The 135930-nt window shown below is 56.2% G+C and overlaps 8 protein-coding genes across 19 annotated transcripts; 4 read left to right on the forward strand and 4 right to left on the reverse strand.

Annotated features, from left to right (window-relative positions):
* Window positions 1–13643: 13643 nt before the first annotated feature.
* LOC309595540 (uncharacterized protein C15orf39 homolog) lies at window positions 13644–22896 on the forward strand. Its single transcript, XM_082322608.1, has 4 exons — window positions 13644–13734; window positions 18601–21838; window positions 22324–22357; window positions 22604–22896. The coding sequence occupies exons 2-4, from the start codon at window positions 18661–18663 to the stop codon at window positions 22605–22607; spliced, it is 3216 nt and encodes a 1071-aa protein (XP_082178734.1). The 5' UTR covers window positions 13644–13734; window positions 18601–18660; the 3' UTR covers window positions 22608–22896.
* A 14732-nt stretch (window positions 22897–37628) lies between these two features.
* Window positions 37629–39264, forward strand: COMMD4 (COMM domain containing 4). 3 transcript variants are annotated; one of them, XM_082322527.1, is made up of 8 exons: window positions 37629–37690; window positions 37770–37841; window positions 37924–37989; window positions 38254–38293; window positions 38396–38515; window positions 38693–38773; window positions 38857–39033; window positions 39132–39264. In XM_082322527.1, the coding sequence occupies exons 1-8, from the start codon at window positions 37688–37690 to the stop codon at window positions 39170–39172; spliced, it is 600 nt and encodes a 199-aa protein (XP_082178653.1). In that variant the 5' UTR covers window positions 37629–37687; the 3' UTR covers window positions 39173–39264. The 3 variants fall into 3 exon arrangements, with proteins under 3 accessions (XP_082178653.1, XP_082178654.1, XP_082178655.1); XM_082322528.1 differs by having other exon boundaries at window positions 37957–37989; XM_082322529.1 differs by lacking the exons at window positions 37629–37690; window positions 37770–37841; window positions 37924–37989 and adding an exon at window positions 37996–38164.
* A 236-nt stretch (window positions 39265–39500) lies between these two features.
* NEIL1 (nei like DNA glycosylase 1) lies at window positions 39501–44086 on the forward strand. 2 transcript variants are annotated; one of them, XM_082322525.1, is made up of 9 exons: window positions 39501–40000; window positions 40140–40259; window positions 40429–40507; window positions 41662–41761; window positions 41921–42045; window positions 42553–42580; window positions 43108–43169; window positions 43340–43541; window positions 43719–44086. In XM_082322525.1, the coding sequence occupies exons 1-9, from the start codon at window positions 39582–39584 to the stop codon at window positions 43736–43738; spliced, it is 1155 nt and encodes a 384-aa protein (XP_082178651.1). In that variant the 5' UTR covers window positions 39501–39581; the 3' UTR covers window positions 43739–44086. The 2 variants fall into 2 exon arrangements, with proteins under 2 accessions (XP_082178651.1, XP_082178652.1); XM_082322526.1 differs by lacking the exon at window positions 43719–44086 and having other exon boundaries at window positions 43257–43388.
* A 272-nt stretch (window positions 44087–44358) lies between these two features.
* MAN2C1 (mannosidase alpha class 2C member 1) lies at window positions 44359–58363 on the reverse strand. Of its 3 annotated transcripts, XM_082322253.1 has the most exons (26): window positions 58263–58363; window positions 57691–57816; window positions 56486–56609; window positions 55486–55556; window positions 55110–55287; window positions 54435–54624; window positions 53839–53945; window positions 53555–53665; window positions 53085–53177; window positions 52581–52697; window positions 51733–51828; window positions 51271–51416; window positions 50658–50781; window positions 50027–50148; window positions 49116–49201; window positions 48425–48595; window positions 48059–48141; window positions 47795–47889; window positions 47566–47670; window positions 47207–47363; window positions 46719–46862; window positions 46492–46601; window positions 45810–45889; window positions 45539–45684; window positions 45036–45139; window positions 44359–44955 (listed from the first exon to the last, which is right to left on the reverse strand). In XM_082322253.1, the coding sequence occupies exons 1-26, from the start codon at window positions 58352–58354 to the stop codon at window positions 44838–44840; spliced, it is 3096 nt and encodes a 1031-aa protein (XP_082178379.1). In that variant the 5' UTR covers window positions 58355–58363; the 3' UTR covers window positions 44359–44837. The 3 variants fall into 3 exon arrangements, with proteins under 3 accessions (XP_082178379.1, XP_082178377.1, XP_082178378.1); XM_082322251.1 differs by having other exon boundaries at window positions 46492–46862; XM_082322252.1 differs by lacking the exon at window positions 51733–51828 and having other exon boundaries at window positions 46492–46862.
* Window positions 58364–60719: 2356 nt separating this feature from the next.
* SIN3A (SIN3 transcription regulator family member A) lies at window positions 60720–96732 on the reverse strand. 4 transcript variants are annotated; one of them, XM_082321902.1, is made up of 21 exons: window positions 96652–96732; window positions 87117–87337; window positions 85277–85453; window positions 83709–83815; window positions 82933–83215; window positions 80291–80542; window positions 79603–79755; window positions 79110–79268; window positions 77725–77814; window positions 76164–76282; window positions 73858–74068; window positions 71532–71648; window positions 70569–70807; window positions 69181–69364; window positions 68430–69003; window positions 67744–67913; window positions 66486–66659; window positions 65569–65661; window positions 65123–65217; window positions 64341–64548; window positions 60720–61722 (listed from the first exon to the last, which is right to left on the reverse strand). In XM_082321902.1, exons 2-21 carry the CDS (start codon window positions 87303–87305, stop codon window positions 61492–61494), a joined length of 3825 nt encoding a protein of 1274 aa, XP_082178028.1. In that variant the 5' UTR covers window positions 87306–87337; window positions 96652–96732; the 3' UTR covers window positions 60720–61491. The 4 variants fall into 4 exon arrangements, with proteins under 4 accessions (XP_082178028.1, XP_082178030.1, XP_082178027.1 ...); XM_082321904.1 differs by lacking the exon at window positions 96652–96732 and adding an exon at window positions 95398–95510 and having other exon boundaries at window positions 87135–87337; XM_082321901.1 differs by lacking the exon at window positions 96652–96732 and adding an exon at window positions 95398–95510.
* Window positions 96733–100228: 3496 nt separating this feature from the next.
* Window positions 100229–112905, reverse strand: PTPN9 (protein tyrosine phosphatase non-receptor type 9). 3 transcript variants are annotated; one of them, XM_082322496.1, is made up of 13 exons: window positions 112494–112905; window positions 107727–107870; window positions 107166–107255; window positions 106935–107059; window positions 106048–106153; window positions 105287–105397; window positions 104247–104575; window positions 103751–103844; window positions 103575–103644; window positions 102869–102947; window positions 102476–102626; window positions 102160–102367; window positions 100229–101851 (listed from the first exon to the last, which is right to left on the reverse strand). In XM_082322496.1, exons 1-13 carry the CDS (start codon window positions 112524–112526, stop codon window positions 101625–101627), a joined length of 1767 nt encoding a protein of 588 aa, XP_082178622.1. In that variant the 5' UTR covers window positions 112527–112905; the 3' UTR covers window positions 100229–101624. The 3 variants fall into 3 exon arrangements, with proteins under 3 accessions (XP_082178622.1, XP_082178624.1, XP_082178623.1); XM_082322498.1 differs by lacking the exon at window positions 112494–112905 and adding an exon at window positions 111696–111742; XM_082322497.1 differs by lacking the exon at window positions 112494–112905 and adding an exon at window positions 110424–111330.
* On the reverse strand, window positions 107793–125249 carry SNUPN (snurportin 1; the record flags this gene model as incomplete). Of its 2 annotated transcripts, XM_082322503.1 has the most annotated exons (9): window positions 107793–107870; window positions 116165–116516; window positions 120450–120530; window positions 122446–122523; window positions 122861–122958; window positions 123572–123668; window positions 123800–123904; window positions 124728–124884; window positions 125056–125207. In XM_082322503.1, 8 exons carry the CDS (start codon window positions 125205–125207, stop codon window positions 116187–116189), a joined length of 1098 nt encoding a protein of 365 aa, XP_082178629.1. In that variant the 3' UTR covers window positions 107793–107870; window positions 116165–116186. The 2 variants fall into 2 exon arrangements, with proteins under 2 accessions (XP_082178629.1, XP_082178630.1); XM_082322504.1 differs by lacking the exon at window positions 107793–107870 and having other exon boundaries at window positions 115488–116516; window positions 125056–125249.
* Window positions 125250–125956: 707 nt separating this feature from the next.
* Window positions 125957–131203, forward strand: SNX33 (sorting nexin 33). Its single transcript, XM_082321716.1, has 2 exons — window positions 125957–128276; window positions 130400–131203. The coding sequence occupies exons 1-2, from the start codon at window positions 126836–126838 to the stop codon at window positions 130651–130653; spliced, it is 1695 nt and encodes a 564-aa protein (XP_082177842.1). The 5' UTR covers window positions 125957–126835; the 3' UTR covers window positions 130654–131203.
* Window positions 131204–135930: the final 4727 nt, after the last annotated feature.

Consider the following 135930-nt stretch of genomic DNA (forward strand, 5'->3'; position numbering starts at 1 on the left):
CCAAACACCTGGGCTTCCCCTTCCTGGATGGAAGAGCAAACTTCCCAAAAACTGTTCACAAATACCAGCAAAAATTGGTAGTTTCAGAAGAAAACTGTGAAGGCTGGAGGCGTAGAGCCAGGGGAGCGGAGGGGAGAGGCCAGGCGAGGTATGTGATGTCCATGTGCTGTTTCTGTCCCAGCCAAGGGGATTTTCCAGTGACCTGGATATAAGCAGGGCATGCTCCATTCCTCCTGCTGGTCCTGGCTCAGCTGCCTCGGAGCCCTGCGGCACGGGAACCAGGTCAGGCAAGCATCCCTGAGCCCAGAGGCATCCACTCAGCCCTTTCAAAGAGCCCAAGGGGGTCCCACACCTTCCCTGCTGCATCTTCTAATGAGGAAAATGCCTGCAGAGAGGCGTTGGGAGGCATCAAGGGACGCGGGTGCAAGTCCTGTGAGGAACTGCACTGGGATGGATGCCCCTGAGCCGTGGGGAGGCTGCACCTGAGCTGAGAGCAGCGCCCAGGTCTCGGCTCTTTGGTTTGCATGTTGAAATCAGGGGTTTCCCCGTAACAGGAGGATTGCGATGTTCCCATCTGCGTCTTTGGAGGAGCAGCGTCTCGTCTGGCTGGCCTTGCTGTCTGTGAATCATGCCCTTGTTAGCAGAAAGGAGATCTTCAGGGCTTGCTTCCTCCTCCTGTAACAACCCATCCATCCATCCCCAAGTCATTGCACCAAACCCTGGCAGTCCCTGTCACCCCGAGATCTCTGCCGATGCTGCCATCTTCACTCTGGGTGGGGTATTTGCTTTCATTTCCCAGAGTACATACCCCCTTCCCTATAACAACACCAGCCATGTGCTTACTTGGAAAGCCTCTTGCAAAACCTGAGATCGCAGCTTGAAACTTGACAGCTTGTTTGCTCCTCGGCTTTGAAGCATTTCTTTACCGTTGCTGTTTGCAAGGCCCTTGGTTGTGTTTTCGGGCTGTTGATGATGCACACCATTTGTCTTGATTTATCTTGGTTCATCTGTTGCTTTTTGTCATTTGGGATGTATTTGTAGTTTCTTGTGCTACCTCTGAGGAGCAAGCCCCAGGCTGCAAAAACCCCTCTTGCCTGGGCTGTGACATACAGATTTCTCCAGAGAAGCGTTTCTAATAAAAAATAGATCTATTTGGGTTTAATAGCTTTTTGTTTCTTTTCCTAAATGATCTAGCTGCTTCTTCAAGGCATTTCAGCCCCAGCAGCATCCTGTGGCGAGGAGTTCCCCAGCTGAATGCGCAGCCTTAGCTCACCTCTGCAGGGGCAGGGACCTGGCACCGGAGCATCGCCAGTAATTTTCCACCCGACTCCGCGCTGTGGAAATACACCCAGGCACGGAAAAAGCCTGGAAGGGAATAAAGAAGACACTTGGCTAACACAGCTTGGCCAGCTCCCAAGTCAAGGAACGGCTTCAGGTTCATCTCCAGCTCCCCGGCAGCTTGGCAGGCAGGGCTGCCTCGGCTCCGTGTGGGCTGCGGGCTCCCCGGGGCCGGATCCTGCAGCACCCCCTGCGCTATATATGGGATGGGCCAGCTGCATTTTCCCGGGCCACTGCCGTGCCAGAACCCTGAGTGCTCCTGCTCTGACAGCTCCCTGTGCCCGCGGGTTTGATGCAAGATGAAAAGGGGGAAAAAATGGCCTTTTTGTATTTTTTTTTGTTTGTTTTTTTCTTCTTTCTCACTGCAGAGCAAATGGGCTCGAAGGCTGCCTTAGGAAGGAGAAGGAAAAAACTTGGCTCTTCTTGCAGCTAAGCCCCACCAAAGGCCGTGGTGAGAGCAGAGCGTGCAGAAGGCTTGGGGGCAGTGGGGATGTGGCGATGGGAGGGGGGTGGCAAGCAGTCCCTTTATAAGACTGTAATTGCCTCATGCATTAGCCCAATGAGTGAAACGAGGTTTGTATGAGGGCAATAAGGTGTTCCAGCGCACTGTGGTGGTAATTACCTGCCTGTGGCCCCAGGGTGCTGCAAGGATCTGCTCGTGCTCCTGCTGCAATACGGCCCCAGCCTGGGCAAGAGGGTCCAGACCGTTTCCCAACCTCCCTGCGCTAATCCAGTTTACCTCACCTGCACGGCAATAACCATCGGGAGCCATCCCCACCTCCTATTGCCAGCAGCTGGAGAGCACAAAATGTTCCCAAACAAGCCTCCCCACACCCTGCACAGCCCCGGCAAACAAGGGAGGCTTCCCAAATCCCACAAGCATCTTTTCCCCCAGTAGCTCCCTGTGGCAAACGCCCTTGGAGATCGGTAGTCCCCTGCCCACCTCTGTGAAAACTCCGGCTCCTGTGCAATGGGTGATGAAACAGGCTTGGAAAGAGACACCAGGGGCAGACATGACCAAGGTCTGTAATATCACGATGAGTCCAGAGAAGATAAATGAGGGGGTGATTACTCACTGCCTCTTGTATAAAAATTAGGGCCATCAAACGCAGCCGGCAGGTTCAAAGCAACTCAAAGGAGATGCTTCTCCATACGATTAAGCTGTAGAGCCCTTTGCCGTAGGGCAGTGTGATGCAGAAGGCTGAGGATGGCTTCAAAAAGCAATTCCTGGAAGAGAAAGCCACCCAGGACACAATGAACATCACCAGCTCAGTTTGCTGGCTGCCTCAAGGAGCGTAGAAGTAACTTCTGTTTGCCGAGGTCTTATGTTTTCTCCTGGCCATCTGCTCCAGCCAATGGTTGGGGAGCAAGAAACCCAACCAGTGAGGTGGGTTTTGAGGCTCAGCTGGGGCACATCTGCTCACCTGTGCTGATACTGTGGTCTGAGACTTGGGGACAGTTGGCCAAGGGTGGGCTAAGCCCTGAGTCAGGGCTTGCAACCCTGAGTGGGGTCGGGAGCAGGGGAGGGTTATTTGCTGCTGGTGGAGATGAGGGAAAGAGGATCTCCCCGTTCCCAAGGTGTCCAGAGGGAGCTGGAGCCACCATGATTTCGCCCCAGCAGGAGGAATGACTCAGTAGGAGCCAGTCACAAGAAAAACCACAAGGATCAGTTATCAGTGGAAAATCTGTCTCGTGAGGGCATCAAAGCAGCTCCTTGTATGCCAAAACGAAGGGGGAGGGAGAGGAAAAGAGAACAAAGAGCTGCTGTGCCGGGCGAGTAGGGGTTTGTGGCCACCAGCCCCCAGCTGGGACGATGCGGATGGGGGTTGAAAGCTCCATGTCCTTCCACTTAAGAGCTGCTTCTGCCCATCCTGACAACCCAAGGACTGGGTGAGCTGGGAGGGGAAGGTCTCGCTCTCTGACAGCCCCACTGAAGTCAAGCCGGAGCCAGGCTATGTGTGTTATTCACCTTAAAACTATGCGAGTAAACAGAGAAGTCTCCTCTTCCTGGTCCCACCTCAGCAATTAAGCCGCATTTCTGCAGGCTGGAGGGGACAAGCCCTAATCCACCCCGGCAGATAAAGGGGATGGTCTTGCTCTCTCCTCTGGTGACACCTCAAGCCAAACCACCTAGGAGAGGAAAAACATGTAGCTCCAGTTAATCTCCTGTGACATCCCTTCCCATGTGGAGCTCTTTGAAGATGTCCCAAGGCAGCCCTTTCCCACTGGCTCTGATGTTTTTATCGCCTGTATCACACGCAGTTTTGGTCACTCAGGAGCATCAATACTCACGACTTGCTCTGTGGTGGGGAGTGGAGCAAACTGGTAAGAGCCTGGCCGAGAGACCCAGCACCAGCCAGGAGGAAGAAGAAGAGATGGTCTTTGCAAGAGCGGGACCTCCCTGCACAGCAAAAGCCTCTGAGCTCCAGGCACTTGGTGGCCACCACGGCAGCCGTGAATCCCGTGGGATGCTGCACCCTAACACCTTCCACCCCTGTCCTCGGGGCTCCCACAGGAGCTTTCGGGAGGCCTCCGGGTCTGTGGCTCAGTGCTGCTGGCAGCAGGCAAGCTTGGCTCTTCTCTAGAAAACCTTCATCCCTCTTGGTGTCCTCTTCCCCATCAGAGCCACGTGCTGAGGATTCCCGGTGGAAGAGGAGAAACCACCCTGGACCGTCCTAAAGGAAAGAGAGCAACCTCCACAGTGGGACCGAAGCCAGCCCAGAGCTGGGAAGCCTTACAGAAGACTTTGAAGGGTTTCCAGCTCTCCTGAGACAGCAGTTTCTGCAGGCAGAAGGGGAGAATAAAATGACTGAACTCACCATGAAGCCATGCGGCTGCCTGTCCTCCCACACCGGGTAAAGGAGGGTCAGAGACACCGCAGCAATGCCATGCAGACACCCTGGAGAGGTGAACCCACCTCTGACCCCAGCCAGGGGGGAACCAAAAATTATTTAAAGACTTTGGGAGCATCTCGGTGCGTCCCTGGGAGGCCTGTGCAGGCCGGACTGGTGGGAGGCAGCTCACGGGTTGATAGCTGCGGGCTGGCCCCAGTGAGCACCCGAGCACACAGATGTCAGAGATAACTGATGGAGAACAGAGGCCAGGGGTTACAGAGTCTCATAGCCACTCCCACACTGGGAAGCATATAGAAATAAATCAATAAACCACTCCTGGGCTTTACGTATACGCAGCAGCATATGTGCCACCCCCGTGGCACAGACACAACTCGGCATCCTTGGTGTTTGCTCCTGGAAACTGCTTCCAAACCAAACCGAACCAAACCAAACCCAGGGAATAAGTCCCACGTTGCAGGTTTGCTGCACTGGCTGAAGACTGCACCAGAGTTGGAAACTGTGTGGAGTTGGAAATCAGCCCCTTTTCAGCCAGATCAGTTCCTGGGCATCTTCACCTCCTAATCTCACCAATTATTGCCAATGGAAGGGAAGGGCAGGAGCAGATGGGCAAGGGCAGGTTGGAGGTAGGAACAGGGCAGATGTGACTGGGATGGTCTGGAGCTACTGGGGAGCAGCTCCTGGGCTGGGGAGCATAATGCCCAGGCTGTTGGTCAGCTGCCAGGGGCCGTATCCTGCCCGATTGACTTCTGCCTCCGTCCCAGTGTCCCATGGTTCCCGTTTGGTGGCTCCATGTGAGGTGCCATCCCATGTTTGCCCTGGCTGTGTAAGCCAGGCTGATGGGGTGCAGAAGGCACCTGTCATCCTGCTGCTGGTTTGGAATTGCCAGAGATGCTCCCACCTCCTCCGTGCTCCTCTGCCTGCCTTCCCAGAGGAGGTATCACCATCCCCAGTGCCCTGAAGGCAGCTGAGGAACTGAAAAGCTTTCAGCCTGGCTGGCAGAGGCCACCTCCATCCTCCACGATCTCAGAGCCCATGGAGAAAGCAACTGACTGCTTGCTCTGGACCCTTGTGAGCCCATTTCTCCTTGCACTGGGCAGCAGTCCTGACTGGGACAAAGAAGCCTCCATTCTCGGTGAGGAAGTTTTGTGCCGTGTTGTGGGGTCTGGCCCAGGGACAGGGAGGGTGTTCAGCTCCATCAGGTCCATGGAGAGGCCGGTCCCTCAGTCCACCTGTCCTCTCTCAGCTCCTTGGACAGCAAAAAAAGCCCAGGGGCAGTGCAAGCCAGATCTGCCGCCTTAGTCATCGCATCAAGTTCATTTGTGGCTATAGGTAGCATTTCTGAGGCAGCCAAACCACAAGTTTAGCAAGAAATGCAACCCCCAATTGCTCTTGGGAGAGCAGAAAGTGTCAGAGAGGTCAAGGGTTTCTCTTTGGGAGTGAGCCGGGCAGGCACACTGTGGCCACGGGTGGGAGGAGAAGGGGAGGAAGGTCCACGTGTTGCTGAGGTTCAAACCAAGTGACCTCAATCAGAGCAGAAAAAAAAGAAGGAAAAAAAAAAAAAAAGAGGTAAACAAATCTTACAAAGACACTGCAGCTTCCTCAGGCTGATCTCTTGCAAGGCTTACCCAGAGTTACATCATGGTGCTCATTAGGTGCCGGCAGCAGGAGCCCGCAGCCCCAGCCCAGCCGGCAGCCGGCTCCAGCAGCGCCCTCCCGGGACCCCTCCAGCCTCCTGGGGTGCCTCCCCTGCTGCCTCTTGCGCTTCCCCTGCCCTCTGGGCTGCAGCCGCAGCCGACTTGCGCAGGGGATCCCACAGGTGCCAGCCCTCACCTGATCCCTTGGGGATCCCACAGAGAGACCCCTCTGACTTGTTTGCCCTGGGGAGGCATGCACAGCACCCCGTAGCCACTGCACAGCACCCCATAGCCCCCCCCAGCACCCCATGGCCCCCACACAGCCTGGCCACCGGTGTACACTGGTAACTGAGCCCCTTCCCCTCCAGGAGAGCAGGTCCCTGGGCACGGGTGTTGCTGTGGGCAAATGTGGCAGGCCTCTGCACTGCTCTCTCTGGTTGAGAGCCTGGCACCGGGGCAGCTCCCGAGCGTCACCGTGACCCTAAACCACTGACATGGAGAGTGCTGTGGGGTAAGGGATGGCAGCTGGAAGAGCCTTTGAAGGTCTACACCTTCAAAGGATGCAGTTTCTCAGCTTGCTGCTAGCTTCCCTGGCAGCTGCAGCCCCAGAGCCCTCCAGAGTGTAGAGAGAAGGGGCTGGGCAGCACTGTCCCAGGGACATGGGGACGCCCTGGCCAGCAGCCAGGCCAGGAGGGGATGGCACCCCAATCTCAGCAGGCTCCTGCAAACCAACAGCCATCACAGCCACATGATGTTAGGAATTGGGGCCAAATGGGGGCATAAAAGACTGGAGTGGTACTGGGGCAGCAGTGGGGGAGGATGGGGAGGTGGCTCTATTGACTTGCAGGGTGCAGCAGAGGAGGGGCAGGGTGACGGACTGAGCTCTGTGGGGGCTCATCCCCCCTTGGCTGGGGGCTCAGGGCTTTGGGAGGCTGGGCTGGCCAGGCTGCTGCCTGCTATGGGAGGAGGAGAGGGGTCTTTGGGAGACAAGCTCTGGTGCCGTCCCCAGAGGGATGCCTTGCTGGTGCATGGGAGAATGGTGGGAGCAGGTCCTGCACAGGGACCTGGCTTGATTTTGGAGCCCAGGCAGGTGTGGGGTGCTCAGGCATGCGCCTGGCTTCTACATGTGAGTGCTCATCCTGGGCGGGAGCTGCATGGCCGCTGCTAGCCGGAGCAGAGGGCAGCTTGCCAGCTTCCCTGGGCCCACTCGTTGCCACATCCAAGCCTTTTTCAAGACCACAGATCTACTCCTTACCACAGAGTGCTGAGCAAGGTAGTTTCCCTGCCCTGCCTGCTCCCCTCTTCTTCCTCCAAAACAGCCTTTGGGGAATGCTGGGGGTGTCCCTGGAGGTAGTGGGAGCTGGGTGCCCAGGGAACAAACCCGTGTGGGGAGCTGTGCCTCTGGGCTGGAAGGGCAGGATGAGGAGGTGGTGAAAGGAGGGGAAACTCACAGGGGAACCCCGGCCCAGGGATCTCTGCTCCTGGGTGTGGGATTCCTGCGAAAGCCCTTTCCTCATGGCCTGGGAGGCTCCTCCGCTCCCATGCATGCCCTGGTGCTGGGGAGAAGCCGTGCCATGGAGTTGCCTTGGATGTGCAATGGGTCGCTGGGTTTGGGGTTGTTCCCTTCCCGCAGGCAGGGAGCAGGTGAGCCACCCCAGCGCCTGCGTCCTGCCCTCGAAAGAGCAGGGAGTGTGGCTGGAGCATCCCCGAGGCTGCCCCAGCCCCGGGACTTCCCGCAGTCGGAGCATCCAAACGTTCTGAAGCCGGCTGCTGGGCCTCAGCACCGGAGCCACAGGCTTTCAAGCCCACGGCATGATGCAAGGGTGATTTTCCTTGGCTCCTGACGAGGCTTTGGATGGGTTTCATCAGCCTGTGAGCCGCTCTGAGGGGCGAGCGGCAGCTCAGCTGCTCCAGCCGCCTCCCAGGACTCACCTGGGAATAACCCAGTAGGAGGATTTTGGGCACGGCCTCGAAGCAGGGCGCTTGGCAGCCTCAACCCATCATGGATGCAGCCGGGCTCCTGCCAGTCCCACTCCAGGAAGCCTCCCCTCCGCCAAGGGTGCAGAGAGCTGTCAAGAGCCCTAATTCATTGCCTCCCCAACCGCCAAATGGTGGTTTTGTTTTTGCACTCAAGAAAGAAAAGAATAAAGCAGGGGAGAGGCTGTGTTTTGCAGGACTATAAAATAATCCCACTGCAAGCTCGATCACCTGGGGAAAGGTGGCAGCGGTAGGACCAGGTGCCCCAGGGGCTGCTCAGCGTCTCTGTCCCTGTGTCCTCCCCAAGAGTTTTGCAGGGCAAAGCCTCCCATGCTGGGAAACAAAAGCAAAAAGAAACACCAGGGCTTTTTTTTTTTTTAAGTGGAGGAACAGCATGTGAATGCAGAAGCAATAATTCAAGCAGGGACATGGAGCTGGAGAGCTTTCAGCTCCCGAAGTGTACCCGAGCCTCAGCAGTTTGCTTTGTGCTGCTCATTCATCCGCAGGGTTATTTTTGTTTTCCTTCCCCTGGGAGAACAGGATTCGTTTTGTTTTCAAAGTCCCTTTGAGAGCAGCTTGCTGAGGATATGGTTTAGCAGAGAAAAACCCTCTTGGCCAGTCGGGCTTGTTCCCACCCTGTCTGGGGCAGAGAAGCAATGGCAATTCCACTGCCATCATGTAGGTGTTGCCCATCTTCTGGGTGGGAAGGTGATGTCCCTTGGGAATTTATACCCACTCTGCTGTTGCTGGGGTTTGGATATCTCATTACTATGGATAATTATCTAGAGATAATGAGATCCCTGCATCTATGGTTTACTAGGTCTCGTCTTTATTGCTTTCCTGGGGCAGTGAGTTGTGCAGATCATTTTATTTTATTTACAAATAACTGGAGGCCCTGATGTGATGTAAATCGAAGTTTTGAAGAAGATGAAGCTGGCACAATGTTGGGCAAGCAACCGGACCTGCCTATGTCTTATTTTCTCCTTAAATCATCCTAAAAGGTCATCTCACCCTAGGTGGAAGGAGCTCCAGAACAAGGAGAGGTGGAAGAAGCTGTAAAGCTGTCCCCTGCCACCAAACAACCCCCCCTGGGCATTTCCAAAAACTCCCAGCCCTCAGAACATGGGGTCTGACTTCCAGAACTGACAGATGCAGGAGCGGGCGCCTCGGAGGATGCTCGGGTCTCCTCCCCGCACAGCCAGCGCTCACTGGGGCCTTGGAGAGAGCCAGCAGCTCTCAAGCCTTCAACCCTATCTTGGCACTGAAAGAAACGTGCAGGAGGAGGAAGCCCTGACCTTTCTCTCTTCTCAGTAAGTGTATTTTAAACTCAAGTGCCCTGGAAGCTGTTGGGAGCCCTCCCTCATAACCCTCCATCCTCCTTCCTCTGGCTCCCCCCCGCCACCACTCCATCCCTTCATTCCTGTTTTCCTTCTCTTGCCAGTGTGATGTGAGACCCAGCGGCTGGGCTGAGTGTGGGGAATAGGCAAAGTGTAAATTAAGATCGTCTGTACAGCTCTCTTACTCCAATTAGCTCAATAATTAGAGCCTCATCAAAGACATTGCTGCCTCCAAGGACGTCTCCAAGGTGAGAGCTGCTAACGAGGCTGGGAAGTCCTCCGTGGGAGCCCTGGGTGCAGTGGGACTGGGTTAAAGCCACCTCATCTGCTTCAATGAAGTGATGGGTGCCGGTGTCCCAAATTCCCCACGGCACCCAGGGTATTGGCCTTCATCCCATAAGGGATGCGCTCTGGATGCAGAAAAGGACCCTGTCATCCGCTCCCCTTGAAAATGGCTCCCAAGCCAAAAAAGCCATCACGTCCTGCGGCGGGGGAGGCCGTGCAGCTGCACAAACCGAAACGTCACCCTGGAGCCTCCCAAGCTGTCGCAGCCCCGCTCTGGGCAGGCAGGCTGCCCCCGGGCAGGGGGGGAGCTGCCCGCGGGCAGGGCAGGCAGCTGCCAGTGGGAGAGACCCCGGATGGAGGGCAAACCGCCCGCCACCTTCCCACGCTTACTTCAGTTGACACCAAGTAGAAATCAAAGAAATTTCCAGGAAACCTCCTCAGGCTCTTGAGGAAACCAGGGACAACTACTGCTGAGACCCTAAAATGGTGGCGAGCTCCTCTGCAGACCCCTCGGCTGCTTCCCGGCATCCCCCATGAAAGCATCCATGGGGACACCAGTCCGGCAGGTATCTCTTGTTCTCCGCTTGGACTTCATTTGGATAATTTGGGGGTTGCTAGATGATTTGAGGAGGCAAGGGGGATTTTCTCATCACCGCATAAGCAGTCGGTCCCGCTCCAAAGCCTGCCCAGGTACTAGTAGCAAACCCGAGGCCTTTTCGGAAGGATGCTATATTTAAAAACTTGGTAGCTGTGGTGTTTGTGGGTGGTGGATGACCTTTAAATCTCATTTCTCCTTGTCACCAAGAGATCAGCTAAAGCCTACCAGCTCTCCAGAAGCTAGAGCACAACTTTATGGGGAAGCAAATCAAAGAGAAGAGGAAAAAGAAGAGGGAAAAGGAATAAAGGCAAGATGCTCCTGGACCAATCTGCCACGGGAAGAGGAGGCAGGCAGGGATCTGTCCCCTGGCCATGTCTTTGTTGTGTCCAGGAGCCAGGTACCGCAGAGCCACCCCCCACCCACCCTTCCCCATCACTTGGACCCCTGGCCTGCATCATTCTGGGTACTGCCCTCCTAAAGGGGGTTAACTCCCCCTGAGGGGCTTAATTAGCACCAGGACAAATTGGGGAGCACAAGCTGCGACAAGAAGCGACCCTTTTTGGAGTATGAGAGAAGTGGCATGGCTGGGGAGCAGCAATGACTTGAACTCAAACCGCTGCCTGGAGGAGGGAGCCTGATGCCCAAGCTCCCATCCTGAGTCCCCTCATCCCCGTGCCTGCAAGGGGTGAACCCCAGGAGTGGGTGCCCCACCTCGGGCATGGCATTTGGGGACCCATCCCGGGAGCCAGCACGCCAAGGCAGTGGCAATCAGAAGCCAGCAGGTTTCCTGAGCGCTGGGAGGGAGCCCGAGCACGGCAAACCACAGATTAAATCTCCCAAGCGATGAACCCGAAGATAGACGCCATCGCTGCCGGGGCTGAGAAGCCTCAAAAAGAAAATTGAAAACCACACGGCCAAAGTTTGACTAATTCAGTCAAACCCTCACCTCCCCAGGCTCACGTCAACCCCGCAGGGCTGCCTGTGCTGCTCCCCATCAGCCAGGTCCCCGAGCCCCCCACGTGCTCACCCACCACGGAGGATGCTGGTGGCTGGAGGGGCAGAGTTTCAGCCATGCCCTGGATGCATCAGAGCTGGGAATCACCACCCACCTTTCCCCAAAGGCCATTTTCCCAAATGCTTATGTCTTAAAAAATTTTTAAAAATAAAAAATTTTAAAAATAAATAAAAAAAAAAACCAAAACCAAACAAACCAAAAAAAGAGTGGTTTCTTTTGAGGCTGGTGTCTGGTGTGCTCCTGGTGCCAGCAGGTTTGATGCCTCAGCAAGGAGCAGGTTTGTCGCTACTCAGCCGATTTCAGTTGCTAATGAAGAGATGAATCACGCAGGAAGTCGAGAGAGAAGGAAATTCACAGCAAAAAGAAGAAAACAGAGCGGGTATTTGCTTCAAGGACAGGTCGAAATCCCTCTTTCTGCTCTAGAGAAATGTAAGACTCGGAGTTATTTCAAGAAGGAGATTATATGGGAAATAATGTGTGTTTTAAAATAAGTCATCATAAAAACAAAACATCCTCTAGAAATTAGAGGAGGCTGCTGTGAAAACCTCGTGCCACACGTCACAGTGTTTAAAAGTCTTTTTAGGAGGAAAAGGGTATTACAGAAATTACAGATTAAAAAAAAAAGCCCCATCAGACCGAAAAGCGGGGAGAAGATTTCAGTGAGATTTAGTTTTAAGAGTTCAGCTGAATGACTGGCAGCAGAGATGTGTCCAAATACAGATAAGGAAGGGTGTTTCTGGCATAAAGTTAAGCAAATGTATTAACCAGCTCAAGCTTAAAGGGATTATCTGCCACGTCAAGTGAATTGCAATTCTGTCCAGCGAAGTAAAAATTAACACCGATATTTTTTTAATGACCATAACTCCAAATAACAAGCTGTACTATCCTCCCATTTGCTCATTTGAATATCTAATAACTATTATATATTACATACTAATATATAACACCTAATAACTTAATATATAATAATTATTATATAATTGCATTACAATTTGACCAAAGAAAATATTACGGCAGCACATGATCGATGAACTCCAGACAAAGCAATCAATGTGTAAACATCAGAGCTAAGGGACTGGAAATTCAGAGCCGGCTCCTCCCAGCTACTTATTTTCTTCACAGGAATCAACTGCTGCTGCCACAAAACTGCTATAAATTAAATAAAGCCGTAAGGGAAAAATAACGGTTGTGAGGCCAAGGAGAGGAGAATTCAAACACTGGCTTCTCGGTCTTTGTTCAAAAAGGTCCTTAATCACCTGTATTAATAATTAGGCACATTCCTAAGCCCTGGGCTGAATTGGGGCCAAAAAGAGTGTGAGCGGCTTCCTACACCTCGGTGAGCTGGGGCTGGGGTAGATCCCTTCCTGAAATAATCCATATAGCCCGCTCCCCATCAGTAATCATTGCATTGCCTTTACATTTAGTAAAGGTAAAGTTCATTCTGCTGGGAAACCTCCAAGGGAACCATTTTCCCCCCCCTTCTCCTGCCACCTGCCATCTGAAGATGCTTGGAGGTTTTGGTTTCCAATAAAACCGTGCTCAGATGACAGCGTTTTGAGGCACCTCCATGCTGCACAAGGAGCAACTTGGACTATATTGGAAGAAAAGGCTATTCGAAAAGTAGAAATCTTTATTTCTCGCTTAGAAATCTTTGGTTCTCTCCCCGCCTCACTCTGTGGCCTTGGGCAACTCACTTAATCTCGCAGCATCTGTGTCACTGGGTTAATCGTATTTATGGGCCTTTTATGAGGGTTAATTATTAGTTGGGGAATGTTTGCGTGGACCTTTTCAGACGCGACTCCTTGGATAAACTGCTAAACGTTAATGCCGGCAAACAGACTTGGGGCTCGACCCACTGGGGGTCCCCTGTGCAGGGGGACGTTAAATCCAGGAGGAGAGCCTTTTGTTTGGGGTGGGGGGTGACTGTGAGGGGGGCTAAGAAACCATCCCCAGCCCACCCCAGACTGTCAGTGGATCCCTCAGCTTCCCTCTGTCCCTGCATGCGCAACAGGAAAGTGCTTGTGTGCGGGTGGATGGATCCTGGTGGGCTCAGCCTGGGGGGGTATCCCTGTGCTGGGGCTCCTCTTGCAAGGGGGGTCTCCCTGTAATGGGGACTACTGTTTAACAGAGGGTCCCCACGATGCAGGGACTGCCTGCAATGGGGGCTTCCCTTAATGGGGTTCCTCCCTAGTGAGGACTGCCTGCAACCGGGGCTCCTCCCTAATGGGGGTTTCGTACAAGGGGGGCTCCCCTTAATGGGGCTTCCGCCCAGCGTGGGCTCCCCATATGGCTACTCCTTCATAACGGGGGGCTTGCTGCAATGGGGACCCTTCCATAACAGGGGCTCCCCGCTGCGGGGGGTTCCCGTAACGGGGGGGATTACCCTGTACCGAGGGATCCCCGCTCCGACCGCGCCGGGCAGAGCCCCGACCAGCTCAGCGCACGTGTGGCGGGCTGGGCTGGGCTGTCCCATCCCGTCCCGTCCCGTCCCCTCCTCCGGCCGGCCCACACGCATACCCAGCCCTCCCCCTCCTCCTCCTCCTCCTCCTCCTCCTCCTCCTCCCACTTCCTCCGCACAATGCAGGCTGCCGGCCGAGCGGGGCAGCGGCAGCAGGCCCCCCCCCAACGCCGAGCCCCCCGCCCGGCCCCGTAGAGATGCTCCGGGGGAGGCTCCGCGCCGCCGCCGCCGCTGCAGGTGAGTGCGGGGCCGGATCCGGCCCCCGCAGCTCGGGGGGCTCGGGGGGCCGGGGGAGGTGCCGGAGCCGGAGGGATGCGGGGCGGCAGCGGGGCTCCCGCCCCTGCCCGGCCGGGCGGGGGGCGCCGGGGACCCCTGGCCCCTCGCCCCGTCCCCGCTTGCCGTTGAGAAGCTCCCGGCCAGGCGCGTATGGCATGTATACACTGCAGGAGGGCTACCCCCACTTTCCTGTAGCCCGTACTAACGTCTTCCTCCAGATCATCTGTTTCTCGTTGGGCGATGCAGGGAAAAACGGGCTGCGGGCTCCAGTTCCAGGGTTTTTACCCATTTATGGACACTTTAGATCAGGCGGCGGATGCACAGCGCGCCCGGGGGGGCCGACGGCGCCGCCGGCTCCCCCGCCGGAGCGTCCCCCGCCGCGGCTGGCGCGGGGGGACGGAAGGACGGACGGACGGCGGCCGTCCGGCCCCGCCGGTCCCTGCCTCGTGGCCAGGCGGGAGCGTGGGCTGGTGCCGCGCCCGGGGTGGCCCTGCCCGGCCGTGGCCCGCCCGGGACGTGACGCCCGTGGGTCCGAGTCGGATCGATGCGTTCGTACCTGCGTATCGGAGGGGTTTTAATCCCCTAAATATTCAGATGTCATTCTGGAGGCGGTCGCTCTGCCCTTCTGGTGGCTGCTACATGCTCAATGAAGTTTTTTTTATGAAAGTGAATATTGCTGGGGCTTTTTCAGGAATAACAACCTAATTTGCAGTACGAGCAATGGCATGCTGTCTGTGTACCGTGAGGATACTGTCTTAAAAAGCAGCTGGCTTGGTGCAAGGGAAGGCTCTGGCTGGGCTTTTGCCTACCTGGGAAACGCTTGGGAGACACAAACTTTTTTGAAGAGGGATAAGGTATGAAATGAGGGAGCTGGGACCGCTGAAGCCTCTTGTTTGCTCCCCCAAATGACCTCAGCGGGGGGAGCCTTGCTGGTGATCCCATCCAAGCCCACAGGAGAGATGGGCAAGGTGACCTCCTCGGCAGGGACCCAAGGTCCCCGCGATTGTGAAACCGGTATTGCAGCCGGACGGGAAACCGCCTTCTTACCGGGGGGAGAAGTCCACTCGCTTCAGGGTGACACGGGGAAAGCCCCCCCGTTAGCGGCCCTCTGGGCTGCAGGATGGCTGGGGATGCCCAGTGCCGGCGGGCTTAGGAGATTTTGGGTTTTATTTCTTGATAGCTGCTTCCTGCGGGCTGGCTGGGAGTTGGCGGCTGTTTCTTCGCATCACGTGGCGATGGAGGAGGCGGGAGGCTGCGATGAGAGGCTCCCGCTTATTTCAGCCGCGTTAGTGCATCGCATCCTGGGGAGGAAATGCCGGGGAGCCGTGTGCTGCGCCTGACTGCCCCGGCGATAGCAGACACGGCTGCGCTTGTTCGGAGCTGTTGGAGCAAAAAGAGATGTCTGAGCCATCCCCGGCAGCCTCGGCATGCCAAGGAGCATCTTTCGACATCTGAAAAGCGGCAGATAAAGCTGGCTGTGGCCCACGAGCACTTATCGGGGTGGTTTTGCCTGCACGCAGCGGGGCGGCACGTGCTCCTTTGCATTTGGTTTTACTTTTCTCCCTCCTGGCCAAACAGCCCCTTCTGGGAAAAACCCCTGCGAAGAAGAGGAAGGGAAAAAAAAAATTAAAAAAAAAATAAAAAAAGAGGAATAAATCGGCTGTGTTTAATCCGCCCACTGCTTTCCCCAGCCGTGGAGTTTCAGTATTGCAAGCTCTGGCTGCACGTGTTAGCATTCAGCCAGGCGTCCCCATGGCCCTGATTCCCGAGTGCCTCTCTCTTCCCCATGGACTCCGGCCCCGGTGGCTCTCCTGCAGCCGGGGGAAGAAAGGAGGGCATGGCCACGCCGGCTGCAAGGGGATAGTCCCGGAGGGGAAGGGCTGATGGTGACAGCAAATGCAGAGCTGTTTTCTTGGGTCTCAAATGACGCAGGTGTAGGGACGGCACTGGCTAGGGCAAAGCCCCAGTGTACTTCATGGAAAGAGGGAGCCCATTAGTGTCCTCATCCTAATGAGTTTAATGAGCTCAACCCATATCTGACATCAGAGAATCCACATGACTAGCTCTGGCCGCTGCTGTGGGATGACTTGCTCTGTTCTGCGTCCCTCCAGCAAGCCTGGAAGTCGGAGCTGGCTGCCTTCTTTCCCACTGAATCAATGGGAAGGGGTTGGGTATTCCTGAGGGGAAAGGTCTCCTTGTAACGGGGTTACAAGGCCTTTTCCTTCCTCCCCCCCCCAAAGAGGCGTCTCCACTGCTGCGGGTGCAGGCAATTTGGAAACGGGGTGATTGCGTCGGTGCTGCCGATGTGCCCAGCGGCATAACCTGGTCCTGTGGTGACGGCAGGGCCGGTTGCACGACATCCCCAGTGCCGCGCGTTCTGTAGATCGGTGTGTTTCAGGGAAAGGGGAAAAAGCAGCAGGGAAGTGTTGGAAGTCACAAGATCCTGGGTTTCTGTCCCAGCTTGTTCACCCCGAGCATCGTCACCACGTGGAAGGGATCCCACGCCTGCATCTCCCTCCCACGCCGCATCTCCCAGGGAGACGGATTTAAACACCACTCTCCCAAGAGAGCCGCTGGTGGGTGGGGAGAGCGGTCGGCTGGAAAAGAAAATAACCCAGTTTGGGACCCCCCGCCCACCTGGCCGAGCCCCCTCCGGCTTCACATCCTCCCAATGGGGTGTGAGGAAAGCCCGTGGCTCGTTTTGGGGGGGGCACACGGCAACGTGCAGCTGACTTTTCCTCCCGGGCACAGCCCCCCAAAATACCTCAGCCAGCATGCGGTGATGGAGGTGCCTGCAGCACCGCCCCCGGGCTGGGGCCAGGAGGGACCGGTGCGGGTCGGCCTCCTGCCTCGGGCCAGGGCCTCCTGTGGAAAGCAGGAGTTCGGGGTTTTCTCCAATCTTTTTCAATTTGAGGGGAGCATTTTCCCTGGATCTAAGTGATGGCAAATTTAATCGGTACTGGGTGTCTTGGAAATACCCTGAGGCTCCCGAGGATAAGGCTGTTGAAATGATGCCGTCGCCCCACGACCCCTTTCTTTGGGGAGCTGCTTCTGAGGGTGCACGTGGGGAGATGAGCTTCCTTCTTGTCCGCAGGGAAGCATTGACCGTCCAAAGAGGTTTTCAGAGGAGTCCAGGGAAGCAGCACCCTTCCTGGAAAGCGAGAAATTGTTGAAGTTTGGAAAAGAAACCCAACCCGAAGGAACAGCAGAGGGTTGCAGCCCGCTCGGCCACGCCAGGGCTGCTGTTTTGGGGAAAACCTCTGGGTTTGAGCTGGGGCTGGGGAGAGGCAGGTCTGTGCGGGGCCATCCCCTGGTGTCCCCCTGGGCCAGGCTGGGCGTGCGGGGGACAGAGCTGCAGCTGGGCCAGGGCACCCGTGCTTGCGGCTGGGTGGCCAGTGGACGTGTGACCCCTGTTTCTGCCTGTAAGCGGTCTGGCAGGGCTCTGCCTGCACGGCAGGGAGAGCTGGCAGGGTGCAGTGTGTGGTTTGCCAGCGCGGGCTGTGTGCGGCTTGGCTCTGGACTCCAGCCGCGCTGCAGAGCCGAGCCACCACGCTCGGGTCCCTTATCTACCCTCGCAAGTCTCCCCAGTTATCTGCTCCGTTTCCCCTTCTGTGGACAAGGCTTTTATCTTATCTCCACGCGCTCTTCCTCCATTTCCTTCTTTGCTTCTCCACTACCTCTTGCCACAAAAAGAAAAAAAACAAAAACGTGGGGTGAAGAACAGACACGAGATCCTACTGCAGTAAGTCCATCCATGGGCTTGGGGGATGCTGGGGGAGGTTTGGCTATGCTGGGAGGATGCTGGGCCATGGTCCAGCAATGCTCAGGTGGGTCTGGGGGCTTGCTTGAGTGACGTACATGAAGCTCAGGTAATGCCAGGTGATGCTGGGAGGATACTGGGTGATGCTCCAGTGATGCTCCTGGGGCTCAAGTGGTGCTCAGGTGTCTCAGTGGGATGCTCAGGAGATGCTGGGCAGTACTGGGGGGTTGCTGGGTGATGCCAGGAGATACTGGGGGGATATTTGCAATGCTATGGGGATGCGGGGCGATGCCTGGGAAGGCCGGGCGATGCTGGGACGGTCTGCCAGCTCCACCTGCTGGCATGCACCGCCTGACACTGCAGGCCGGCACCCTGGCCCCGCCGCAGCAGCAGCCCAAAATTAGAAGAGACCATAAGGGAGAGGGTCTCCCCGAGCTTGCAGGCTGCTGCGCTGGGGGAAAGCCTCAAATTAGCTTGAAAGGTGTAATTGGTGGGGAATTTTGGGCAGTCTGTGTTTGTGCCTCGCTGCAGTCTGCTGGCTCTTCACCTGAGCTGACCCGGCTTTGCTCCCCGCTGCCTGCAACAGACGCTCATTGAGGCTTTGAAACCAAAGCGGCGAGAGCTTTTCAGGGCTTTTCCAAGGAGGCGGACGGAGAAACACTCGGCCAGCCTACCAGGATCCCGCTGCCGGCTCTGGGCTCCCACCCTGGCTCGTGCAGGGTTGCCCTGGCCAGCACCGGGGAAGGGGAGCGCCTGACCGGATCCCTGGCTTCCACACCGAGGATCAAATGTTGCTTCTCATTTGGAGTGGGTTTTGGTTTTTTAGGATCTCTGCCAGGTGCTGGGAGTATGGGAGAAGGGAAGCAAATCCCCGTTGCCCTTGGCAGAGGCTGACTGTGAGGCGAGCAGGGCTTGCCATGGCTCCCCTCCTCTCCTTCAGCATTCCAGTGCGATGCTGAGCATCGCAAGTGAATAAGGAAAAGCTGGTCCCGTTCCACTGCGGGCTGAATGCTTGCCATGGGGACTTGCTTTGCTCATGGTTTATTTTCTCTCTCTCTCCTGGTCAGGAAGGCCAGCTCACCTCTCCCATCGCACACCCCAGTTGGGACGCCGGCACCAACACATAAATGGCCTCAAAACGGCACTTGGAGTCTCTGGATCCTGTGATTTTCAACAAGCTACCTCGGCTGGAGACAGAGCCCACCACCAGCTTCCCCAATGGCCTCTGCAAATCCAGCCCTGTGCCCAACCCCAGCTCCGAAAACCATTTCAACTACAAGGGCTCCTACTTCGCCTGCCCGCTGCAAAGTCCCGATGGCCCCGAGCAGCCCCTGGCGCGCTGGAGCCCGGCGGCCGCCTACCTGCACTATGGCACCGGTGCTGGCAGCCAGCCCATGCCGGTGGAGGGGCCGCTGGTGAGCTGCCTACTGTACCGACCTGAGAGCCTGGGGACTGGGCTGCAGCCCCCGGGTGCCGAAAAGGGCAAGGACAGCCTGATGCGGGAGCTGCTAATGGCGAGGGAGAAGTGGACTAGCCCACCACCAGCTCCAGGACACCCCTTCCCAGTGAAGAAGCCAGTGGCGGTGAACAAGGCGGCCCCCCTGGCTGTCCCCAAGCCGGTGTACAGAGCCCCGGCATGCTTCGTGGACCCCAGGATGGCCCTGCCACTGGGAGCCCGGGCAGAGAGCCTGCAGCAGAGACCAGGGGATGCAGAATGGGCTCTGTCCGCCGCCGCCCCCGCCAGCCACCCTCTCCACCCTGGCGAGCCCCGTGGTGGCACTGGGCTGCACAAGAGGGGTCCCCACTCCGACCCCAGCCTCCCACCGCTGCACCCCAGCCTGGCACTGCCTGCCAAGGAGAAGGTGGGCTCCCCCGTCGCCTTCTCCCCCTACTACACCACCTTTGAGAAATACAGGGCCCCCCCCAGCACCCCTTTCCTGGAAGCCAGCTGCCCCGCTGCCCACAGCCAGAGGAAAGCGCCCGAGGTCCCCAGCCTCAGCCCGGACCCCTGGCTCAAGCTCCAGCCACCCACCACCAGCCCGGCATACCGGGAGAGGCCGCCGGCGTGCTACCCACAGACCCACTACCCGCTGCCCCTCCACAAGGCTGCCCTCCTCTACCACCCCCCGGCTCCCACCATCGAGGCACAGCCCAGCTCCCTGCCCAGCACCTACAAAGGCTTCAGCTTTGCGGGAAGCAGGGAGCCCTTTCCCAGTGCTTACCTTAAGACTCAAGCCCCAAGGAGCTACTTTTCCAGCCCTTTGGACACCTGTGTGCCAAGGGCAGCCGGTGCTGGTGCAGTGGCATCACCGCCTGCCAAGTCAGCGGCGCTGCCAAGGGATGCCGAGCCACTGCGGCGAGCTGGCTACTTGCCGAGCCCCGGCTTTGCCTTCAGCCCTGTCGACACGGCTGTATTTGGCACCTCCTTTGCCAGCACAGAGCCGGGCTGCCAGCAGCACCGGGCAGAAAGTCCCCGGCAGCGAGCAGCAGTGAGGCACAACAGCGCTTTTCAACCCGTCTGTGTCCTGGAGAAGGTGTCCAGGGGCTCCAGTGGGCTCGCAGAGACATTTCCCAAAGGAGAAGGGGGCTGGGTGAAGCCCAGCCAGAGGGAGAAGGAGCCCCCCTGCCCAGGGAGGAGGAGAGCCAGCCCGGCCCCCCAGGAGGCCCCCCGCAGGGAACCACCAGCTCCCATCGTTGTAGGGAAGGGAGATGCCTGCAAGGTCAAGGATTTAGCCAAGGAGCTCATCCCCCCTTCTCTGGCTGCCTCCCCCATGGAGGGGCTGAAAGTCCCGAGGGACGGTGAGGTTTCTCCTTCCTCCCCACCCATGCCGGTGATCAACAACGTCTTCAGCCTGGCACCTTACCGAGACTACCTGGAGGGGACCGAGAGCTCAGCCCAGGTCCCCTTCTCCAGGGACCATCTCCAGGGGGACACCCCACCCCGGATCGCAGGGAGCAGCCGTGAGCCCGCTGCCCTTGGGGACGTCTTGGTGATGTCCAGCCTGCTGCCCACGGGGACGGCGGCCGGCCAAGCGCTGAAGACAGGCAGCAGTGCGGTCCAGAGCCAAGGGGAAAGCTGTTATGGAAGGGTCCCTGAAAAGCCAAAGCTCGTGCCCCAAGACCTGGGGTCTCAGGGGGGCAGCCCCAGCAGGGCGGGGAGCGGGGAGCCGGCCCCCGAGGGCATTGCGCTGGACCTCAGCTTGAAGAAGAGACTGGTGAAAACCGGGGAGACCCGGGGACCCATCGGATGCACGGAGGGGATGCCGGTCGGGGAGGATGCGGAGGAGGAGAAAGAAGGTCCAGGGGGGAAGGGGAGGGAGGGAGAGGAGGCCAAACCCCAGGTGCTGCCTTTGCTGCTCGAGGTGGGCTCTGGGGACAAGAGCAACTTCCAGAGCTCGGCCACCTTCATGTTCAAAAAATACAAGATCCTGCGCTCCCTCCCGCCCAGCACCGTGCCCCCCCGGCAGGCTGGCAGCCCCCGCGCCCCCCAGCCCAGCCCGCCACCACCAGTCCCCTCTGGCAGCATCCCCACACCGCGGCCGCAGACCCCCCCCGCCTCCCTGCCGGCCAGCAGCCCCCCGACCCCGCAGCCTGCCCCCCAGCCCAGTGCCTGCGCTCTGCGGGGGGCTCGCCCGGACCTGCAGCAGCCCCCGCAGCCTGAAGCTCCCCGCGCACCGGGAGAGGAGAGCGTCTTGCTTCCCGGGCAGTGCGAGGCCCCTGCCCCACAGACCTCCGCTGGCCAGTATTTCACCACCCTGCACACCTCACTCTGCGACATTATTTCGTGCTCAGTGTCCAGGTCCTCCCCGGAGCTCCTGCAGGAGTGGCTGAAGAAGGCAGAGCTGGCAGAGGAGCTCGGAGAGATGCCCAAATCCCCCCCCAAGCCCAAGAATGGCTCCAAGATCCCCGAACCTCAGAAGCCCACCAAAGGCAAGGAGATCTGGCTGGCTTTCCAGGACGTGGCCGCTCTCCTCACCAACCTGCTCTCTCAACTGGAGACCTTCATGTTCGCTCACAAGTGTCCTTTCCCCCACGTAGTCCGTGCAGGGGCTGTCTTCATCCCCATCCACGTGGTGAAGGAGAAGCTCTTCCCCAAGCTCCCCGGGGCCGCCGTTGACCAAGTGCTGCAGGAGCACAAGGTGGAGTTGCGTCCCACCACGCTCTCGGAGGAGAGGCACTTGAGGGACCTGGAGCTGAAGAGCTGCACATCACGCATGCTGAAGCTCCTGGCACTCAAGCAGCTCCCTGACATCTACCCAGACCTGCTGAACCTCCACTGGCATGACTCCATCAGGCAGCAGCTCGGTAGGTCGCCCGGCATCTCCTGTGGAGGGCTGGTGACACCAATGCGTCCCTGGGACCATCTGCCTCCCAGATGCTGCTGTTTGGTGGGAGCATCCATCACTTGCATGGTCCCTCAGCATCCTTGTCCCACCAAGGGTTCTGCAGAGCAGAATATTTAGCTTTTCTCCATGGGTTGTGGAGGGAGAAAGCTTAAACTAGGGGTGACGGTGGAGCCGGAGGGGTTGTCCCTGCCTGCCTGGGTGAGAAAAGTCATCCCGGGGATATCAAGGAGGTGTCGGTCACCTCCAGGCCACCTCTCCCCCTCCCAGGGCAGCAGGACTGGGCTGCTCAGGAACACGCTAGGATTGGGGTAGCATGCATGCTGCATGCCGGGCCTGCCAGCCACGGCTGTCCCATCCCACCGGTGACAGTCCCAGCACCCTTCCCTGTCCAGATGCTCTTTTGCTGCTGCTCAAGGCCATTGCCAACAACTTTATTTCTTACAGGTTCAAGCTCGCAGGCTGGCCAGCATCTTTCCAAGTAGGTAACTCTTCTTGTGTGTGCATTTATATGTATTTATAGGATTTATATGTAGTTAAGTGAAGGTGTACGTGTATTTGTGTGTATTTGCCATGATGACGGGCAGCTTGGGCTGGCTGGGGAGGAGCACATGAGTGGCTCTGCAGCCTGGGCTGGGCTGGAGGGGGGATTGGTGGCTGTGGGGGGGATTATTTGGGATGGGGAGGTGAAGGCCCTGCTGTCCCTAACCACTCTTTCCTCTCGCAGGTAGCCCTGGCCTGGAGGCACTGAAAGCTGATGGCAGAACGATAGCCATGGGTAGCGCGAAGAAAAAGAAGGCGCTAAGGAATGTGTCAAGGGCAACAGCCGAGCCACCCTCCTGCGAGGACAGGAAAGGGAAGGTCCCTCTCGTCCCCAGAGCGGTATCCCCTCCCGGCAGCGACGCGGATGCCGAGATGAAGCAGGCGATCACCAGCAGACCTGCAGGGAGATGCCTAGCTCCCACCAGCGGGGTGGCTGCACCCAAGGATGGGGACAGGTCCTGGGGTGCTGGTGCCTGGAGGCCACCGGCACTGCAAGGACCCTCCGAGGACGGTGCTCAGGGTGGAGAACAGCGGCGGGGCGCACGACCCCGAGATGCTCCAGGGCCGTGAGCAGGGATGGCTGGCGTGGTACCCTGGCCCCTGGCGTCCTACTCCCACGACTGGCCAGGCTGCCACCGGTGAACTGGGAGAGCATGACTGGAGTCCTAGCGGAGCTGGAGGGATGGAGCAGTGTTTGGACCCGCAAAAGGAGCGTGGACATGGCCACGCCACCAACCCCAGCCTTGGAGAAAGGCTGGCTACTGCAGGGATGATTTACCATGTCCCCTCCTCTCTCCTCTAACTCGCCCCTCCTGCTTTGTACACGTCGTTCCCAATAAACATACCTTCCTCCTGGTTTTTAATCTTTATACAGAGACTTAACGCAACATTAAGGATCAAGGGAATCGCAACATCTGTAGTTACAGGACTGATTTTTTTGTTGTTTTAAATGAAGACATTTTAAAAACGTTACAAATTTACCTTTATAAGGAGCTGCTGCCTTCAGGTTATGTTGTTTTGGTTTTTTTTTTAATATACAGTAATTTATATTTGTCTTTTTATTTAAACTCACGGCTTCACCTGTTTACTATGCTGGACCAAGGCAGCGGGAGCGATGCTGTTCGGACTGAGAGTTTCAGTCCCGATCATAGCTGAAAAAGGCTGCAAGAAAGATTTAAAGACTCTTGAAGAAAACCAAACCACTTTACAACACAGATACCAGCTGTCCCAAAGGAGAACACACTGGGGGACAGCCTTGATGGAGATGTGGCAACCCCGGCATGAGCGGAGGGGCAGGAGAGGGGAGCGATGCTGCAAGACCTTGGAAGGAGAGATCGTTTCCATCCTGCAGGCACTGAAAGGTCGATGGGCGTCCCAGGAGGGGTCCCGACAGCCAAGGACGGACAGCCTCCCCCTCGCCTGGTCTGCAGCAGTGGTACACAGCAGAGGCCTTACAAACTCAACACTCAGGTGTTTTTGCAGCTGAGGCAGGGCGTGGAGGAACAAAATGAGGATTATTATTTTTTTTTATTTCACTACAGGAAATATTTATTTAAACTAAGAAAACAGAGAAAAAAAGGAAAAAAAAAAGCCTACCCAAACTGTACCATAGACTCTTTTTTTAGCCGAAAGGTGTGTTTGCCCGCTGGGGTGGCAGCGGCTACTGCTGCCGTGTTTCCTGCAGGTGCCTTTCTGGTTTTCCACTGGGATGTACTGGCTGTGCGGGGGACAGGGAAGGGGGGGACTGTTCTCCTCACTCTCCCTTGCCACGCTGCATCTGTGCATAGCGTTGTAAAGTGATTCGGAAAGCAGTATTTGTTAATATTGTAATTTTTATATATATATATATATACACATATATATATATAAAGGGTTCCAGGGAAGAAAGTTCCTTCACTTTATTTAATATTTTGTAAGAATATGAATTTTAAGAGGTGCCTCGCCTGATTAAAGGCTTTGGCTCGTTTTCAAACATGCCGTGCTTTGGTCTCTGCTGTCCCAAATCGGCACCCAGCATCTCCCAGCCAGCTGAGCGGACCAAACCCCACTGGTGATGCAATTGCAACAAGCCATGAGCAACGTGCCCAGCCCCTCCATCCCATCATCAGAGGGCTGGATCCAGCGTCCGACCCGCCGCCGGTGCCCAGGGGTGCAGGGAGCCCCATGGGTCACCTGTTGGTAAGGGAGCACATCCCAGCGCCCATGAAGGGTACGTCCTGAGCCCCCCGGGTGACAGCCTGGGAGGAGGGTGCTGGTGGAGGTTTCCGTGCATCAGAAACAGGGCAGGAGAGCTGTGGGGTGCAGTGGGGCTGACACTGGTCCCCTGGTGCTCTTCCACCTGCTGCTGGGGTGATGCATCCTGGGCTGATTCAGTGGGGACCCCTGAGACATCCTACCTTGCGAGTCCCCATCAGAAGCACAAAATCTGCCTGCTCTCAAGAGCCAAACACCCCAAGCCACGTTTTTCAGCCCAAATTACTCTTGCCCAGTAGGGGAACAGCACTGCCACAACCCACTCCCCACAAACAGGGCATTTTGAGGAGGATCTGTGGTGTTTGGGGCCAATGCTTGGGGAACAACCTGCCTGGAGAAAGCAGCACACACGCTCCTTCCTCTGCCAAGGGCTTAATGAGGCACAGAGGGAAGCTGGGACCCCTCCAGCAGGGAGGGAGCTTCACCTGGGGGAGCACAAATTAGTTTGTTGTTAATTGGGAGCAGCTGGAATGGAGCCACCCCACCCCCCCGGGAAATGAAATAAAAGGGCAGGGCTGGGGGGAGGGCTTGGTGCTCTTTTCTCCTTGGGTGTTACCAGGTAAGAGGTGCTGGTGGGGTGAAGTCTTGCTGTCCCCAGCAAAGCTGTCTGGGACAAGGTGAATGCTTTGGGCAGGGAATGTAATGTCTGAGGCTGGCTACAGCCCTGCTCTGCACCAGGAGCCACCCTGCCTACTCCTGGGACATGCTGAGGCTTGGTGTGAACTTTGCTGAGCTGGAGAAGCTGCTCAATGCTGCTGGAGACTAGGGAGATGTTTTGATATGGGGCATCCTGGCTCTGGTGTGTGGGATGCTCTGGGGATAGGCCAGCCACTATTGCTGGGGTGGGGGGAGCTTGGAGGGACCCAGCCTAAAACTCCTGCTGTACCTCTTCACAGCTGGGCTCTCCCCATGGCTTCTCCCAAGCAGAGCCAAGGGGTAGGACCACCGGACCCTGCAGACGTTGCTACCCTACAGCCAAAAATGATCTTCCATGGTGAGAGGGAAGAGGCCACGGCTGTGGCCCTGGGTCCTGCTGCCCGTGTGGCTGCTGCTGCCAGTGGGCTGCGGTGCAAAGCCTTCCTGCTGCTGGCCATCTGCCTGTCTGCCACTGCTCTCCCATACAGCCTGGGGTCTCTGGCTGCTCCGTCCCAGCCCCCTCCAGGCTCCCTGCCTCCTTCCCATGCTCAGCTGGGCTTGCCAGCCTCCCAGAGAGGGATGGGTGACAATCTGGTGCCAACATGTGGGGACCTGATCAACTACCCAGTGATGCAGGAGCGTGGGAGCGTGCTGATGGGCTCTGTGGGCACCCCAGGCTGCTTCCCAGGGGCTGAAGGAGACATGACCCATGGTGCAGATGCTGAGGGATGGAGCCTGGGGACACTGACCATGGCCACTGCCTCGACAGCTCGGACCTCACCACAGTGGCAGCCTGGATCCAGGCATGGGGAAGGGCTCAGGGTGGGCACAGCAGTGGCTGCGATGCTGTCCCCTGCACAGTGGCTTGGCACAGGGGTGCCTGCTACCTCAGCTCGGTCCTTCTGGACCACCCGTGGCCCCAGCCCTGGCTCCCAGCACCGCCTTGTTCTGGGAAACCTCCATGGCACAGGACCAGGCTTGCATGATGCAGCGCAGGTGCCTGCAGCGACCTCAGCCCATGGCCTGGGGCAGCCAGTGGGCATGGCAGAGCCCCAGAGCGTCGGGGGGAGGTCTGAAGGCATCCCCCATGCTCAGGGTGAGCCAGCTGCCTGGGTCCCTGCCACCTCCCTGGCACAGCAGCAGGCTGCCTCCCTGCCCATGGCTGCCTCTGGCCCTGCTGCAGGGGCTGCCTTGCTGGAGGTGGTGCCCGCCCAGCTGGTCTCACATGAAGGGGCTGCTGATGTGGCTCGTGTCCCATCTGATGCCCCAGCACATGCAGGGTCAGTATGGACACTGATGGGTGCTCCCTCCCTGAGCCGCAGCACAGCAGACCAGCCCAGAGGTGACCAGATGCTGGCCCTTGGGGCACTCCTTGGCTATCGGACTGTGCCCCGCAGAGCAGATCTCAGCCGAGCTGCAAGCTCTAAGCCTCCTGCTGTGGTCACAGCTGGCGATTTGCCTCCTCGGGCCAGAGCTGTGACAGCAGTGCGGAATCCCAGCAGTGTGCCTGCATCTGATCAATCTACAGCCAGCGGCTTCTCTGATGTCCAGCATGGAGCTTTGATTGCTGGAGCCACAATGAGGAGCCACAACAGGCAGAAGGAAGAGGTGAGACTGAGCCCTGGCCTGCCTGACCTTGGTATGGGCAAGGACCATACTGCTGCTCCTCACCTGGTGCCCCTTTCAGGGGTGCCCTCAGCTCTGCCAACAGAAAGGACATCCAGCTCGACCAAAATGCATCCTGGCACTGTGTGGGTACCCTCTGCTGTGACACCCCCGATGCCCTGGGACACACAGCCTGCTGGCACCTTCCTGCATGGCAAAGCTGCTCTGCTGGTGGACACCGTCTTGGCCAAGGTCCCAGGAAATGGGTCTGGACTTCTGGCCACTGTCTTGGCATCACTTCACAGTGCTGCATTGGCTCATGATGTCAACTACCCACAAATGCCAGCTCCCTTCCTTCCTACAGCGGAGTCTGGGGGACCTGCTGTCACCTCAGGGAAACTAAGTGATCTGTCTTCCTCTGCTCCACAGCAGACTCTGCTGACATCCACCAAAGCCTGCCTTTCTCCTGCTCAGACCAGGGTCCCCAGCACTGCAAGTCCCACTGCGATTGCAGTGAGCTTGGCAGCCCCTGATGCCATCTCAGAGCCTAGAGCAACCAAAGCCCCCTGCAAGGATGGAGCTGCAACAGTAACTTCCCCCTCTCCAAGAGCTGCAGGCATGACAGATGGCTCCCCCCTGGGGTCAGCTACCCAGAGGCCGTCTCTGCATCCAGATCCCTTCTGCACAACAGCATCTGAGGATGGACCTGCTGCAGGACAACGCCAGGCCACAAAGGTGGCAGAAATGAGTCTGCTGCCTGGACAGGTGGCTGTGACAGAAGAAGCCAGGCACAGTGAGCCCAGGACAGCATTGGTAGGAACCACTGCTGCTCCAGCAGGACCTCTAGGGCCCACCCACTCCAGCCCAGGCTCTGCACCTCCTCCCAGCTCTAAGAACCCAGCTCTGGGGCATTGCTCTGAGGCTGTGCACCACACCAGCACCACAAGCCTGCCATCTCCATCCTACCTGCTGACTTCCACTGGAGCTGTGCGCACAGCTGGCTCCCCACTTGGCTCTCAGACCCTGGCTGCACCAGCACGAATGACTCTTGACGCTCAGTCCATGTCCAGTCACTCTGTTGCCTTCCAGCACTCCTCCACAGCCAGAGAACATCTCCCTGCAGCTGCAGGAGAAGCCTTCACCCCATCTGAGCTGATGACAATGGGCAAACCTAGCTTGCCAGGGGTGAAGCCCCCTGCATCCCAGCCCCCTGGGTTCCCCTCTCCTGCACAGCCTCTGCCTGTGCATGTGCTGCCCTTGCAGTTCCGGCTGTTGGGCATTGCTTACACTGAAGCTCTGAGCAGCAGGGCTTCAAGGAGCTACAGGGAGCTGGAGGAAGAAGTGAGGCTGATGGTGAGTGCAGGAGCTGGTTGGTGGAGATCTTGGTACTTCTGGGTGCAGGGGGTGCAGCTGAGAAGCTACTGTAGCAACTGCCACAAGCCATGGCTTGGTCTATCATCCACCTAGGCACGGTGGAGATAAGTCCCTGGCACTGCTCCACCAGAGCTGGACTGGGATGCTTGGTTTGAGGAGGGACTGGACTCCCCTCACTTCTGGCAGCTAACAAGGCCATTGCACACCATGTAGGTGCTGGGGTATTTCCTCCTGGGTGCTGTATCTAGGCTGATGGGAGCCCTGGGTGTGCCAACTCAGCCATCGCCATCCCCAGAGGCCTGGTGTACCCTGGGGTACCAGCACACCCTACCCTGGGCAAATTGAGCTGACTTCCTTCTCTATTTATTGCACATCTCCTGTGTATGCCCCCTTCATGTGCAGGAGCTTGTAAAAGCTTCTCAATTAACAGGTGCTTCTTTGCTTCTAACAGCTAAGCCAAATGTTGTCCACCTATGAGACTTTCCTGCAGGCAAATGTCCTTGAGTTTATGTGAGTATGCAACTCTGCCCTCGGGCAACAGATGGAGAGGGGTCAGTTTGGCTTGGAGGGAAGGGTTTGCCCAGCAAAATACTCCAGACAGGTCTTGTGAGGGGCTATGTTCCTTCCTCAGGGTCATCGTCCCAAGGGATCCCTGGTTGAAAGTGTCTGAAGCTCCAGATAAAGCTACCTGAGACCTCTCTTTGGGTGGGGCGTTAATGCAAGGATGATGGGGCTCTAAAGCTGCTCCCAAAGGGGAGGTGGGCTGCCCATCATTTCATCTCCCTCCCAGGAACGGCTCGGTGGTCGTACGAGGGGAGGCTCTGTTCCAGGGCGATGTTCCTGCTCCTAGCAGCTCCCATCTCATCCGAACGGTCGTCACAGAGGCAAGCAGGGGAAGGAGCATCTTCAGCTGGCAACTGGAGCCACAATCTGTCCAGTCCAGTGGTAAGCTGTGGAGATCTTCCCACAGCAGAGCTGCTGCTGTCAAGTGTCCTTCCTATACCTCTATCAAAGCCAAAACCTGTCCAGTTTGGACTTCAGGCTTGACCTTCACTTCACATCGCTTCTCCTGACCCATGCAAAACCCTTTAGTGTTAAGGATGCTGGACACAACATCTGCAGCAGTTGGACCTGTGTGGTCCAGTGCTTCTGCTAAACTCTCTGGCTTCCCCTCCTTGACCTGCTTCTCCTATCCTGAGAGGTGGTACATCCCAAGCCCTTACCACCACAAAAGGTACTCATCTTCACTCAGCTGCCCTACTGGCTTCTGCTTTCAGTGTGTGGCAGAGGATGAGCTCAAGGCTGACTGATATCTCCCAAGGAAGGTGGAGGAACAGGGATGGGCATAACTGTCTTCTGAACTCTTTCTTAGGCTTCAGCCTAAAGAACCTGGACCCAGAGAAGCTGTCCATCTCTCTCACTCTCTTCCCGCTTGGGAGGAGCAGGACAGACCTCCTGGAGAGGCTGACCAGCAAGGTATGGTGAGCCTTGGTGGCTCTTCCAAAGGATGATGCTGGGAAAATGGGCACAGGCTGGCTGCTGCACTGCCTGTGGGGTGGGATAACATACACTAAAGCAGGGGCAGGGTGTGAGCTGTTGTCTCCTCGTCATCTAGGTGACTTGGTCTCTCAGTGCCCTCTACCATGTGAGGAACTTCACTATTGCCCAGCTAAGGTATGAGACACAACTACCCCTCTCCAAGGCTCTTCATTAGATTACCACCTTGTCCACTCTGCAGCTAATGAGCCATGCTGCAAAGATGGAGAGGATGAGTTGTGCACTAGGAAGCCTGGGAGGGTGATGTGTAGCTGGTTGCAAATGCTGCAACTGAGCACCTTCCCTGGGCTGAGTAGTCAGGAGCAGCTGAAAAAAGACCAGCAAGAGTGTGCTTGGTAAGTCTGGTCCCAGCTCTCCTGCCTGCCTTAGAGCCCTTCTTCTCCCCTTAGAAACCTCAGCGGGAACCTGGAGATCACTGGAGACATCTACCTTGACACAATCGTCCATGCTGATGTTACAGAGGTTCTGCAAGCCTTGACAGCTCTTGCAACCTGCTCTGTGGACCTGACCTCCCTCTCGGTGGAGGGTAAGGACAGTCCCTCTGTGTGGTGGGGCTCGCTGCCAGCTCTGCTCACCTAGCACTTGTCTTGCCTCTTCAGGAGCCAGGCTTCACCTGCAGGTTTACCCGGTCTCCTTCCTCATCACCAACAGACACTTCAACGAGGACCTTCTGGATCCACTTGCTATAGAGCACCAGGAGCTCACCAGAGACCTTGGTGATGTGGTAGGCATGGCTGGTGGGAGGGGGCCAGGGTCCTCCCAGGGTGCTGAGAAAAGGAGGCTGAGGACCACTGGAGGAAGAGGGACTGCTTTGGGGTTGTCCAAACCAGACCCTCAACTCCAGTGCTGTGGCTGATACCTGCTGAAGGCAGGTACTGAGGCTTTAGTGGCAGGATGTCTTCTCTGATGATGGTGCTTCAGTGGTTCAGGCCACCACAACGCAGCCAGGGACCTGGAGGTGCTGCAGGACTGCAGCTGCCCTGTGTCCCTGCTGTCCTGGCTGTGGAAGTGGTGATCTGGCTGTGTGAAACACCCCAAAGGCTGGCGGGGAGCTGAGAAAAACCTCTCTTCCAGGTGGCGAGAGCCCTGAGGGACCACAGGAGCTTCCTGCAAGTGGTGATAAGAGGATTCCTGTGAGTGGGAGCAGAGGATCTGCTGGGGCAGGGGTGTACAGAGCCGGGGGGTGTCCCTGCAGACATCAACCAACAGGTCATGGCTGTCAGGTGGATCATCTCAGCCACAGAAGGGTCTGCAGCAGGCAGCTGAGGTCAAGCATTTACCTGCTGTCTCAGGAGTGACTTGCCAGACCCCCAGTGATGTCCCTTCCATCCCAAAGAGCAGATGCAAACCCAATGCTTCCCTGAGTGCAGAGACATCCTCCTGGGGCCCCTCTGAGCAAAACCAGACGGCAGTCTAGCTGTGCCCATGGCCACAGCCCAGCATGTGGCTGCAGGGTCACGGTGGGACTGGCAGCTGCTGGAGCTCTTCCCAACCCTGTCCACAGGCCTGGCTCCTTGATCTGCCATGGGGATGTGGTCTTCCAGCACCCTGCTCCAACCAGCCTGGAAGTTCTGGAGGCACTTGTGCTCTCAGTTGGGTCAAACAAGGCTTTGGCTGGTTCAGACTTCCAGGTGGACCCATACTCTCTCGCTGTGGGAGGTAAGTTTCCCTTTGGGGTAAGGTGTACAAGCTTCACCAGCTTGTGGCTCCATGCCTGCAGCGAGAGTGGAGTAGATCCATGACCAACTAGATCCAGGTGTCTTATGCAAAGGGAGGGTGAGATGTCTTGGCTGGTGAGGTGACCAGCTTGCAATGGTTGATCTGAAAGTACAATTCTAGTAACAACCATGCCCTATCCTTCTGCACAGCCTGAGGCAATTGGAGACAGAGATCCATCTGCTGCAGGCCAGCATAGGACAGGAGGGAAGGGTTATCCGGAAAGGGCATGGAGGGTGTCAAATAGATGTTACTGGCATCCTATATATTGCCTCCTGTGCCCCAAAGGAGAGTGGGTGGCTGCAGCCTTGTCAGGTAGAGCCCCTGTGTCCTGCAGGCTGTGCTAACTCCTGTGCTCTGCTCCAGAGGACACGCTGGAGCCCCCCACACCTGAACCAGGCTTTCCCGAACATGGTGTGGCCATCATGGTTGTGTGCGGCCTCTGCATCATTACAGCTCCCATCGTCTTGCTGGTGGTAAGGGCGATGTCTGTCTGCTGGGGCAAAGCAGCCCCTTGCAAGGGGAGTGCAGAGTGGGGGGACTGGCATGGGGCCAGGCATGGCTGCAGCCTCCATGCTCTCCTCCCTAGTGTCTGAGGACCAAGAGGCTTGGCTGGCGGGACATGGCAGTCCTCTGGGACAGAAGAGACCCTGAAGCAGGGACCCAGACCTTGGAAATGGATAACCAAGGGTTCTGGGTAGCCTCTGAACAGGCAAGTGGCCTTTACAGTCCCTGGAGTTAGTTTCTATGCCTCGGAGCTGGAGCCTTGAAGCACGGCTGGTGTTTCTGCAGGTGATGGGGTCCCCATTGTACCTGGTGATGGTGCTGGACAATGCCAGGAGTTGGAGAAACCCCTTGGGGGGGTAGGGGGAAGGAGACTTCATACCTTGCCCTTGCTGGAGGTGGGCACAATGACTTCTCCCCCTCTGACCTGTAGGACACTGAGGATGCTCCTGTACACTGGCAAAATGACTCTGTCTGATGAGAGAAGATGCAGCTGATGGGGGGAGCCCAAAGAGGGGCTGTGGGGAGAGAGAGAAGCTGAGAAGCCATCCCTGCTCACTGGGCTGCAGCTGCCAAGCAGTCCTTGAGAAGGATGTAGGCTCAGATGGATGAAGGAATGACTTTGTATGTTGAACTTTAATAAACTGTTTATAGAATGTCAAACCCAGCTGTGAATGGTCTCTGCTTTTGCTGCCCTGGAGGGCAGCCCTGCCCTGGCCTCCCACCCACCAAGGTACAGCTCCTGGGGCTAGGAGTGTAATGTGTGGCTTTACACCCAAGCTTGCTTAAGAGCTGTAAGCTCCTCCTGGCCAGACCTGGCTTTGAGGAGCCTAAGCTGTGTGCTGCTGGTCTAACTGGTATCACTCAGCTGAACTTGGTTGACTAGGCCAAGGAAATGCATCCCTGTTGGGGCTGGGTTGGGGGAATTGAGCCTTGGGCTGCTCCCTGGGTAAAGCAGCCCTTCCCACTCTGTGCTGGGCACTTCCCTTCACCCCAATGAGCAAAGCAGCCTATGATGGGGGCTGTTATTGCTGGCTACTTAACTGCAAGGAAAAGTTGGTTGTGCTGGTTTTTTTTTTCCACCCAAAAGTTTGTTTGTCCCTTCTTGCTGCATGCTTTTCCCCAGTGTGTGGTCCTGGGCTCTGCCCAGAGGCAGAAAGCAGGCTGTATGTAAAGACACTCACTTCAAAAAGGAATTTCAGTTGCATTTTTTCTAATCTATAACCAAAGGTCATCCAGTGCCAGGGTCCTCCAGGGATGAGCCTCTCCATAGCCTGGGCGAGGGCTGCGGCTGACCCTGTCCTACTCTTGGGGTGCTTGTCCCCATTTGCACCCTGTGAGGGCTGGTCCTGTGGGAGCGGGGGGCTGGCTGCTGGCGGCAGGGATGGGCTGAGCTTCCCCTGCTCCTTTCCAAGGGGCAGAGGGGCTAAAACCAGCCCTTCCCTGTGCTCTGCAAGAGAAGGAACCCACTCCGTGCTCCTCAGCTCCCACCCTCCTCTGCAAGCTCCTGCCTGGAAATGACCCACAAGTAGCAAGTTTCTTGGGGGGAAAAACCTTCTGTGTCCCCAAACCTTGAGAAAAACAGAGCTGGGGCGCACGAAGCAGTTGCTGCTGCTGCTTGCCAACTCAGATCTGTAGGGCTGGCTTTGCAAATCACGGGCTGAGAACTTCCTCAGAATTGACTTACCTCCTCTCTTCGATGTCACCTACCCCCAGCACGTGAGTGAAGAGTAATAAGCGTAACCCAAAGCCTGACCAGACCAGTTCTGCTGCACTTACGAGGAAAAAATGAAGCGATTCTATAGAAATCTCTTAAAATGCTGGTTTTCTAGAAGTGACACCCAAAGGCATAGGCAGGAACCACCCGACCTGCAGATGAAAGCAAGCGCACCAAAAAAGGGGGAATCCCAACAAATGGGCTGAGGGAGTGTGAGAGTCAGGCTGGAAAAAACAAACCGTGCTGAAGAAAAACAAGGCGGGGGGGAAAAAATACCCTGGTCCATCTAGAAATGACATGGTGGGGCTGTTTGGCAGTGGGAGGTGGCTGGGGTGAACGACCTTGCTCCGCCAGGTCTGAGGCGGCCGCTGGGTCCCCGCCTGAAGCCCCGGAGCCCCCAGTGCCCGGAGGTCCCAGCGCAGCCTCCCCCTCGCCCCGTCCCCGCCACGGCCCCACGCCGGCCACCGACACCCGCTGGGTTTTGCTGCGTGCCGGTACCTCGGGTGCCACCGCCGTGCCACCTCCCCCGGGCCTCCCGGGCGGTCCGGGCGAAAGGGGCCGGGAGCGGGCAGGGGCCGGGGCCGGGGAGCGCGGCGGGGGGTCCCGGGCCGGGCCCGGCTGCAGCGGGGCTGGGCGGGCCGGAGGCGGCGGGGGGCGGCTGCGGGCGGGGCGGGGGCGGCCGGGCCGAGCCCCGCGGGGAGCTGCGCCCCCGCCCCGGGGCAGGACCCCCCTTCCCGGGGGCGGCTGCTGGGCGCGGGCCGGGCCCCGCCGGGGAGCCCCGGGGCCGGGGGCAGCGGGGGGGCTCGGCCGGGCCGGGCCGGGGCTCGGGAGGGCCGGGGGACCCGGGGAGCGTCACTTTATTAAGTGACTCACACCGCGCTCACAGTAACAGGATACAACCATAGCGGGAGCTCCGTTACCACCTGCAGTTACAGCACTGCCGCTCCCGGCCCCGCCGCGGGGAGCCGGGCCCGGGCCCCCCCACCGCAGCCCGGCCGCACCCCAACCCCCCGGCGCCGCTGCCGTAGCCCCGTCAGGCGCAGCTGGACGGCGGCGGGGGCTCCGCAGCGAGGCCGGACCCGGTCCCCGTTCGGGCCCCCAGTGCCGGGAAGCACCGGAGCTCCCGTGGACCCCGCGCCGGGCGGGGGCGGGGCCGGATTGAAGGGGCGGGCCGCGATTGGGTGGAGCGGGAACCGGCGGGGCGGGGCCGAAATGAAGAATCGATCTGGATTGGGCAGAACTGAGACGGGCGGGGCAGGGCGGGCCGGGATTGGTGGGGCGGGGCGCGGGGCGGGGCAGAGGCCGTAGAGCGCGGGCGCGGCGGCGGGGAGCGGGCGGTGGTGCCGGTGCTGCCGCCCCGCGGGCCGAGGGCGCCGGTGAGCCGGGCCGGGGGCGCCGGGAGCGGGGCGGCGGGCGGGAGCCGCTGTTGGTGCGGGCGGGCCCGCGCTCTGCCCCGGGGGCCGGAGCGGCACGGCCGGGCCCCCGGGCAGGAGGCGGCGCGGGGGAGGCCCGGCCCGGGCGGGCGCTGTGCTGGGGCGGGGGAGCGGGGCCCCGTCCCGGCGGCAGCTCCCGGCTGGGGTCGGGCAGCGGCGGCGGCGCCGGAGGCCGGTGCGGCGCCGAGCGGGTGCCGGAGCCCGCGGGGGCGGCGAAGGGCCCCGGCCGCTGCCCGGGGGCGGGGGATCCGAGCGGGGCCGGAGCTGAGGCGGGGAGGGCCCGGGCCCGGCTCCCCGGGGCGACGGCGGGGCTGTGCCGGGAGCGACAATGCTGTAACTGCGGGTGGTAACGGAGCTCCCGTTACTGCGGCATCCCGTTACTGTGGCACGGCGGTACCCGTCCCTCAATAAAGCGTGACCGGGAGCCACGCAGCGGCCGGGGGGCTCCAGCCCCAGGCGGGACCGAGCCCGCGCGTCAGAGCCCTGGACCGAGCCCGGGGCTGGCTCGGGGCGGGCGGACCCGGCTCAGCCGCGGGGCTCGGCAGCCCCGGAGGAGCCGAGCGCCGGTGTTCGGGGCTGGGCCAGGGAGCCCGGGGCTGCGGGGCTGGGAACCGGCTGGGGGGGCTGGGGCTCAGGGCTGGGTTTCTGGGGCTCAGCCCCAGGGCCGCCTTGGGGGGCGGGGAGCCGGAGGCCGAGCGGAGGTGGGGCCGTTCCCAGCCCCCCGACGCCGGCTCGGGGGTGGCGGGGGTCAGGGCCGTGGGCCCCTCACCGGAGGTGGGGTCCGGTCGCGTTTGCCCCTGAAGCACGGGGCGCCGGCGTGCTCCAGGCCGAGGGCGATGCATGAGATGGTCTCCGGGCAAAACGGGGCTGGGGGGGCAACGCTTTATTCGGTACCCAGACGCGCTGATCAAGGCGATATTGGGGGAGAGATGACAGCTCACGTTGGTACTGGAGCGATGGCAGTGATTGATTTACGGCCTTGTCAGCAGCCCCAGTGCTGCCCTGAGAACCAGGAGCAGCTTTCACCCAGAGGCAGGAGGAAGATGCAGAGCGAGAGCTCCCATAGCAGAGCTGAAGCTGAGATAAACACCGCAGAGCTGGAGCTGAAATGAAATGTGTAAGGGCGGAGCTAGACCTGAAATAAAGACCATGGGGCTGGAGCTGAAATAAAGATTGTGGGCCAGGGGCAGAAATACAGACTGTAGGGCTGGGGCTGAAACAATGGAGAGCTGGAGCTGAATTAAATGCTGCAGGACTGGAGCCAAAATAAAGACCGTGGGACAGGGGCTGGGGCTGAAACATTGACTGTAGGGCTGGAATAAACACTCCAGGGCTGGACCTGAAATGACAGAGAGCTGGAGCCAAAACAGAAACTGTGGTGCTGGGGCTGAAATACAGACCCCGGGGCTGGGGTGGAAACAGGCTGTGGGGCTGGAGCTGAAATAAAGCCTCTAGGGCAGGGGCTGGGGCTGAAATAAAAACCGCGGGGCTGGTGCAGAAATATAGACCACAGGACTGGAGCTGAAACGCTGCGGAGCTGGAGCATCCATCGGCTGGAGGTGCAACAAGCTGTTGCTTCAACAACGAGAGTTTTCATTAGTAAGAGAGGGAACAAGCCAGAGTTTCCGTCAGCCGGAGCTGTGAGCAGCAGGAGCACCTCTCACCTGGAGGCTCCAGCACCTCGCCTGCAGCCAAAATGACACAGGGCTGGAGCTGAAATGATGCAGGGCTGGAGCGTCGGTCAGAGCCGTAACGAGCTGGAGCCTCAACAAGCCGGAGTCTTCGTTAGCAAGAGAGGGAACAAGCCAGAGTTTCCATCAGCGGAGCTGTAAGAAGCAGAAGCCTCTGTCACCTGCAGTGTCCCGCATCTGGGGCTGAGGTGCCGCGGGGCCGGGGCTGGGGCTGCTGCCGGGCCGGGGCGTCCACCGGCGGGGCCGGGAGCGCCGGGAGCCGCGCTCCAGCGTGTGCGGGCCGGGGCGGCCCCGGGGTGTCCCGGGCTGCACGGCAGCACCGCCGGGCAGGGCCCGGGGCCGGAGCCCGGGGCCGCCCCGTCCTCCTGCGGGCGGGAGCCCGGGTCCCCCGGCCCTCCCGAGCCCCGGCCCGGCCCGGCCGAGCCCCCCCGCTGCCCCCGGCCCCGGGGCTCCCCGGCGGGGCCCGGCCCGCGCCCAGCAGCCGCCCCCGGGAAGGGGGGTCCTGCCCCGGGGCGGGGGCGCAGCTCCCCGCGGGGCTCGGCCCGGCCGCCCCCGCCCCGCCCGCAGCCGCCCCCCGCCCGCCCAGCCCCGCTGCAGCCGGGCCCGGCCCGGGACCCGCCGGCCCCGCCGGGGAGCCCAGCACCGCCCCGGGGCGGCCCTCCCCAAGGCCCGGGGCCGGGCCCCGCCGCCGGGGCGGAGCGGCCGCAGCGCTCCCGCCCGCCCGGGAGCGGTTCCGGGTCGCGGAGGCGGGGACTGCGGCGGCAGCGGGGCCCGGCGGCGCGATGGTGGGGCGGGGGGCCGGGGAGGGCCGGCGGCGGGGCGGGGGGGGCCGCGGCGGGCTCTGACCGCGCCTTCCCCCCGCAGCGGTTCCGCTTCTGCGGGGACCTGGACTGCCCCGACTGGGTCCTGGCCGAGATCAGCACCCTGGCCAAAATCGTTAAGTGCCCGCGCCCCCCCGCCCCCCCGCCCGCCCCCCGCCCGCCCGGGCGCGGTGGTCACCCCCCTTCTCCCCCCGCAGTCCTCCGTGAAGCTGAAGCTGATCTGCGCCCAGGTGCTGCGGGACCTGCTGGGGGAGGCCATCGAGGTGAGCGGCCCCTGCGCCGGCCGCCGCGCCGCGGGCACGGCCCCTAACGCTAACGGCGCAACGAGCAGCACTGCTGGCTGTTGTCTTCTTAATGCAAGCCTCGGGATTAGTAATGCTACCAGCCAGTGCTAGTAGTAATAATATTGTGTTAAGTAGTAGTAGTGTTAACGCTAAGGTAAGAATTATTAGCGTTAACGTTGGTAGCGAGTGTGTTAGGCAGTACCAGCTGTTTTCCCTGACGGCCTGCGCTCTGCTCTCCCGCAGTATGAGAAGATCCTGAAGCTGACCTCGGACGCCAAGCTGGGTGAGTGCTGCAGCCCCAGCCCCGACCGGCGCCCCCCCGGGCAGCCGCGCTCCGGGGATGGGCAGCGGCCTGGCAGGAGCTGACCCTCCATCCCACCCGCAGAATCGGGGGACGTGAAGGCGACCATCGCCGTCCTCGGCTTCATCCTCTCCAGCGCGGCCAAGCACAACGTGGATGGCGAGTCCCTGTCGAGCGAGCTGCAGCAGCTGGGGCTGCCCAAAGGTAGGGGGGACCCTCGGGTGGGATGTGCCGGGGCCGATCCGGCGCGGGGCGGCAGCCGCGCTCCCCCGTCACCTCCCCTCCATGCCATCCGTCCCAGGGGGCTCCTCCGGGTCCCTCAGCGGGGTTTGGCTGCAGCGGAGCCGGCGGTTTTCTTCTCTCGTCTCTCCCCCTGGGCAGAGCACGCCGGCGGGTTGTGCCGGTCCTACGAGGAGAAGCAGAGCTCCCTCCAGGACAGGCTGAGGGCCTGCAGCCTGAGACGTGAGTGCGGCGGCGGGGGGCCCGGGGCTCGGGGTGGGTCGGCCTGCCCGAGCGCCCCGGGGTGCTGACGCCGCCCACCCCAGTGAGCCGGCTGGGCTCGGTGCGCTGGCGGGTGGATTACACCCTCAGCTCCAGCGAGCTGCGGGAGGTCAACGAGCCCCTCGTGCACCTGACCTTCAACCTGCGGGACGGGGAGCGCGGGAGCAGGGCGGCCGTCCCTGTGGCCCTCTCGGCCGACAAGTTCCGAGTGCTGCTGGCAGGTGAGGCCGGGGCGGGGGCGGCAGCGGGGACCCCCCGCCCCCGGGGGGGATGCCGCGGCGCCCGCGGCTCCCCCAGCGCCCTCTCGCTCTCTCCTCAGAGCTGAAGCAGGCCCAGGCCCTGATGAACACCCTCCTCTGAGGGGCTGGGAGACGGGGTGATGGCGGGAGGCGCCCAGGCGGGATGGCAGGACGGGACCCGCTGCGCCCGGCCGGGCAGGGGGACCCGGGGGTAGCTTTCCCTGCCCTCCTTCCCGCGCGGTGAGGCTCCAATAAAGGTAACGGTGGCAAAGCCCAGCCGTCTCCCGCCTGTTCCTCCCCGCGGCGGGGCGGAGGCCTCGGCGGGCCCTGCAGGCCGGGCCGGGTCCCGTCGCCTTGGAGACGCGGCAGGACTACAGCTCCCAGCGCGCTCTGCGCGCCGCGCAGCCAATGGGAGGCGGGCGGGGCGGGGCCGGGGCGTGTCTGCGGGCCTCGGGGCGGGCAGCCGGCGGCGGGGCCCGGCTGTGGCGGCGGGGCGGGCCGGGCCGTCCGGTCCCGTTGCGGCCGCGGCGATGCCCGAGTGCCCGGAGCTGCACCTGGCCGGGCGCTACATCAACGGGGCGTGCGGCGGGGTGGTGTTCTCGGGCGGCGTGGAGCGCTCGGCGGTGGGCAGGGGCCCGGAGGTGCCCTTCTCCAGCGAGGCCTACCGCATCTCGGCCACCTCCCGGGGCAAGGAGCTGCGGCTGACGCTGGCCCCGCTGGGCCCCGCCGCCCCCCTGGACCTCGTCTTCCGCTTCGGCATGTCGGGGTCGTTCCGGCTGTGCCCCGCCGCCCAGCTGCCCCGCCATGCCCACCTCCGCTTCCTCACCCGCGAGAGCCCCCCGCGCGCCCTCTGCTTCGTCGACGCCCGCCGCTTTGGCTCATGGCGGCTGGGCGACGCCTGGCAGCCCGGCCGTGGGCCCTGCGTCCTCTCCGAGTACCAGGCCTTCAGGTGAGCGGCCCACCACCCTGCCAGCCACGGCCCAGCCCCAGGGAAGGCCCCCCCTGCTTTGTTTTGGCTGCACTTACTGCGTGGCAGTAGCACGGCCATGCCCAGGTGAACCTGCCTGATGCCCCGCGCTCTGTTGCAGGGAGAACGTGCTGAAGAACCTGGATGACAAGGCTTTTGACAAGCCCATCTGCGAGGCCCTCTTAAACCAGAAGTTTTTCAATGGAATTGGGAATTACCTCCGTGCTGAGATCTTGTACAGGTAAGGTGGGCCGAGCACCCGCTGACCTGCCGGGGAGGTTTGGTCTCCAAGAGTTTGCCAGAGCTTGATGGCTCCTTGGCAGAGTCGGCTGGGCTTCCTCACCTGATAGATGCTGGCAAGTGCCAGAACTGAGAGTTCAGGCTTGTATGTAACAGATGGGCTCTCTCAGGTTGAAGATCCCTCCCTTTGAAAAGGCTCGGACCGTGCTGGAGGCTCTGAAGGATCAGGAGCAGGCGAGGAGGAAGAAGGTGGGGAATATTGGGTGCTTTCGCAGGCTCAGAAAGGGGCAGGCTTCCAGAGGCCGTATCAGGGATTTGTTTGCCTCTGGCTCTGCGGGACGTCTCGGCAGCACCCTGGGGTCCCGTGAGCTTCTCACCTCCCGTGCAGGGCACCGGACTGAGCTGAGAAGTGTTACTGATTCAGGTTTGGGCTCAGCAGCAGTGGAGGTGGTTCAGTTTGCTTCCAGCCCTGTCTGGGCTCAGCCATCTGCCTTGCTCTGGCTCTGCTTCGGGCTTAGCTGGGCACAAAGCTCTGGTTCAGGTCTGCTGTTCTGGGCTTGTTCCAGGCCAGGGTTCAATGCCAGTTTCAGTTCATGTTTGGTTCCTCGCTCTGATGGGGCAGAACATTGTCACGAGGCCCTTGCAGAGCTGGCACAGCCTCTGCCCACACCGCTGTCGGGAGGTATTTGCTGCTGTGAGTCTTTCCCAACCCGACGGCAGGCATTTTCCCTTCACAACTCTAATGCTTGCTGCAGGGGATCTTTCTCCTCAAGTGTGTTAGCGTCCTTTGCCATAAACACCCATGTCTGAGCACGTCTGCCCCTCCAATGGAGTGGCAAACGGGGCACAGCAGTTCTGTAACCTCACGTGTGCGGCGTTCATTCACACGTGGCCAGGCTGACGAGCTGTGACAGCTCCCCCGGCACACGCCTGCGTGCTGCGCTGGTGCCCGACTTCTGTCGTCAGGAAGTCTCCGGGTATATTTGGGGTGGGTGAAGAGGAAGGGGCGCAGGAAACAAACACCTTGCAAACTTAAAATCTCTGGGGAAGGCTGCAATAGAGCCCACAGCCTATCATCTCGTGGCCTTGGGGGAGAGGAGGTGGCTATTTTAAAGGAGGCTGAAAACAAAATATGTGATTTGAGGGCTGTTTTTATGAACTGATGGTGTTCCTGTGTGCTAGCACTCTTTCATGTCTCTGTAGCTGTGGGGAATGTGCTAATGATGTGCAGTTCGAAGCCTGCAATGGGGTAAGCTCAGGGCTGGCACGGGGTGGGGAGTGCGGCAGCTCGTCCTCAGGAAGGCAAGAGGAGATGGGGAGTTTGGCTGGTGCTGGGGAGGAGAGACCCCAATGAGGCTGGGATGGCTGGCAGGTGACTTCCCTCCCCTTCTCCACCCCTGCAGAATCCTTCCCTGACGCTGAGCAAGAAGCTGAAGCTGAAGCGGGAGAACCCAGATCTCCTGGAGCTGTGCCACACCGTGCCCGTGGAGGTCATCGCGGCGGGTGAGGTGACAGGACAGGGAGCCGTGGAAAAGGGACAGCCGGGGCTGACAAGGAGGCCTGCGCTCTGCCTTCCCAGCAGCAGGAGGCTTGGGAGGGCACCCTGACACCATGGTCACTGCTTCCTCTCTACTTCTGTCCTTTCCCTCTCTCCCTTCCCAGAGAAAAATCTCTCTGACCCAGATCACTCGGATAACTATGCTGCTTTCAAGAACTGGCTGCAGTGCTACTTGGTGCCTGGCATGAGCTCCCTGCGCGACCGCAATGGCAGGACCATATGGTTCCAGGTAGGAGTCTGGGGTCGCTGCCTGGGGCTGGGTGCCCCCCTGGCCACTCCTCCAAGGGAACACCAGCGCATTTTCTGCTTCCCGAGACCCCCCGGTGTTACACTGTATCGCTGGGGGTCTCCCTCTCCGACAGACTGCTGGACATGAAGGTGACAAAGACTGTCTGCGCGGTGGCCACCTGGCCAAGGGATGGCAGGCAGTCTTCAGCGGAGGGGCTGATTGCGGGAACGGGGGGCTCGGGTGGTCTGGCAGCCCTGTTCTTCCCTCCTGTGCCCTGTGTCTGGGTGAGGCGCCGCGGTGGGGCCTTGCAGAAGGAGCAGGGGCTGACGGGAGAGTCCCCGAGGCAGAGGGCAGGCAGAGCAAGTCCGACTCCCCTGGCTTCCTGGGGAAACGTGGCTGTTTCCTTATCACTGTTGTGGCTGCGGGGTGGAGAAGGGGCACAGATTCTGCTGCTGCAACCTGCAGAATGACTGCGCCCCAGTCAATGCTCTGTTGCCTTCCTTGCAGGGAGAGCCTGGCCCCATGGCTCCCAAAGGTGAGTGTCCTCTCTCCTCCCTGCGGGACTCACTCTTGCTGCAGGAGGGCTGGAGCCTGGGAAGCCCAAGGGCAAAGGCAGGAGCAAAGCCTCTCTCCCTGGGGTGCTGACGGGCCTGTGACGGCCACTGGCACTGGCGGACGGAGCCCGCTGTGCCCAAGGCTTCCTACCAGCACACCCACCTGCCTGGGCACAGCCTTTGCACCCGCAGGGCACTTTTCCAGGCCAGTGCCTACGTTCCCTTCCTCGCCTGCGAGGCTGGGAGCAGGAGGGTGTGCTCTGCCTGGGGCTGCGAGCCCAAACTGGGCCATGTTTTGGCATGGGACGGAATCTGGTGGGAGGGGAGAGGAGCCCCTTCGAGCCTTCCTGCCAATTCCCCACCTCAGCCGGCTCAGCTCTGCTCACACATCACCTGGGACAGCGTCCATGAACGGTCACTGTGCCACAGCCTGTCCCCCCAAGGCACGGGTGCTCTCTGCCCCATCTCCTCCTCACCTCGCCTAACCTGGGCACGTCTTCTCCCGCAGGGCAGACGTCCCACAAGAAGCGCGCTCAGCTGAAGGCAGATCCCGAGGCTCTGACCCCCAAGGTAAGAAGCTTTGTGGTTGTGGCTCCTGCTGGGTCTAGAGGGTGTCCTGTTCCCCGTCCCTTGCTCAGGCTGCTCCTGAATTCACAGTGGGTCTCCTACCTGGAGTTTCTCATCAGCTGGTGCTCCAAGCACACTTCTGCTGCTAAGCTCCGGCTCTGATGTCCACCCAGGCCACCACGCGTGCCTCAAAACGGCGCCCCAGGGCTGCAGCAAAACCCCCAAAGTCAGCTGAGGAGGAGGAGGAGGCTGACGGGCCGAGAAAGGGACGTGCTCGGGGGAGGAGGAAGGCAACCACTGCTCTAGCCTTGTCCGAGCCCGAGGCGCCGGTCAAAGCCAAGAGAAGCTGCCGGACGTCTGCGCACAGGGGCAGAGGTGAGGCTGGCAGGCCTTGTGGCTTTCAAACGCACAGGCAGGGGCTGTGGGAGCACTCCCTCGTGTCAGGGGGACTGAGAGGGTGCCAAAGCACGGGCGAGGAGCCAGCGGGGCTTTGCAGGGCAGAACCAGGCACCCCCTCACCCTCTGACTTCTCACTTCCCTCTCCATTTCCAGGCGCAGCCCCTGCGGTTTGAGTGCTGCACGCTGCCCTCCTCCTGAGGGGCATTTTAACAGACACAGGAGCTCAGGGAGGGTCTGGCCGGGGCCTGGGTTCGTGCTGGGGAGAAATGGGACTGCTCTGTACCCGCACTCACACCTGCTTGCTACCGCTGCATCCTGCCAGTGTGGGAAGAAGCTGGGCTTGGTGATGGGGCTGATTTATCCGGCATCTTCCTGCTGTCCCTGGGCATTTGAGGGTGATCAGGGCCATGGACCGCACGTTGTGCTGGACTCTGACCCTTCCCTCTGCCTAAAAGTGGATTCCCTCTTCCTTCCCCTCTTCCTTTTCTGGCTGCTGCATAGATCACTGTTTTTAGCTGACTAATAAAGTATTTTGTGTAGAAATCACCGTGCGCACCTTTTTTGTGCTAAGCATAACCCCCTGCGTCCAGCCTCTTCCCCAGATGGGCTGGAGCAGGCTTCCCCTCCACCTCGCCCCGCCAAAAATAAAGGTAACCTGTGTCTCCCCAGTCCTAGGAGTGAGATCCTGCTGAGGAGGACACTAAGAGAGCAGCAGCTACAACAGAGCCCCTGGGAGGAGGCAGAACAGTGCAGTTGTCTGGAAATAAGTGCTGGAGTTTGTTTTCATGTAATTCTTCTCTTTACTTCTGTTCCCCTTCTGCAAGGGCAGTGCAAGAGGCAGGCGAGGGGAGAGCAGAATGACCATAGTGCATCTTTACACCCGCTGCTAGGGTCTGGACAAAATGAAGGCTGAGACACAGGAGCCACTGTGGAAGCTGCTGCTCCCAAACCCCCCCGGGGCTGGAGCAGAGCCCGTGAGGGGCCAGCCAGCCTGTCCCACAACCTTACCCACGTTTCAGCTAGCTGGGAAACTCACTTGGGCCCTCCTTCCCTGGTTAGGCAGTGGGCAACTGTCCTCCTTTCCTGAAGAACCTGGTTGTTCTTGAGCGCTGCTCTCCGATGGCTGGGTGGGGGGCGAGGGGGAGACTCTGCCCTTCCCTGGAACCACCGCCTCCTTGCACAGCTCTTGGGATCAGGGAAGCCTCAGGCTGCGATCTGAGCTCACGGTGTTGATCCAGGTTGCCGTGGCATCAGCAAGGGCGACTCATGGTGTCACTGCCTCAAGACCAAGAGGATGGAGAGCACGCGGAAGGGTGTGAAGGAAAGCCTCACGCCCTGCTGCTCCAGTGGCAGGTGACCCCGCGCAGCCGGCCGCTCCAGGAGGTCACAGCTGGGGAAGAAAGCAGTGGGTGAGGCTGAAACGAGTGATCTCCATCCCCACATGTGCCCAGCCCTCCAGCACAGACTTACAGCATCGCCTCCTTAACGGGGAGGGAGGTCTGGAGCCAGGCAACGACGGTGCTGCCATGCGCCTCGTACAGCCGAACCACCACGGCTTCAGGTCTGTCCTCAGCCTTTGGGGGACAGCACCGACAGGATTTCAGACAAACGAGACAGGCACATCCTACCCTACACCTCAGGGTACGGCCTGACGCAAGTGATCACGGCTGAGCGGCTCTGCCGGTGTGCACATGCATTCCTCACCTGCCACGGTGCAGCGCTAATGATTGCGGCTGCAGCACCCACATACAGATGTGGATGCCACTGTGATCCCTGGTGCGAGTGCCTGCCCGGGCTGGCAGAGAGGGGTGCTAACCCCCCTTGTCCTCACCTAGCAGGCATGCAAACCAGACGGATCACTGTTTCCACTCAGTTGAGCCCTCCCCCCACCCAGCGTGGGGGAAAGAGCAAGCCAGGCTTAACAACAGCAGCTTAACCTGTCTGCCCTCCCCACTTCTGCCCCGGGGACTTGCCTGCTTGACAGTCTCCAGCACGACGGCAGGTGAGCTGACAGAAAAGGCGCTCCAGGACAGGCACTGTGCAGAGGTGGCCGGGACCGTGTGGAGGGGGAAATTCAAGTTGTAAGCATGCTGGATCACACCGGCGTCCTGGAAGGAACCTGCAACACAATAACCTCTAGCCAGCCTCTACGCATGCACAGCCGGAGACATGCTTGCCCCAAGGCCCACTGGAGCACCCTCCGCCCTGCGTGTACCACGGGGCCCAGCTCTGCCCGTCACTCACCCAGGTGAGGCATCATGGCGTAGGTGAACTGGTGGTGCGCGATGTCTGCCATGGCATCGGGGGACTTGGGTGCTCTCAGCCTAAGGCAACAAGAAGTAGGTGAGACTGGTGTCGGGCAGCACCCTCTGTCACGCAGTGCAGAGCCAGAGGAGCACTGGGACAAGACAACTGCCTCCACCGCTGCCTTGAGGCTGGGCCCTGAGGTGGAAGCCAACACGCTGCTGGCTTCTGGAAACATCAAACAGACCCTGGACAGTCCCAGAAGCTAAACAATTTGAAGTGTGTTTTCCTGTGAAAGTTGTGGCTGATGGAGTCAAACTGAAACATGCAGAGTTTCTCTTAGCTTTGTATGCATCCATAACATTGCTGTTCCTTCCCTCTCCTTAAGCCTCCCCTCCTGGGGTACGTTTTGGCCAGCAACAGAAAAATCACTCGGTACAAATGTGGATCTGATCTCTCCTGAATTATCTATGAGCATAACTCATAGGAATTACTTTATCTTAGTCAACTGTAATTAAGTCAGCCAGAAGTTCTCAGATGACAGCCAGCCACTTAGACTAATACCAGGCTATTTCCTTATCAACTATGATCATTAAGGACCAGGTGCTGCCTTGACTTCCACGAGACATCTCAGAAGGCAAAGTGACCGCTGCAGCTCCACCCTCACCCCAACCCTACTCACAGTGAGAGGCTGAGGACGTTCCCGTGGGCCGATGCCCCGTATTTGCAGTCGTTCAGCAGTGCCACCCCGAAGCCGTGCTCGGAGAGATCCAGCCACTTGTGAGCCCACACCTGCAGGAGGTGCCAAGGGACATATTCCCCACACAGAGCTACTGCCTGGGAGCAAGAGCAGCCCCCCACCATGGGAGGAGCAGCTCGGCCCTGGGACCAGACCACCTTTCCTCTCACCTCGAATCGAGCCCAGTCCCAGGATGTGTTCCAGTGCGTTGGCCGCTGCAGGTGTCCAAACTGGATCTCATAGGTGGCGTTTGTGCTCCGGACCTGCACAGGGAACTCCACCTTCAGGAACTTGTGAGCCTCCTTCCACTCAACCTAAACATGGCAGCAGAAGGGCATCACCACGGGGGGCTGACAGGCAGAGGCTGCACTTATCCTTCCCTGGTGCGCAGCAGCCATCCCGTACCCAGGCCAGACCAGGTACCATAAAACCGCACTAGAGTCTGAACACCGATGAACTGGTGGGTGTCTCTTCCACCCTTGTCCCTCAGGACCACCAACCTCGGGCTGCCTTCCCCTAAGGCAGAGGAGGACAGGCAGTGGGGGGCTCCAGGGAAGGAAACAGGGTGGGGAACGTAATTCAGACGCGACGTTCAGCTCCCCAGGGCCCTGCCTGCACAGCACAGATGTTCGCATTGCATGGCAGCCGCTGGCCAAACCTGGGTCAGGAAGCGGAGGTACGGGCACGTGGCGTCCAGGATGATCTCCTGGGTTAAGGTGCTGCCTTCTCCGATCTGCAGAGAGAAGCTTGCGCTTCCCCGCAGGCCCCCATCCAGGGTGATTTCCAGAGGCTTCAGCAGCATTGTCACTGGCTTCCTAGAGAAAGGGATAAAGGCAGGGCTGGTCTCAGCTTGGTAGATCCAGGTTCCCAAATCCCAATCCAGCCTCCCACACAGCAGGCACTCACTTCTCCAGAGTGAATGCTCTGTTACAGCTTTTGTTACAGCTAGCACTGACAGGGAGGCAAGAACCTCAGAGCAAAGTCAAAATCCAAGTGCTGCATGCACTGCTCCTCTACCTGGTTTGCAAGTGATAATCCATCACGTCCCAGGCATCCCAGTACAGGGGAACATCATCAAAGAGTGCAAACTGGTTGGCATAGCAGCCATCTGGGACTGACTCTCTGGAACAAAGTGGAACAGAGAAACAGCAGCGTAAGAACTGGCAGTGGAGAAGGGCGTACAGTGAGAAGAAGCCCTGAGAGAGGTTTGAGGAGCCTGGTTCCAGTAACTGGGTGACAGACACACCTCTCGGAGCCCGCCAGCCGAAGTGAGGTCAGGCGCCCCATCGTGTCCAGGCAGACTGCAATCACCCCATTCTCCATGGCAATGGAGCCATCCTCCTTGGGGGAAAGGACAGAAACATTTCACAGACCTACACCTGCGGGAGTTGAGCGCCGCAGTTGCAAATCTAGTGTGCGGACTTGCTGCATGCTGGATTCCCTAGATCTCTCCCCAATCAACCTTTGATGCAGGGTACACCGATCTGAGGACAACTGCCATTGTGCTCACCTGTTTCCTCACTGCCACAGGCTGAGGGGGCAGCGACGGCTCCCTCGCTATAGCATAGCCCATGCTGGGGACCGTCACCAGAGCTGGAAAGCAAAGAGATTCTGTTCCAACATCTGCCCCAGACCTAACCCTAAGTCCCACTGTGCTGCCCTGCTGCTCCCACATCAGACCTACCACCTCTTTTCACACCCTCCTCTTCTTCATCCATAGTTCAGAGACAACTTGAAGTGGGATAAAGTCCCAAGGAGCAATTTGACAAGTCAGTAAACCCTCCCCAGGGCAGGGAGAGGCAGAGTATTTCTTTGTTAGCTGTCTCTGCCCCTGTAAGAAATTCTGATACATGAGTTACACCCGAGTTAGACATACCTAAAGTCTTTTTTCTGTCTGGCCCAGTCCAGGAGATCACCTCGGTCCGTTCCCAGGGCAAAGTGTTCAACACGAGGGTGCTCTCGGCGCTGCCTGCCGTGGGCTGCAGCAGTTCCCTGCATAAGGACTGCACAGCTTCCTCCTGCAGCTGAGCACCAGCACTGCGGATCTCTGAGCAACAAAAAGGCCTGAGTTGGATCCGGCCAGGCCCTTTCTCACATCCGAGAGAGCTTCTGGCACTCCCGTGCAATGTACATACACTTTAGCTACTTCCACGCTACAATTACTAATTATCATTTATATTAATTATTATTATCTATTAGTAAGTAATTAAAGTTTATAATTATTCTTAACTTTGTTATTACAAGATTACAATGAACTATGCCAGCGCAACTGGAAAACTGTGGTGCTATAATAAAGTAAAGCTACTGCAAGTACCTGTGGGCCGGCAGGAGCAAACCTTTGCTGGGGTCTATCCTGGCATGCCAGCAGCAAGCAAAGAAGTCAGTAACTCGGGATGTTTTTTAATCACTTGGCTCCCCTGCTAATTCCCTGTTGAGTTAGCGCTATTACAGACAAATGCCTGCACAAGTTCGACCCATAGCGCCTGGCAGTCCGGGACTGAAACCTCTGCAGTCCCACCAGTGTGCTCCAATGGATAAGTGCCCTCCTAGCCAAACTCCCTGCCCACCTGTGTAGTATTGCAGGGCATCCTCAACCACGAGCTGGATACAACTGCCTGGCAAAACATCATGGAATTGGTTGAGCAGCAATAACCTAAAACATAGAACAGAAACGAGGCGAAGAAGCAGGGGAGAGCACCGGATTTGTTTGGGCTTACCAAGCCCTGTTTGCAAGACAGGCAAACTTAATAACTATTCCTTATCCCCCTGTTAGCAAACACTTGAGAAAAAAGGATTTTTTCTGTAGCATCCTTTAAATCCCTTTATGCTAGGACCTGTCAACTGTCATCTTAGTAAACCACAACCATGGGGAGTAAGAGCTATTTTTTTTGTTATCCCTCAGGGCTACCAGATATATTGTTGCACAAGTTTGGACAAGTCAAAACTGGTGAGCAATAAGCTTAGGTCGGAAATGAAGCTTCCAGCCAGCAGACTAGGGAGGCTTTGGAGCTATCTTCCAACGGGAGAATCAAGCAAAGCACTGAAACACTTTCCAGGTGGAGCCCTGATCAGTTTATGGAAGGGGTTGCGTACACACAGCACTGCAGTACTGAGTCTGCAAAGGTCCCTACATCCTAACTATTCACTGCTCTCCCACACACTCAAGAGGAAGTTCAAATGAAGACAGGCTGTGGTCAGCCACCCTTCTGGCTCCAGCTGGGCAGGACTGAGAGATAAGTGACCATCTCCCACCATCAGCCCACTGAGCTGCCTGATAACTGCCCACACCAGTGTGATCTGACTAGTCCTGGCTAATTTTGGTGCACTGATAGCAAGGATTTCTGCCCACATTCAGGCAGAGACAAGGAGCTGTAGGGGATGGGGAGTGGTACCCCAAGAGCAGACAGCTCTCATGCTGAAGTCCCCAGCCCTCACCACATCCTCCCCTGGTGCCATCAGTGGTCCCGTACGCCCTCACCTCCAGAGCCGCTGCAGCTGGCTGGCAGGATACTGGAACACGCCGCCCTGCGCCACAGCCAAGGTGCTGAGTACTTCGACGTCGTGGAGTATTCGCTCGCACTCCCGATTCCCCTTCTTTATCTGGTGTCAAAGCAAGGACAGAAGGATGATGCTTAGGAAACTGGTAGCTGGGAGTGGATCTCTCACACCAGCAGCAAAAGCCCAGCTCCAGTGCAGGCAGGTTGGTTATTTGTAGGTGTCGTGAGTTTGCAATTACCAGAGAGTTATTTTTTGCCACAGATCAAACTGAAACTCCCAGCACAGGACATAGCTTCCCCTGTCTCTGTTGTCACCTTCCTCCCCTTCTTCTGACTCTTCACCCAAGGTCTGCAACTATCTGCTAAAGTGAAGGACATGGCGGCTATTGACTAAGGCGGCCCTGCTGTGTGTCTCTTTCTCACCCCTTGAAGAAAAGTCTGACAACAGATCTGCCTTTTGGAGCCCTGGCTACAAGGTGGCTCCCACTGATGAGACCTAAAGGGCACTGTCCAAACCCTGGAGCTGCCTGAGCAGTAGCCAAGAGAACTGAGAATGGCCACATTGCCAGGGGGTGGGGGAGACCGCTGCCCCCGTCCCATGCATGCAGTCACCTGGGCCTGGGTGGTGTACGTGCCGTTGTGCAGCTCGAGGAAGAGCTCTCCCACCCAGGTGCACAGCTGCGACGACTCCTTCTCCAGGACAGAAAAGAGTCGGTCAGGAGTGGAGATCTGAACCCTGTGGGAGAGACAGGCAAACAGCCATGAGCCAGGGGAGAAGCCTGTAACACGGCTAATGGTGCATCCTGACCAGAAAGGTGACAGCCCTGGAACCGAGGCCTCAGAAACCCCGACACAACCACACACAGTGTGCCCCTCAACCTCCTCCTACCCCTCTCCCCACTCCATGCTGCTCTTGCTGCCTGCCACGGAGATCTGGACATCCCCCAGGCAGGGACTGACTGCCAGGCACCACTGCCACACTGGCCACTCACCCCACGGCTCTACTGAGGGCTCGCAAGCAGTACAAGGCTGCCCCATGTACCTGTTCCTACAGCTCTTGATGATGGAGAGACTCTGTCTCCCTGACAGTCCCTCCTAGCCCTCTGCTCGCCCCGCTTGCTCCCTGCCCTCCTTCGCACACCCTTTCTTTTGGCACTACTGAAGGCCAGGCCTGGCTGAAAACAAGTGCTCCTGCAAGGAGAGAGGAAGGGAGCTCTCCTCTCACCTTGGCAGCCCATCTGTGTCACTCATTCTCTTCATCCTGTCCAGCATCTTCTGCGTGGGGCCCCCTCCCCCATCTCCAAAGCCAAAGAGGAGAGCGCTGTGGTTCACGCATCCTTTGTCCTTGTTGTTCTTCACTGTTTTCAGCATCTAGAGGGATTTTTGGACAGCTGCAATCCCCTGGTGCCCAGCCTCAGCTCCCACAGCTCCACACAAGAAAGCCAGGTCAGCCTTTAGGGTGCAAAGCCCAGTCCTGCCCCTCTTCCCCAGCCCAAACTGCCAAAGTCAGGCATGGACATATCTCAGAGGCAGGCAACTGACTGCCAGGCACCCAAACACCCTTTGTCCAGCAACGCTGCCAGCTATCCTGCTCCCTTCCCAGGCAGGGCCCTCTCTTAGGAGCCTCAGCTCTGGCCCCGAGGGGCTGGCACTGCACTTCACATGCACGTATGGCAACCTCACTCACCTCCTCCACTCGCCCGTGCATCCCATAGGAGTCACCAGGGGGAAAATGGGTCAGGACTCGGGAACCATCAATGCCTTCCCAGAAAAAGGTGTGATGCTGGAGGGGAGCCAAAGGAAAGTGCGGTGTCTCATACAGCCCCCCTGTACCACACAGTGCCAAAATGCTAAAGCACAGCCCCATTGTACCTAGGAGTTCTCAAAAGGACAGCTCTGGTCATAACAGTACCAGAAAGACAAATCCACCCTTAGCTCAGCGTTTCAAGGCTCCCAAACTCATCTCCCACACAAATGTGTGCGTGGAGGGCATGCTTCAACCACATCAGCACAGACCTTGCATGCTAAAAGCCCAAGCTTCCTCGCAAGCCCTGTCAAACACATGAAGTCCAGCATCTTTGTCACCAGGGAAGTGCACAGGGGACAGGCACTTCGGACCCTCTTGAGGATTCAGACTGGGCCTTCACTTTCTCTCCACGGGGTTGCAGAATACCCTGACAGATCAGCGCAAGGAGACAGTTGCACGAGGATGGGGAATGCCACAAGGGCAGGGGACAGCAGAGGAGCAGCTGGGTTTGCTGTCTGCTAGGCCTCCATGCAGGTCACAGCTTCGCATCTGGAAGCAGAAGGAATTTGTAGGCCAGGGGCCCAGCTGGATCTCTTACCATGCCCTTCCTCTCCCCTAAAGCCTGACAGGACATTGCTACCACCATAAACTGGTGGCTTCTGGAAGAAGAGCAAGTGTCAGCTGAGCTGAAGGACTGGCTCGACCTGTGGAACCAACAGGTCCAGCCCTGCAGACAGACTCCAGCAACCGCAAGTCCGTCCCCTGGCAAGAAGGGAAGCACAGCTCACCGGGAAGGTGTTCACCAGGTTCCAGCTGAGCTTCTGCGTGAGAAACCGCCTGATCCCACAGCCACGCATCAACTGGGGCAGCTGGGCTGAGTATCCAAATGTGTCCGGCAGCCAGAACTGGGAGCAGATGTGACAGCAGCAGAGGGAGAGAGAGACACATGTGAGTCACACTGGCCACGCATCACAGCCTGAGCTCATGGAGGGTTTCCTGGTAATCAGGTTCTCAGCCCTTCTTGCAGAGGGGACAGAAGGTGTGCTAGACAAGGAGCAATTCTAGAGACCTGCCAGGGACCTACAAGCAACATCACCAAGGCCTGGCACTGCGCTAACTGCCATGATACATGGGGGAGTAGATATTTACTCATCATGGTTTTAGCTGCAAAACGCAGGCCAACGTGAGGCACCTGAACACCATATCTGGAGAACCAGAGAGAAACCCTCAGGCATAGCAAGAGGTGGAAGGAGATGGTGTGCAAGGAAGGTGTGCTGGAGAAGAGCAAGTACCTCTGAGCAGATCCGGCCAAATTGCTCCTGGAAGAACCGCTGTCCCTGGAGGAACTGCCGCACCATGGACTCCCCGCTGGGCAGGTTCCCGTCCTGGGGGGAAAGCACAGGGTGTCCATGCGGCAAGCCAGGCGCTGGGGAAGGGGAGGTCTTGCAAGCACCCCATTCCCACACACTGTCATCCTGACCTGGCAGATCACGGAGAGGATCTGAACAGAGCTCAGGTGAAAGGAAGGGAGCTCAGTCAGTCCAGACCAAAGCTCCTTTCTCAGGGAATGAGATGATTTGGGAGAGGGACGGTATTTTTGCGAAGCTAGACACTGCAGACAGCTGCTGTTTTCTGGGCCTGGAGACCATCATCAACCAGACTGGCTCAACAAAAGCTCTGCTCTCCCCATCCAGTGTCAGGACCAGTCCCAGAGGGATGGCGCAGGGAGGGCGTGCCAAGCCAGGCTCACCGCGCTTCTCACCATTTCCACCCAGGTGCCTCCGACAGGAATGAACTGCCCCTTCGCCACAAAGTCCTGAATCTGCGCATAGAGCCCAGGGTACCAGCTCCGCACCCACTCGAACTGCTGCGCCTGCCAGAGCACAGAGATCAGCCTCAGTTCCCACCACTGCTCCACACCGATGTCCCTCCTCTCTGCAACTGCACAGGATGCTCCCAGTCACCCCCCCATCTTGTTTTGAGTCATGCTGGAAAAACAACATGCCATAAGCAGAAGGAGAGCTCCCCAGAAGAGAGATCACTCACCTGGGAGCAGGCGAAGGTGAGCTCCGGGTTGCGCTCCATCAGACGGACCACCGTGACCCAGCTCCGAGCACACTTACGGATGGTCTCCTCATAGGGCCACAGCCAGGCTGTGGGGACAGACACGTGGCCCCATCGCGGTTATTGCTCAGCACAAGCTCCTTTGGGAACAGGGCTGTGCTGCCTTTCGCGGATCAGCCAGGGAAAATGCTAGAACAAAATGCTGTCCTTTGACTAAGTGCCTGACAGCAACACAGCCTGGGGCCTCCGGCCCCCACTTCTCCTGCTGCTGCCTTTCTGTTGAGACTGAAACCCCTCCAGGGACTGGAAATCGAGGGGTGAAGTCCAACAGGTGGAAGATAGTGGTCTGTAATTCATTCCTCATCAGCAGCCCCATCAGCGCTCCAGACCGCAGAGCTAGCCAGACACACATTCCCCTGCCTCGGTGACAGACCAGCTGTACGGCAGCACAGAGGTCCCTTTCCCTTCCCTCGGGGCACAGCAGCCAGTGCCTGGAGCCCAAGGGCAGCCAGCTCTTCCCTTGGGGAGCACACCCTGGCCTCCAGGTCAGCAGAGAGGGAGCACTGTGCTGCTCTCACCAGAGTCAATGTGGCAGTGACCCACGGCATGGATGGTGTGCTGGCTCTCGCCATTCCTCTGGCTGAAGATCGCCGCAGCCAGGTCACGGGCAGCAGGGAAGGTGGAGGGGTCCATAACATCACACACGTTGACCATCTGGTTGGCAGTGTACAGGGCCTGGAAACTCCTCTGGTTTTCCTCTCCGAGGAGCTGGAGTTGGGAGCGATAACAGCTTGACTTGGAGCTTGGCACATCCTCTGGCTCAGAGCAGCTCTCTGTACCAGCTCGGATGCCACCTCCCCCGGGGAGAACGCACTACCTCTTTCCAACATCTGACTCTGCCAGTGGTGCCAGGTAAACACCGTGTCCCTGCCTCACAGACACAACCATATGTCTTTGCCTGTGTGCCTTCTAAAGCCAGGTTACACATACGCCCTTCCCAGGGGGCTCTGGTCTAACAGATCCTGCTTTGGAGCAGAAAGTGGATGAAAAACACACCTGTGGCTTCTCTCTGTTCAGTTTCCTCCTACTCTAGACAACATCAATTGTGCTACAGCAGCAGGAGCAAACATTTGCTCCTCTGGGGCCTCCTGGTGGGAGGAGACATGTCATGGAACAGCAGGAGGAGGAGATAAAATGAAGTTGTGGAAGGAGGTGGAAAGGGTGAGAGAAGGGAAGAGAAAGAGCTCACAGACCTGGGCCATGTCCAGCAGTATTTCCAGATCCACCAGCAGTTCATAGACATTCCTGTTGAAGACGACCAGCTCAGCTTTGCTCAGGGTGAACCTCCTGTCAGGGTCCGGAGGGGCGATCATACTGCCCTTGCCAGCCCCAAAGAGACCGTTGCAGGCCAGCTCCACGTACAGTGTCAGACTGGAAAGCAAAAGGAAATCATCAGGGAGCAGACCACAAGCAATCGGCCTGGAAAGTCCATTCCTCTCCCTGTGGTGCGACCAGCCCGACCTGAACAACGGACAGAGCCCCTGAAGACAGAGCTGGATATTTCAAATAACGCCACGCTCCCCCAGCAGTGGGGGGCTCCCTGGGGCTCCAGCCCGGCTGACCACCCACCTGTGGGGCTCTGTCTCTTTCAGGCTGCTTGTCAGGATGTAGCTGGTCTTCTCACCTTCCTTAGTCAAACCCTGCAGGGGAAGACAGCGCATTTAACACATACCTTCAGAGGTCCGTGACAGCGGGCTGGATAGGCAGGACAAGACACATCCAGCTGGGCAGAGGGGCCTGGTCCCACATCTCATGAGACAATGCTTCCCACGAGAACAACTGGCACGGAAACTGCTGCTGCCCCTGCAGTAACACGAACCCTGCGGATGCCACCACAGAGCAGGGCAGGGCTGCAAAACGTCACCTGAGCCATTCCACCTCCCCAAAGCAGGACTGAAGTTGACCTGTGTGACAAGAGCCTGTCCCACTGGTCTTGACAGCAGTGGAGATTCACATCTCAGGCCCGATGCTCACCCATCCTTTCTTCCAAGACAGATTTGCTAACGCCTAAGCAAGGGATTTTCAGCTGTTACTGGTTTGCAGACCAGAATTTTAACTCCTGGTGGGGGGCAACGTCTAGAACACAGTCAAACCCACCACCAGGAGGCTTGCCTTTCTGGGTTGAACTTTGGAAATAGCCCATGGACCCTCTGCGCTCCACCAGCACAGCACGCAAATCACGAGCATAGCCTTCTCTCCACCCCACGTATCAGACTCTTCACAAACACTGCCCCTCTCTGCACAGCAGGTTTTCTCACATGTAAAGACAGGTACCCTATTGCCTCAGAGATTACCAGTTGAGGCTAAAAAACCCTACAACGACAAATCCTCCTTCTGTTTTTCTTTGTGACCACTCTGTCTAGACCTCCAATTGTTCTTGGTTCTCTCCTGTTGGTCCACATGTTATTTTACACCCCCCAACACATGTAGGCATTCCTCTGAAGAGTGCATAACAAACAGGAGAGGGTTTCTTCTACTGCCCCATTGCAGAAGGGTAAGGGAGATAACCACTCTGCGCATAGCAGAGCGCCTGGCACGGCTGGCACACCCCTGATCCACGCCTCCTTACCTGGACAGGCTGGGCGTCTCGCCACACCATGCCCTCCCCATCGCTCTCCCAGATGAAGTGCACTTCCCGCCCTGCCCATGTCGGGGGGATGCTCAGCTCCACCTTAAACCAGCACGTCTCCCACCTGGAAGAGAGCAGGCAGCAACCTCAGCCCACCCCGAGACCTTCTCCCAAGGGAAACCACACTTCCTCAGAGCTGCCCTGGAAAAAGCAGAGTGGGGACAGCACACAAGTTCAATGTGATTTGAATGTAACAATGCTACCTGTCCGTACAGACCTGCTTTAACCTACGCCCCCAGACACCGCGTAGTCTGGAGGTGGCTCCCTGTCCGGCTGGCTATGACACATCGTCAGTTTAAGCAGCACACAGTGCCTGCACATGCCAGCCTTGTTCTGTGCCATTTAAACGCACTGGGCTTTCCCTTCCCTGTGAGCTGCTGACCTGACCGGTCACTCTTTCACCAAGTGAAGCTTCTAACTTGTGGAACCCACTGTTGTCAGTCGTTGTTGAGGGTTAGAGATCTGACAGCAAGTTAAAAGCCACGCTGAGTGGGCTGACGCGCTCTGTCGAGCTGACAGGGAGCGGAAAACTGTTCCTCCAACCCCCACAGCAATCCAGAAGACAGTGAAATCAGATGGTACTAGGACTTGAATTATGCCTGGGGCAGGGCAGTTTATCAATATGTCCAGACCTGTGACCCTTCTTGTCATGGCCTTTAACCCCCAGGGCAGGCTCGTGCCCAGGCTGCGAGCATGCACGGCAGCCCCAGCGGGCGAGGAAGCTCAGAAGGCAGCACACAAACCCCATGGTGCTGGCCCCAACCCAGCCTCTTCGGGGACCCCAGAGAAACACACGGTAGCATTGTTCCTTTGCTCACTGCTAGGAAAAAAACCCCAGTCTTCTCCCAGCCCTGACGAAGCACGCAGATCCCACACACAAACAAGCACCAGGGCCACAACCATGCCTATGAGCATGAGCTCTCAGCAGAAAGGACCGATGAACCGGGCTCTTCACTCTCCTTGGAAACAGACACATCTCAGTCTGTTTCCTCATAAAATCTCCCTAAGGACTTCTGGGCAGACACCTTCTACTCGAAGCACGCAACAGGGAGGAGGACTATCACCTGACTCAGGCACACAAGTAACGCCGAAGACGGGAGCTCCAGCCCCACCGCGCTCACGGCCCACCGAAACCTGGTACTCACGTGGGCCCGAAGGAGTCTCCCACTTTAGCGGGTCTGAATTCCTGCTCGACGGCCTCCGCGTACGGGATGCGCCGCGGGGTCTGGAAGCAGGAGAGCGATGCCGGCGGACAGCGATCCCCAAGGAGCCTGCAGTCGGGGACGGCCGGGGCACGATTAGTAAGGCCAGTCCCGCGGGGAGCGGCCCGGGGGTGGGGACCACCCTGCTTTCCCAACACGGCTCTGTCGCCCTGCTGTCACTCAATACCCTCACAGCATCCGCTGCCCTACAGAGCAATACCTTGCCCCGCCGGAGGGGACTATGGGAGCCGGCCCCACCGAGGAGGGCCGGGGGCAGAGGCGGCCGTGCCGGCGGCAGCCTGAGGCAGAGCTCCGGGCTGGCCAGTGGCCCTGCGTGCTTTGCTCGCCGAGGCCCCCGAGCCCCCGCAGCCCTGCCCGGCAGCGGGAGGCCGGGGCCGGGGCTGGGACACCCCCACGCCCCCACACGGGAGCAGGCCCAGGCGCGGCGGGGCCCGCCCGCTGCCAGCGCCCCGGGGAGGGCCGGGGGAGGTGCGGGGCACGGCCCCGCCGCCCACCTGCCCCGCAGGTTGCAGTCGGTGAAGTAGGTGTCGGAGAGGAACTTCTCCACCCGCTCCAGCGCCGTGCGCCGATGCTTCGGGGCGGCCATGGCGGCCGGGCTGCGGCGCTCTGCGCCTGCGCGGCCCCGCTGTCCCCGTCCCCCCGCGGTGTGCGGGGCGGGTGCGGGGCGGGCCGCTGCGGAGGCCGCGGTCGGCGGGACCCGGCGGGGCCGGTGCCCGCCTGTGGCAGGGCCTTCCCGCCCGCCCCGGGGAACCCGCCGGGTGGCTTCGCTGGGCTGCCCCGGGAAAGGGCCGGGCCGCCCCGGGGCGCCGCCGAGGAACGGCCTTGCGGGCGCCTTCCCCCGGGGGCTGGAGAGGCGCGGCCGCGGACGGCCCCGCTCGCTCGGCCGACTCCCTCCCGGCTTCAGGAGGTAAAAAACAGCTAATTATTGCCTCCTGCCCCCGCGAAACACGGCGTGTTTAGTACATTAATTGGAAACCAGAGGCAGAACCTGAGCAGGGACGTGAGTCCCGTCTCGGTCCCTCGGCCTAAGCAGTTCTGCACCCACTTCTCATCCTCCCTATCCCCTTTGTCCCTTGGGAACACCCCAAAATTTCATCGTGGCTGACCAGGAAGGAAGGAAGAATCTGTAACACAATGATTAGCCCTGATATTTTAATGGAAATACTGCACTACAATCAAGTTTACAACATTTGTATAGAAATCACATGGATTGTGGGCCGAGGATCACATTACAGAATACAAAAAGCAAGTTCAAATAAAAAGGGAAAAAAACCCAAACCAAACCAAACCAAACCTCTGCTATTGTACAGGCTGGGAGCAGAGCTGGGATGTCGGAGGGCGGGCGGGCGCCGAAGGCAGGCTCCCCGCGGCGCGTCCCGGGGACCTGCGCCAGCCCCCCTCGCGCTCGGCGACATGCAGGCACGGGCTCCTGGGACAAGACACCCACCAAGCAGCAGCGGCGGCGGCAGCTGTTACTTCCAAGCTGGTCAAAAGTCTAAATCACCCAAGATTTTTCGCTTCCGGATCACCTTGAGCATACAACAGGAAAAATAAGGGGGAAACAGGGAGCGGGGAGTGCGTGTGAAACCTTTGAAATGGAAGAGGACGCACAAGAGCCCGTTCCTGCCCGGTTACAGCAAAGGAGGAGAAACGAGACGGGTAACTTATTGCTGGCAAACTGTGAATATTCCCCGCTGGGCTCTTCCCTCTCTTTCCCTCTCTCCATAGGAGGCTCCTGTTCGAGATCTGCCTGCTGTGCATTGGCTGCCAATGAGTAGTGGCCCCTTGGGGCTGCGCGCTTCCACCCCGGCTCCCCCGGCTGCAGAAGGGCCAGTGAGGCACGCGTCCCCCTCCGGACCCGCTCCCCAGCCCCACGGAAGGTGCCGGGAGGAGGTGACCTGCTGTCTTGGAAAAAATAAATCCCTGGGAGAGGTTTAAGCAGTGGCGAAGCCCTGCTCACAGCTCCCCAGCCAGGGACAACGGAAGCTGTTTCGGGTGCTTAGGACTGGCAGCATGGGTTTGTGCAAGGAAAGCTGCCTCCTTTGAGGAGGAGAGACAGTGCAGTTGTGTCTGTCGTGGCTTACGAAGTCCGTGCCGACTTCTTTTTTTAAAATCGGAATCTTCCCCCGTGTTTTAAATATCTGCCAGCGCTAAACTTCTATACTTAAAAAAATATATATCCCATATGCGGATTTCACTAGTGAAATGCACCGAGACCCGCCACACCCCTCACCCTTCTCTTACACGCACGCACGCACGCACCGCACACAAACACACACGCAGAGCAGCTCTGTCAAATACTGGTTTGGTACTTCAGATGATGTTTTCTCCAATACTGAGAGGGAAAAAATACATCAGCACAATCAACCCCAGCTAAATAGCTCAGCAACACTTCCCAAAAGCGAAGGTCCTTGGAGCTGGAAGACTAGGTGGATAAAAATTACCCACCAGGAAAAACAAAAATTAAAAAAATTTAAAATTATATAATATATATTTCTATATCTTAACAGACTGCTTATCCCTCGGTCGTGTTAACCGCAAAACACACACACTGCCTCTGTTTTTTCCTCTCAGATTGTGAAGCCAATCGTATAAAATGGTGAGATGTGTGTCGTCCCCCCCCCCGTTCCCCCCCCCAAAACCTGCATGCTGCACGGTGCCTTTCAGACCAGGAACAGGGCTGTGGGTGAGCGAGTGTCTTCCTCCAGTTAAGAACAAAGACATTATTTTTATTTACAAAAAAAGGAGAAAAAAGTTTCCACACAAAAGCACTACAATGATAACTCCCTTTGGTAAAAAGTGTAATAAATGTCTCTGTCGGTCTGTCGGTACTATTTCTCAAGCCACCTGGTACTATGGTACACAAGAAGCTAGTACAGTTATGCTAGCACATCAAGCATACTTCCTTTAATAAAAAAAAAAAAAAAGCCAAAACAAAACCAAACAAACCAACCAAAAAAAAAAAAAACCAAAAAAATTGACAATTTGTACATTTATTTACAAAAAAAGAGGGGAACATGTTAAAATCGTGTTGTTCTCTGCTGTGTGTGTGTACGTACATGTGTGTGAAAAGCTGGTGCATGGCACTAGGAGAGACTAGTAAACAAGCAGGTACAAAAAAAAAAAATAAACAGTTCCACTGGCACTAGAAAGGACAGACCGATCTGCACGGGGTGAGTCCAGCCTGGGAGGGAGGAGAGGGAGGCGAGAGGAACCCAGGGTCCGCTCCGTGAGGCGGCGGCGGGCTGCCCCACGGCCCCGCGCAGGAGCCCGGCCAGTTGGCGGCAGCGCAAAGGGAGAAGAATCCGGTCGCGACAGGCACCTGGGGATTTCGGGACACATCCAAGCGGTCCGGTGGTGGAGAGCCTCCGGTTCTCTTCCCTCGCCGCTCAGGGCCTCCGGGGAGTCAAAGCCTCAACACTGCTGGTGTGTATGAGCTCGTTGTGTTTCTCTGGGATGGCTCAGTTCAGAGAAGGGTCCTTCCCGCCCTCTGGGGACGCGTGCTAAGTCCAAGGGCCGGCGGCCCACGGTCCCGGCGGGCGCCGGCGGAGATCCGCGTCCCTACAGGGAATCCCGCTGGTGACAGGTTGTACCAGCCACGCACTAGTCAAGTGGCCATGTTACGGAGATACACAGTGAGGGGAGAAAGGCATCTTCCTCCTTTCCTTGATGCGCGCACACACACACACATCTCCCGGGCTCTTCCCTCGCCCCGGGGGAGCTTTACGGTGTCTTGAATATTGTGCCGTATTTGACGCGGTACTTGTTAATGCTCACAAAGTGCAGGGTCTCTGTGTCACAGGTGGTGGTGCAGGGCACCAAGCCCTCCAGCCCTTCGCCCATTAGCCACTTGTTTGTCTCGGCTGCCATTTCGCGGGACACATGCTCCTTGGTCCATTTGTCCACCCAGGCCTGGAACCGCTGGTGCAGCCGCTTGCTCACTCTTTCGTGGGACTACAGAAATAGGAAGAGGTGTTACAAAAAGGCAGCTTTGTTCCCCCAAACTGTAGCGTTTCGCAAAGCTCGGCTGCCAGTCAACACAACCGAGGGGATCAACAGCCAGAGGGAATTTGTAACGCAGACGCCAGCCCTTGCTAACAACAGAGGAAAAGCTTCGTTAAAGGCCTCCGGGTCTCCTCTCCGAGGCAATTACAGTGGCAAAACAAACTCAGGAATACCAAGAGATTTATGCTCTTTGTTTAATACAGCAGCTCTCGGGCTGGGGACACAGAACATATCCTGCAGGAGCCCAAGAGCTGCACACCCAGCACTGCGTCCTTTCTGCATTACCCAAAAGATGCTGCCTCCTCCTCCTCCTCCAGCAGCCAGGAGCCAAGGTGGACGCCAGACCAGGCAAGCCCTGCTCTCCCCAGCCCTCAGGGTCTGCCTCTGGCCCCCCACAGAGGGGCACGGTCCCAGGGGAGAGCAAGCTCGACACACAGTATACATGTCGGGGGACCCGACTGCTACGGCACATTAAGAACCAGGTCAGGTCTAAAAGGTCTGAGAACCACTGGCTTAACAGAAGCATCAGGAGAGGAAAAACTGCGCACATCTTGAGTAAAAGCATCTGCTTAAGGAATGTAAAATCCAGGACAGATGGTTTAAAACCGTGACTTGAAAACCATGACTACAGCCATGATTGAAACCAGCAAATATAATTAAGCCTCAAGATTAAAACTTACGTATTTTATTATTTGTTTTGTTCTTCTCCCAAAGACTAGCTGCTTCTCAGTGTTAACTGTTAAATCCAATACATTTGTAGTTCAATGTAGCTTCTGCAGCTCCTTTGGTGTACTTCAGTAACCAAGGGGCTATGCTGCATGCTATAAACTTAAAAGTTCAATAATTTGACTTATGTTCAGATTCTCTGCGACAAGCACTGGCACATAGTATCCTGTTTATGACACGACTTTTCCTTGAGGTTTGTGCCATTTGAATGCGACAGATGGAATTCAATCAAATTCCTCAGTGTCGGCATTTTAAAGAGTCACTACTGAAATAAAACACTCATCTGATGTAAAGTAATTTTGTCAAACTGGTATTCACAACTAATGAAATAAAACCATTGTTTGTATTTCATCAGCAAGGAAGAGATGGTAAGTAGTTGTTTTATACGTCTAAATACATGACTAAAAAGGAGCTGTGAAGGATGACTTATAGGCAGGAAGCAGTGCACACCTCTCCCACTCCCTCATCTCCCAGTGAATTTTCTCAGTGATCAGTAGTTTGCTCAGAAAAGCAAATAATTAAATAAACTGAAAACAATCTCTGCAGCTACAGAAGAGACTACTGCTGACAGAGCCTCTCGGATACCTCTGCTTCTAGTTGCTTAAGTCAGTAACTTTTGCCTGAATCTGGCAGGTTTCACTTTCTTTTACATTCTACGCAATGGTATTCTGCTTAATATTGTGTTTCAAATACATTATAATAAAATTATAGTGAAGTATTTCAAACCTCAAGTCTAAATAGCCAGACTAGAACTGGAGTTTGCTGTTAAAGCTCCCTGGATTTCTCTACTGGATGGAAATATCCCCATGGGATGAGAAAAGTAACTGAGTGTCAAAGCGTTCAGAAGACCAAATCAGCTTTCTCCAACTGAACCCTTCTGAATTTGGCCGATCTGGAGTCACATGCTGTTTTCATCTGAATAAACCCCAACCTTTAGAGCTCAAGAACAGCTAGAGAGCTGACACTTCCTTCCCCTCCTGCATCTCCACTCCCCTGCCTCCCCACCTATTTCCAGCCACCTCCTCCTTCCCTTGCCCCAACAGTTACTTTTGGCACAGAGAACCAGAACTAAATTTCAGTGACTTCAAAAAGTCGAATTCCAATTTAAATTAGCAATCACAAGCGTTGACTGCTAGATGGGAGGTGTCACAGACCCTTGGGTCCAGGACTTCCAAGCCCCGGTAAAATACCCACGGGGATTTTTCTGTATGGGTGACCTCACACCTCCCGTCCTTGCCAGAAAACCAGCTCTTCTAGAGCTGCTGCCACATGTTGGCCACACTCTGCCATGCGGGAGCGACCTGAGGACTCCCACTCTCCGTGACTGTGGGGACAGGAAATACCGAGGGGCTGGTATCCAGAGGGACCCGTGGGGACTGAAGGCACTTGATGCTCTGCACTCTGATTCCTCTTTGAGGAAGCCCTGGAAGAACAGGCACTCTCACACGTCGGCACAAGAACACGCAGAAGACAGGTCTTCCCTAAAACAGGGGGAACACCACCCATGGGAAGGTACCTCCTGGAAGAAATCTGAGATTTTACGGTCAAAACCACTGTCCTACCATAATAAAACTCTCTGGAGAGAAGAGAGGAGAGGTGGGAGGACGATGAGAGTTAAGAGGTGGAAGAAGGAAAGATTACACCTTAGGAACGTTCAGAAGATCTTTAGTGCCTTGGGAGGACAAAATAGCACGCCATCCTCCTGGCAACGCAGAGACTGCTAAATGTCACCGATCAGGATCCCCAGGGACGTTTCATCTGACTCTCCCCACCTGACCTTTGGGAGCAAGGGGTCCTGGGAAACACCAGCTGCCCACCCCAGTCCTTCCGCTTGCTCCTACCTGCTGAGCTCGCAGCAGAGCGGTCCTCCTGTACATGTAATCCTCCGATTTGATCACGTACACCATCTTATAGGAGTTCAGTTTGAATTTACACTCCAGCTTGTCCAAGCTCTCCACGTTCTCCATGGACTTCTTACTGTTTCCCTCTTTCCCTTCCTTCTCCTGCTGCTCACGACCACGCTGACACTTACGGATCCGCCTCAGATTCCTGCAAACCAGAGAACCCCTCTTGGAATTAGTATCACCCTCTAGCACTACAAGGCTGGACGTAGCTGGTGGATCTGTGCTGGTCCCTCAAAAGCCTGGCAAACAGCTTGGAGCACAACTGCCTGTTGCAGTCATTCAGGCTCAGGCCCCTACAACAAGTCAGCCCACTGGGTTTATCTTATTTCTCAAATTACGGCTATTGTGCAATCAACTCCCTGCTCATGAAAAGCCCCGACTGGCACCTGCTGTTTTCAGGTAGAGGGTTACTGTAAGCTAAGGCAGGGCTGCCAGAAAACCAATCTGGCAAGTCACCAGCCCTCACCCTCTCTGCCACCTGTGGACCATGCCATCTCTCAGTCACAGGAGAGCAGGAGTCTGGGGTGGACCCACAGGCTTTTAGGATGAAGAGCAGCATGGTACCTCTACACCACGCTGGCAGGGTAATGGCTTCTGTCGTAGCATTAAGATACAGGCGAGACTGACTGCCCAGCACTGTGATGGGGCGCAGTTGCTCTGCCCTCTACGGCCAGACACAGCCCATCGGGTAGGGTTCACAGCACAGCCTGACCACTCACCTCGGCAGGAAGACCGGTTTCTGGGCCAGGTGCTCCCGGAGCTCAGGGGAGGTAGAATCGGAGTTGACGTACCGCTCCACGTAGTCTGACCAGCGCTGGAAGCAAGCACAGAGCACAGATCAGCCACTGCCTTCCCACCAAACAACATGGGACAGTTCAGGAGGCTAAGCTGGAAGTTACACAGATGAACACAAGGTCACTTTTGAGGGCTCCGTGCATCTTATCCCCCAAAAGGTGGGTACAATGTTTCTCTATATGGTTTTGAGGGTTTTCTAATCCAAAATAAACCAAGAAGGATTTGCCTACTCACACCACTGAAAGCTTTACGGCGTGTCCTTGCTGTTTCTTTATCTTGTGCTAACGGACCACAACAACAGTCAACTGGATGCCCTCGTCCAGTGCACCCTTAGCCATCACAGTCAGCTCTCTGGACAAGCTGCTCTTACCTCTGCTTCTACAGGGTCGTCAGAGTTCTCCTCTTCTGTGTCCAGCAGTTCAATGGTTAACTGAACTTGACCTCTGCTCTGAATGAACATCAGCTATAAAGAAAAAGGCAGAAGGGACTTCAGTAAGAGGTTTCAAATAGAAAAAATAACCCCCACTTCTCACTAGGGCAAAGGGAGAATGAAGCAAGTTGGCATAGTTTTAAGGGAAAAAACTGTGCTTCCCACATGCCTGACAGCAAAGGGAAAACACTAGCCAAATTGCACAGTCTTTGAGGAACAGAAAAATTGTAAATCTTTTTGAAAATCTTTCTTTTTGTTGTTGTTTTTGGAGTGGTGTGGGTCCTCCTTGAGCCCCCCAAATAAGTTTGAGGGCAAGGGAAGAGAGATTATACACACAGGCTTTCATCCAAAGTACTTTAATTGCTCAGAAAGGGCCTGACCACTTCCTGCACCTTAGGCGAAGGAAGCATGGATTTGATTAGCACAGTGCACCAGGTTTATTTAGCAACGTGTGCAGTCAGCAATGATTTAATGCCCAGTCAGTATTAGCAGATCTCCCCACAGTCGACAAAGGCTGAGACACAAGAGAAATGGGAGAGCTTGACCTAACAAATTAAAACTGGTGACAGCAAAGCAATCAATAGGATACAACCCAAAGACATCCATTCATTGCTGTTCCAGGAAATATATTTCTCCTTGAAACCTTGTTTCTGAGGGGCCCTTACAGAAGCATTAACCTGCGTGCCAAAGCTAGGGACATGCCACCAAAACTTTCCTTTCAACTTTCAGAAAGTCCTCAGGGCTCTTGGGGACCTAAACAAGGCTCCTTTTTTAAAGGACTGGCACCTCTCCCTTCTTAAAAGGGATCCCCCTCGATGCTTGCTGCTTTCACACTGCAGTTCGCAGCCTGGCTTTACCTTGAAACAGTTCTCCTCTGACATGAGCTGCTCAGCTTTGCGCTGGTACGCGACCTCCAGAAGAGTACGAGAAGACTGGGAAGCGAGAAGACCTCCTGTTGCTCCGTTGTTGTTCTCCGACAGGTAGAGGTCTGTTACCTGCACGCAGATCTCATCACTCACTATGTGCTGGAGCTGCAAAAAGGAAGAACGTGGGGAAGGTGTTCATCAGGGAGTCTGCTATGTGCCCATCAGCACAGAACAGAAACAAAGATGTAAGCCTGAGTTTAAGCCCAAGGAAAAAAAAAAAAAAAAAAGGCTGAAAAAGCATGAGTTTAAGGCTACATTTTTAGTAGCTTCTTCCACTTGCAGATAGTCTCTGTGGCTATGTAAAAAACCCACAGTACCTTTAAAAAAAATTAACAGGTAGCAGAGTACAGCCCCTACGGGCAGGGAACACCCTGATCAGCAGCAGGGGAGGAAGGGCTAGAGCACCGTGACATGGTATATCCCCTCCACAGCAAGGCGCTGCTGCTGTGTCTGAGGAGAGGGGTGGGAGATTTAATATGAAATCCTTATTTTGTAGAAGTTTAAAAATCAAAAGTCGCTCGACTGTCTTTTGAATTCAGTTAATCTCTGGACTGAAGTACAGGGCTTCTGAAAAGCAGCTCTACGCTTCTGAAAGAGGAAAGGCCTTTCAAGCCATTCCACTTCCAGCCTCTTGTGTCTGGTTTTGTTCTTTATGCTACAAAAAGGCACACGAAGAATTTTTCCCTTGGTCACACATTCTTCCTACCAGCCCAATAAAAGGACTAGAGTTTAACAGCCAAAATGAGCTACTCAAACAGCCAGATAAAAGAGACAAAGCTTTTTAGGAAAGGCATGCACTGCTCCTACAACACTGGTGAAAAGGAAAGAAATTATTTAAATGCCATTTAATTCTTTTTTCAAAGTTAAAGCAAGATTAGCTTTGGAGACACCTTGAAGTTGAATACTTATATCCTAAAACCCATGGAAAACAAAGGGAGAATTCTATAGACAGAGAAAGGATATTCTCAGTAATTTAAATACATCAGAAATTACCTTTTATCCCATCTCTCTACATCGGTGCTAGAGCTGGGTTAAGAACATCCAGAATTTACTTGCTTACCCCTGAAATTCCCCATTTAGGCATACAACACTCCCCCTCCAATGTGGGCCTGGGCTCTCACTGCAGCAAACAACCCAGCTACTGTCTCTACCCTGGACCATCCACCCTCCAGCCTTTGCTGGCAGTCACCTGTCGAACAATGCTCTGGATCAGCTTGTCCATGGTAAAGGCAATGTAGGCATGAATGGTGAACATTTCGCGCAAGGAGTCCTCGTACTGCGACGAGTCCATGTTCCCATCCAGGAGATTGCGCACCATGTCCAGGAAGGCCGGGTAATAATCCTCAACATCAATGTCCACTGCAACAAGAGAGAATGAGAGAGATGAACACTCCACCCTCAGGAAGGGTCGCTTTGAGTTTTGGTCCTCAGACTACCCAGTCAAGCTGAAGAGTTACTGCAATAGACTTAAGTTGGTCTCTGATAGACATTTAAATGAGTCCTTTTAAGGCCACGGGTACTTTCACAATCTCTTGCTTTCTAGCTCTAGCCTCCTCCATGAGGTCTTTGTTTCTAAAAGACTTTTTAAAAAGCTTTTAGTTAGGGAACTCAAAGATACTTTAGATACGCAAGTGTAAAATGAAAGCTTTTATGAAATAACTGCTGCATATTACCATTCTGCTATTCGAGTCCCACATACCCCACACATTCTCATGTCCTCCCTCAATTCAGTGCTGCCCAGTGATAATAAAAGAGAGATCCTCCTGTTTTAAAGGGTCACCGCTGTAACATGCCTGAAGACACCAAGTAAACCCTGTCAACATGCTACAAATAGAAGCATCTTTCTTCCCCAGCCTCCCACCAGAAGTCACTCACTAGGCTCCTTCAGTCGCAGCTGGATGGCAGGACTGTCACTCTTGTCTCGCTTTATGCCCAGCACTTCCCTCTCCCACTCCCTTTCCCGCGTCTCCTCTTCGATCTGCCGCTCGGCCTGGGTGCAGATCCTCAGCAGTCGCAAGCACAGGATCTGATGCAGTCGCATGAATATGTACCAGTTGCTGTTCACGTAGAAGAGATTGTAGACCTCATCCATGCCCCGCAGCTTCTGGGCCGTCGTGTTGTTGAACATCAGCTTGGTTTTGGGAGGACTGCCCCCAACACCATTGTGCTTTTTTGCAGCCCCAGTAGCTTCGTCCACATCCATTTCCTCTTCTTCCTCCTCTTCCACATCTGAGAGTTCACCTCGCTGAGCGAACAGCAGGTCTGGAATGAAGTGATACATGATCTGCTTGATTTTGTACTTGTCCTCTTTCTGGATTCCCGTCTGCCGCTTCACATGGTGGATGATGAGAGAGGCAGCGTCTTCCAGGATCTGCTTGTCTTCATAGGCTAGTGATAGGTGTGGGCCTGTGGGGACTCCAGCATTGTCTTCTGAAGCCTGCTCTTGCCTCTACAAATGAGAAACACAGCACAACAATTAGTCCCAAACACCTCTCTCCACCCAAGAGCCTTTCAGAAAGCTTTGCCAGTGGCGCAGACTTCCTCTCTCATCGAGCGGTGAGGAACTGAAACGGCACTTGCAAACTACATAAGCTTGAGGGAAGGAAACTATTGGTGACCATCTCACCTCATCATAGATGCTTTCAATCTCATTGAGGAGACTCTTTGACCTCAGGACCTTGGTATCATTCTGCTTGAAGTTGATGCCCTGGTGGTCCAAGGATTTCAGGTAATACTTCTCATTCTGCTCTCGCCAGACTTTATTAAATCCTCTCTGGGCTTCTCGCCACTCTTCCTCTTTCATCTTTAACCTTGAATCAAGAAAACAAGGGTGAGCTGAGAGACATAAAAGGTCCCACTCTGAGCATATAAGGAAAACCTAGGCCCGTGGTTCCTGGCCAGTGTTGAGGAAAGCTGAACTCCTTATGAAACGGGCATAAACGAAAGCTGTCCCACAGAACGGAGCTTTACAGGAGGAGCACCCTGCACACACTCTTCTGAATAAACCCCTCTGATTTCTCTCATGTCTAAGTAACACAGCTCAGGAACAAAGTAGCTTGAAGGCTTGCGCTTCCTCTCGTGGCATGCTGGGACAGCTAGAGGGTTTAGCTTCCTTCTAGCCCCACTGTCCACAGCAGGGAGAGGGGCTGAAGGGACAGGAGAGCCACAAGAGCTGGCCCAGCGCTCTCAGAAATCCCCAGAAAGTTGCGTAGTTCCAGCTGCTGAAAAGGAATAGCTTAGTTTGGATGATTAACAAAGTTATTGCCTTGCAGCAGCCTGAGCTTCCTGGGAATGGACTTCCTGAACCTCGGCTTACTATCTCAGCCAAAGCAGCCGATGCAGCTCAAGACCCGTCTCACAGGAAGAGTGTCCTTGCAGCAGGGTGGGGAAGCTGTGACCTTGCAGGTATCCTGGGTAAGGCTGTTACCCCCAGCTCTCAGAGCCCCGAGACACAGGAGCTGACAGTCCCACAGGGACGGGAAGCGTCTGGGGAAGAGCATCTCCTCCTTACACATCTCCTCAAGCTTCCCCAAGGAGCTGCAGCATCCACTCCCTTTTCTTGACCGAGGAAGGGGAGGTTGATAACAGAAACCGGACTGGGAATCTGAGGGTAACGCAGCCACAGCAATCTGAGCCCACAGTCACGTACAGCCGGGGGATTTGGAAAGGGATCAAATTTAGCCCTGGATCAATCCACACAATACAGTTTCCTCATCTTACACACAATGCTGACACCAGGGAAGAAATGCGGTTTAAGAGGAGACAACAAAAGCTCTACATCCCTCCAGCTGAGCTGGTAAGGTTTTTGTTTCAGAATGGTAATTCCCTCTTTCTAGGTGATTATTATGGAATACAGCAACTGACCAGAACATAAAATGTACTTCTTAAATTACAGCCTTGTGGAGGCCACACCCTTTAGGGGCAGAAATTAGCTGCTTTTACATTAATCTGGATCACGTATGGTGTGTTATCCTTTAGTAAAGCCCCTGGGGCAGGGTGCTGGAGCAGTCATACCTTTTCAGTACAATGGGAACAGCCACGGATGGGTTCTTCCGAAGTCCATCAATGATGTCGGCTGCTTTGTCAGCATATATCCTCTGGAGAGCCTTGCGGTGGATCACCTCCGAAGTGCCACCCAGAGTGTTGTCCAGCCGGAATTTGGCCTGCTCCTCGGCAGACAAGCGCGAGAGTTTCTTTTGGATTGCCTCAAGGACGCGGATCGTTGCCAGGTTGGTCTCCAAGACAACATCCAGCTGAAGCGAACGGTGCATTAGCCATCGTTGAATAGATAAAACATGATACTTCACAGAGGCTAACATTTAAGTGACATGAAACAAGAAGCTGTGCATGTTTAACAAGATGTTCTCAAGCAGTAGTTTCCATGTTCGGCTGCTCTAAAATAATCCAATTATATTTTATCTGCTACCTAGATAATACTGCATAAGAACTTAAAGGCTACCAGAACGATACTGTTAGGAAATTACATTTTCCACCTGGGAATAGAACACAATTGACAGTTACTCTACAAAAGGACGTGCTGAACCTGAGTGTATTCAGGTAATTGCCAAGCTAACTTCCATTTCAAGTCAAGATGTCAATCATTTAACATCCCGAACATATCGCTTTTCAGATTATTACAGGGGAATGCATGTTCTCGTGCGCTACGTGGGCAGTAAGAACAGAAAAGATGCATCGATTATATGCCGGCCATTGAACAATTTCATCTGGAGCGGCGTGAATGAAGAACTCTGCACAAAAAGTGAGGGGCAAGGGTGGTAGCTTGGAGTGAGAGGTGGTTATACAGCCGCTGCTTCTTGCATTAAGAGAACACAAACTTTTATGCAAAATAACAGGTGACAGACTCACAATAAAACCAGATTCTAAGCAGTAGTATTGAAGGTATAATTATATCAAGATCATTAACTGTTCACAGAACCCCAAGCTTTCTGAGACATGAATCAAGGAAAAACAATTTACCTCGAAACGCTCATCCTCGCACCTGTAGATGTGCTCTTCATATTGCGTCTTCTTGGAGCTCACAAACGTGGAGTCTTCGGACCAGGACGGAAAGGAGACCCAGGTGTCATTCAAAACCTTTGAGGGAGACAGGGGGAGACAAGAGTCATGGTTAGTCTTCAAGGGGGTCACACTCATCTGGTTGAGCCCAGTCTTCTGACGGAACGATATAATTCCCGAGTTGCAAAAATTGTGTGCTCCTTCCAAAGCCCCCTGTTCAGGGGGCAACCCCAAACAGCCAGAACTGAAACCTCCAGGCAGTCTGAAAAATTCATTAGCTAGAGCTGTAAGAAAAAACTTGCAAGGGAAGAGAAAAAGAAAGGTGAAAGGAGCTTTTCCGTTACTTTGGATTAGTCAACTGCAACCAGCTGGTTCATCACGTGTGAGATTCACCATCGACAATGCTGGGTGGTCATCACATCAGACACAACTGTTAGACAGCAGTGGTTTCTACCTCCAAATAAGGCTAATTGGCAATATAAATCCATACCCCAGCAACACCTTTCCTGACAAAGCAGCTGAGCACCTGCAGCTTTCACCACCTCCAAAACAGGAACAGAACATTCAAAAAAACCTCAAAGAGGCCAAAGGCAAAGATTTTGGCAGGCAGTCTTGAAAGTCAGACCCAGTTTTCATAAACCCGAAGCTTGAACAACTGAGTCATTAGATTATCACAGGAAGAAAAGTTCGTAACTGCATCACTCAAGACACTTTTGAGAGACATGTCAGGACTTATATAAAAAAAACCCAAAAAACAATACAACAACAACAACAAAACACCAAAAAAAACCAACCCCCAAACCAAAACTTACCACTGTCTCTTGCCCAGGTTGTTTTCACTACCTTGCCACTGCTTCAGCTGAACACCTATCACTACTGCTAATTGCATGACTTGGTCACACATTTATCCTCCTCATCTCTCAAGGAGTGTAAGGACACAAAAAACTTAATGTTCTCAAAAGGCAATCTCCTCGCTCTTTGTTGCGGGTGCCACTACTGACTGCAGTCACCCAGAGAAGGGATTTCTGGGGCTCTCCCCTCCTCCAGTGAATGCTCTTAAGCGGCATGTTTATTAACTGGCCTTTCAGCAAGATTCCTGCTCACTCACCTCCAAAACATTACCTTCAACACCAGTGAAGGAACAGGATCAGCCAGTACCATTCCCACTTTGATCAAAAGGTCATTACAACACATTAAAGGACTCAATGAGTACATCTGATCCTGCAGCACTTTGCTGGGAGACCAGCTTTGACTCTTGATCAAGGTGGCTGGTTCCCTGTAGGGAGCCAATTTCCCAAAGCAATGAAGACAAGAGGTCTTCTTAGCATTTCAGGTGGAAGGAAAGAAGCATGTGAGGGATATGTGGGAGAATCTGTCTATAGAAAATGTGAGAAAATCTTAAGGCTGGACTAGAGACAACTTTGAAAGCAGACTAAGCGGGAATTGGGATAAAAAGGTAGCAGTAATCCTGAATTACATACCGCCTTGTACAAGATCCCTGGGATCACATTGAGACTGTGCAGAAAACTAGTTCTGCCATTTCCTACTCTAGAGTTTTTAAGTTTGTAATTTTAATGTTCTTTTCACACATGTTGTACTATGTAAAATATCATGCATATCTAAGGCCCTTACATTTTATTTAAGTAGTTAAACATCACAACTATTTGCTAGGGTTCTTTTTCCAGCTGCTCCCCAATGCTTCACACCACCACTTCACAAGCACCACTGGAGAAGAGCTGATGCCAACCATCAAAGCCCCGTGCGTATCGCATCTCCCAGCCAGCTTCCAGCATAACCCATTCCTAGACTGACGCCTCGCCCTGTGCAACAGCTTCTGAACATAACCCAGACGTTTGCAGGAGTGCCAAGTGCTCACTTGCCACCAGGAACACCTCAGGGCATGCTCACCTCGGGCTCTGACACGTACCGCGATGATCCCGAGCCAGGATGGTATGCCTGCACACGCCTGGGTGCAGGAACAGCATGGCTCAGTGCTGGATCAGTGCTAACCAGATCCACCACAACAGGCAGCTGCCTGACCCCAGCTCCATGCCCAGCACCAGTTCTGGGGCGCAGGCAGCAGCACAACTCTGCTGCACAAGAGCAGACGTGCCCTGACATCCCCGGGAACCTTTTCAGCATAGCACAGCGATATAAAAAAATAAACTCCCCATCCTGTTGTTCTGTTCTCCTCGGCCTTGCTCCATCCATTCTATGATTCTATCCCTCCAGGAAGGCTGGGAATAGCCTTCCTCTGTCACACAATTCCCATCCAAGAGCATCTTACCTCTTTACACAGTGGAGTCCGCCCTGTGCACTTGGGTTGCTGGTAGCTTTTGGGTAAGGCTCGGTAGCTGGAGCCCAGTCTTTTACAGGACGCATAGTCTATCTCCATGGCAATCCCCTCGGTAGCCCGTTCCTTCGGATATGTCTCCATGTGAACAGACTCTTTATACCCCAGAAAGTTTTTAAACCAAGTGAACAATTCTGGGAATTTCCTAAAAATAAAATAAACGAAGTGAAAAACTAGCTAAGCAGAAATCAAACACCGCTGAGCTGTGATGCTAAGGCTAAAATTGATTGCTACAGACAGACTGTGCCCAAGAAGACCCTCTGAATTATCAGCCTAGTGAGTACCCTCTCTGCTCAATCCCACTTCCACAGAGCCTGATCAAACTGGAGGCTAGTACCTGTTTGTTGATAAGGTAGTGGATTGCTCTCTTGGTGCAACTAAGGTGCTTTAGTATTATCCCCCCATATTGCCAAGGACACACAGACAAGCACCAATACATCCTCCGCGTGCCTCGTGGGTACAGTCCCCGCGAGACAAGTAAGGAACAGCAGCCAAAGCCTTCACTGCAGGGGCAGCACCCATTGCAGGGTCACATCTAGGTCTCCCATACTACCCTGGTAGTAAACTCAGGCCAGATCCCTAGTTGTCTGCCAGTGTTCTTAACCTTAAAACAGACTATTCCTTTCCAAAGGCAGACAGAAGAAATTGAAAAGTGATTCTGTAACTACACAGCAAAAGGTTTCAGTGCTGAGCAATTGCTTCAACCAGTGCTGCCTCCCCAGACTACACAGACTGGCACAAATTGTGAAGAAGCCTTGGCCTGCAAGGCCCAAGTTCGTCTGCTTGTAGAGAAGAGTTGTCTGAAGAATTTATTAGTCCAAAATAGTGAATCTGTTCAACTCCTCTTATCTCATGCAAAGCTCCAGCAATATGAGGAATTGAAACTGTTACTGAGGCTAATTGAATCACTCCTCATTTATTGCTTTTTCATTACATGACAGAAGATAATGTCCAACTCCAGAATAAGAAAACTGTATTATACCTTTCCCAATACAGATATTCACCCTTATAGCTAGGAGCACAGATGATAGATGAAAGAAATCCAGAATTTTTTGGTCGAATACTTCACCTTTCCTAGCTAAAGGTAGCATCCTGCTGACTAATTCTAGTGGAGCTACAGAAGAGGTGGAAGCTCCTTGGGGCAGGTTTTTTTTTGTGCAGTAGCTAGTGTAATAGGGTCCTGAACCCAATTTACGTTGCTATTGCCTTCTCCCTCGGAACCAGGAACTCAATTCACAGGAAGAAGGAACATTAATCTTGCTGCCCAAAGTTGATGAGAGGATATCGGCTGGTTTTAGCTGACTAATACAGAGTTGTTCTGTACACTGCTGGCAATTATGGAAGTCATGACTTCTATTTAAACTATAGTACTCCTTATCATTTTTGGCTACAAAACAGAATTCATCTGCTTTTTGCTTTTTTGAAATTTTAGTGAGTTTGTATCAGCACTCTTTTTAGGGGGCATTTCCTATGTAATTAGGCAGCCAATCTTTTCTTGAGTGAGATAATCCATGATTCCAGAGCAAGAGACTGCAATAACGCGCTGCTAAATAATTCTGTTTGCTCTTCTGAAAAAGGAAGAAACACAGCAAGCAGTACCAGCACTGCTCTTGAATGCTGCCTGCCTGCCAAGACATAGCTAGGAATCCCTCTCTCACCTCCTCTCGGATAAGGAATAGAAAAGGGCAGTGCAGAAGAGCATGAAGTTGGAAGGAAAACTGAAGCAGGCCACTTATTGTCCTGCTCCAATAAAGGCAAAGTCCGAAAGCCTAAAGCACATGGCACCTGCACAGTATTAGCCACTGAAAGGCTTCCAAGAATGACCAGTATCTTCCTGCCCATACAGCAGCACATGGCACCTTACTATGTACATTTGTGACACTCAGGCTGAGCCGGAGGGAAAAGGAGATCAGAGAATGCACTGCTACAGAAGCACCTCATGCAATAATTTAGCGGACAGACAATTAAGCAGTGGCAGGCTATCCAGATAAAAGTCGAGCCAACCAACAGCGGAGTAAGCAGGCAGTGCAGGGGGACTCCATCTCAGATGTACTTTTTGGCCCAAGACACGACCACCCAGCTCCCAGAGCGGCGTTCCTCCTCCTCTGTGCCACACAACCACATGAGATGCATCCCCCTGCACGACCACAAAGGTTAGCGTTTCTTTCCTGGCTTTGCAACAGAAACAGACCAAGTGGATTAAACTTCTCACCTCACATAGGGAAATGGGCTCCACTTACCCCAGGAATGGAGAAACGAGCTGCACGAGCTCAGCCCGGGAGATCACCTCCTGGTTGAAAATAACCAGGCAGCGAAGGAAGTTTTCATATGCTTCTGTGCTACGCAGAGCCTTGCGGACCTTATAGAGAGAAGAAAACAGTTGCTGTCAGGGTGAGATCAAGCTGTGTATGCTATCGCTGTCCAGGAGACCTGGATTCAACACTGTGCTCCCCACCGATGCACAGAGATTACACATGGAACGAGACCGCAAATCTTTAAGTGAGTTGAACAGAGGGTAACTTGCCCCGTACACAGGGCTGGACAAACAGATACCAACGTGAGCCATCGCCATGCTGTGTATGCCCTGCAACATCAGCACCCAGTGCATTACTCTGAAGAAAGGAGTTCCAAGTGACAAATGAAATCCCTCAAAGAACCCCCAAACAGCTGGATTACAAAACGCTGGAGTCGTGGACAACATCAGTCGTAACTGCAGCACCACAAACCCATCCAGGCTGCCTTTAATCACCAGAGAATACTGCAAGTAGGCAGCAGGGGTAAGAGACCTGTGCCGTGGGTAATACTGCTCCAGCCTCTGCCTGCATTACAGCTTGCATTATCACAGATAAGCCAGCTTCTGTAACCCTTATCTTCACAGTACGAGGAAACTGAACAATTCATCCCAACACCATTACCTTTCCCTCGAGAACAGTTAGCATCTACACATCAGACAGAGATCTATCATCATTAAGATATTCGTCGTTATGGTTATAATTCTACAACAGGGATTTCTAGGTTTACTCATGTTAACACCTACACATCCTCCGAGCAATAGATTGGTTCCCAGTTACCATTAACTGGTCTACAGCATGCTGCAAAATGCACCCCATCATCAGGGAGCAACTAAGACTTTCATCGACACATGAATATTACTTAAAAGGCTTGTTTACATTCGCTATGTACTCCCCTCTGAGCCATAAGGAAATGCATGGACATCTTAGGGAAGACACCAAGGTACCACTTGGAAACATCCCGCATATCCTTCATTTGTTCTGTGTGGTAAACCAGCAACAGGTAACAACTGTGCAATTAATTAGATTCATCTCTCAGGGAAAAAAAAACCCAACGTCGACATGAATCAGCTGCTTTGTAAACTGAGCTCCCACACTGCAGGCAGCTGGTTGCTGATGGGTACAGCAAGCTGTGCCAACACAGCAAGACACGCCACGCACATCATCGGTTGTACGGGGATTTCACAAAGGTGGGAAAAAAATTGGAGTCTGTGTTACAGGAAAAAATTCCCATTCCTTCAAATAAATGGCATCAGCAGTGGGTGAAAAGCTGTAGAATGACCTTTGGGGAAAAGACACAAATATCCATGTAAAAGAGATCACCAGCCTTTTAAAAAAAATTCAATGGATGTGACTTAGGGGTCGCATGATACATCTGAGGTCAAGCTGACAAATGTTATCGGGGTGGTACATATACCACATACTTCACTGTGATAAAAATCCAGATGTATACACACTAAGAATATAAATAGGAGAAAACCGTCTCGCATCATTGAATCTTGCTTCTCACCTTCTCAAAGAAGAGAGATTCTGTCCCCACACCATGTTTGCTGGCTTCTGCCAAAGACTGGTCTTTTAAACCAAGCAGCTTCGGTTTCTTCTGTTAACAAAAAACAGAAAGGCAAGAAAAAAAGAGGGGCTGTTCAGCAGAGCAAGTTGCCATATTTTGATTATTTATCACACAAGGGTTTCAGCTTCCTGACCCCACCATTTGCTTTCAAATAAAAGAAAGGTGGCTTTTTTGGAAGGAAACTTGCATGAAAGTGTGTCACAAGTTAATCTATTAAAGGTTAATCAGTACCATAGAACTCCAAATATTTTTAATACACTGTTGCATCCTTTTCTGTAACTAGTTGATTGAAACGGTCACTGACTGTAGCGTATATCATTTTTCTAACTAGTTTGCAGAATTACCAAACCTCTTTTTTTCCAATCACTCACCCAGTTCTTAAGTCTTACACCTCTCTAAAATTAGTGTATTCCTTTTTTCTCTCTTGCATTCCACTGCAAGATCCTTTATTTTCCCCATACCAGCACTGCACTCCACATCCTCAGAAATGCTAAAAGCTGCCTCCAAAATTTGTTTTATTTTGCTGCCCTTTATTTGAAGAGGAGGAGAAAGGGCAGAAGGGGAAGTAAATCACTGGCTTTAAATGATACAATTATGTGTGCTGATGCTTTTCATCACAAAGCAAGATACACCACCTTCAAATAAAGCAGGCAAACTTGTCCCTAACGCACAAACACTAAACCACCTGGCCACGAGACCATTTTTATTACTCTACAAAGCCTTGCTCTCTCAAAACATGCATCATTTGAAAAGGGCAAACTCTGCTAGAAGAATAATCATTCGTCATTGTATTATAAAGTTTATCATAGGAAAGATGAACACGATTCCGCTGCATCTGCTCCAAGTTCTACTACAATAAAGCTTTCAGGCACACCTTTATCTTTCCTTCAGCTTATCTTCCCACGTGCCTTGGAAACATCGCTACAAATTTTAGACAAACTTGTATTGTGACTTTACTAACACTTTTGCCTCCACACCCCACATCTTCCCCTCATTACCAAACCCTGCTTTGTTAACCAATAAAACTACTCCCACGCATTCTGCAGCATCCTAATAAAGTGGGGAAAGCCCTATTTTTCCCAAGCCAGTAAAGTAACTGTTACCACCCTCAGGTACAGATAACACCATCAGTTTGTGAAAATCAGAGACAAAGCCTTGTGCTTAGAAACAAGGAATTCAGAAAGTTTCCTTTAAAGGCACGCATGAGTTTCTGTTTTCTCAAACTGCAGCCTGCGCCACAAAAATCGCACAGACTTGTACAATGCATCTCTGCCACGGCCTCCTGGGAAAAACAGGGCTGCTGAATGAGCAGCACACACTCTTACCTTCACCGGAGGGGTTGCTCCAGTTCCCGAGTGCCGTCGGATCTGACAGCCATTCTGGTTGGGTCTTTGCTGTTTGTTGTTGAGCTGTGGCTTCTTCACCGTGCCACCGTGATCATTTCTTACCGATTCCACTTTCTCTGCAGTTGTCTTACTTAACAGCTTATTTAGAGACAAACCCATAAGACCATTAGAGCTGAGTTCCACGCATCCAGGCAAAAAAATATGCCTGCTCCTCCTAGCTCTAGATGACCAATGTATTTTACCGCAGTTATTACGGTCTCAACCCTTTTAGGCAAAGGAATTGTATTTAAAAGACAAGTTATGGCCAGAAAACAGTCTATCACCTTGACCCCATTCCCACACTCAGTAAAAGATCACTCCAAAAAAAACCCAAGAAACAAACAGCAAAAGCACATTTTTCTGAACTCTGGCTGCATACATGACAGTTTTCCACTAGGTATTTCAGTTCCAGTCTATCTCCAAGAAGACTCACCACAGAGCTGTTGGCATCAGGCAGGAACTGCCCGAACTCCGAGAGCAGATCCTCCTGGTTCTTGAAGAGGCGAGCCACCTGCGCGTACACCTCCTGCTCCGTCAAAGCCGGCGTGTAGTTACCTCCTGCCTCCTTCGCATTACGCTGCTCTTTCTGTCATAGGAAAGAGGAGAAGTGTCAGAAGAAAGGATGCACAAACTATTTAAGTGACAAAGAGAAACAAAAAAACTCCTCAGTGATATAAAGAATGAAAAAGCAAAAGGTGTCAGCATCTTACATAAAGAATCATACTATATACACACTAAATACATATACTTGTACACACTATAAATATATACTAAATGGCCAGCTGGCCCTGGACTAGTAGGACACTGAAAGGAGTTTCTTTACTTTTAACGTAGTACTCCTGCCATGTTGTCTCTTCCTGACCCACGCTCACGGAAAAATGCGAATATGATTTTTAAAAAGGCATTTCAGACACTTGCAAATAAAGATAGATGATGGACTGAAATCTATTATTTCATGCTGCTACGTAATCTTCTAATTTGCAAGAACTCTGCTTAGCTTGCTGGCCAATGCTAATCCAGCAGAAGAACCAAATGCAAGTCTTGGACAGGCACAGTTAGCTCCCATAGCAAAGAAAGAGAAATACGCATACAAATACTCAAATCTGCACTGTATCACTCACCTGATATGTATGGAGGATCTCCAGGAAGGCTTTGTAGATGTCTGGCTGTCCCTGGAACCGATTCTTGATCTTGTTGACATAGTTGATGGCATGATTAAACTCAACGGGCTGATTGTTCTGCAGGGATGGTGTGGTTCCCAGAGAGATTGTCACAGGCGTATGAGGTTGGACCGGTGGTGAGCGTGGTGATGCATATGGTGGAATTGGGGGAGTTTGCTGGCTGGCAGGAGTATGTGCCTGCAACTGTGATGGCTAAGAAGAAAAGAAGCCATGTTAGAAATCAGCAGGTTCCTTTGTGTTTGGAATAAAGGCATTTTTATTCCGCGTATGGACCATAGCCAGAGGAAACAACCCAGCATATAACTGTATCCGATGCCAACAGTGGAACAACGTGGATTCAGTAGAGATACCTCTGAGCTGGAACATCACAACTGGACGAAATCTCCTGCTACCACATCCAATTAAACAACCTCTTCCCATACACCAGCCCTGGATGACTTTTGCTGCACTTCCGTAAAAGACTGGTCTTTTTAAACTGCTACTAAACAATTATTCCCTTCACAGGTCTAGGGAATTTTAACAATATCTTTCATAAACCAAACATCTCCTAGTGGCTGTGTAAGCAGAAACTGCTGTTAAGAGTCAAAATTAAGAAATACCATTTCACAGTCAGGGTTGGGTTTTAAAGATTAACAGAAGCACAAATACAGGTAGACTAAGCAGAAAAAAACCCCAAACTATTACTCAAAGCAAATGAATAGATAAATATTCAGTGGGCCAGTAGAGACTACAATTCATCAGGAAGACAAAACACCTGGACCATTCAAGCTGTTGCTTAATTGCTTTTGACTGAAGTCTGACAAGACACACATACTATCTCAAAAATTTAACAGAGCCAAAATGCACAGGCATGGCTTGCTCCAACACTGCAAGTTATTTTGCCCCTAGTGAAGAATTCTGGGATGCATAAAGTAAGGCAACAGCAAGGGAAAACTGGATTTCTTTCAATATTGAGACAAAGAGCAGGCAGATAAGGCTCTCAGAGTAATTATTTTGAATACTCTTAATAGACACCTAAGAGCCACAGGAAAATTCAGCGGTGGTTTTGAGGTGGCAATTTTAAATGCAAATGGAAGCACTCATTCCTGTCACCTTCCAAACTTCAAAACATGTATTATGCAGAGTTTTCACTACTGACAGTGTAGATAACTGTCTCAGGATGGCCAGAAGCATCCTATTACAAGATCCTGCCTTGCTTACCTACAACTTCACCTGTCTGGTAAGGAAATCTCACCTCAGTGTCCCTCAGGTTCATTTTAAAGTTTCAGCAAAAATAGTTCAACTCTTTGCAGGATGATGAAACAGGGAGAAAACCACTTAGCCCACAGTGATGAGAAAGAGACTGCTACTTCTTCACTGAGAACATGCCCTACTACTTCAGGGAAAAGCCTTGAAATCTGGCACAGGTAAGTTAATTCCTGAATTCCTTAGCTTTGCAGTTTTCAGCTTTGCAAACCTTTTAGCACATTTTCCATTGCCACTACTCAACAGGAGGTTGCAAGTCCCACCAGTGTTTGTCTAGAGATCATCTTATGGCCATATTTTAAATCCTGTTGCTTTCTAACTGCATATTCTCTTTTTTTTTTTTTCTTCTCCAGCCAATTGTTAGCTGATTGTACAGTTTAGAGATTAACCCTTGAAACTTTGGGGATTCTTTCCCTCCCTAAGGCTCGCAAATCTTTCCACATTTTGAGGCTGAAATACATAATATTTTATCTAGGGTAAGCTTCCTGAATGCCTCTTATCCTATTCTGTTTTCAGTCACATAAAATAGATCTGTTGGACAGTAGCATCTGGGTTATATCTAAAGCAGAGAGTCAAATTCCCTTTGTTAGTGAAAGGTCTCAGTTTCAGGTGCACAAACTGATACCTAAAGGCAACATCATGGTCATTGTGCCTGAACTCTTCCACTTCAGATTTTGCCAATAACTGTACCCATCCAGTTGATGGCTGAACTAGATTCTTTTACACAAAACATCCAGTCTGAAAACAAGACTTCAAGCAATGTAGAATCTACCAAATAACTAATCAAGCTCTTCTAAAGGCTTAATTGCCCCAAGCATTTGAAACCACACACACACACACACTTTCACACCAAGAGCAACACCTTTATCACAGCCTCTGTCTTACGGGGAATTTCTTGGGACTTCAGTTGTCCTGAGACAATATACACAAAAGCAGGCAGTTCAACATGTGCCCAGTGCTTTAATTAGGAAGCCCTTCTTGCAAAGTCAAATGCATTTCAAGGAGCTTTTTCCTGGGGCTGCTGGATCACTCCCTGAATAACACGTGTACATTTTACCAGATGCTCTGAGCATCTTTCAGTTCCCCACTGAAAGCCACAAGGCTTTTGCAAACCCTTAAGGTGGCTTATTTGAATTATTGTCAAATCAACTAGGACACATCTTGAAGTTTGGAAAGGAGAAACTAATCCAACAGCAGAAGCCCAACACATGCAGGTTCACAAATACTATGAAAAAGCAGGGTGTAAGTTCCTTTTTCGCTCTCTAGCTCCCTATCAGTTTCGGCTGGAGGCAGCAGGATCCCCGCGTTATCAATGTATGTCACTCAAAGTCGCTCACCTTACTGATTTTGGCAGGTGGTGGCTGCGGCGCTGGCTGTGCTGGTGTTGGGGTTGATTGCGCTGAAGGCTGCGACTGATGCTGCGGCTGGGGCTGCGGCTGGGGCTGCAAGCCGTGAGTGGGGATCTGATGAACCTGCCCTGGTGTTGTCACATTCACCATATCATTCGTCTGCACCTCAATCTTGTAGCCAGGTGGCAAGAAGGTGTTGAAACCCATGATCAAGTCTGGGTGGCCCTTGAAGAGCTGTGATACGCGGCTGATCACTCCCGGAGTGTCAATACTGAAGAAGGAGTAAGACCAAAAGGTCACAATTCTCAAAGACCCTTTCAGTGGTACACTGAGTTCTCCACACAAAAATTTTCCATTAGAATTTTTACCTTGTCACCTCTATCCTATGAAACAATGCAAAACTGATTCCTATGAACACACTACTGAACTTAAGAATGACATTAGAATTATTTTATTAGCCCAGACAGCATTTTATGAGATCTAGTCCCAAGTCTGACCATTATTAATGGGCAGACAACCAGACAGCCAGATCAACCAGCTATCAAGGCTGTGAACTTGTGAACTCCCACTCTAAGCAGAGATTTAGTATAAATGAAGGGATGCATCTAACTTTCAGGAAAGAAAGCACACAACTGCTTTTACAGTACTGCTAGAGGTGTGTTACTCTGCACGTGGAAGGACAGAATTTAGCTCCTGCTCTGTGCTCCCATGCCCACATACACTCTTTCTAACCTGGAAGGAAGAAGCAAAATACAGCTTATTACCTTTGAGATTTAAATTCCTTCATAATATCCAAGAAGTCATTGTAGACCTGTGGCTGGCTACCAAACTGCAACTTCACCTGGTCAAGATAAGACAATGCATCCTCCACCTGGAGACAGAACAGACAGGTTATATTAGCAGAGAAGATTTTATTTCACTTCCCATTGTTCTGTGAAACATGCATTATTTGAAAACACAGCTGTTAGCCCTGAGCCTGGGCAGGGAATTAAGGAGTAAAAGATCATGAGCCTGGTTAGTGTACTACCAGCACCATTTGAAGAAAAGATACTTGCTCCCCACTCCTGGCTCAGAAGATAAAACTGGACCACAAAGACACAAAAAGGAAAAAAAAGCAACACAGATCAGCAGAATTACTCAAAGAAAAAAAAAAAAAACCTCCAAATTTACCATCGCTGAAGTGACTGCTAGGATAAACAGAACTAGACTGAGTATTTTTCCTGCATTCATATGTGGAAATTATTATGGAAGTCTAAGAAAAAGCAGAAAGTGGAAATGACATATTCAGTGTAGTAGATGTCTGCCAGGTACACACTTGCACTTTTCAAGAAGGCAGACATTTCAGTTCGGCATACAAGGATTTTGAAAATGGCAACTGTGGGCGGTAAATTGTTTTACACCTCAAACAGCAAGAAGTTTATGAACCGTTCGTATACCAACATCCAATTTTCAGATGTACTGAAAGAACAGCCACAGCCTAAAGCAAGAGCTCTGGGTCCCTATCACCTCCAACAGCCAGGCCAGACATTCATCAGCTGCAAAAGCTACACACAGGACCTCTCTTTCATCTGAAATTAAACAACAGCAAAGGAAGACAGACTATTATGTATAGCCCAAATATTGCATCGGCAGAGGATTTGCCATCACTTTTCACTGGGAGAAAGAATCACACGTTTTGAAACCATTTTCAGAGGTCTCTAGAAATGAAGTGTCCTACATTCAGCAAAAGGAAAGGGCCTCTCACCCAACAAGGTAGCGGGTTCCACCAAAACTGGAAGAGACTTGCACCGTATTTGGAAGAGACTAGGAAACAGGCATCAATTCATATATATGTGCCTTCTCGCTAGAGCTGCACCTAATGTAGCTACTTAGAGGGGTTATTTTTGGTGCATTTTTCTCTTTTTTTAAGGATTTTATGGCACATAATCCGAGAATAGAGCCTTCCTTACTCCCAAATTACTCCCACACAACCACCCACATATGCCATGTGTTCAGAAAAGCACCAAGTGTTTTGGTAATTTAACCCATTCATATGAGTACTCCAAGCAATACTTCTTCCTCTTCCTTCCTGCCCCAAATCTTTTCCTAGCAAGTTCATTTTTTATTATGGTATTTGAAACAACAGGGTTTCAGCAGAAAGAGAAGTCCCTTTCTGGATTCAACAGTCTTCCAAACAGGAGAAGCACCTAAGCCTTGTCAAGAAAGCTTTTAGGAGGTCACCAGCTGGCTTTGCAGGGAGGCTTCCCTTACAGACCGAATAGAAGGCAGCCCCCGGTTGCCTAAGGATTTAGGCAGAGGTTTGTTTACTTAAGGCAGCAATGCTCAGCATTACCTTGAGCCTCTGGAACTGCTGCTGCCCCTGCACGGGCACGGCTGGCGGGGTGGGGTGCGTGTGGCTCTGCACCACCTGGCTCCCATGAGGCTGCACCGGCGCGGTGTGGTGGTGGCCGCTGTGGACGGCTGCAATGGCTGGCCCATGGCTGCCCGAGCTCTGCGGCACGGCTGACACCTGGCAAGGTAAAGAGGACATCATGTATGGCTATGGCTTCGTGGCCGCCTTCGCTTGCTGCACAGGCAGAGAGCAAGATCGGTCTTCCCAGACCCAGGTGTACCAGTAAAATTTTAAGGAAGCAGAACACAGTCAGTTTGACCTTTAACCATGACCGCTAACAACCTTACTCAAAAAATATCTTATGTTTTCTTCAACAATGACCCAGAGAGACCTAAAAACGAAACAAGACAACTCTCAACCTATACTCCAAATACAGGAGAGCCCTCTCTGCAAACACATTACAAACGCAGGTTCTCTCCAGCCTGCAGACTCACTGGCTGTCTAGTCACTAACACTAACATAAAGACCTGCAAAAGGGGCCTAAAATTGGATTTTTAAGTCTGACAGAATCAAGGTTCTCTCTTTTCTCTACGACACTTAACGTGTCACAAGCAATAATCTGAATGAACGAATCTCTACAAGCTTCTACACTCTTGCCATTCATTTTGGGTACTGGAAGTCAAATTGTGGCTCTCTGGCACCAGCAGACTCAGGGAAAAACTCAGCTTGGTATCTCCCCTAGAAAAACAGCGAAAGGAACAAAAGGCATGCACTTTTCAAGTCTCCTTCATACATTAAACCAGAAAAGCTTCAATTTGGAAAATCCATTAAGGGAGCCGTTAAAAAAATTTTTAAAAGTAAATTACTTTTCATTGTACACAAACTTAGTTTTCCATTCAAGCCTCTTTTAGATGGGATATACTTTTTTTAATCCTTCTCATGAACAAGAAACAATTTGCTTGCTGGTCCATCCAAGTTCTTTTTAGGAAGGACTGCCAGCATAAACACACCCTCTTCCAGTCCCTGCAAGTGTCTGCCTGTAGGCTCTTCAGCTCTGTGGCGGCTGCTGCTATCGGTGCAAACAGCCCTTCTGCAGAAGTAAGGAGGAAGCTGTGTGTAAAATTAGGCACTAGACGGGGAGAGCAGCTCACCAGCAACACAAGCGTGGAAGATGCAACATGCCAAAAACATGGCAAAGACAAGTAACACAGGAACAGCCTTTCCCTGGTCTTTCACTGGGAGGCATCTCCAGTGCACTCTTAAAGTACATTTTTTTTTCTCTCCCCAGCTGACAGCTGCTTGCAAAGGAGGCAAGAGAGGGAAGAGTGCCACCTGATGACTCTGGGGTAATGTCTTCTGAAACATTTCAGTTTTCCTGAAAGTCTCCAATCTCAATGCTGATCTGATCCAGTCTGTTAAGCTTAAGATCACCCATGATATCATACGCCTGTGACAGAGCAACCACAAGAACAAACCTTTTCCTGGTAAAGAAAAGAAAAATGGAGAAAAAGCCCTGCACACATTTGCCTCTAGGATTCAGAGACCATGATCTGAGAGAATCATTGAAAGAATAATTTTCAAAAAAGCCAAATGACACCACGTTTGTTCAGGTGGCTCTGAACATGAATGGAGCCGATAGTCTTAGAGCAAGTGCTTAAAATGAGAGGTATGACATTTGTCCAATTGTCCAATCCTGTTTTTTCTTTAGGAAGCCCTGGTTACTAAAATAAACTTTGTCTCAAATACAGAATTCTACTGTGAAATGACACGGTGCTGGCTGGCGACGCAGCAGGACGGCAGCTGATCCCCCGAGATGCAGCTAAGGGACAAGCGCACACACCTGGTAGCTGGGAGTTACCGAGTACTGAATCCCCGTGGCAGACTGCATGGTCTCCGAAACCGCCTCATAGACCGGAGGTGCCGGGGCAAGCACGCGGTGCTGGTGTTGAAAAGCTTCGGTGCTGCTGGTGATACGTCTCTGCTGCGACGCATACACGGGTGACTCCTGCTCATCCAATCGCCGCTTCATTCTGAACTCATGCTCGGGAAGCACTACAAAACCTGTTAAAAAGAGGCCAATTAACAAACGCAATTGATTCATCGCTCCCTGCCAGCGCCATGGATGCTAAGTTCACCAAGAGCAGGCAGGGCAAAGTTTCTGTCTATTCACTTAGGTTACTCATATCTCGAGATAGGAAAGTGGAATTAAGATTCAGCTTTCTGCATAAAATAAGCCACCGTGTTTTATCACAAAAAATACAGCCTTATTGTTGGAAATAAAATACTCTGCTTAAAAGTTAGTGATTTCTTCTATCTCACTTAAAGGACGTTGCTAGCATGGGCATCTATCTTAAGCACACGCAGACCCTGAGCAATGCAAAGCTTCTTGAATGCAGTATTTGAACACAACAGACTGGGGGAGGGTGCGTTACCTACACACAGACTGGACAAATGTACCTACATTGAAAGCAGAAAAAAAGCCTCCTGGACAGTCCAGGCAGGATAACAGGCAGCTGTGAGATATGCTTTAAAAATGTTGGAGGAAGGGGGAAGAAGGAGGTAAAAAGCAGGATGCGTAGTCACATTTTGAAATCACTTACAAAGCCCCAAAGCAAAGCGTTCTCTGTTTAATACACATAAGACGTGTAACCTCAGTGAAACCTAGCAACCCACTACACCAGGAGTATTTTGGATACCATGTGCCACACAGCCGTGATCCTCCCAGCATCCTGGCCCCACTCACCAGCACCAAGCCCAAGAGTGCAAAGCGGAGCAGTGCGAGCGGGCACTGTGGCTGGCATCCTGCACGCCTGCCAGGGATGCCGGCGAGCACTCATCAGCCGCTCTCCCACTTACTCTCCGGTATTTTTTCTTCTCCAACACACAGGCATGTTCCTGCCCTACTCTAAGTTGTCTTTATACAACTTCATTTCACTTCAAATCTGACAGGTCATTTTGCCACTGTCCTGCTCCTAAAAGTGCCATTCATTCTTCACTCTGACTCAGCTACTCACCTACTCTTTTCTGCAAGCAAATTCCAGTGCTGTTTTCTATGCATCGATAGTTATTGCCATCTTTGAGGTCTTATCTGCTGCTCATCAAACCACTGGGTGCTCAAAAGCATATGCAGCCTATTAAGGTGTTTGATGGACAGAGAACAGTGAAATCCACCGTCTTCAGCCCCTAATTCATCAGGACCTCTCCAAAGCAAGTGCTTTTCTGTTGCAGTGTAGTTAAACACATTCATTACTAACGTGGACACACAGATAAACAACAGGGAATGAAGTTCCCCCAGAATAATGGTACAACAGCCCACTAAGCCAATTCTCATCTACCAAGCCAGGACAGCTCTTCACAGTCTAAATCCATCATTAGCCAAAGAACCCAAAGATCATTCACCAATATCTCAGTGCACGTCCAATACGTAAATAGGAACCAGCAGCACAGAGGTTCAGAATAGATCAACGTGGGCTTGGAAACACAGGCTTTGTGCAACAAAGTGTTTTCCCCTCCGTGTCCCTCTTTACTAGTCTCTCCTTTCACTTGGAGAGAGTAGGACAAGAAGGAAGATTACTTCGTTTCTTTTTTGGAGTTGCTCTTCAAGTTTAACCTCTCCGAAGAGAGTCCCTTATCAGGTCCCCAAAGCACCCGGGCAGGCAGAAGACAGCTGGCAGAGGCAGAGGAGGACTCCTCAACCCAAGCAAAAAAGAAAGCTTGCTAACTGGATCTTACTTACAAGCTACAAATCCTAAGTAGGTCTGACCCCCAGCACACGCTCAGAAAGCGGAGGAGCACACTCCAGGAGCTCATTTTGCTAATGGTGCCTGCATAGGTTGTCTTTTCATTCAGCTGGTCTCTGCTGACAAATAAAAAGCTAGGCAGGTTAACTTCGAGCTACTCACTTCAAGCACAGCCCGTGCTTAGCTTTGTAAAAACGTACAGTTTTATGCTAATAGGGCTGGGACTAAACCGAGCAATGCCGGCAAATCTGGCCACGCACCATCATCCCACGAGCAGAGCTAGCCAGGATTTTGCATGACAATGGCTGACTGCATGAGTAAAGTCTGGGCAAAGCTTTGGTGGCATCTATTTATAACCCGCTCACCAACTTGGATACCCTTCTGCTCTAAACACTGGTACCCCAGCCAGTCCTTCCACTTTCTTTTGATCTCCCAGGCTGGTTCACCCCTTACCCTCTCAACAGTGCTACAGCTTTCCTTCCCTACAGGAGCAACCAAGAACTGCTGGTTTGCAGACACGTACACGCAATGTCCACAAAGCAGGAACATTCTCAAAAAAATATTCCCCTGTGATTTGCTATAAAGAAGCAAAACGGTTCCAGCAGGCTTAGCATGCTGTCTGCACTAAGGGGTGGGCGTGTATGTATATGTGTACATGGTGTATATGTGGTGTGGCGGCTGTTAAGTGTCCCACCCTTGTATCTCACTTCCCAAAGCAACACTCCACACTTGTCGCTTTGGATGGACTAACCAACCTTTAAAGCAGAGGCTGTTTGAGGACAGAAGATGGCTGGAAGACTCACGTGCCCTTATGAGGATTAAAAGGCCACCTTAGGCTGACTGAGAAGCCTTCTCCTCGTGGAGCCACCAAACATCTCAGTCCTGTGAGGCCGTGGGAATCATGGCAGCACCAAGGATAATTACCACATACACACCAGCAGTATGAACATCAGTTTTTGAAGCTCCTGATTCTCACAGACCAAGTGAGCAATCTTCCAGAAGCCTAGTTTGCTGTATGGTCGACATTAAAGCTTCTGTTTAGTGAAAATTAAAGCTCCTGTAGGTTCTTCTTCTCTCTGACTTCCCCTCACCTTTGCTTACTGAGCCTGGACTCTGCTTCTATCCAAGCACTGTACCTGCTTCAACTTTAAAATTTCATATTAGAGTGTGTGTGTATATATATATACATATACATATATATATATATATATATATATATATATATATATATATATATATATATGAGAGAGTCAGTCAATATTATAGGAAAAAGTCAATAGCATTAGTCAATCTTCCTAGGTAACACCTGGCTAAACTCCTGCTTAGGGTCTGCATCTGCTGTGTGAGAGCAGCTCGCAGCAGACCACCACGGAACGAAGATTACTAATTCACAGGCTTTTTTAATCTTAGCAGAGAGATGATCTCAATACTCTGCTGTACCTAGATGAAGACTAGTGTCGTGGTTAAACCACGACAACTAGTGATGTTAACTCTGTGCATCCACCACCACCGAAACGCTACAGAGAGGGGAAAGCACTGAGGGGTCAGCAAACCAGCACCAGAGCGGAAACTGGTCTGCATCTTGCAGAAGAAAATACAATGCTGAATGCTCCCAAAGGGCATTCATTTCCTCACGGAGGTCCTGCTGATCTTGACCTGGCATCGCCCAAGGATCTTCCCCATTCAAAAGCTGGAGAGATGTGTTGTGCAGCAAGTCCTACCCCTCCTACAGCACACCAGACGGCTGATAAGGAAGAAAGGCTGTGATGAAACCCAAGACTAGACATATCATTTTAAACGGATTTAGCTGAAGCCTGCTGCTCAAAGGGGCAGTTCCACCCACTTCCACCCTCAGTGACAACTGATTTCTCTCAGCATCCTTGCTGATGGCAAAGCCCAGCTAACGTGGAAAGGTGTTTTGAGGATAAATACACAAATGCAATCAGTAGTGTCAAAGATTTGTATCAGCTAGCTGCCCTCCACCAAGGCAACGCTACAAACAGTACAAAGCTTATTTTATGTTGTCTTCTCAGAAATGCAGCACACACCTCTGGCATCCCCTTATGGACTTTGACTCTAAGATTTAAAAAGCCCCAATTCAAATTGCATCATCTGTAATCTTAATTTGGGGGTGGGAAAAAAAAAAAAAGCCCCAAAAATACAGCAAGGACTGCACGAGACTGAAAGCAAGTCACGAACTTCAGATACTTCCCTTCTTTAAAAGCATTAACCTGAGGCATGTAGGAGAGCTTAGCAATAACTGAACAGACTGAGTTCCACTCTGTGCAGTCCACGGAGAATTGCGTGCCCTTTCCTCAGCATCATTTCTACCCAAATGATCTTTTAACTTCAGTTAGAGTAGACTACATTCTGGAGGATGAAAACTACATGCTTTATTTTTTTTTTTTTTTTTGCTTTTCTTTTCTGAGGTTTTCAGCGTTCCCCTTCTCAGGAAAAGGACACTAAATAGGAACACACCTCTGATCTTTCCGCCCGCGCCACCTCCCAGCTCAACAGCTGTGCTTAGTGCTACAGGTAGGGTGCATCAGGCAGACGTACCACAAATGTACCCAGGATCCTCGGCTGGTAAAGCAAGAAAAGAAAATTTAAAAAGGTACATCGCATCTCAGTAACACCACCAGAATTATGAAACTCTACCCTGCCAACCTCATCAGAGGATTTCCCCATCCATCTGCCTCACGTAAGCCAGCGGGACCGATAAACGCAAATGGAGCGCATCCCTTCCCCTCTGGTACGGCAGACAGGAGAGGAGCAGCAGCGCTGACACAGAAAGAGAAGGAACAAAGTGGGGACAAGGCCGGATTCAGCTGGCGGAGCACCGCACGGCTCCCTCCTCGTGCCCGGCTCCCCGCCTGCCTGCTCACTCCTCCGTGGGAGCAATGAAGGCAAGAGAGCCCAGGTACCCTCCTCTTCCCTCGCAAAAGTGCCTCTCCCATGGCAGCTCCACTCCCCAGCTTTTTACTGAATAAGATCTCAAAAATCTAAATTTTTTTATTTCAGGTTTTCTGATCAGATAAGCAGGGTCTTCTGGCATTAGAGATCAGCTGTTAGATAGGTGTCAGAATCCAAAGCAAAAAGAAAAAGGCAAATAGAGAATAGGAAGAAAACAAATGGGGAAGGTCTGCTGCCTCGGCACCTGCTGGAATCACAACATGCCTGTGGATAAACACTGTCTTCACCAACAAGTTGTGAAAGTGCCACTAGAGAGGATTTCGGTCCCCGCAGACCGAGGACACTTCTGAAAAAGGACAGGGAAATCACGTAGCTGCAGATGACACGTTTAACGTGTGTGTGGGCCTTTTAAAAGGTTTCCTTTCGAAGGAGAAAGGACTCAAAACTTGGGAGCAGCAAACCTAAGTCTCTGCTAAAGCTCCGGACCCGTGAGGGGCGGCTCCGACCCTGGAGCTGTCGCACATGTCCTGTGGGACAAATCCCCATAGGATTTTGACGTCGTATATCACGGTGCCTGCTAGAAAGCAGCCAGCTCAGGTTCTGGCAGCGCCGCTGTCTGTGCACTGTCCCAGTCGCACGACTTCCAGAACATGACCCAGCTTGTCCAGCAGTCACTGGTATATTTTTTGCACGGTGCCACAGAGCCCCGATCCCTCACCTGTAACACGGGAATAAGCCCCCAGCCCCGCTGCAGAGGCATGCTATGCAGAGAGGCGCATCTGTGACTGGAGTAGTCATTCCAAAATGAAATGAGAAGTATCCAAAAGAAAAAGGTTCTGGAAAAGCATAATGCGAAGGTGTCAGAGCAGTTAGGAGAGTTTTCTGCACGGTGACACGGTGACAGCCTGCGCATTACATGCCAGAACCCACCATGAGGCAGACGGGACACGAGTACACCCCACTTGTCTCCGTCCAGATGGGTAACAAGTTAGTACGGCGCTGATCTGTGCTTTGCCAAAGCAGCAAACGGCCTGGGCATTAAACTCCACCGCAAAGAGACGATCCAAACCGAGCTCTACACTCAATACAGAGGTTAGCATCGTTTTGCCCAGTTTCCTGAGTACACTTTCCCCACGCACAGAGAATTATCAGAATACTTTTATTTACTCTTTTTTTTTTTTTTTTTTTGATTAAAAAAACCAGACAAGACCCCACAGGAGTTGGAAAAAAGCAGCACGTCCCCAAAAAGTGCACCCCCCACCTAACAGCCCAAAATGACACCTATTACGGGACTCTCTTTTCTGTTCCAGCTTTAACAGCCATAAAAGCTTTTCAATGCTGGAGAAGACCAGAACAGCAATCTGGACAGAAAACGATTCATAAATCCTGGAAACATAAATGATCCGCCTGCCAATTCCAACGCGATGCTCCCGGCTCCAAGACCCACACGTGCCAGGAGCCTGCGCGGAGGGCTCCCCTGGCAATCTGGGCTGGGGAGGGGGGGAGACCATCCCCCTTCCCACCCTGCTTCCAAAAGCAATCTAAATCATCCGAAGTTTCCCCAAACTTTAGCAAGTTACTGCCATTTTATTGGGTGAACTACCACGTTGAAGCTTTTCAAACAAATTCACGCCGAGACCGAGTACCTTAACCAGAAGCAGTGGGTGGGAGGGACGAGGACGAGACGCTTTGGGGTGAGAAAGCACGGCTTCCTTTTGCAAAGAGTACATCGGCCTGAAAAACTGCTAACTTCACCCAAGCAGGGAAGAAAAGACCCTGAAAAGTGGTTTTCTGTTCCTGGAGATCCAGCACAGGCTGACACTAGGCTGCCAAGGCTCTTTTATGTGATGAGAGAATTTTACAGGTGCTTTGAAATTAGTATATTAACATAAGGTGCCATTTTATTATATAGTATTAACAGCAGAGTATTTTAGAACAACGTATACCTCTTTGAAACTGTATTTAAAAAAAAACCCTACAAGTTAGGACTGGAAGACTGAAGTGAAGATAGAGCCATGCAGAAGTAAGTTGGGCATTTCCCACTTGTTTACTGACCCCACACCTTTTAGCACGACCGATGAACATAAAAGCAACAAGTTAGAAAAGAAATGTAAGGTGTTCAGTCATTCTTAAGCTACACTTCAGTGCACGAACCAGGTTTTGATTCCTCTGGACAGCGTGGGAGATTAAAAATCCACGCACAGCTCGAGATGCCTTCGATTGCTTGTTCCAGCACTATTTTAAACAAATTATTTTTTAGTTTTGTATCGCTTTAGCAGTGCAAATAAATGCATTTCTTCTGGAATGTACCCTTTCCATCAGTGCACTGAATACACGTGTTATTTACACAAATAACGACTATAAAAATGCATTCTGAACCTGGGCCAGGAAAACACAGAAAAGACAGTATTTAGTTGAGTAGCCTTAGCTCGTATTTTGAAGGCTACCTGAACCCCACAGCTGGCCGGCCTCCTGCAATCCCGGGATAAAACCTAACGTAGTTTCTACAGGCGTTACAGCAGCCTGAACAATTAAAAACCGGGGCTGAAATGCCAAGTGCAAGTCTCCGACAAGTTCAAGGCACCACACCGCGCAGGGAGGACGTGCAAAAAAAAGGATGCCAGCTCCCTATGAAAAACGCTTAAAAATGAATGCGGGCCAGAGGAGCCCTCCGGTTTCCATCTATCTACGCGCGGCTCCAACAGGTCCTTACGGATGGCTGCGGTACCGAGCTGAACAACTGCAGCGGGGGCTCTGGGGAAGCCCGGGCGTCCGCGGGGGCCGCTCCGGAGCGGGGATGGGGCCGGTGCGAGGCGGGAGCCGGTGCGGGGGGAGGCGAGGCGGCGGAGCGGGACCCCGCCGGGCGGCCGAGCGCTGCCGGGCGGCAACTTCTGCGGGAAGTTGGGGCGGGCGGGGGGACACCGGGGGCGGGGGAGCCCCGCGGCCCCCCCGGGCCCCAGCCGGCTCTCGGGGGGACGCCCCCCGCCCCCGGCCGAGCAGCGCGGCGAGGCGCACCCCGGGGGGGGGGGGCCCGGCGGAGGGCCCAGCGCGCAATGCGGCCGGTACCGGGGGCGTGCGATGCGGGGGAGGGCTGGCGGGGGGCGGTCCCGCCGCAGCCCGGGAGCGGCACCGGGCGGAGGGCGGGAGGAGGGGCGGAGGGAGGCGCCCGCCTCGCAGCGCGCCCAGCGGCCGCCGCACGCTCCGCCCGCCGCTCCCGCCATGCCGGGGCCGGGACACCCCCCTGGCGCCCGGCGGGGCGGGGCGGAGCGGGGCGGGAGGACGCGCGACCGCCCGCGCGGGCCCGGGGCTCCCCGGGGAGCCGCGCCGCGGGCACCGGCCCCCCCGCCCGCCCCCCCGCCAGCGCGCGCGGCACCGGCGCCAGGCCCCGCCCCCTACGGATCGCCGGAGGGGGCCGGCACCGGGCCTGGCGACCCCCCTTCTCCTCCGCCCCCCCCCCTCCCCCCTTACCTCGAAGCGGGCCCTGGCAGCGGCCGAGTCTCCCTCAGGGTCAGGGGGCGGCGGGGCCGCTGCGGACCCCTCCCGGGCGGGTGGCGGGGGCGGGCTGTCCCCGGTGCGGTGAGGTGGGGGGGGTCCCCGCGCCCCTCCTCCCGGAGGAAGGGGGGGCGGGCGGGGGCGGCGCCGGGGCCCCGGGCGGGGTGGGGGGGGGGGGGCTCGGCGGGGAGGAGGGGGTAAGATGGAGTAACCGTCTCTCGGCCGCCGCGGCGGAGCGCTGCCCGCTTCTCTGTTCCCCGGGAAATCCCGCCCCTCCCCGCGCAGGGGGGGAGCCCCGACTGCCCATTGGGCGCGCCGCACGCCCGTCAGCCCTGCGGCCAATCGCCGCCTTGGTTCCGCCCACCTCGCCCGCCCCTATTGGCCGCGACCCCCAGGAAGGGGATGTGGAGAGGAAGGGAGGGAAGAGGGGAGGGGGGGAGCGACCGCCGAAGAAAAATGTCCGTATAAGCAGCGCGCCCCGCCCCCGTCCCGCCTCCTCCGCTACCCCATTGGCGGAGGACGAAAAGCGCCAGCCAACCGGCGAGCGGGCAGCGCCACCGTCACGGCGGGGAGCCCGCCCACGCGGCGAGACCGGCCCCGCCTCTGACTGACGAGGCCCCGCCCCCTCTCTGGGGAGCCCTTTTGTGGAATGTTTACATCGGCCGCGGCCCGCGCGCGCGCTCGCGGCCCCCTCCCCCTCACGGCGCGTGCGCGCACGTGCTCACCGGGCCCCGCCGTTAACCCCCCCCCTCCCCGCCGCCGCCAACCGGCGGCGGGGGGTGGTTGGCGGTGGGGCCCGGGGCGGGGGGGCGCGGCGCTGCCTTTTGTCCCCGACCCCTTCACTTCCGGGATGGCAGCGCCCCACGTGGGGCGGGTCGGTTACACGTGTGGGGGGGGGAGAGACACACACACACACGCACGCACGCATGGGGGGGGGAAGAAGCCCGCGCGCGGCGGGGGCGTGCCCGCCGCCCCGCGGCCAATGGGGGCGGGGGGCGGGGCCGGCGCGGCAGCCGCTCCCCCCGCCCCCACTCACTCACTCCCCCCTCCCCCCCGGCGTCGCGCGCTTCCCGCCGCGCGCTTCCCGCCGGCGGCCGTTGGAGCGCGCGGGTCGCTCCTTCCCTCAGCCCGGCGGCGGCGGCGGCGGCGGGCCTCCCTCCCGCCCCCGGGGAAGCAAATCCCGGTCTGTCGTGAGGCACGGGGAGGGGGGGGAAAGCAGCTGTTACATACCCTCAACGCGCAGGCGAGGAGCCCTGAATGGAGGGGAACTCCCCCCGGGGCGGATTGGCCCCGCGATGCCGATCGTCACGGGCGGACCGCCCACCGGCGGGGGGGCGGGGTGAGGGCTGAGGGAGAGGCCTCACCGCGGAGGGCGGGAGGGAGCTGACCCCCGGCCCTGCGGCAAGCCCTGCCTTCGCGGGGGTGGGCGAGCGCTACCCAGTCCCCTCTGCCGTTGATAAAACGCGAGCGGGAGGTGGGGCAGCGGCTGCGGGTTTTAATCTTTTTTACTATTTTTTTTTTCTCCCGGGGTTTACGAAGTTGTGGAGGGAGTTGCTGGCTTCCCCTCTGCTGCAAGCACCGGCCCCCTGCCTGCCTGAGATCAAGGCTAGAGGAGCCAGGCCTGACCTCGGATTAGCTGTCACCGGGCCTGCTGCTCATCTGGTCATCATGGAGGGGGAAAAATAAAAACGCACCCACTCTAAACTTCTATTAAAATACATATTTTGAGCATTTTCACTCAAACAAAGTCTAAACCTCATGTGTTTTTTTTTCTTTTCAGCTGCTTTTCCCTTCCTCAGCTCTAACTCCTAGCCAGGTCAGGGAGCAGGCCAGGACATGGCAGACGCAGCGAGGAGGATCTCTCTCGCCTCCTTGGCTTGGAGCTACAGCTCAGTTTAGCTGCTAAAAGGTCTCTGGCCAGGGGTGTTTGAACCTGCACAGGCTGCTGGGGATCGAGCCCGAGCCTAGGAAGCTGGTGGCAAGGAAGCAGGAGGGCTGAGACATGAAGTGCTCCAGAGCCAGGCTCCTTCCAAATTCCCAGGGCTCAACACGCGCTGGGCAAATTATAAGCACTAAAGTAATCGTAATTAGCAAGGCGGTGTGCATGCAGCCAAGAAACCCAGAAAGCCAAATGAGACAGGTGGGCACAGGGATGGCATCACCACTTTGGGATTTCCCTGTGATGGCTTTAAATCCCGTTTCCAGCCTTGACCAGCGCTTTGGATTTCGTCCTTGGGTTTGTTTTGTTTTAGGATGTGTGTGTCATGTGTGTGTCCCCCCCGTGAATTTTGCCTGTGGCGATTGACCCCCGTCTCCCACGCCCTTCCCCTGGCCTGGGGCACTCCTGGGAAGGGGCGATGCTGCAGGCAGCGCAAGGCAAACCTGCTGCCGGTGCTCCCACTGCTCTCCCAACAACGCAAAGATTTACTTTCCAGTAATGCTTGGCTCTGCGTGTGAAGCAGGCGTTTCCACAGAAATCCGTATTTCTGCTGCCAAGCGGGAGGAGGAGTGGATGGATCAAAACCTTGTGTTGTGCAAGAGGACTGAAAACGCTGGCTTTGACAAGAAACGCAGCCCTGGAAATAGTCGGGGGGGGGGGGTGAGCGTTGGGGTTGTTTTCCCATGGAAAATGCTTATAACGCTTGCCTCCGCCACCGGCACAGATGGGATCTTCACCCCTCCTCGAAGGCAGCTCCAGTACCACACTGCCCGGTATTCCCACCGTGACACCGACGGACGTGCAGGACGCGGGTCTCCTTGGAAGCGTGGCAGTTCTCTCTGCCTGCGTCGTATAGAATTAAGCTAAAAGGTGCGACCACCTTTACCCACACCCGCAGCGCGGGCTTGGCTGGGATTCCGCAGCCTGTGGGAGGGAGACAGGGGCCGGGCACACCCGCGGGGCCACGCGGGGCGCTTGGAATCACCCGCGGCTTTCGGGTCCCGACCCGACACCTTGCCGAAAGGTGAGCCAGGGAGAGCCACTGCCGACAGCACGGGTTTGAAAACAAGCTGCAAACACCCCCTTTGGGATCCTTCCTCCCAAGGATGGGAGCTTGCTCGGATGCTGGAGCCACCCTGCAACGGGCACCGGGAGGGAAACCGAGGCCAGCCTGAGCCGGAGCAGCCGCTCGGCAGGTCAGACTGCGTGGGCTGATGCTGCTCGGGGAGCACAGCAGGGCAGAAAACGGTACCTAGAACGGGACGCTCCGGCTGGAACAAAACAGCTCCACAGGCAGGACGCGCACAGCTCCAGGGGCGCTCAAAATGCCCACCTTCTCACAGAGCCACGGACGCTGGGGCAGGCGTCCCGTAAAGAGGAATGCCCTGCTGCCTCCGGTTCTTTTCCGGCCATCCAGCCCACATTTGGCGTGGCCGAGCCTGTCCACGGCTCGGGCGCGGGGGAAGCTTCCCCCTCTGCAGTCCCAGAAAGGCGCTGGCCTCCCTCCTTGGCTTTTTCGGACTCCAGCTGAGCAAACACAGGTGCTGCTCTTCCCACCCGCCGGCATCTCCTCTCGCCCGGGAGCCTCGCTGGGAAGGCTGCTCTGCTCTGGGGCACGTGCTCTCCCGCTGGCTCGAGGGTTTGACTTGCACCAGCCACCTCTTTCCTTCCCTCGCCCTGAAGCCTCCGGCGGCAGTTGCCGCCGCGGGACCGGCATCGCCTGCAGCCGAAGGCGCTGTGGCTGGCTGCCAGCCCGTGAGCCCACGGGCAGCCCAGCCAGGTTCCCCCAGCCGTGCCCGCCTGTTTTTGTGCCGTACACGCCTGCTCAGAGCAGGTCCGGCAGCGCAGAAGCAATGCCCTCACCCCCAAATCCAGCAGCAAAATGCCTTTCCCCATGGTTTTACAGGGGCAGTTTTGCAGAAAGCCCCTAAACACGGGAAGACAGCGGACGCCCCCCAAACCACGGCTGTACCTGCCAGAGAAATAACACCCAAGGCGCCCAACAAGATTCCTTTAATCTCCGCTTCCGTCCCTTGCGCGTTACACGTAGCAGCAGCAGGATCAAGCGCGTCTTGTTCAAATTAGCAGCCGCCCGTCCTTTTGCTGTTGACAGCATTTGCGTTGGAGGCAAACCCTCCCGGGCGCCCCGAAATCACCGTGCCTGGTGAGGCGCGGGCAGCAGCAGGCAGGTCCCGCGGCCGGCCCCGCTTGCTCGGCCTCCCCGTCCGGGGCACGGCGCTGCCTCTCCAGCCGCGACCCGGAGGCTCCTTGCAGGCAGAGCTTTGGTTTCCTGGCCTGGTCATCAGGGTGGCCAGCACGCCCTGGGCTCTTTCTAAATAATTATTAATAAAAGTGGATGGGAGGAAGGTGACAGCTGGAGAAAGGGACTGTGCAAAGAGGAGGCTCTGAGGAGCCCGCTGCGTGGAGCAGGGCAGGAGATTGATGCCTTGGGGCTCAGCGAGGCCCTGGGAAGGGAGGCAGGAGCTGGGAGTGGGGCGGCTCGTCCCCCCGCAGCTAACGGGGCTGCCTGCGGCACCTGCCGTTATCCTGCCCGCCCAGGAAAGCTGCCTGCAGCCTGGTTATCTCTCGCAGGGCCTCACCCGGGAGCGGGCTGGCCGGCTCCGACGGCTGCTGCCCTCAGCCCTCCCGCCCCGCGCGGGTCCTGCCCCGCGCTCCCCGGCACAGCCCTCAACGCAGCCCTTCTGTCCCCAAAGTGCCACCCCAGGGACGGGGCCAGCTCGCTTCTGGGGACCGCGGGCTGCGCAAAGCCCTCAGCTCCCTCCCTCTCCTCTCCTGCCCCTGACCAACTCCACCACGAGAGCTAAGAGGACTGGTCACTGGTAGTATATTTGTATGTCAATACAAATAAAAACAAAACAAACCCCCAAAAGTAAGAACAACAAAAATGTTTCTCTGAAGGAGAGCAAAACAGGAACATTTACAAATACTTCTGGCTCTGGCTTGGATCAAGTTAATGTTAAATACAAAAAAAAAAAAAACCAAAACCACCAAACAAAAAACAAAATACCCCCCCAAGATTATAAAAAAATAAGAATATACACATTCAAAGAGCTTATTACAGTATAAAGTTACTGCGGCCTAGGCGCTGCCAGTCCCAGCTCCCCAGGCAGCGCGGAGGGGCAGGGGCGGTGGCGGCTGTCCCCCCCGGTGGGCGCCGCTGCCTGGGGCCGGCTCGCTGCCTCCCCAGCGTTCGGGCTTTTTTCGCTCAGTGCTTCTCCAGCCCGTGACTCACCGCAGGGCTGGGCCCGCGGGTTCCCACCGCCGGCTTGGGAAAGCCGGGCAACCCGGAGAGCCGGTCGGTCCCCATCCGTCCCCGTCACCTCGTACCTAGTGACTCCCGTGGCTGCGCCCCGAGGAGCAGGGGACGCCGGCCAGCGCCGCGCCCCCCCCGGCCAACCTGCCTGCTGTGGCCAAAATCCTCCAGATCCTCCTCCCGGGAGCAGAGCTGCCCTCTCCCAGCAGGAGACGAGGATGGGGAAGACGAGACAAGGAAAGGGGGGGGATGCCGCCGAGCATCCCCCTGCCTCCCGCGGGATGGGCACGGGAGCGGGTACGGGGTCCCGGTGCTGCCCGCGAGGAGCAGGGCGGGCAGGAAAGGGGAAAAAAGAGAGGGGTGGGGAAGACGAGACAGAGCCAGGCCCAAACTCACCGCTCCAGGGATCACAGCGGTGAGACGGCAGGACAGCGGGGACCCACCGGCGCTGCTAAAACGGGTGCTTGTACACACGTGTCTAGGCAATAGCCGGGGCTGGGCACAGCGAGGATATATTATATACAGACATACATACAGACACACAGACGTAGTGGCAGGTAAGACTGAAGTATGTGCCTCTTCCTAAGCCCCAGGCCAGGGCAGGACTGGAAATACATTTCCTAGGGCTTTGCGAAGCCCCTTCTCTAGATACATTTCAGATGGTCCCAACACAAAAAACAATAATAATAAAAAACCAACAACTCGAAGAGAAGAAAAACCACCTCCCCAAACAGCCAAACCCCCCAGGAGGAATACCGCGGAGAGGAGCGAGAGCCTCTTCCCGCGCCGTCCTCCATGGAGCGGCAGCCACCATTTGGTTCGAGTAAGGCACAGTTCGATAGCAGTGCTAATAGTCGAGGACGGGCGGCCGCCTCTGCGCCCCGGCACCGCCACCCCAACAATGGCTCTGCCGAGTCCCGGCGGGCGCGGAGGCGGCTCCGGCAGCCCCGGGAGGATGGGAGGGGGGGTTCTGCGGGGAGGTGGCGGGTCTCAGTGCCCCGGCGAGCTCTTCTCCTGGCCGGCCCGGCTGTGGTTGGCGAGCAGCAGGCCCTCGCGCTGGGCGTGCTCGAGGATGGCGGTGTAACAGAAGTAATACTGCTCGGGGGTCTGGATGCTGAAGGCACGCTGGGTCCGCATGCGCAGCACCGTCTGGTAGATGTTCAGCGTGCCCACGTCCTGCAGCTGGGACAGGCAGATGTCCAGTGCGCAGAATGTACCTGGGGGCAACGATGGCGACAGCGTCAGCCACCAAAGAGCCACCGCTGTCCCTTGCGAGAACCGGAGCGGGGTGGTGGTGGGCCTCAGCCCCCCACCAACCTCCCGCACGAGACCACGGGCATCGGGAGAAGCAGGGCAGAGCCTTCTCCCAGGTCTGATGGCTGCAGAAAGTCCTGGGGACATACATCCCCGGTCAAATGGCTTGCAAACACGCCGTGGGTCCAGGGGATGGCACTGCCCCGGGGGGAGGCTGGAAGTGCCCCCCACCACCAAGACCTCTGCCCCAGCAGCGGGGTTACCCCGTTACCTGTCCTGCCGATGCCGGCACTGCAGTGCACCACGACCGGGGGTCCCCCGGGGTGACCCTTGAAGCGAGGTCCCAGGGCGCTGACCGCCACCCTCTGCTGCTGCTTCACAGCCCCCAAAAAGTCAATGAGAGTGGCCGCGGAGGAGGGGACGCCGTAATCCGGCCAGCTCAGGTACTGGAAGTGGGACACCAGCCGCCGCTCCCTGGTCTGGGGGAAAAGCAGGGGGGTTAGATCCTCTCCCCTCCTCTGCCCCTGGCCACGGCGGACCCCCGGTGCCCCCGTGCCATCCCCTGCCAGGCAGCTGTGGCCACGAACCTCCGAGCTGTGGATCTCCAGGATGGTTTTCTTGTAATGGTTGAGGTTCTCCACGCCCAGGTTGGTGATGGTCAGGGCCCCGAAGCACACCTGGAAATCCTTCTCCAGGGGCCAGTACTGGCCGCACTTTCTCCTCCCTCCCTCCTCCAACCTGGGAGCAGAAGGACAAGCTGGTGATGTCCTCCTCGCCCTGCTAGGGACATGTCCCATGCCACCCAGCCTTGGTCCCCTGGGGAACCTGCAGGGACCAAACGGTCCGTCCCTGATGTGGTGTCCCCACCCTGCAGGGCTCTGGCTGGCACCATGGCTGCAGGGTCACTGCAGAGAGCACAGCGCTGCTCATCCAACAATTTCCAAAGGAAAAGAGGGCTGTGCCCTGCCCAGGGCACTCACCGGGTTGTCATCACAATCACCAGGACGTTTTGCTCCCACACCATGCGCCAGAAGTCACCGTAGGTGTTTTCCAGAGGCCCTGCGGGGACAGCCCACATGTCAGCCCAAAATCTGATCGGTTTGGGCAAGCCCCTTCACTCAGCCACCTCCGCCAGCCCCCCTTGCCCTCCCCAGGGGACCACAGCCCCTTCCCGCAGGGACCGACCCTGGCGTGGATCCACCAGCCCTGCCTGGAGCTGCCACCGATTGCCCCCCCAGCTCCGAATCCCTACAGCTCAGCACCGATCCCCCCTCTCTGCTCCCTGCTGCTTCATCCCCAGGCAGATGGGGCAAAGCCAGGGGCCGGTTTTAGGGGCAGGAGGAGGGGGCTGCCATCACCGCTGCTAGTGGGGGTCTGCTCAGCCCAAGACCCGATTTGTGGGAGGCAGCTGAAGGATGATGGACCCACTCACCCTGTTCCAGGAAAAGCTCTGGTCCCTTCTGGCTGGGGACCAGGAGGGGAGTAAATACACCCTAAGAGGAGTAAATACACCCTGAGCAGAGTAAATACACCCTGAGAAGAGGGGGCCTTGCTGGGCAGTGCCCTCCTCCCGAGCTATCCCTCCCTGCAGCCAGTGGCTGATGCTGGGCAGGGAGGTGAAGCCCATGCGTGCATCAGGAGCAAAATAACCCCCTTGGTGGCTCCCACAGGGGCTCGGGGCTGTACCCTGAGTCCCGATGTAAGCGTTCCTCTGCTTGTAGCCATCCATGAAGCTCGCGTTGATGTAGTCGGTCAGCTGGAGGGAGAAAAGCATGCATGGCATCAGTCCTCCGGAGCCCTGTGGCTGGGACGGCTGCAGCAGCTCCAGGCGGGACCCAAGTTTCCGTCCCAGGCAGGCTCACCTCCGGGCGGCTGTACGGCTTCGCCAGCTTGACACGGGTTTGGTCCAGGCAGGGCACATCCCCGTACCGGTTCTTCTCCTGGTTGTAGGGTGCCCTGGGAGGCAAGGGAGAGGGGGAAAGAGAAGCAGGGATGTTTTCCAGGCGGGAAGGGAAAGGCAGCATCCCTCCCTCTGCACAGGCCTCCAGCGCCCATAGCCTGGGCTCTGCTGCCATCACCTGGCCAAAGCCTCGGGAAGCAGAGTCCCGGCCAGGTCCTCGTCCCTGCTGTCCCCTGCACGGCTCCCTCCTGCCCCCGGGGGCTGCGGGAACCGCAAAGGGGGCTTGCAGCATCCCTAGGCTGGGGGTCTCCATTGCTAACCCGAAGCACCGAGTCCCAAAGAGGTGGCCGGGCTGCCACTGAGCAGCAGCAGCGTGGGGAGGGGGGTACCCAGCTTTGTGGGAGCAAGAGAGGGGACCCCCATGCTGGCCCGCACCCAGCTCCTTCCCCCTGACTCACAAAGAGCAGACGAAGGTGCCGGCTGGGCTCCTACGCCGAATATCTTCATACTCTTCGTAGATGCCCCGTTTCTGCTTGTGGCTGACGTGATCCAGCAGCTCCTGGAGGGTGACGGACTTGGGCCCGGGGACGTGGACAGAGCCATTATCTTTGGGGGCCACCAGTGGCACCAGGATGAGCTCATCCAGGGGGTCGGGGTGCCCGTTCTGCTGGGGCAGGAACCGGCAGTTCCAGCTCAGAGGGTCCAGTTTGAGGGACCCCCCGAGGTACTCAGGGAGGCACTCCCGGGGCAAGTGCTCCTTCAACTCTGACATCTTCACCATCTGCACCTGCGGGAGGAAGAGGAGGGGCAAGGGTGACTCCCAGAAGGATGGAGAGAGTTCACTGGGGACAGGGACGCCAACGGTCTGGCACGGTCCCGATGGAGCCCAGAGATTTCCCCCAACAGTATCAGGGTCTTCCCCCTTCCTCCCCTGCCCCAGGAGGGCACCCAGGGGAACACCGGCAGTGGGGCAGGCCCCCCCACGTACCCAGGGTGGGAGCCCACACCAACACCCAGCTCCAAATCGGCAAGCGGCTCTGAGCTCCTCCCGAAAGCCCAGGGAGACATCGGGCTGGAAACGGGCTCTATCAGCAGCACTGCTGATGCTGAGGATAGTGGTTTAGGTATTTTTGGCTTTGACAGATAGGGCCTGAGCAGAGGTATTTAAGTCTCCCTTTTCTCCTGCGTGCTCAGCAGGTTTCCTTTCCTTTTAATCATTTACCATTGCCTCCATTGCTGCTGCTGGCAGCCTTACCACAGAGGAAGAAATCGTAGGCGATTTCAAAAGGGGTTCAAGATATTTGCTGAAAATACTGAAACAGCCTGGCCCCTACAAAACAGGCTGAGAAAGACCTCCGTTTCCCAGGGATTTGGGCTCAAGCAGCTTCCAGCAGACGGGGCCGAGGGGCGCAAGCTGCTTACACCACCCTGTCCCAAAGGGAAAATGGCCTCAGCCCTCCCCACCGAGGGTCCCGTGCCGGGGGGCAACTGCACTCACCCGCTCCCGCAGCTTCTCCTTCAGCAGCAGGCTGATGATGGAGTAGGGCACACGAAACCACATGGGCGCTCCCACGATGAAAACCTTCTTGAGCCGAGCTGGGAAGGCACCCTGCAGGCAAGAGGGGGTCAGATCCACGCTGCCGGGGAGGAACCGGTCCCTCTCCGTGCTCTGCCGGGGAAGGGGACACGTCCCAGCAGAGGTGACAACCAGCAAAGGGACCCCGAGGTGGCAATGCCGCCTCCGAAGCGTGTCTCGCACACAGCCCACAGCTGCGCTTATTTTTATCCTCCGATACAGAAACAAATTATTTCCTTGGAATTAGGTAGGCAGAGGGTTTGGCTCCACGAGGGAGAGGTGAAGCCTGGGAGCTGGGATTTGTGCGGAGAACACGCCCCGGCCAATATTTACTGTTATTTCTTTTTTCCAGAGAAGGGAGGAGGCACGAAATGCCAGCACGATTAAAAAATAATTTGCATCTGTTTTCCCAAAAGCGCTGCCAGCAGCTGCGAGAGGAATCCGGCACGGGGACAGCTGATCCCCTCCCACCCGCAGGACACCGCAGCCCCAGCCGGGTCCGGCCTGGCAGGCTCCCAACGCCTTTCTGAGGTCCTACGGGGCTGGAGCCGGTGCTCCTCAGCCGAGACACGGTCAGCGTGGTCTGGCACGAGAATTTATGCCAAAACCACAGGACTTCATGTACTTGGTGAGTGAGTGGCCCGCGTGACATCCCCGGACACCGGGTCACCCCCCGCCGTTACCTTCAGCAGGTTGAGGATCTTCTTGCTGAGGTCCAGCTCGAAGTTGGTGTACTGCGAGCCCGCCATGTCGTAGATGAACACCAGCCCGTTCCTCTGGGTTTCAAAGCTGAGAGAGGGGAAAAAGCAATGTCAACACTGGAACACCCAACTGCTCGGCTCCTGCATGAGCAGATCTGCCCCACGCTAACCTCATCTTCAGCTTGCTGACCCCAAAAAATCCCCTTCTGTGCTTCCAGAAGGAATCACGGACCCAAAGCTCGCTTCTGCATTTCCCAGCTGCTCCACCACCTCTTCCTACAACCCTTATTTAAGCCTGGCTCATGTCTTAAGCCTGTATTAGCTGCACCACCCATAATGGGTAAGTTCAGAAATGGAATGAGCCCAGTAGGATGAATGGGATGTCCCGGCTTTATATTTTTGGCCAGGCTCACATTACATCTCGCTGGCGGCAGGGCTGCCTCCTCCCTGGCTGAAGCCTGCAGGAATCAGGGGCTTTGCTAAACTGAAACCTGGACATGGGCAGGGAAAGGCTGCAAAGAGCCTGATTCGGGACTTGGGGGATTTTGTTCTCCTGCTGAATGCCTCCATGGGGATGACTGGCTTAAGCTCAAACCAGAGAAGACAGGGAATTTCAAGCCACAGGGAGCTGTGACCCCCCTTCTCTTCCCTAACTAGAGATGGGACACCCAGAGGCACGCAGACAGACTCAGCCACAATTTCGCCTTCAGGAATTCACATTCACAAGAGAGACGGCACATCTTTTCCCTGTGAAGCCTTTCGGAGGGATTTCACCAAAACCTCAGCAAGCAGCAGCATCTCCCCTCGCCCCTGGGAGGGAAGGGGCTCGCCGGGGACCTGCTGCCATATGACACAGTACCCCCGCTCACCTCTCCACCGCTCGGTCCAGCAGGTAGAAGAGCGCCTGGAGCACCACGTGCTGCACACTCTTGCTGGGGTGGTGCAGCTTGGCCGTGAAGAGGGCGATGGAGGCTCCCGAGGGGTCCCGCACGCTCTGGTGAGGAAACAAGGTCAAGCTCCCACAGCACCCGAGGACACCCGCATGGGGACGAGCCGCCCAGTTGGGGTAACTTGGGGGGGGACACGACACCCCCACCTACCAGAATGGTGAACTTGCCGCTAAGCAGCTCCGAGCGCAGTGGCTCCTCGTGCGGCTTCAGCTTCACGATGCCCTCCTTCAGCCGCGTCTCCTGCGGGCAGGGAGCCGGCATGATGGCCAGCACAGGCACCCCAGCCCTCCACCCACCCTCATGCCCCCGCGTGGCACCCAGCCCTCGGAGGGAAGCCCCAGCGGCGAAACCTCTGCTCCACGGCTCCATTTTCCAGCATGGGGAGGAGCACCTTTGCAAAACCAGGATGGGAAGGGTATATATGCGTATATATCCTTTATATATGGGGAGATGCTCTGCGGGCATCACACGCCTGCCAGAAGGGCACCCTGCGAGCATGCACGCTGCTCTCAGCGGAGGGGAGGAGACTGGGGTCGGCAAGATCTCCATGGTGACTCGCCTTGGCTGAAAAAGGATTTTCCAGCTGGATAAAACCCACAAGGGAGGGTAGGAAAAGAAAAAAAAAGCAAGGGGAGAGTCTTCCTTGGGACCAGAGATCTCTCACAGAGCAGGAAGCCCTCGGCCGGGGGGGACCCAGCCCCGCTCGCTTACCCGGTAGGAGTGAAAGAGCTCGATGGCCCGCAGGACGTCGAACTTGCGGGCCATGAGGAACTTGACAGCCACGTTCCAGGAGAGCGGGGACACATTGTACTGGCCCGTCCACTTGTTGATCTCCTCCAGGAACTGCTTGGTCGCCTGCGGGAGAGACAAGGCGTGTGCAGTAAGATGGGGTGGGAGGAGGAGGAGCACCCAAGGAGCATCCTTGGTCACTGTGGGAGCTACATAGTCCTCGGTGCACAGGCAGGGGCTGAGCATGACTCGGCAAAGCCAGCAGCTCCTCGGGGTGAAGCGAGGAGCTCTACGGCAGGTACTGGGAAAGGGGGTAAGGGCAGTGGGGATGGAGATGGATGCAATGCCAGTGCAGGGAGGGAAGCAAGCGGTAGGAGTGCTGGCATTGGAAAAATGGCCTTGGGGCTGGGGTACACTCAGGGAAGGGAGAGGGGGAGCCAAAGGAGGACTTTACAGACAGCAAACTCCCGTTCAGACACAGCAGTCTGGGCACAGTGGGAACCCATCAGCTGGCAGTGGCCTCCCAGGGCTGCAGCTCCTCCGCAGAGCAGCAAACTCGGCTGTGCGAACATAGGTAACAAGCAAGACTGGCATCAAGGGCTGACACTTCGACATGCTACAGGACATGGACCATCTCACCCAGTAAGGCCACTTTCACATGGCCAAAGACGACCAGATGAGAAGGGTTCAGTCCAGGGGGGGTCCCAGGATGTTCCTACTGCTCCCCACAGCCCACGGTCCCATGACACGCCAGGGACATCCCACATGAGCACACTCCCCTCCCAAAGCACCAGCACCGCATGCACCCGAAACCATGAGAAACTGAGAAAAAAAACTTTTCCAACCTTAGCGCTGACAGAGCAGAGTCACAAAACCCAACCTGCAACCTCCCAGCATGTTTAAAGCCCTGAAGGCGAGCAAAATAACCCCCAAATGTATTATTTTTACAAGCTGTGTTTGCAAGATGGGCTTGGGGTTTCTGAACACCCGTGCTAATGGAAGCAGCTTTGCTTTCTGCTGTGTATTGACCCCCTGTCCCATACAGGAGCCCGGAGGGAGATGGGGCAGCACGGTCCAGCCTTCCACCATGTACCACTCAAAGGATGCAGGCAGGAGGGAGGGTCCCTGAAAGACCCCGCTCCCACCTGGGACACCCCAAAACGGAGGAGCTTCCATCCTTGCAAGAGTGGAGGATGACGATGACAGCGCGAGGAGGAGGAGGAGGAGGGACAGCGAGCGCCGAAGGCTGGCTCCTGAGCAGGGAGCAGGCTGGCTCCTGAGCAGGGAGCACAGGAAGGCAGCGGTGTTGGATGTCACGGCAGAGTAACTGGGAGCTATTCAGCCAGAAAAGCTCGTCAGCGTTAATGACTTCCGACGGGAGGAAGTGAAGGGATGAGGTTTATCGGCAGCGCGAGGCTTGGTGGGGGCAGTGAGCCCCTCTCGTGGGACAAGCCGAAGGCGCCTGGCTCCTCCGAGGGGCCTCCCCACAGCCCGCCTGGCATTGCAGCAGGCATTTTGGAAGGGGTACCGGCTCGCTCGGCTGCTAGAAGCTGCTAAGGGCCAGCCCAGACCCCCAGCACATCGCAGCCAGAAGCTCCCTCACTCGGTATCGGGGTCCCGCAGAGCAGCCAGGCGAGCACCAGCCGGGAGGGAACTCGTGGAATTGGGCTGGATCTGCCGCCAACAGCGCCAGGAGGAATGTGAAAGCAGATTTCGATAGCCCAGCTCCAAGCCCTTGCAAAAACCCCCTTTAAGCATCGCAAGCCCTCCTGGCACGGCAGCGTGCCACGGTCAACCGGCTGCGACTTGGCAGCCGGATCAGTCCCCCCCATCTCTGCAATTTCTGGGGACAAGGGACTGGAGGGGAACGTGCAAAGTGGGAAGCAAAGGAGACAGGGCGTTATACGCCCCCCTGCCTCGCATTCCCACCTCCCAGCCAGCAGCCGGCGGGAGCTCTGCCTGAGAGCTGTATTTATGGGACGCCTTTATCCCCACGGCTTCATCTCCAACAGCCTCCACTTTGCCAAAACAAAAGCAACCCTTTCATGGCCCAAATATCTAACAATTTCTCCTCTATTGAAGAGGGACCGGAAAATAAATGGGGCAATACAGAAACCATCTTCAGCCTTAACACAACACACAGATCCACATGTATGTATACAGAAATATATCCTATCCATAAGCTGTGATAGGGAACATCACCAGCTGTACCCCCCCCTTCGCCAGGGAGTTCCCTGGGGCCTCCGGCCACCCAAACACTGGGGCTGGGCCGGAGATGCAAACCCAAAATAACGGCAGAGCCACTCCTTCCCCAGCACGTGCAGGATGGCACGGGGAAGGGGGCGAGCGCCAGGCACACACCCAATACCCTCCAACGCAGACCAGAGCCAATGCTCCGACTTGAGATGGGAAAGATGCCCCGAGATGATGGGAAGGACGCCCTGAGGGGCACAGTGGCAGCGGGGAGAGGATGCAACGTGTGGTTCAGGTCTCCTTCCTCAACATCTAACCCATTACACTTCACACGATCCCATTTCCAGCACCCATCACGAGGGACGCCGGGTTTTTTTGCAAGGGGGAAGACCCACGAGAACAAGCGCTGGCTTTGCAGGGAGGCTCAGCCATGAATTCCAGCTTTCTCTTGCTTTCTTTGGGAGGAAAACAAAATCCCAAACTTACCAGTGCTGACATTCAGCAGCAGATGAGCCAGGAGCGACTGAGCTGAGCATCAACACCAGCTGTAGCTCTGCCCCCCCCTTGCACACTCCACCAGGTCTCATCATCATTTCTGGCCCCGATCCTATATGGATTTAGATAGGTGTTGAGCCAAGCACGGCAGGGATCACTACACGTGCTGAAAACGAAGCCCGTGACCCAGAGCTGCAGCAAGAAGCCCTGTTTCTGCAAGCGACGGCAGCGCTGTGAGCAGAACGGTCCACGGCCAGCCGTTGGGAACAATGCTGGTCTTTGGAGCGCTGGCGTCATCGAAGTCCCCGCTTCGCTGCGCCAGGGCAGGGTGGTGACAAAGCCACCGCTGCAGGAACATGGGGGCTCTTCAAGCCCTCCTCCCCCGGGCTGCGCAGGCAGCAAATCCACCCTCTTTCTTCAGCCCGGGGCGGGGAAACACGTCCTGTGAAAATTGCAGCTGGGCTGAAAACCCCCGAGGAAAATTGGTTTGGCTCCTCTGGTCCCTCTGGGATAGGCTGGGGAGGGAACTGCGAGATCCTACAGAGCAGGAGATGTCCCAGGGCTGGCAGGGAGAGGAGAGAGGTGAATCCCCCCCCAGCTTGCTGTCGGTAATGGGGAAGAGCAGAGCGAGCGGAGGAAATCCTGATGGTCCCATGAAAAGAGATAAGCTTCCACTGTTTTGGCTTCCAAGCCATCAAGGGCAGCCTTCCCCCACCCCAGTCTGACGATCCAAAACTGAAGCCGTTATTGCAAATATCCCTTCATCTTCTCCATCCAATATTCCCGCACACACCAAACATCTTAGATCTCTCTCCTGGGATGCTCGCTGGGGGAGCCCAGCCACGGCTCTCGCTGCAAACCGAGCCTCCCTGACAGAGCAGGGGCTTCTAAAACCCCATTTTTGCCGGAAGCTTTGCCCCCTTCATGACGCAGGGGAAACACAAATCACGAGCACCTGCGGGGACACAGGGCACGAACATCCCCCACTCCTTGAGATTTTATTACCCTGGAGACAGCAGTACCGCTCCCAGGAGCGGCACTGATAAGAGGGAGGTGTGGTGGAGGAGAAAGCCTGGGAGTGCTGCATTTCCCGAGCGCCAGCGCGGGCTGCAGGATGGACTCTTCCAGCTCCAGGCGAGCACTCCCTGCGGGGCACGGGGGTTTTGGGAACCCGAGGTCTCCGTACCAACCCTCCTAAAACCCTCCTGTAGAAGGGAAGGATGTTTTAAAAAAGAAAACCCAACAACCAAACAGAAAACTGACCATCCGGTCCCTTTTGCCTTCGCGCTGCAGCCCCCGAGGCCAGCAAGGTGGCGGATGCGACGCCGTGCCCCCGGCCAGCCCGAGCACCGCCGCAGGGCAGAGGGGAGCCCGGCTCCCAGGCAGCCTCCGGCGGCACGCCCGGCGCCGCGCCCGGGCTCCGCTTCCCCGTGCCCCGGCGGACGCGGCTCAGGGCGCGGACGCGGAGCCGGGCGGGCACCCCCGGGACGAGGACGAAGGAGGGGAGCGCCAGAGGTTGCTCTCGCCACCCGACGCGCCCCGGCTGGGTTATCGGCCCCGCTCCCGAAGCCGAGCAACATCCTCCCGCGGTGACGCAAGGCCGGCGGAGGAAGCCGGGACGTCACGGGAGGCCTGGGGCGTGGGAAGCGCGTGCACACGCATCCCCACGCCAGGCTGCCCACGGGGGGAGGCCCGCGAGCGGAGGCCGCCGGCGCTGGGGGGACGCGGCGGTTTGGGGGAGCGCGACCCCGGCCCCGCGCAGCCGCGGCCCTGCTAGCCCAGGCGCCCGCGGCGCAGGCCCCGCAGCGGCCTCGGGGGCGCGGGCTGGGCGGCCGGCTCCGCGGGCGCGGGGGGCTGCGCGGGGGGCTGCGCGGGTCTGGGGGCGGGCGGCTTTGCAGATGGGGCTCTCCTTGGGGAGAACCGCCCCGCCGGGAAAAAACAGCGCTGCAACCGGGGGGAGTCAAAAAATGGGGAGGGGGGCAGCGGAGGGGGTCCTGCCCGGCCCGGCCCGGGGAGCGGCGCAGCCCGGCCGCGGGGAAGCGGAGCCCGGCGGGGACCTACCTGCTCCTCCTCGGCGCTGAGCTCCGCGGCCATGCTGCGCGACGCGGCCCCGCTGCCCCCGGCGGGCCGTGCCGAGCCGAGCCGAGCCGGGCCGGGCCGAGCCGAGCCGAGCCGGGCTAGGCGGCGGGCGCCCCGCCGGAGCCCATCCCCAGGGACCGGCGGCGCTGCGGGCACCGGCCCCTCCCGGCCGCCGCAGGCTCGGCGAGGGCGGCTCCGCCCCGGGGTCCCCGCCGAAAGTGCCGAAAAATGTAAAATAAATGAAAATAACAATAATTATATAGATGTGTATCTGCCGATCTCTCGCAGCCCCCCGGGAAGTTTCGCTCGCCCCGGGGAAGCGCGGCCGGGCCGGGCCGGGCTGGGCTCAGCTCCCCGCCCCGCTCCGCTCCGCTCTGCCCCGGCGGGGGCGGCGGCAGGAAGCGCCCGCAGCCCCCTCCCCTCGGCTGGGCTCGGCCGGCCCCGCCGGGCGGCGGGAGGGAGGCGGGCAGGCGGCCAGGGGGAGGCGGGGGACAGGAAGCCCGCCCCGGCGGGGGGGCCGGCGGCCGCCCGGCAGCTGCCGGGATGGGGACGGGCCCGGCGGAGCCCTGCCGCCGCTCTCCCCTCCGCGCCCCGGGCTGGCCCGGCTCTGCCGGTTCCCCGCAGCCCCCAGCCTCCGGGGCGGCCTCGGCAGGCGGCAGCGCCGCCGCTGAGATGGCGGCAGGCCGCCCGGCCCGACGTGCGCCGCAGCGGGGAGAGGGGCGAGCCGGGGCGAGGGAGGGGCGGCGCTGGAAGAGGGCGCCTGAAGACCCCCGGGACTCTGCCTTCCAGCCTGGGGCGCCTTCGCGCCCGCGCTTACAGGGGACCTTGGGGGGAACCCAAAGGCCGTGCTGCGTGGTCGTACGAGCCCGCTGCCAAGCAAAGCTCCCCGGGGCCCAAAATCGGTCTTTATTTTTATTTTTATTTTTTTTATTCTGGACGTGTGCCGTACCCAAACTGTGTGAGCTGCGACCCCAGGACGGGAGCAGCCGGCCTGCCCGGAGGATCGGCTCCCCGCAGCACGCAGCCTCGCCTCTCCCGCCGGCCCTTACCGGCAGCGGCATCCTCCCTTGCCGCGTACTTCGGCCTCTGCCTCGCAGCCTTCCCCGGCGGGCAGGCGGGCGGCTGGGATTTCCAGCCGTTTCTTTGCTCTCCATCCCTCCTCGGCATTCCCCAGCCGGGCACAGGTGTGGGCGCCCGGAGGGAGAGCCCCGGTGCTCCTCCAGAGGGGCCGCCGGGAGGGAGCAGGGGCCCGTGCCCCGAAGCAATGGCCCCACCGAAAAGCCAGGCCCTGGGACGGGGGACATTTTGTTCAGCTGAGGAGGACTGCGTTGGCAACGCGCCCGCAGCCAGAGCCTTTGCACCTAACTCGGAGAAAATGGAAGAAAGGGCAGAGGGAAGCGGCTGAGCCCTGAGCTGGATGCGGGCTCAAGGGCTGTCTGTCTGTCTGTCCTCCAGAGTCCTAGGCCACGTCTACAGGTTGAGCTGCCTGCTCAAGCTCTCCTGTTCCAGACGAAATTTAAGGCCCCGGGGGGGGTGACCCCTCCTCGGCCACCGCCAAAGCTGCCGCCTGTTCCAGTTGGGAGCAGGGCAGGGAACAGCTGGGAGCAGGATCGCACCCAGCAAATAAAATAGTCACAGCAACAAACTGCGTTGGCCCCGGTGACTTCCGTTTAACACCCTCTCTCCAAACACAGCCTTTCGTTTCCAACAGGAATTGTAATGCAAATATTTATTTCTCCAGCCCAACTCATGCTTTTAAAAGGGAAACTATGCGGCATCATCTGGAGCCAGCGGAAAGCTACGCCGCTTCCCTCTTACTCTCCTCCATCGATCAGAGCGAGCAGCTGAAGGCAGCCCCTCATCAGGTGTATTTTCCCTCCCTTCCCTTGGCTGGAGGACCTTGGAAGGCTGCTGTAGGGCAGCAGGGCGGCGGTAACCTGAGCTGCAGCTTTCTCTGCCCTGAGGGATGCACAAATCTTACATCCAGCTGCCCACCTCCGGGTTTAATTGCCTGACGGAAGGAAAACTACGCTGATGGGAGGCTGGATGCGGTCTCCCAGCCGGGGCTCTCCCTGCGGTTCTTTGTCAGCCGGGGAGGCTGAAGCGCAGGGGGAACCCGCAGCTGGGGCAGCCCAGAGCCTTTGAGGGACGGGGAGGACAAGGCAGTCCAGGTGTTTGTCCTCTTCCCCCCCAGCCACTTGCTTCACATGCTTAAAAAAAAAAAATATAAGCAGCCGTTTGAAAAAGCCTGCAGCACGCTCAGCCCCATCTGAATGTTGTGGAGCCGGGGTGCTGCTTCCTCCCCTCCTGGGGAGGGGGAGCAGAGGCCAGTGCCCTCCCACAGCCAGCTCTGGCCGCAGTTAGGACAGCTCCTGCTGCCCGCTCGTATAATCAATAGCGGCTGCACAGTCAGATGATTGCATGCAGCCCACATGCTTGGCACAGAAACAAGAGTTTTTCTGGGAAAAATGGGGGGTGCGAGGGCAGGATACAAGTGCCCCCGCTATCTGTGGGCAGCCATCCCTGCTCTCGGTATCTCCTCCTGGATACAGGCCCTCCTCCGGGGGTATTTTCATAGGCAGCCGGGAGGATACTCCGCAGTGCCGTGTTTAGCCTGATATTTTATCTCCCCCCTCCACAGCGAGAGCGGTCCTGCTCTGGCCTTTTAATCTCCCTTTGGAAAACAACCTGGGGACGGTGAGTACAATTGTTTCATCCCCGCTAAAACTGGGGAAAGGCACCAGCCGGTGCTCACAAAGCAGGCTTGGGCTGGGTAACAGGGGCAGCCGCAGGGAGGGACTGAAGCACCTCAGTACGTGGAGGAGAATCAAACCCCTTCAAGCATTTCCTCCGCTCCAGTTAGCGCTGTAACCGATTTTTCAATCCCTATTTGGGAGGCACAGCACGCATCCACCCTTAGGTAGCAGGAAGACGCTCAAGAATTTGTCTTTCTGAGAAACCTTTTATTTGGCACAATCAATGCTAGCGTTTTTCAGAGTGAAACCATTCCTTCCTCCCCCTACTGAGAAAAGCCTCGAGTACAGGCTTCTGCCGCGCTCACGCCGCACAAAGCTGTGCTTGGAGGCAGGGCCCGCTGTGATGCGAGGAAATTTAGTTTTTCTCAGCAACATGTGGGTGTGGAAAGCCCAGCCTTTGGCTTTACAGCAGCCTGCTGCAAACTTTTTGTTACTAGAAGCGGACTGACCACAAAACCGTCATTGAGAAGGCCTCGGTAAACAGCTGGATCAAAGGCTGAAATGCCCCGATTTCCAGGGCAGGGGCTGCTGTTGGGGCTGGGGTTACGAGCAGCAGCTGCACCTCGGGGGTCTGAGCACTGTTCCTACGCTGGAGCTTTGCCAGAGGCTTTAACAGAAGCAGGGTCAGGAGCTGAACCGGGAACCCTGCAGTGTGGGGACAGACTGTTTCATTTCCCAATGCACGACTGCCTTAGCAAAGAACCGGACAATCCTGTTAAGGCCTCACAGAAGCCCTGACAAAAAGAAAAAACAAAACAAAAAAAATCCAGCGGCACTTGAAGCAAGATATTCCACTTCTGTGCCCTTTAAACAAAACGATCCTATTGTTACCTTTGCCCCCCTCTCAGTGAGCATGAGTGACAGTGAGAAGCAGGGAACCTTTTGCTTTCTCCTTACCCAACCTGTCTGTCCCAGCAGCCTAATTCTCCATCTGGCTCGCTGCTTCATCCCGGCCCTCTGGAGAGTTTGCTGGCTGAGGGGTAGACAAGTGTTCCAGCTCATAATGTCCGTTCCTCACAGCCACTGCGCTGCTCGGGTGACCCTTTTCCGCTGCCAGCTTTTTACTCTTCTTGCTCTCAATGATCTGCTGGAGCTGACGCCCAGCATAGTCTGGTTTGGCAGTGAGCGCAGTGGCGGGCACGGCGAGCCCAAGGATTTCGGGTACCATGTAGGGCCGGAGCCAGCCCACCAGCGGGGTGCTGCCCGGGGTGTAGTGGGTTTGCTTGTGATAGAAGAGAAGTCCATCAACCTGTAAAAAGGAGAGAGAGTGAATGAAAGGCCAGGGCTGGAGGCTTTTGCAGGTGGATGACAGAGTGCCAGACAACAGCACCGCTCTCCATTTACAGGCCAAAACTACCAGCTGGATCATTTTTCCTCAAGCAGTGCAATAAATAGCGGAAGGGAAAGAAGAAACCTGCAGAGCTTCTGTCCTGAGAGATCAGTGCAAGCCCCGCAACTGCCAGATGGCTTTAAATCGTCAAAGGCAAACAATTTCAGTCTGATGTCGGCACGGACCAGCACTTTTCCTCTGGTTGCTATGATCCCATTCTGCAGAAAAGCCATCAGGTTTCTGAATAAGGCAGCGCGTGGAAAGGCCACTTTACTGGATTAAGGTTATTTTAAATCATACATTTGGAGAGTAATTAGTCAGAGCGCATGACGCCAAGGAGCCCTGATTCGTAACGCTGTTACAGCTCTTTCAGCTGGCTTATGCAAAATAAATTCTTCATGTTTCCCAAGAGAGAACTTCTCCAGCAATCAATGACAGTTAAGGGCACTCAGGACTTTGAAGGTTTAGGCCCTAGCTCTTGCGCTCCTATTTCCACACTGTGCAATACTGCAGCTGGCTGACGTTTTCCCCGCTTCCCCACCACGCTACGGGATTTTCATCCCCCTCTTCCTGCGCTTCCCAGGGGTGTACTCTGCAAGGGTAGATCCTGCTGTCAGGCTGACCAACGCTGGAGGTGGTGCTCTTCTTCGCTCAGCCTCCCAAGCTCTTAAAAGGCCATTTGCCTATGAGTAAGTGTGGCTGAGTGGGCAGAAGAGATGAGAAAGAGAGCCCACCTCGGGCTGAATTGCTCCGGGGGCCCGCCCTTAGCCTACAGCCCCCAGAATATATAGGGCAGAATGGCACCTATATCAGCAGCGAGCCGAGGCGTGGGTGAGCAGATCAAGGTGATATCTGCTACCATGCTGGACTGCGAGCCAGGCTGAGCAAAGAGCAGCGTACGTCCCTCTCTGCTCCATGGATGCTAACCTCCAGCAGAGAGGGTAGAGCTGCTTGCACTACTCTGTCCATAATTTTCAGTCACTGTTAAAATCTTGCAAAATAATCCCAGAAAAAGGGGGATTCCTGTGCTAGGAAAACATAAAAACAGAACAGTAAACATCATGATGAGCTTGTGTAACCCTCTGGGTATCTAAAGTGCAAAGCTCCTCCCTCCCCCTGCCTCCCGGGAAGACTTGGGAAGAGCCAGATTCTGCGGCACCCCGGCACCATGCCTGCACATCCAGCCCATTCCTGCGGGTGTGTGGCACTTGGTGAGCAACGGGGATTCTCCGGCACCCACAGGAATGCTTTGGTAAAGACCAGAGCTTGGAAAGGCTTCTGCCTTCCAGACCGCTCCAAAGATCTTCCCCGAGCTGGAGACTTCAAAGGAGTTCAGCCTGGTGGAGAGCTAGGTTATGTTCTTCCTTCCCCTGATTTCTCTTAAGTTACTGCAATTCCCATATTCCTTCCAGTTTAATTTGTTGGCCAGGTCCCTACCCTGAGTCACTGCACTGACACCAGCCGCATCAGAATAAGGGCTGACACTGTCCCTAAACGACCAAACCTGATGAGAAACTGGCCTGGCAGGATTTCACATTTCACGGCCATGCTTTTCAGATTTCCGATGCTTAACAGTACGCCCATTCCTTCACACCGGAGTTTCTCAGAGACTTTGGCTCCCTGTGACTTCGTGGAAGCCTGAATGTTGTTTTACTCAGATCTGTGAGCAGGACAGTAGCTCTTAAGACCCACTCCAAAAACCACTTCAAATTCAGTGCCAGTCAGCTGATCCAAAGTCCACTGAATTCAGTGGAAAAAATTTCCGCTGAATATAGCGGATCAGGTCCTAACTCTAGGGTTACAGATTAACTCTGAAGACCCAGATCTGAAAGCACTGACTGCATCTGTTGCCACCACACGCACGAGACCCTTGCAAGGATGCTGGGCCCAGGCATAAGGAGACCTCTATTATATTGCACTCTCTATAGCAAGGCTGTATTTTGCCTTCTGCAAAGTTTCTTTCTTTAGGTGCTGTTGGTGGAAGCTATCTACGGGGATTTCTTGGGCTCCCTCTTGTGGCACATGACGAAGAGAGCCAGCGTTCCCTTCATTCCTGGAAGCGGCACCGTGGTTTCTATGGGGTTACTGGCTGCCTTGAGCCAAATTACACCACGTTTCGCTTGTTAGGGTCGCACCCCGATGCATCGCCCAGAGAACCTGGGGGGCAAATCACAGCTGGATTGCAAGGGAGAGTCTGATCAACTCCATCTCCCTCCCCTGGCATTTCGCAACAGCCTCCTTCGCAGGCTGAAACGTTTCTGCTCTGACCGCAGTGGGGCAATACTCCTCAGCCTTTTCTCCTGGGAGCAGATGCCTCAGGAAGGAATGAAGCTTTCTTCAGCAAATACGGGAATGACTGTTTCTACAGAGGCACTCAGAGCATTTGTAACTGAGCAAGTCAGCTGCAGGAAACCTGGGATGCCTTCTCAGCACTCCCCGATCTGTGTTCAGAGCCGGGCCTGGCACTGACCGGCAAGGGGCTGGGACTTTCCGACTCTCTCTAGCGACTGTCCTGTCTGACAAGCAGAAGGCAAAGTCAGCCCTCACAGCCAAATTGGCGTCCCTTAAATTTAAACTTGCACTTACGTTAATCGCCGACTTGGGCCAGGAGAGCACAACGGGCACAGTCAAATCAACATGGCTTTTGGCTTAGCGGGACAAGCAACCCCTGTAGAGGCTGTTCCTGATCTAGGTCTGAGACTGGCACTCCGCAGGAACTGCTGCAGCCACTGGAGGAGCTTCTGGCTCCCAGATGTTTGTCACTGACACTGTGCCGGAATGCCACCACCTCCTCCATCCGCTTCCACTTCAGTGCCAAGTCAGCCAGGATAGCCACCGAAAGCAGCCCGAGCTGTTTTCACAAGGGCCTCCAACTCACTGCTCGCAACCAGACAGCTGAACTGGGTGGCACATCGAGTTGCCTGTCCTGCCCTTCTCCCACAGGTCAGCAGAGAGGCCTGAACAGCACCCGCTTCTAAAGCTGCTGAAGCAAATGCAGGTCTCCTGTTCAGCCACTCTTGCTAGGAAGCTACCAGTTCTGTACCAAAGCAAAGAGCAGAGCTTGCACTATCCCCTCCACAAGATCCAGTGGCAGCAAGAGGACAGATTCACCTGAACCTCTCCCAGCCATTTCTGCTACAGCCATCTGCCCCCAGCTCTGGTACGTCTCAGGCACCCATTGCTAACACCCGAACCCCTCAGAAACCATCAGGAGCTTACCACCACCCTTCTCTTTCCTCCCCACAAGACACAGGGTAGCTGGGTGCCTTGCACATAGACAGATGGAAGTAGCTAGACTAAGGAAACACAGAACCTGTGACAGAGGTCAGAGAAAGACACCACTCTGCCCACCTCGCAGACCTCTGGAGAAACACCACTGCATAAGGGAGCACACTGCAGAGATCCTCATGCCTGTACCCACGCAGGCCCACCCGGGGCAGCGGGCAGTACCAGCTTTGGATCTAAAAAGGTCAGCTGTCCATCACACTGCCACGTGAACGCGAGCTATGCTGTTTCTGGAGGCAGTCTGGGTGTCCACATCAACCCTCTCTTCCCCAAGGGCTCTTTCAGACAACAGTCAACGGCAGTAAAGGCAGCTCAAACATAGGGAATGCTAATTAGTTTGGTTGGACGCAGCCTGTACCTGGTGACAGGGTAACAGATCAGCCACGTGCATAAAAGGCATCCATCCCCCATACACCGAAACAACAGCGCAGCTCAGCAAGCTTCCCGCAGGCCTCAGAAGAGCACAGTTCCCGAGCGAAGGGGATGCACCTCTCTCCAAGCACTGGCAGATGCGCAGCAGGGCTGTCTCTAAGGCTGAGGTCCAGGCCCCCGCCTGCGTGTTCTCACCTCGAAGGGGAAGTCCATAGCCAGCACCTTACACAGGCTTTCCGAGGAGCAGGGGAAGTTCTGCAGGCCCACAAATTTGTACTGAAAGAGTAAGAGAGGGTTAGAAGAGACAACTGCGTGCCCTAAAGCAGAACAAGTCACTGAATTGAGCACTGGTGTGGAGGTAGCCAAGAAGGAAGGATTTCCCCCAGGACAAGATCCAGCATGAGAGAGACAGGGTGAGGGACAGGCATCAGACGAAGTAACCAGAGAGGAGATCTCAAGCAGGGACCACCTCATTAAACTGCTGGCCTTCCTGCCACAGGGTATCGGGGGGCCGAAAGCAAAAATGGGCTCAAAAGAGGATTAGACCAGCTCCTGAAAGGCAGGTCCCCTGGTGGCCATTGACTCCATGGCCTACGTACAACCACTGGCTGATGAAGTCAGAGGGAACATGACAGGTATCCCCAATTCCTTACTCTTTCCATAGCAACTGGTCTCGGAGATTACTACGGGTTATTGGGACAGACAGACCTCTGCTGCGATTCAGAACAGCAATTTGTAAGCAAACCCCAGATCTAGAGACAAAACGACAGGACCAAGCTGCCCATCAGTGCCGACCATATCCCACTGAAGTAACTGGAAATGCCTGCATGAAAACCTACCAAAAAAAAAAAAAACCAAACCCCAAACACCCTAGGCACCAGAGAGGATGGGGTGGGAAAAGTCTTTAGTGATAATCCCCGCCATCTCTCCAACAATGCTGGATAAAGCACGTACATTGCTGCAACTTTACGAATTTCATTGCAATAACAGAAGATGACCTTTAAAAGAAGACTGGGTGATTGCCACCATGATGTCCAGACATCGTGAAATCTAGAGTGCCCAGAAAGATCTATTTCAGGTATTTTATTGTCCCAGTTCCAAATGACCCCCTCTCTGTGGCATTTAATGAGAGATGCGGATGGCGGAGACTCAGCACGCAGCTCCCACATGCTCCCGATACCTTTTTTCAAAGCATCTAAGGCTGCAGGAAGGACTTCTCAGGAGAGCTGACCCTGAGATGCTCTTTTAACCAAAATAGAAAACGATGACCTCTGGGCAGGATGCAAAGCAGACAGACGTCTGCTCCAGGCTGCTGGCTCAGCCAAGCAAATCTTTCCACCCAGGAAACAGAAGCTGAAACCACCCCTCCTTCGTTAGGTAGCTGTCTTCTGGATATTCCTGTTGGAGTCAGAACAGGATGTTCATCAAATACAGATACCTTCGCTGCTGGCAGAGGAGCACTGTCACCCCCGTTTATGACCAATGTGCTCAACCCACAGGAGCTGCTCTGCTTAGGCGTGTCTGCGCACACACACGGGGGCTGCACAGCTATCAGGTCCCGCTTTGCAAACTGTGCTCCATAAGCCAGGCTGCCAAATCTCTTATGTCTGTCCCCAAAAATCACTTTCCAAGATGCTGTGGGTTCTAGGTCTGACCTCCGCATGTAAGTCTTCAAAGGAAGACTTTTTATTCTTGCTCAGCAGGGACCCCGGGTGGCAATCTGGCATCTATCCCAGCAACTTCAATGATTAGTTTAAGGGGGAGGGAAGGCTAAAGCTTTACGAGCCTTTCCCCTTGCCTTGTGAGCTCACAAGACTACACAAGAATAAATCCCATTGTAGTCAGGCTGCCAACCAATGCTGCCCCTGTAGAAACCACACTGGTTTTCCATTCCATTTCAAGGGAAAGCTAAAAACAGCATGGAAGTTAGCTGATACCCCGCAGTCCGATCTCCCTCAGCACTTCGGCTGGGAAAAAATAAAACCACACTCATTTACAATACTCAGTGGTTCTATTTACATCCTGAATACGGCATCCCATTTCATCAGAAGTACATTTTGAAGTCTGATCGGGGGGGGGGGGGGGGGGGGGGAAGAAAAAACCTTCCTCTTGTGAAAGAAAGTGCCGAAGCCTGCTGAACAGGAGAGCTTACCCCCCATCCTCCTTCTCCTCCCAGTACAAAAGAACTTACTGGATTAATCCTGCTTTTCTCTGCCAGCCCTTCCTCCTCTTGGATCTTTGAGAAAAGCCAGAAGAATCTGAAGTCGGTCTGTGAAAGGAGGCAGAGACTTAATGACTACCCACCACACATCACCAATCAGCACCCGCCGAGCGTCTCCATTCCTCGGCACTTGCCTGGGAGATTTACAAACTTAGCGTCGCCTGCAGAATCAGCCAGCACCCCCAACTCTGCTATTTCCCCCGATACCCTCAAAAGTTGTACCCAATTATTCCAGTACCCAGCAGCCCACAAGCTGTAAAGATGCTGGTGCTTAGATGAAATAACCATTGTACCACATAGTGGGCTATGTCCAGTGCTGGCTGCAAAGCAGCTCACAGAACAGGGAACAAAAGGGAGGGCAGGGCAGAGGGGAGAGATTCAGTACCTGGCAGTCGTAAACAGGGTGTCCTCTCCAGCACATCACATCGAGGATATAGTACGTCTGCTTTGCCTCGTTGTAGATGCAGTCCAAGATGCAGTACACTGCGCACACAAACACAGGGAGGTCCAGACACGCTCGAGAGACTGACCAACCCAACAGGCAATTGCCAGATCAAATCTCTCCTGCATTAAGCCTGCCCCGATGTAAGGCTGAGAGGTGCAGAGGGATCCCCTTCTGCTAACAGAAGCTGTGACCACAGAAAGCCCTTAGCTTGGAGTCCAACAAGGCTACAAAGGCACCAGCCAGAGACACATCAAGCAAAGGCATGTTTCAGAAAAAGGCATTTATACTCAACAGCATCCCCTCCTCAGGGCAAGCAAAGCAAGTGCAAGAGGTATTAAGAAAGACGGCACTGTACGCAGCTCTCTGTCAGAACACGGAGAAGATGTTGAGGCTTAAGAGTTTCAGTTAACCAGGCAGCTAATTAAAACATGTTCTTATTTAGCATAAAAGTATCTGAGACTGTCCACGTCTAGTTATCCCCAGAGATACAGGAACAGGCCTGAAGCTAACATCCCCCTGGCACCAGAAAAGGGCGCAGCTTCAGGACGTGGGGAGCTGGAGGAGCAGCACCGAGCCTGCCGGTGCAGACACTCACAGGGAGAAGCAGGCGGTTCCCCTCTCTCTATCCCAAAAGCCTCCTCACACCATTACCTTTCTCATTCATTGAATTGTGCCGGTTCCCCCCCGGCAGCAGGGATGGGAACCTATTGACGCAAAAGCCACTCTTGGTGTAAGCTGCTGTTGTGCCCTGTGAGGAAATGGGAGAGGAAAAAAAAAAAAAAAAAGTCAAGCAAGATACATGGGCCAGTCTTACATTGGCTGGGAAACAGGTACAGGTCCCTTACCAAGTGGTGAGACGTCACCACTGCTGCCGCTTACCCTGGATGCCACGACTAGCGCCCTTTTCCCAACGGGACACACCACTACAACCCACTCCTGCTCCAGATCCAAGGGGACATCGACGAGCCATTCAGACAGCATCAGCTATGGAGAAATCCCCCCACCCCCAAAAAAAGCAGTTAGCAACAACTCTCCTGAAGTTATAGAAGACTCACAGGAAAGGTTTTGACTTGGCTTCTACAGCTACCCTGGGTGCTTCAGAAGCAACTTGCATTGCTCTTCACCCTGCCTTACAGCACCAAAGGGGCTCCCTGCCTCTCTCTAACTCACTTGTAGAACAGACTCTCCCACAAGTCTTTCTCTTGCTTCCCAGCTGCTGACTAAGCTTCAGACTACAGCCCGCGGCTCACGGTCCTCTCCTGGGCACCTCTGTACCTTGGTCCCCACTCCAGCCTTTATTTATTTATAAATACATTGCAGAGCTTAGAGATTCCTAAATACTAGGAGTGAAGAGCCCAGACAAGTTGACCTCTTCAGAGACTGTCTGGCTGTGGTCACCTGTCTTTTAGGACCAATATGGCAGCCAAAGCTGATAAAACCCATCAGCTGAGGTTTCCCTTCCTTCCTGGTGTCCCAGAGATGGGGAGAGATGGAAGTCTTTAACTGCCTGCTGCACAACGGGATACAAATGCTGCTAGCTGAGCTGAAATCTCCCAAAGCACACTGGCAACCCATCTCTGCCTGTCCTCCATTTCAGCATAGCATATCTCAGGGGTAGAGCCAAGGCATGGTTCCTCACTGAGCACCAAGCCTGGCAGGACACGTTATTCTCAGTCCTGACACAGCCGTTGCCATGGCTGCTCACCATGCCCAGCCTCAACCACCCCACACCCCTCACCCTGCCTGGCCCTGCGTTCACACCTGCACCCCGTTGCAGGGAGGCAGGCAGAGGGAGGCAGCTCCTCACCTGATTGGCATACCGCTTGGGCAGCTTCTTGCCAGCATCCACCTCCATCTCCTCTTCCTCCGCATCTTCCCCCTCCTTCTCCTCGCCCTCGCTCTCCACCCCTGCCCAGTCGTCCTCTGCCAGCCTCCTGGCATGGTTCACGTAGTCCAGCCGCCTCCTGGGGGGGGAGGAAACAGCCCGGCTTGCCCTCTGCGGGATGCGGGCCACCACTCCCCCGCTCCCCACACCCAGGGCCCTGGGCCCCCTCTCCACAGCCCAGGCCGCCCGGCGGGCCCAGCCCGGCCTCCCCCCCGGGGCCCCAGCGGAACTCCCTCGCTCGCTCGCTCACTCTCTCTGGAGGCGGAGGAGGCGCTGGCGGCGCTCGGCCTGCCCCGGGCCGCCGCGGGCCTTGTAGGCGGCCAGGCGGGGGTGCGGGGCCGCCGGGCTGTTGGGGGCTGCCAGGCCCACGCCGGCCGCCAGCGCCGCGCTCAGCTCCTCCATGGCAACGCCCGCCCCACGGCTGCGCGCCATGACGCACTTCCGCCCGGCGGGGAGGGATGGCGCCGCAGACACCCCACCCCCCACCGCTGCGCCCCCTGGCGGCGCGGAGGCCCCGTGCCCTCCCGGCCAGCGGCAGCCCCCGGCCCCCCCCCGTGACTCAGTTTCCCCTCCCGAGCCGGGCGGGAACCGGGAACCGGGCGGGGACCCTCGGGGCACGGACGTGGGGGCCGCCCCGGGCAGGGACGCGGGGCCCACCGCGGGCGGGGCTGGAGGGGACATAGAGGGCAGGGGCGGGGGGCACAACGGCGGGCAGGGGCGGCGGGGAGCGGCCCGAGCAGGGCTGGAGGGGACCCCCCGGGCGGGCACCCCCCCGGGCGCGGACGCCCGGGCCCGTTCCCGGCCAGGGAGGCGGGCGCAGGCTGTGCCAGGAGCCGTGCCCCCGGGCGGGACCGCTGCCCCCCGGGCCGCCGCCTGCAGAGGGCGGCGTGGGCCCCGCCGCGCCGCTCCCCGCGCCTCCCCGACCGCGAACCGCGGAGCTGGGCGCTGCCGCGCGTCACGGGAGGCCGGCGGCCAGCCCCGCCGCCGGCGCCGGCCCCGGGCAGCAGCACCCACTTCGCGCAGCGGCGGCGGAACCGGACGGCGCTACCGAGAACGGCCCCGGGGCCCCCAGCCCGGGCGGCGGCAGCGAGCGGCGGCCCCCCCGGCCCCCTGCCCGGCCATGCGGTGAGGGCGGCCCGCCGGGTCCGCGGAGGGACGGGAGGCGCCGTCCCGGCCGGGCCGCGGCTGCGCTCGGTTCCCCGGCCCCGGCAGCGGCGGCGCGGCGGGCCGGGCTCCCTCCTCCCGCCGCCGCCCGCACCGGCACCGGCAGCCGTCGGCCCCCCCGTGGCGGCGGGGGCTGCCCCCGGCCCCGGCCCCGGCCCCGGCCCCGGTGCTGCCCGGCCCGCGGGGCCCTTTCCCCCCGTCTTGCGTGAGATTGGCGGATTTCAGGGAAAAAAAAAAAAACAAACAAAAAACCAGAACAACAACAAAAACCCGCCACCAAATACCGGGAAAGTCGGCCCGGAAAGGAATTGCAAAATCCCCGGGCCGGGATCACCGGGAGGTTGGGCTGGGTGTGGGGTCAGTTCCCGGCGCTTTCCCGGCACCCACCGACCGGCAGCCGCTGGCGGGAGGACATCGGGGTGCTTTATCCACAGGAACCCCGAGAAAAGTCGTTTTGGATTTATTTCCTTGCTGGCAGCCGGATCTTTTCCTCCTGGAAAGTGAAACTGCGGGATCAGCGTCCCAGCGAGATAAAACCTGCGTGGACATGGCAGAGCCCGGCTCTTGGGCCGGACGGGGTTTACATCCCGTAGGAGCGAGGGAAATGCTGCTCGCTTGACCGGGGAATGTTGTTTTTAACTGGGGCGCTGGGATCGCGGGGGTTACTTGGACATGCGGACCTCGGCGTCGCCTCGTAGGGGATTTCTTCTCCACCTTTTTTTGTTTCCCTGAGAAACCGGCCAAGCCTTTTCCCACCGTGCGGAGCGGCCCTGGTGCCGAGTGAGCTTACAGATCGCTGGGGGGTTGTTTTTCTTTTGGCCGCGGGGATTGCGTTACGCCGTGTGTGTCCCCTCCCGGGACTGGCCATGGCGTTGAAAGCCAGAGCGCTTTACAACTTCCAGAGCGAAAACAAAGAGGAGATCAGCATCCAGGAGAATGAGGAGCTCATCATCTTCAGCGAGAACTCCCTGGACGGGTGGTTACAGGGCCAAAACAGCCGCGGGGAGACCGGCCTCTTCCCTGCCTCCTACGTCGAAATCCTCCGCTCCCGGTCGGGCTCCAACTACACGGACTACTCCGGCAGCCCGGCCGGCTCCCCAGGGCACGACTCCTCTTTCTACACAGCCCCCCCCAACCCTGGCATCTCCTACCAGGGCAGTTTTGAGGACGACGATGATGATGACTGGGATGACTGGGATGATGCCTGCACAGTGATGGAGGAGCCCCGGAGCGCACCGGGCACCAACGGGCACCCTTCACCCAGCCTGCAGTACCCAGCGGCATATGGCCACCACCAGCACGCCGGTTACCATCCCAAGCCGGCACTGGAGAGGCAGGACAGCATGAGCTCCTCCAAGAGGGGCAGTGTGGTGGGGAGGAACCTCAACCGCTTCTCCTGCTTCGTCCGCTCGGGGGTGGAAGCCTTCATCCTGGGCGATGTGCCCCTGATGTCCAAGATAGCCGAGGTGTACTGCATTGAGATGGGCTCCAAAGGTCCCCAGTGGAGGGCGAACCCCCACCCCTTCATCTGCTCTGTGGAGGACCCGACCAAGCAAACCAAGTTCAAGGGCATCAAGAGCTACATCTCCTACAAGCTGACCCCCAGCAACATCAACTCACCCGTCTACCGGCGGTACAAGCACTTTGACTGGCTCTACAACCGCCTCCTACACAAGTTCACGGTCATCTCCGTGCCCCATCTGCCTGAGAAGCAGGCCACTGGGCGCTTTGAGGAGGACTTCATCGAGAAGCGCAAGCGGCGGCTGATCCTCTGGATGGACCATATGACCAGCCACCCCGTCCTCTCCCAGTACGAGGGCTTCCAGCACTTCCTCTGCTGCCGCGACGAGAAGCAGTGGAAGCTGGGCAAACGCCGGGCAGAGAAGGATGAGATGGTGGGCGCCAGCTTCCTCCTCACCATCCAGATCCCCACGGAGCACCAGGACCTGCAGGACGTGGAGGACCGCGTGGACGCCTTCAAGGCCTTCAGCAAGAAGATGGACGACAGTGTCCTACAGCTGACCAACGTGGCCTCGGAGCTGGTGCGCAAGCATGTGGGGGGCTTCCGGAAGGAGTTCCAGAAGCTGGGCAATGCTTTCCAAGCCATCAGCCACTCCTTCCACATGGATCCCCCCTACAGCTCGGACGCCCTCAACAATGCCATCTCCCACACGGGCAAGACTTACGAGACCGTGGGGGAGATGTTTGCCGAGCAGCCCAAGAACGACCTGTTCCTCATGCTGGACACTCTCTCTTTGTACCAAGGGCTCCTCTCCAACTTCCCGGACATCATCCACCTCCAGAAAGGTAAGGGTGGCTTCTTCTCCCCTGGTGATGACCTCTCCTGCGTGATGGCCCCACATGGGTGGGAGCAGCACGGGAAGCGGGATGGGGATGCAATGAGGAAATCCTGTGCTGTGCAGCGATGGGGATGAGGATGGGGATGAGGATGAGGACCATTGCCTGTGGCTCCCAGGGAGGCAGCATGGTCCCTGCTGGCACGGCTCCCTGGTCACCCCAGCCTGGGAGAGGCTGCTGGGGCTGTTGGGTCCAGGGTCAGGTTTTGCCTCAAGTGATGCCATAGACTCCGTAACTGCTGCCCAAAGCGCTGGCCAGGGGGCTCAGCGCCGGCGTCGCTCCCCCTGAGCCATGAGCAGGAGCCAGCACCATTGCTGTTGGCTCCAGCATGGCCTGCCCAGCACCTCATCAGTGAGGGACTGCATCGCATCCCCACCCACCACTGCTTGTCCCTCCTCATCCTTCCTTCCTGTCTGAGGCAGCGGTTGGGTGGCCATCGGGGATGCTTGAGCTTGCTCCCCTGGGGCTGGGATACGGCTGGGACGTGGCCTTGGGTTGGTTGGAGGGCCTGCGGGGGGTGTGCAGGGCAGGTGGGATAGGGATGTGTCCCTTCTTCCCACCAGTCTGACTGCGCTCCTCTGGCCAGGGGGGACATGCTGGAACTTCTGGGGACAACCAGGGTCAAACTCTTCAAGAGTACATCCCTGCCCCTCCGAGCCCAGGCCAAGCAGGTTTAGCACCCCCAGGGCACCCAGGCTCCCTGCATCCCCTTATCCCCTTGTGCTTGCAGGTCCCCTGGGTATTTGGGGGGGTCAGGAAGGAGGAGAGGGGGCGGGAGGTGTCTGATCTGCCCTTTCTGGGGACGGCAGCGGGCAGGCAGGGCTTGGTGTCCCTTTGCACCCAGGCAGCGGGGTGTGACGCAGACGGGGAGCAGGGCCAAAGTCCATGCACTCCTGGCCTGGCTGCCTGCAGTGGGGAAGGGACGCCTGCGCCGGTGTCCCCAGATTTTGGGGAGCAGGGAGTTTTCCCCGGGGTGAAGCCAGGGCTGTCCGTGTGCGAGCATCCAGGGGTGTCGGTGCATCGCTCCGCATCCCTGGGGGAGGCTGGGAAGGCGAAGGGGGAAGGGGAGGGTGCAATCCAGCCCTGGCTGCTTCCTTGCCTTTCCCTCCCCGCGTTGTTTACTGCAGCGGGTGAAGAGGGACTGGATCCCGTCCGGAAGCGAGGCCGCGTGGGCAGAGCGGAAGGCAGGATTTGGCCTCCAACCTTTGCTTCTTCCTCCTCCTCCTCCTCCTCCTCCTCCTCTCCACTGGGAGCAGGGCTGGTGCGGCGGGAGCACCATAACCCCGGGTTGGGCGCTCCCAGCAAGGGGCAGGGAGAAGGAGAAAAAAGGCTGGCGAGCTGCGGGCCAGATCCTGTTTTCAGGCAAACAGCCTCTGTGCTAATGAGGGGGGAGGAATGCAGGGCTGGAGCCAGGCAGGATTCTTTCGAAACCGAGCTATAAAAATAAATGGAAGGAGGGGGAAAAACTGGTGTCAGAGCATCAGCTGCCTCTGGGAGAGGGAGATGCTTTCCCAGCCGAGCTCCAGACGGCACTGCATGCCCTTCCCGCACCCCAATTCACTGCCTCCCGGGCTAGGGTCTCCCAGGGCTGCTCCTGACCCCCATCCACAGGGTGACATCAAACATTTGCAGGGCACGCTTGGCCAGGGTGCTTGGCTATGATGGCACACGCTGGCCCATGTTAGCTTCGCACCCCAAGCCTTGAGTCGCACCCCTCCAGCAGTCCAGACTCCCAAACCTCTCTCTAAATATGAGGCTGACTGCCCAGGGATGGGGCAGAAAAGGAGTTGGGGAGGTCAGAGTCCGGAGGGAAAAGGCTCCTGGTCTTTCCCTGCCTGGAGGAGAAGGATGGGGATTGATGGGCAGCGGGAGATGACAGCCTGGGAGTGCATGGATCCCTCCCTTATTAACGTGGGGCAGCTCTGCACCGCTGGCTGTGGGGCCAGGCTGGTGCCCCGGCACGGAGGGCAATGGGACCTGCCGGTGCTGCCCGTGGATGCCTGTGCCAGAGGGAGGAGGACAGAGGGACGCACAGATCCATCAGCCTCTCACCCTTCCCCCTGCCTTGCCAGGTGCCTTCGCGAAGGTGAAGGAGAGCCAGCGGATGAGCGACGAGGGCCGGATGGACCAGGAGGAGGCGGACGGGATCCGCAAGCGCTGCCGAGTGGTGGGCTTCGCCCTGCAAGCTGAGATGAACCACTTCCACGAGCGGCGCGTGGCCGACTTCAAGAGGATGATGCAGTCCTACTTAAAGCAGCAGATCGTCTTCTACCAGCGTGTCAGCCAGCAGCTGGAGAAGACGTTACGCATGTACGACAACCTCTAACGCCTCTGCTTGCTGCCCCGCCGAAATCATGCACTTCTCTATCTGCAGCCTTGCAGACCTCCTCTGTTTGTGATGGGCTGAGAATGAATGGGAACTCATGACGCTAGTGACCAAATACCTTCAGGCTTTCTTTCCCCTTCCCAGGCAGGCAAGCTGTGGTCCTGCAGGGAAGGGCTCACCGACGGCCTGGCCGTGCCACCTCTTTCCCTGGGGATGTCCCACCCTGCCGTGGGTCTGGCGGGGACATGGGGTGGGTCACAAGAGAGATGGACGTGGAGGTAACGGTGCCGGTATCTCTGCCCAGTGATTTTTAGCTTTCCGAAAAAACATCCTCCTGGAGCAGAGAGGTGGGTGCATCCCAGCCTGCTGGGAGAAGAAATCAAAGCAGTTGACATTTTGCACACTAAAAGCTTTTCTGATGGAAAAAAGAGAAGAAAAATATCTTTATTTGGAAGAGGATTTTTTTTTTTGTCACGAGATATTTTCAATATTTTCCATTTTTCGCAAACGTTCCTGCAGCATTTTTACCAATCAGTTTTTAAATAGACGCACAGAGGCGAAGGGAAATCTCTTTCTCGGGCATGGCTGTTGACTAGGAAAAGGGAGGAAAAAAAGAAAAAGGCAAAAAATAAAGCGCCCCACAGCGTTTTCAATAAAAATGTCAGTACAAAAAACCACCCACCTCCTTCCCAGAGATGTCTGTGGAAAACTGAGCTGCTCCAGGATCCTGGGGAAGGCTCTGCATCCGAGCATCCCCTGGCTTCCAGCCAGCTTCCGAAAATCCCCATGCTGCGGGCAGTGGGGGGCTGAGCGCCGGCGGGGGGGCCCACACCGTCTGCCCTCCCACTCTCCAAACAACCCACTGAGGGGCAAATCCTGTCCCGCTTTGCCCTGCCCAGTGGGGCAGGACCCATGGCAGTGTGCCGCTGCCTGGGGAAACAGCGCGGCTGGCACGGGGGCCTTGTTTTCAAAGGGAAATGGCTGGGATAAATCACAGTGAGGAAAGTTAGGGCCGGCTTGGCATGACTCCAGGGTTAAAATTAGCCCCGCCATGCAGGCCAGCGGGGTATTGTTAAAATAACAGCGGCGCTGGGAATGCGACGGGTTGCGCTCCGTCCTCCCAGAGCCCTCCCTGGCCCTAGCCTTCGGGGACAAGCACGCTGAAATCCACCTGGCGTCATCGCACAGCCTCCCTCCAGGCAGGACGCGTTTCTTCCTGCATCGTGCAGCTGGGGTGGTCCCCTTCACCATGGCCCCATCCCACTCCAGCCCCATTCCAACCCCATCCCAACCCTATCCTACCCCAGCCCCATCCTATCTTAGCCCCATCTCACCCCAGCCCCATCCTACCCTGGCTGCATCCTACCTTGGCACCATCCCACGCCATTCCCATCCTATCCCAGCCCCATCCTACCATGGCCCCATCCCACCCTGGCCCCATCCCATCCCAACCCTATCCCACCCCAGCCCCATCCCACCCTGGCCACATCCTACCTTGGTCCCATCCCACCCTGGCCCCATCCCACCCTGGCCCCATCCCGCCCCAGCCCCTCTGGCAGCAGCAGCTGTGGGAATAGGGTGGCTAACCCCCGTGCTAACCCCGCAGGGGTTAATGCCTTGTCCCGGGCCCTGCTGGCTGTGCACTGGATGACCGCAGTTGCCTTGGCCCCACGTTGAGGCCAGATGCTGTGCAGGACGGCATGTCCCTTCCCCCTGCCAGCCCTGCTGCTGCCTGCTCTCCCCCAGCAGCACAATGGGCACTGGGTTTGAGCCTGCCACTGCTGTCCCCGGGCGGGCAGCCAGCCTCCGGCACCGCAAACAGCCTCCAGAGCCGTGCTGGCACCCAGCTGCGGCATCCCAGGTGCCCCGGACCCGGCTCAGTGCGGGGATGTCCTGCCTGGGATCCCTCATCGCAGCACGGTCCCTGGGATGTCCCAAAGACAGATTTTGGAGGGTCTGGATGTGGGATGGGGGACGAGGGCCTGGGAGGGTGGGAGAGGCAATAGTGGTATCGGGAGGGCACGTGCAGCCCCAGCAAAGGCGTTGATCCTCCTCAGAGCCACCCTGATAAACACTTGCAGATTTGGGCCCCAAAGCCAGGGTGGTCACACCCTCGGCGAAGGCTGAACGCTGCAGAGAGCCGCTTTCTGCTCTCAGGGCGTGCAACTGGAGCAGGGAGATGTCCCAGCACCCCGGGGAGGTCATCCTCTGCTCCAGTGTCCTGGCATGGGGCTGGGCACAGGACAGGGTCCCTGCGGGCTGCATGCACCCCCTCTGAAGGCTGTGCCTCAGTTTCTCCAAGTGTGGACCTGTGCTCTCTGTGGTCCTTTGGCACCCACAAAGGTCTCCCTGCCCCACCAGCCACCCCACTGTGTACCCCCGTGTCTGGACCACGCTCCCAGGGCTGGCTCGGCACAGCAAACCCATCAGCTGGAAAAACCTGCTTCCCATTAACATTCCTGCCTTTTCCCTCCGCTGCCTGGCAGCGGGTGGCTGGGGCCCTCCCTGCCCACGGGTGGGCGTTTCGGGGTCTGCCTCAGCTGGGCAGGGGGCTCAAGCATCCTCCTGCTGCCCCCGTGCCTCCAATGGCATCCTGCGAAAGCACTGAGATTTGGATGGTGGACCCAGCTCCGGGCATCCCGGCGGCTGCCCCAGTGCTCCCGCTGCCATGTGGGCACCCCTGGGGTGCAGGGTGGCAGTAGGGGGGCTGGGGGTGCAGGCAGTGCTCCCTGTGCCCCAGTGGTTTCGGTTGCTGCCCTTATCCAGGACACAGGCCGTTCCCTGCTCCTGCTCAGGGTCGCAGCAAGAAAAAAAACCCAGAGCGTGTGCGGGGCCGAGAGGAAACGTCGGGAACATGGGGCAGGTCCGCTTCCTCCTCCCACTTCCCAAGGCTGTTCTCGCGTGGGAAAGCCAAGGCCGAGGCACCGCCGTGAGCCCCGCCAGCACTATGGCCGGGTGGGGAGGCGGCAGCAGCGGCCGGTGCATCCTCCCCGGGGAGCACCGCAGCCGGCACGGGAGGGCCTGTCGCTGCCTCCGCTCTGGTGGGAGGCTTCCAGGAGAGCTTGTCTTGCTTCTTCCCTTTGGGCTTCTCCCCACCATGGAAAGAAAATCTGACGTCCTTGGTTTGACCTCTGGGTGACTGGGGTTTATATGCAGGCTGGGCCAGCAGGCAGTAGGGACAATTTGGATCCAACCCATCCCTAGGTATCCCCCAGACCAGCAAGGCTCAGCTCGGGGGGATGAGCCACCTCCACAGCCAAACCCGTCCTCTGCCACCCTCAGCGTGCCCCCCAAGCCCAGCCTAGGGCTGGATGTTCTGGGGCGGGAGGACCCCTTCCTGGGGGCAGAAGCAGTCGGGGGCCCACAGGGACCAGCCAAGCGGCTGGAGGCTGAGGATGTGCTGGGTGCCTCCTGCCCCAGCAGCTGGGACAAGCGGATCTGCTGATCGAAGGCTCATCAGCTGCACAGATACCCCCCCACCCCTAAGGGCTCAATAATTCGGGATCGGACACCAAAGCAGCCCAGTGGCCTGACCCGGCTCCTCCCCATGGCAAAGGGGAGCATGGGGTGCAGCTCCTGGCAGCGCAGCCGGGCAGGATCAGGCCTGCCAGGCACGCTACGCTGCCGGCGTGCTTAGCAAGCGTGTTGGAGGCACAGCTGGCAGCAGGGAGCAGGGAGCAGAGTCACGCCTGCTCGTCAGGGCTGGCGGCAGCTCTGGGGCTGCGTATGCAGGGAATGGAGCCGAGCGAGATTTTGCTGCCCGAAATGGCTGTGAGGTCCCATCCAGACTCAGCCCCGCTGTGCTGGGAGGTGGATGAGCGTGTGCCTGCGTGGAAGCAGCAAGACCAGGCAGACGCACGTGGGAGGGCACCGGCACGGGGTGGCAATGAACCAGGGGCAGAAGGAGACAGCTCAGACTGCCAGCTCAAATCTTTTAATCGCTGCACTTCTCAAATATTTCCGAAGCGTGACCCTGACTCGGCTCCTCCAGGCAAGGCAATGAGCACCAGCTGGTTCCCTTGGCTGCGGCTATAAATGCTCCCTCCTGCTCCCAGCTCAGGGTAATTATGGGGGGGTGGGGTGTCAGCAGTGCCTGTGCCAGGGGAATGAGCTGGGAACCACCTTTAGTCGCAGCTGGAGTTTGCCAGCCCTCCTCATTCCCTTACTGCTGAACGCTGCAGCCCTAGTGCTCTGCAAAGGGGCTGGTCTGTCCCCCGCAGCCAGAGCTGGGGTGATGCTTGGGGCAGACCCTGTGCCAGGACGGATAATCACTCCAGTCCCTGGGAAGGTGCTGAGCCTGGGGAGGTAGGTCCTGCACTGCCGAGGAGCTGTGTCTCTGGGTGTGTTGTTTTTGCAGGAGGGGTGGAGAGCCCAGGCTCTGGGATGTGATTGTCCCTCCGTCATTGTCTGTCTGCCTTGGAGTTGCTGGGTGTGGAAATGGAGGTTAGGCTCAATCTGGCTTGAATTTAAATCAACAGCCAGGCTGTAGAGCCATGGCAGACAGCAGCTGCCTGGGGGATGCTTTTTGGTGTCTAGGTCCTCATCTCTCCATCCCTTCCTCTGCTTGCCAAGGCCTGGGAAGTTTTATCTCGGGTGGGCAAGGTGGTGGGGGATGCCAGACTGCTGGGGACAGCCCTGTCCCTGCATGGATTTGTTGTCCCCACCTCCTGGGAAGTGCTCCTGGGGTGATGTGCCTGCAGCCTGCTCTTCCCCCTAGGCTCTGTCCTGTCCTGCTGGGCTGGCTGGCAGCTGAGCCTGTTCTGCAGGCTGTGGGCATGGCCTGCTGAAATCAGGCAGGCACGTAGCAGGGAGGGCGGGCTCCCGGCATCTTGGGATGCTGGGCTCGGCTTGGAGCCGAGTGGAGGTGCTGAGCCTTATCACATATGCAGCAGTCACCCTGAGGTCTGGCTCCAAGTTTCCTGCATGGGGCAGCTCCTAGGAGGACCTGGCTACCCCTGGTCAGGTCCTTCACCTGCCTTGGGAGAAATAGGTGTCCTCCTGCGCTCCTAGGTAGGGTCTCCTGGAGACCTTGCTTGATCGCCTGCCATCAGGGAGCATGACCTGTGCCCCCTGAGGGCACCCCAGCACGTGTCTCCTGGCTCCCAGCAAAATCCAGAGCATCTCCTGGGGCTGGGATGGGGACAGGAAGGCAGGAGCCCTGGGACCATGCTTTGCCCCCCAAAAAACAGAGTGGGGGTGCCTGCGTGAGCTTGGGGGGTTCATGTGCTCATTGCGCCTCTGTCCCCAGGAGCAATGTGGACGTTGTCACAAGGTCCT

Source organism: Platalea leucorodia (assembly GCF_965183815.1).
Source record: "Platalea leucorodia genome assembly, chromosome: 9".
NCBI lineage: Eukaryota > Metazoa > Chordata > Aves > Pelecaniformes > Threskiornithidae > Platalea > Platalea leucorodia.

Excerpts from the sequence above, each read along its gene's own strand:
- COMMD4 (XM_082322527.1), top strand. Across the intron at positions 38,294-38,395 it reads GACCTCGGACGCCAAGCTGG|AATCGGGGGACGTGAAGGCG; the intron begins GTGAGTGCTGCA and ends TCCCACCCGCAG. Across the intron at positions 38,774-38,856 it reads GAGGGCCTGCAGCCTGAGAC|TGAGCCGGCTGGGCTCGGTG; the intron begins GTGAGTGCGGCG and ends CGCCCACCCCAG.
- MAN2C1 (XM_082322251.1), bottom strand. The coding sequence starts at position 58,354 with ATGGCCGCCCCGAAGCATCGGCGCACGGCGCTGGAGCGGGTGGAGAAG. Across the intron at positions 53,666-53,838 it reads TCACCTTCGCCTGCTCCCAG|GCGCAGCAGTTCGAGTGGGT; the intron begins GTGAGTGATCTC and ends GTGCTCTGGCAG. Across the intron at positions 45,140-45,538 it reads TGCTGGAGACTGTCAAGCAG|GCTGAGGACAGACCTGAAGC; the intron begins GCAAGTCCCCGG and ends TGTCCCCCAAAG.
- SIN3A (XM_082321902.1), bottom strand. The coding sequence starts at position 87,305 with ATGAAGCGGCGATTGGATGAGCAGGAGTCACCCGTGTATGCGTCGCAG. Across the intron at positions 79,756-80,290 it reads AGATCCTCCATACATATCAG|AAAGAGCAGCGTAATGCGAA; the intron begins GTGAGTGATACA and ends TTCCTATGACAG. Across the intron at positions 65,662-66,485 it reads CAGAGGAGAACTGTTTCAAG|CTGATGTTCATTCAGAGCAG; the intron begins GTAAAGCCAGGC and ends TTTTCTTTATAG.
- LOC309595540 (XM_082322608.1), top strand. The coding sequence starts at position 18,661 with ATGGCCTCAAAACGGCACTTGGAGTCTCTGGATCCTGTGATTTTCAAC. Across the intron at positions 21,839-22,323 it reads CTCCATCAGGCAGCAGCTCG|GTTCAAGCTCGCAGGCTGGC; the intron begins GTAGGTCGCCCG and ends TATTTCTTACAG.
- PTPN9 (XM_082322496.1), bottom strand. The coding sequence starts at position 112,526 with ATGGCCGCGGAGCTCAGCGCCGAGGAGGAGCAG. Across the intron at positions 104,576-105,286 it reads AGGAGAAGCTGCGGGAGCGG|GTGCAGATGGTGAAGATGTC; the intron begins GTGAGTGCAGTT and ends TTCCTCCCGCAG. Across the intron at positions 102,627-102,868 it reads GTGATTGTGATGACAACCCG|GTTGGAGGAGGGAGGGAGGA; the intron begins GTGAGTGCCCTG and ends TTCTGCTCCCAG.
- NEIL1 (XM_082322525.1), top strand. The coding sequence starts at position 39,582 with ATGCCCGAGTGCCCGGAGCTGCACCTGGCCGGGCGCTACATCAACGGG. Across the intron at positions 40,001-40,139 it reads TCCGAGTACCAGGCCTTCAG|GGAGAACGTGCTGAAGAACC; the intron begins GTGAGCGGCCCA and ends GCTCTGTTGCAG. Across the intron at positions 41,762-41,920 it reads CGTGGAGGTCATCGCGGCGG|AGAAAAATCTCTCTGACCCA; the intron begins GTGAGGTGACAG and ends CTCCCTTCCCAG.
- SNX33 (XM_082321716.1), top strand. The coding sequence starts at position 126,836 with ATGGCGTTGAAAGCCAGAGCGCTTTACAACTTCCAGAGCGAAAACAAA. Across the intron at positions 128,277-130,399 it reads CATCATCCACCTCCAGAAAG|GTGCCTTCGCGAAGGTGAAG; the intron begins GTAAGGGTGGCT and ends CTGCCTTGCCAG.